The 124,866-nt window shown below is 43.2% G+C and overlaps 6 protein-coding genes across 17 annotated transcripts; 2 read left to right on the forward strand and 4 right to left on the reverse strand.

The window, feature by feature from the left end:
• The first annotated feature begins 420 nt into the window (after positions 1-420).
• pak4 (p21 protein (Cdc42/Rac)-activated kinase 4) lies at positions 421-26,699 on the forward strand. 4 transcript variants are annotated; one of them, XM_018742933.2, is made up of 10 exons: positions 421-570; positions 17,583-17,804; positions 18,464-18,687; positions 19,599-20,028; positions 21,187-21,627; positions 21,888-22,021; positions 22,533-22,659; positions 23,964-24,089; positions 24,667-24,801; positions 25,081-26,699. In XM_018742933.2, exons 2-10 carry the CDS (start codon positions 17,604-17,606, stop codon positions 25,234-25,236), a joined length of 1,974 nt encoding a protein of 657 aa, XP_018598449.1. In that variant the 5' UTR covers positions 421-570; positions 17,583-17,603; the 3' UTR covers positions 25,237-26,699. The 4 variants fall into 4 exon arrangements, with proteins under 4 accessions (XP_018598449.1, XP_018598452.1, XP_018598451.1 ...); XM_018742936.2 differs by having other exon boundaries at positions 19,602-20,028; XM_018742935.2 differs by having other exon boundaries at positions 421-535.
• Positions 26,700-31,698: 4,999 nt separating this feature from the next.
• Positions 31,699-41,363, forward strand: LOC108928787 (sushi domain-containing protein 6). The gene is made up of 5 exons (XM_029255765.1): positions 31,699-31,851; positions 35,148-35,254; positions 35,780-35,977; positions 38,604-38,745; positions 38,876-41,363. Exons 1-5 carry the CDS (start codon positions 31,817-31,819, stop codon positions 39,204-39,206), a joined length of 813 nt encoding a protein of 270 aa, XP_029111598.1. The 5' UTR covers positions 31,699-31,816; the 3' UTR covers positions 39,207-41,363.
• Positions 41,364-46,148: 4,785 nt separating this feature from the next.
• hif1al (hypoxia inducible factor 1 subunit alpha, like) lies at positions 46,149-64,664 on the reverse strand. 5 transcript variants are annotated; one of them, XM_018742811.2, is made up of 16 exons: positions 64,106-64,664; positions 56,901-57,091; positions 56,636-56,790; positions 56,126-56,210; positions 55,728-55,843; positions 55,210-55,397; positions 53,470-53,576; positions 52,933-53,080; positions 52,026-52,216; positions 51,792-51,940; positions 51,579-51,671; positions 51,357-51,493; positions 50,883-50,991; positions 49,695-49,812; positions 48,831-48,943; positions 46,149-48,390 (listed from the first exon to the last, which is right to left on the reverse strand). In XM_018742811.2, exons 1-15 carry the CDS (start codon positions 64,126-64,128, stop codon positions 48,867-48,869), a joined length of 1,887 nt encoding a protein of 628 aa, XP_018598327.1. In that variant the 5' UTR covers positions 64,129-64,664; the 3' UTR covers positions 46,149-48,390; positions 48,831-48,866. The 5 variants fall into 5 exon arrangements, with proteins under 5 accessions (XP_018598327.1, XP_018598330.1, XP_018598326.1 ...); XM_018742814.2 differs by lacking the exon at positions 64,106-64,664 and adding exons at positions 61,482-61,588; positions 63,236-63,381 and having other exon boundaries at positions 46,149-48,943; XM_018742810.2 differs by having other exon boundaries at positions 46,149-48,943; positions 64,106-64,660.
• Positions 64,665-65,180: 516 nt separating this feature from the next.
• On the reverse strand, positions 65,181-73,846 carry LOC108928614 (delta(14)-sterol reductase). Of its 3 annotated transcripts, none has more exons than XM_018742616.2 (12): positions 73,305-73,846; positions 72,938-72,988; positions 72,513-72,624; positions 72,165-72,352; positions 71,313-71,367; positions 70,273-70,470; positions 70,001-70,104; positions 69,776-69,895; positions 68,285-68,453; positions 67,658-67,738; positions 66,813-66,935; positions 65,181-65,878 (listed from the first exon to the last, which is right to left on the reverse strand). In XM_018742616.2, exons 2-12 carry the CDS (start codon positions 72,956-72,958, stop codon positions 65,718-65,720), a joined length of 1,332 nt encoding a protein of 443 aa, XP_018598132.2. In that variant the 5' UTR covers positions 72,959-72,988; positions 73,305-73,846; the 3' UTR covers positions 65,181-65,717. The 3 variants fall into 3 exon arrangements, with proteins under 3 accessions (XP_018598132.2, XP_018598133.2, XP_018598131.1); XM_018742617.2 differs by having other exon boundaries at positions 73,282-73,846; XM_018742615.1 differs by lacking the exons at positions 72,938-72,988; positions 73,305-73,846 and having other exon boundaries at positions 72,165-72,580.
• Positions 73,847-75,566: 1,720 nt separating this feature from the next.
• LOC108928672 (WD repeat-containing protein 20) lies at positions 75,567-84,367 on the reverse strand. 2 transcript variants are annotated; one of them, XM_029255224.1, is made up of 4 exons: positions 83,878-84,367; positions 81,753-81,935; positions 77,105-78,451; positions 75,567-77,000 (listed from the first exon to the last, which is right to left on the reverse strand). In XM_029255224.1, the coding sequence occupies exons 1-4, from the start codon at positions 84,280-84,282 to the stop codon at positions 76,950-76,952; spliced, it is 1,986 nt and encodes a 661-aa protein (XP_029111057.1). In that variant the 5' UTR covers positions 84,283-84,367; the 3' UTR covers positions 75,567-76,949. The 2 variants fall into 2 exon arrangements, with proteins under 2 accessions (XP_029111057.1, XP_029111058.1); XM_029255225.1 differs by having other exon boundaries at positions 83,851-84,291.
• A 3,403-nt stretch (positions 84,368-87,770) lies between these two features.
• On the reverse strand, positions 87,771-120,443 carry map4k1 (mitogen-activated protein kinase kinase kinase kinase 1). Of its 2 annotated transcripts, none has more exons than XM_018742894.2 (32): positions 120,172-120,443; positions 109,985-110,042; positions 106,252-106,342; positions 104,408-104,472; positions 103,834-103,889; positions 103,696-103,743; positions 103,139-103,181; positions 101,817-101,889; positions 101,586-101,717; positions 101,141-101,203; positions 100,673-100,754; positions 100,404-100,520; positions 100,199-100,277; positions 99,832-99,902; positions 99,592-99,665; positions 98,768-98,812; positions 98,647-98,667; positions 98,342-98,387; positions 97,761-97,920; positions 96,507-96,607; positions 96,363-96,404; positions 95,952-96,030; positions 95,750-95,826; positions 95,485-95,545; positions 95,013-95,115; positions 94,403-94,461; positions 91,025-91,128; positions 90,534-90,711; positions 89,765-89,833; positions 89,452-89,544; positions 89,031-89,157; positions 87,771-88,809 (listed from the first exon to the last, which is right to left on the reverse strand). In XM_018742894.2, the coding sequence occupies exons 1-32, from the start codon at positions 120,277-120,279 to the stop codon at positions 88,713-88,715; spliced, it is 2,622 nt and encodes an 873-aa protein (XP_018598410.1). In that variant the 5' UTR covers positions 120,280-120,443; the 3' UTR covers positions 87,771-88,712. The 2 variants fall into 2 exon arrangements, with proteins under 2 accessions (XP_018598410.1, XP_018598412.1); XM_018742896.2 differs by having other exon boundaries at positions 99,844-99,902; positions 120,172-120,442.
• Positions 120,444-124,866: the final 4,423 nt, after the last annotated feature.

The raw sequence follows: 124,866 nt of genomic DNA on the forward strand, positions 1-124,866 counted from the left end.
GATGGCAGTAGCAAGAAGGCCAGACAAGAGAGAGAGTTGCAGTAGTCCAGATGGGGTGTCACCGTGGCCTAGACAAGTAGTTGAGCACAGTCTATTGGGAGGTAAGGACAGATCCTGCAGATGTTATGCAGAATGTATCTGCAGGTCCGGCGTGGCTGCGATGTGCTGAAAGATAGACTTCAATCAAGAGTCAATCATCACTCCCAGACTCTTAGACGAGAGTTTTTTTGTGTGATTTACATATCGGTTAAAATTGCTATGTGCATTCTTAGCCAGAGTGTTTTTTTTTTTTCCGGGAGCGTTACACGAAGCCGCGGGCATTGCTGCAGCGCAGGTCAGGGCATGGTTGCTAGGCTGCTTGTCCCATGGACTTCGGTTGCTATGGAGCGGGAGCGAGTGCAAGTTCCCGGATGTTCCGTCCCCGACTCAACATGGCGGTGGAAAAGTAAGGCTCGCGAGTGAATGGCAGTGCGCCACTAGCTACCGTACTAGCGGGGGAAAAAAAAAAAAGGCGTCCGTTGAGGAATCGCTACAGGTGGGTCATTCCAGCAACACGGAGAAAGTACCCAGGTAGGGAACGGAACTGCCACGGCGTTTCGAGAACATGTCTCACAACACGGTTTTTTCCCCAGCGAAGTCAGTGTCTGTGTCTTAGCGGCACGGTCGGGTCGACAAGTTAGTTAACCTGTTCGCGCCTGGCGCGAGAAACGTGTCCCGACTGATCGCTTGTACTAGTTGGTTTTCAAGAAAACGTCGTGTTTTCTAGTTCGCATGGCATGTTAGGAGTTACCCTAGTCCAGTCCAGGTTTCTTCTTCTTGTCACTTAGTTTGGAAAGCACTGACTGTGTGTGAATACCTTTTACTTGGTTACCAGTGAGTGTGTGTGAAGAGTAAGACGAAGAAGCAGGTGAGACTGAGAGACTCGAGTCTCGAGTCGTCTGGATATACATTTACATGCCGTTCTGTATAATTCTGTTTTCGGGCGGATAAATTTAAATTCGAAATGTGGCTGCCTAGTTTCTGACTGCTGTCGAAAGGTGAACTGCTGCCCCGGGCTAAGCCTTAGGGGTAACTACTTTGTCAAGAAGCTCAACTAGGTAACTAGTTACCAGTCCGACTAGTTGACAGTGAGTGACACCCTCCGGCCGCCCTTTCAGTTTCAGCTCCTCCTCGCCTCCTTTGACTCAGTCAAGTCAATGGAAACCCGTCAAACGTAACAATGTAGTCACCTTAATTTCTTTTTTCCAGTTCTTTCTGCAAGATTAGTACATTCATATTTCTCCTTTGATATTTTGTGTGTTGTATATTCATTTATTCGCTCAGCAGACACTTTTCTCCAAAGCGACTTCCAATGAACTCTATGTAGTGTTATCAGCCCATACCTTATTCACCATGGTAACTTACACTGCTAGATACACTACTTACAGTGGGTCATTCATCCATACATCAGTGGAACACACTCTCTCTCTGTCACTCACACACTATGGGGGAACCTGAACAGCATATCTTTGGACTGTGGGAGGAAACCAGAGCACCTGGAGGAAACCCATGCAGAATCGGGGATAACATGCAAACTCCACAGAGACTGAGTGGGGATCGAACCCACATCCTCTCACACCACCCAGGTGCTGAGACAGCTGTGCCACCGTAAACATTATACAGCTTGACTTGAACCAACAACCTTTCTGTCTCTGTGCAGTTGCCATGTCCCCTTCTGCTATTCCTCCCCAGCACTTATATCTGTACTTTTACATTTATTTATTTTAGTGACACTTAAAGAATTTAGTTATTTACCCATTTATACAGGTGGGTAATTTTACTGGAGCAATTTAGGGTAAGTACCTTGCTCAAGGGCACTGCAGTACTACACAGCCGGAGGTGGGAATCAGACCTGCGACCTTTGGGTCCAAAGGCAACAGCTCTAACTACCCTGCTACCAGCTGTCCCGCATCTCCGCATGTGTCCACATGCATGTCTGTGCACATGTGTGTCCACCCACAGGAGAGCAGGCGGTGCGAGTGTCGGTCCACACAGTGCGATCAGGGACACATGGGGTCGGATCCCTTTGCGGGACACTCTGTCTCAATGTGTTTATTTCACTGTCTGGTTGAGTAGCCCCTTCTTTACTTGTGGTTGTCTGGCTTGAATGAAATGTGACATCCAGTTTTCATTGTGTTTCCCTCCCCACCCAACATCGGACCGAAAAGTTGGAACTCTTTAGAATGATGACTGTACGGTGGTTATCATTTGAATGTTTTCCGGCTTAAAAAAATGCCCTCAGTAGACGCAGTAGTGGTTGTTGCAGTGATGCTACAGTCGAGGCATTTTTAGCCTCAGCTAATTTGATTATATGTAAATTTCCCCGAAACAACTTGTAAGTACTGTAGCTTAGTACACAAATATTATCTTGCATCTATATATACAGCTGAGTAATTTTTACTGGAGCAGTTCAGAGGTTAGTGTTATGGGATTCCTTGTAACTTCCATGTTGCAACATTTTAAGAATTCTTGGCAAATAGATTGATTTCTTATTCAGGGGGTTCATAAAACATTACTTTATAAGGCATTTTGTATGGAACCAATTATGGTTCCTAGTTGCTTTCCTGCATGGATGATGTTTTGTCCCCTTTTAAAAGTTTGATTGCAGTTATTGTAACATTCCTTTGCTGTCCTTTCACTTATATTGACATATTTCAATGTGGCAGTGAATAGCTCATTCCTAACTTGCTGTATACACACCGTTTTCTTCTTTCTGCCGGTGTTCAGCAGGTGGGTTGCATTTACTATAGCATCTACACATTCCTGGAGCAAGTTCGTGAAGTTTCAGTTCTGCAGAAAACAGCAAGACTGCCATAATATTAGTAATAAACATTTGCTATGTGGAAGCAGGGTTTTTTCAAATTTTAAACCCGTGTTTGAGTATGAAAGCTATGGTTCACTGCTTAAGATGAAAGGGAACACTAAGACTGGTTCAAAGATGATTACACTTGAGTTTAGTGCTTTAAAAAGCCCCACTTAGCCATTGCTAATGATACAGGGGATAATTTTGTCTTGGGTGGTTATTTAAAATCCCCTGATGTACCAAAGCTGCTAAGTTTCATTGTTTTAGTTGCTTAGCAGTCACTGATATCCAGAATAACTTGTGGGTCTTACTTAATTTCCCCAGCTGTAAAGCAATTGGGGTGGATCCTAACCCATAAAGGGTACCTGCTACAGGCTGCAAATCACTTTTGGACATGCTGTCTTTAATTCTTCTTTATGCAGAATCCATAGTCATGAGTTAAATTAAAAGCAAGTTGTAGGAGTTTCAAGTACCCATGGAGTTCTGGAGAGCATGGTGAATGTGTTTGCTGTTTGAATTTTGAGTCCTAGAAAGAGTCGGTTAGTGTGTCTAGTTTTTGCTTCTTACCACAAAACCATTTAGAATGCTGAATAAAAAGGAATCTGATGTAGTTCATTGTTAGGGATGAGAAACTATCTTACAATTAAACATCCCCTTTGCTGGAGTAACCGCAGACAGACATTGTTTCATTCCATTGTTCCTCTGTGGCACATCAGCGAAAAAGAGTAAGGTCATGTATTTTGGCTTGTTAGCAATGTAGGAAGATGTTTGGAGTTGTTCAAACAAAACTGTTCCTGTACAGCTCTTGGTGATTTTGACATGACCAACCATGCTAGAAATAGGGACTGAGAAAATGAGAGCCCTTTTGTGTGTTAAAAAAATAAATGATCAAACTCTTAGCTCATTTCTCCCCTCTCTCAGGTTCCTGTTATCCTTTTCAAACCCCCTCCTTTGCCCTCTCCATGTACCAGACACTCCGCAGCTGATAAATGCTTTGTGCTGATCCGTACAGGGAGGCGGGCGGAGCGTGCACCCTGTGCTGGGTACTCCATGCATTCCTGACATGCCTGTTTGCCCCTGGCTGTCCTGTTTGACCCCCATGCTGAACGCAAGACCTTTCCATTACCCACAGAGCAGGTGGAGAATGTGAACTAACGTGCATTGCCTATAGTGGCTTTGATAGGAGCTCGGTCCTATTGTCCAGAGGACCCGCTGAACTTTGTGAACTTTGAGAACTTTGTGCATATGTCAGGAATGTGCATGTACAGAGTGGATAGACATAAACCATGATTTGTATTTGCAGTGAACACGTGTAGTTTAGTATTAGGAGGAATGCACGTGTGTTTCCAATAAAAATGTGTTCAGTAATGAGGATAATGTGCAGGTTATCTACATGTACCCACCCGAAGAGACAAGAAGTTGGGGAAAATAAAGAGGAAGAAAACGTAATTTAGATACGAAGCGTTTAGATTTTCCCAGAGATGCAAGTGGGGCAGGGATTTAAGCCTAAAGTAGGAACAATTTAAGCCTGGTTGATGCACACCGAGCAGTTTCCCATTAGCTGCTGCTCCATATGCTTTTTATTTCTAAGTGAGCTGTTCAGATTGTCTGTAATTGTTTCATCACCATGGGTTCTGTTTTCTCAACAGTTTGTGTCCCGTCCTCTTGGCTTGCTGTCTCACAGGAGGCTTCAATTAAGTCCACTTTATGTTGGTGCCCCCTCTCCAGCCCCCTCTCCTACCCCCTCGCCGCAAATCCCCTCCCATTGAGAGGCAAAAAGCGAAGGAAGGCAAGCAGAATGAAGTAGTAAATGAGACGTAGAAGACCCAAGGGCCAAACTGTGTTCAGATCATTTAGGAAATGTGCCCTTCACTGAAGTTTCTCTGAGGTAGCTGCAGTTGAAAAACAGCTGTGTAAACACTTTTCTGTAGAGTAGTTGGTTGCTAAAATGCATGTGTAAGTCACCATGCAATAGACAGATATAGACTAATAAAGATGAGGATTTTTTCAAAGCACTCATCCTTCACAACTATTGTCTCATCTTGATGTTTTATTCTGGGCCTTTCAAAAGTCCACATTTCTTTGAAGGCATCGCAGGTTTCTTTTAAAACCCCGGCCTTCCTATTCGTAGTAAGAGAAAATGATGCATGATATGGCTATTCCTGCTATTTCTTTTATTCAAGTTGGTGGCTAAAAATAAATTACAAAGCATACATAAAACTAGGCTAATTATACAGAAAAAAGATAGTTGCTTGTGCTGTGTTTTGAAATGAATAAATATAACTTAATTGAAAATGTTTAGTTCATGGCACTCATCAATGTGTGATAACTGAAGGTTTTAATGTGGTAAATATTGTTGTGATGCGGGTATGTTTCTTTTCATACATTTGCTATGCATTTTGCCTGGCTACATCAGGTTTCAGAAATTTCCTTTATTCCAGTCTGTGTTAAAAATGACTTGACATAAGAACCACGTTGCCTTTTGTCACACCACCAAGAGCAGGGTCTTTATTAGGTTCATTAAGCATGTGGAAAATGTCCAGATAATCTATTTAATTTAGTTTAAACCCTTGCTTATAGGTATATGAGCTACATGTCATGAGAAAGTGCTAGTCTTTTGCTGTTTAATCAAGTTCCCTATGGTCTGTTTGAGAATTGTTCATGTGTGCTGTTTCACTACTTCTCACTTGCTGTGTTTACAGGAAGAGGATACTTTGCTGAAACCTGACAGCATTTTAAATGAACAGTCAGTTCCATGCTTCTCAAACTGTTAACAAATGCCAGTATGTCATATGACAAATGAGCTCTAAACAGATTTTGATGCACCTGATTTTTCTTTCCCATTAGGCTGTAATAAATAAATAGTGATTCCCTTCACATTCCTTTTATTTTAGATGGCTAGTGAAAGTGTGTATGCTGTTGTTGCTGAAAAGAAAAAGCAAAACATTTAGAAATTAATGTGAAAATGACCACATCAAGTGCAGGAGTGTAAGGATATTAGAGTACTGTGCTGTTTTTCATTATTCTATATTAGTATTTTCTTAATATGAATGTATGAAATTACTGAAAAGTCCTCTTATACCTCCTAACATCCATGCATGGTACTTATTTATATGTCCTTATGGTTGATATAATACAGTACAAGTGTATTTGTCACATACTGTGAAGTCAACTTGTGCTGAGGTTGTCAGAATGAAACGCTTTCGTAAGTCTAGGACCACCTGTAATGTCATCTGTCGGCATATTTACAGTAGAATGAAAAGAAAAACTAATCAAGTGTTTTACAGTGTGGAAGATGGGACCTGCAATGATTTTTCCTGTTTGTTTTTAAGTTGTCTATAAGCATGCAGAATTATAGATGTTTAGTCAAATAGTATGTGAGAAAGTATTTGCAGGCATTGCAGTAATGAAGTACATGCTAATGTATATGATGTGACAAAGGAAATCACAAACCTTAGCAATATATTTATGTTCTAAATTTACTTCTGTGTTGATTGCTTCACTGTTGATTTAAACATACTGTTGTATGATGCAGGGGTATGTCATATGATCAGTCAGTGTGACTGATCTAAAGTTATTTAGCTATAGGAAGTGAAATAAGTCACAGGTTCGTGTTGATATAACCTTGTAAATCTATTTTTACTGTTCTGTTTTTACTTATTATTGTCAAATGATCCAAACAAAGCAGGTGGAACTTCGAAAGCCTCTTTCTTTCTTTCCCATGAGTTTTGTTCTTGGCTCCCGGGTTCATACCGTGTTCTAGGAACTTGTGCTTTTTCAATTGACTTTGCAGAGCTGGTTTTTCTTGCTTGTGCCAAGGAGGAGAGCAAAACCACTTCTTTCCTCTTCCTCATCTGGTACCTTGGCACATTTGTGGTATGGCCTCGGTTGCACGACCCTGACTTTCTTAACTTGACGCAACCCTTGCAGGTGTGAGATTCCAATAAAAATCATACTCACCTGTTATGATTTCATGGGTAGACTGTTCATTGTGAAGAACAGATTGATTAGCCTCTAAAAATATCCTTAAGCAGGATGGCAGTGGTTAAACGTGAATTTTAATCATGTTATTCTTCTTAAGCAAGTGGACCTGTGGATCCAAGTGTGTGAGTGAGCTGCAGCCTCTGAGAACAACACTGTACTGTGTGAGCCATATGCACTAGCCATTTTAATTTGGTGCATCTTCACAGGGCTGTTGTTTTTGCTGGCCATGTATACAAGGTTCCATAACCTTCCATACTTATATGTCTTTATTATTTTGAGGGTATTGATGCATCAGGCACAAAAGCTTTCTTTAAAAAAAAAAATAGACATATCTCCCCCTGGGATCAATAAAGTGAAAATTATGCCTGCAAAGGGAATTTTGGGCATAATTAAGACATCTGCAGTACACCCATTGCTTGCTTAATCGGTTTAATTTGTTTAGTGAAATCATACTGTTTGGCAAATTCCTGTCTTATTATCAATAACCTCTTGTCCTAATCCAGGGTTGTGATGGTCTGGAGTCAGCAGCACAGGGTGTGAAACATGGTACACTGTAGAGTGAATGGAGACATTTTGATGACTTGGCTCATGGATATTTGATTTAAAGTTCCTAAGAATGCTTTGTGTCACTCTGCAAAATTATGTGGAGGTTGTTACAGGAACCATGTAGCTTTACAAATAAATGGTTGATTTCAGACTATCTTCATTTGTTCACAGGATTAAGGCTTTAGGACAACGTAAGGATCTTTCATGTTATTAAAGCTGTTTAATTTGACTGTGGTAGGCATGGTCCTCTACACATGGATATGGCAGCCCGAAGCTAAGAATGGAGGTCCAGTTCATCACTGTTGTTCCTCACCAGTCACTCTTTCTGTACGCAGCATGAATAGAAACAGAAGAGTGATGCACATCTTGAGTCCCTTCTAAGACCTGATACTTGAAAGACGGTGTTTCACAGTGATTTAAATAGAGCTAATAGCGTGTTGCTTGTCCAGTAGGCTGCCCACTGCTGATATGTATTGGAGCTTAGTGCTGATATGTGTCGTTATACTGAGTGTTGCGTCTTTGTTGGGACCACCCAAACCACATTTATGGAAGCAAAGTGACAGGATAATGAGCAAAAATGCCGACGTACAGTTTCCCTAAGGAAACTAAGAAAATAATGCTCTAGCAGATCAGCTGTTAAGAAAACATTCCGTATTGAAAGAATGGGTCTTAATAGTTATCTTATCCTGTGTACTAAATGCTGTGTTCTTAAAAATAGGTTTGGCCTAAGAGCTTCATCTCACATGGGTAATATTCTATGGAGAGGAAATGGTGAGGACAAAACCCAGGTCCCCCCTTTGTTTCCTGAACTGAAGGTGGCTTAATAGTCCTCAGACATTGAGGGATATGGAGGCTGTGCTGGGCGCTGCTGAAGGAGCCTTTACAGGGGATGATGTCCCCTGTGAAAGATGTCGGCCCTGTGCACCAGCACCTCCCACGTCCTGCTTCCAGGTCTGCGAGACCGCATGGCTCGGTTGAACACAGTGAATGCTTCGTTCTTCGAAAGCGAGCTTCGGAGAAGTGCTCTTCACTTTGGCACACAGTTTGCATCTTTCTTAGAAAGTCTCCTCTGGCAGTTGTACGATTCGGGTCCAAGCATGTTCGGGTCCTTTATCCGCTGCTGCTGAAATTAGGCTTTATCTTCCAATGTTGGTACTGTTTTAGAATGGCCTTATGCACCGATTAATGGGAAAATGTGCATTAATGAATAGTGGTCCATTATGAATAAGGAAGGTGTACTCAGTAAGCGATGCCACTTTTCCTCTTTACGCACAGCTCTCAATTACTTGCGAGTGTGGTCGGCGTTAACGAGCCCCTCGGACCTGCTGCAAGTGTTGCGTGTGCTCGCGACGCTTATCGCGGTCGTGCGTGTAAGGCCTGGGAGTCGCAGTGAGGAGTAACGTACAGGACATTTACAGCACTGCTGCTCACTTCTGGTCGTGTGCACATTTATACAGAGGTATGACACAAATTGAGTGTACTCAACAATCTGCACCCACATCTCTCCATCTGTTCTGTAATACACGTTTTCTGACATGTGCGTCACTTCGGAGAAAAGCATCTGCCAATGAATAGTGGTGCGTAAAGTTGTAATAGTTCAAGTTTGTTGTCATAGTACTGTAGTGGACATCCTGGCTTTCTTCAGACGCCTGAGGAAGTGGAGGCGTTGATCGGCCTTTTTGACGGTCGATGCTGTGTGCTCAGTCCATGTGAGTTTGGCAGTAAGGGTAGATGGGTGCATGAGCCGTATCCTGTTTCCTGAAGTCAATCACCAGCTCCTTGATTTTACTGACATTGAGAGACAGATTGTTGTCCTGGCACCACTTTGCCAGGAGCCTCACCTCCTCTCTGTAGCCGTCTCATTGTTGCTGGTGATCAGACCCACAATGGTGGTATCGTCAGCAAACTTTATGATGGTGTTGGAGCCGTGACTGGCCACACAGTCATGTATGAACAAGGAATACAGGACTGGGCTCAGGACGCTTCCCTGTGGAGTGCAAGTGTTGAGGGTCAGTGGGGAGGAGGTATTTCTGCCAATTCGCACATGCTGGGGTCTGTTGGTGGTGAGGAAATCCAGGATCCAGTTGCAGTGTTAGTTGGCACCCTTACCAGTACGGGATGTGAATATAATGTAATTGTGCAGATTCCGTGTGTTGACAATTATGAATTATAAACGCGTCGCATTCTGATTGTTAACGCTGTTCAGTGTCGTTTTTTGTGAGTCTTGTTACAAGTCAGCGCGGCGCCGCTGGCAACGGCAACACAGACCGTCTCGCTCGTTCTCTCTCTCTCTCTCTCTCTCTCTCTCTCTCTCGTTTCCCCTGTGACGTCACGATACTGGGCCTCCGGTGAAACTACAGGAACTTCACACTCTCGTGTTGGAGTTCGTCGCACGGCTCGGTTTTTTCTTAAGGACGTGAAAACATGAGAGACATTGTGGCGAGATAAATACCACTAATTTCTGGAGTCGCAGTGGAGATTAAACTTTTTTGTTGCTCGTCAGTGCCGGGGTTACTTTGCTAACGCGGCTCCACAGCCCATTTCCACGGGTTTTTTTTTCGCCGAGACGAGTTGCACCGCGTCGCGCGGGGATTGTTGGGTGAGTGGAGTGGAGTGCAGTAGTGCGGTGTAGTCAGTGCAGTCAGTGCGGCGCGCCATAACATGGGCTTTACTCGCTTAACGCACTCTGGTCTGGATATGTGGTAGCTGCTGCTGCTGGTAGCCCAAACTGTGTTAGTGTAACCCGTAGGAGTGTTTTTAAGCAGTCACGTAACGAGGACGCATTATTTTTAGTTATTTTTTTTTATGAAGGATAATATTTTTTTTCGGTACTCGTCAGACTAGTAGAAGTCGAATTTATTTTTCAATCTCTGTGCTCATATATCCGTGTAGCATATGATAATGGTTCGACTCAGAGCAGGTTTTTCCACAACATGTGATTTAGCGAAACATCTGGCTTCCATTCCACCTCCCTTGCCCAAGTTTTCCATTTCTTCTTCAAACATGTCCTTTATCTGTGGTTTTACCATGAGCTCTCATTTGGTGCTCACCAGAGCTCCGCTTCCCAGCCAGCAGTATTTTTGTCGTCCTCTCAGTTGTGAGAGCTGTGTGGAGTTTTATTTTCCTATTTTTCCTTTCTAAAGCGTCACACACGTCTTTCCTGCCAGAGAGGTCACATGACTTAAAAAGATGCATATTTTATCTGTAACATACAACAGTTCTTTGAAATATTTGTAATGTCAGTTGCATGTTGTGTCGTCTTGTTATGAAGAAGTTTTTTTCCGAGTTTTGGTGTTAAGTGCTTATATATAATGCATCAAGACTACATCTACAGTTAGCCCAACAAACCCAAAAGATGCTTTCCATACAGTAGCTGTTTACATTTTACATTATTTATACTGTGTTTTTGTTACACATGTCAGTACTTCTTAAGTAAGCCTTAGGCTTCGGTGAGGGAACTAGTTTGGAGCTTATCTTCGTTTATTCATTATGATAATTGCCTCGAGTCCTTTTAGCCGCTATCTGCAGCATTGCCATCTTAAATGGGTTCTGATAAAGAAAATTATAGTTAATGTGATAAAGAAGTGTAGTGCTTTTTCTGGCACTTTCCTGGGGCTCTACTCAGGTGGATATACTGTTTTTACCGCGCTCGGTAACTCTGCATGCGGTAAGAACGTGTACGCAAGATCCAGGCTTTGTTGAGAAGGAAGCTCCTAATTAGAGCCAACAAAATGTGGATACGAAATTACATGTACACATGGGGGGATTTTTTTTGTTTCTCTAAGAAGTAAAGTACAAGTTAGAATATTTCAGATTGCATTCATTAAGAGGTGAAGAGCTTTAGATACAAACATGATTATGTAAGGACAGCTTGTTCCTCTGATGCTGTAATTTTGCTGGTGCGCTTTGAGTAGCTGCCTATAGAATTCAATTTAAAGACCAAATGGTATGTGCGTAGATAATCATAGCAGATGGTGTTGGGATAATTTATAGAACTGTTAGGAGAGCGGGTGAAAAGTGCCCGAAAGAGTTCTGAGCAGTTCTGAGGGTCATGCTGAGCTCATTCAACCACATCGGCCAACGCTAGGAAGAGGCAGGCATTTTATTTCGGACACCGTCTGAGTGAGTCCAGTAAAAGTCCAGAGGTGGAAGGGTACAGCGGTTGTGCTGCATATGCCCTGTAATTAAAAACTGGGAGGGTAGCTATCCAGGAGTGTGTGCTTGAGCCGTCTAAAGTTTTAACTTTGCTCATGTGTTGGTATGATTTTTGTGACACGCGTGACAAAAATAGTGACGTATATTTTGTTTCTTATGGTAAGAGTATGCAAACAACAAAAACCATGTTTACTGTAACCCCTGATTAGCATTTCCGAATTACACCCATTCGGAGGATTTAAATTTACTAATATCACTTGAAATTTTGTGAAATTGAGGTTTAGAAGGGAGGGTTTTAATTGCTCAGTGACAAAGAAAGAAATTTTCTGACCTCAGTTTACAGGAATTTGTCTAAAACATCAAGTCACTGAGAAGTGTTGTTTAGAAATTTTCAAAAGTTTCTAAGCCATTTACTTGGTAAATGGGAACTTGTTATATTCTGTCTTCAGCCAGTCGAAGGAGTTAGGGCCTGGTTGATGTATGTTTTGGGAGAGATCTGTAAGCTGAACAGCTAGCTGTCTTCCTGTTGAGTTGGGCATTCCTGGTAGCAAAAGCAGGAAGGCAGGTCAGAAGGTAGAAACAGTTGAGGCATGAACTGACTGCTCTGTATGCAAACTTAAGTGTTCAAACAGTTCTCCACACTAGACCATCACTACATGAGGTAGCTGAATTCATTCAGGAAGAAAATTATTTCAAGAGGAATCTTAAAATATACATACCCAATTCCACCAGTACCAGGATTTGAAATGCCTGTTCTAGTGGAAGAGTTTTAAGATATTATTTTATCTGTAGTATATGTTAAGGCAAGGGATACATTAGGAAGGCATGCAGATTCCTGTTGTCCTGGGAATTTGAAACCACCATATCCCCAGTGGAAATGAAGTCAAGATGGGATGACTGTTTCACCTGGATGCATATTAGCATGGTACTGGAGAGCTATCCAAGGAATGCCATGATAAATGAATAAAAAGGAAACAAAGGAATTGGACAACCTCAAGGTGGAAGATTCATGCAGAAATGTTACATTTCTAAAGCCAAATATGGGACATTATCAATGCTACCATTTCCATCAAAGATGTTTTTTTCCCCCACTGTTGAGTGTAAATTATTTTCTTTTTGTCTCATAGAAAGACCAGCCTCTAAACTCCAGGTTGGTGGAGGATTTATATTTTTTCAGTGATTGAAGTGTGGAATTCACCATATTTTGCAAAATGAAAAGTCATAATTAATGGAGAAAAATTCAGTCTGCTTGGATGACTATTTCAGGGATTGTTTGGAATACTATGTTTAAGTGTTTTTTTGACTCACTGAAAATCTTTGTGAAACGCATTCACACTGAATTTTTTGTTAAAGCTGGCGGAATATGTAGACTTGGTTGACATGTGAACTTCACCTCTAAGTTCAGACCCAGGATTGGATATCTCTGTTTTGTTTTGATTACATTTTTGCATAACAGGGTTCGTTCATAGTTGCAACAAGCAAAATACTAAATATTGTTTTGAAACAGTGTTTTCTCAGGCCTACAGAATCTCAGCAGTACACTAACCCCTTTGATCCCCCCCCCCGGAATCCATAACTTTTTGTTCAGTACTGACTACAGCACTGAATGCAGTGCACTAGTTTAAAAAAAAAAAAAAAAAAAGAATAAAGTTTAGCTTGGTATCATTGCCTGCTTTAACACATCCTGTTTGCCAATCTGTCATTGCGAGTGTGGCGATGCCCAGCTGACCATGGCTCTAAACTGTGTTGGTGCTCCATGCTACTGTTTCTGCAAGAATCAAATGGCATACTGTTATCTGAGAAAGGGTTTGTGTAATCAGAGAACACACAGTTGATCCCAGGGCATGACCATCTTTGCTGTTGGACACCATCTTACTGCATTTTTCAATGCAGTCATTACAGTTATGCCTTTCTTGCCGTTTACTAGTGCATAACAATGTGCTAATGGAGCATCAACAACAAAATAATCATTTATGTGCCTTGTTATGTTTTTGGGACATCCCATTTTGTCTTCCCGGAGCAGTAGTTTTTTGTGATCTGTAAGCGGTTAAGAAGTGTAGCTTGTTAGATGGCCAGTTTGAATTTGGGACACATCTCTGAACTGTGAGACTTGTAAATGATTCCAGTTTACAAGACATGGAAGTGGCTGCAAGACTACAAACTCCACCTTCTCTTACAGCACAGCTGCTTGCTTCCCTGTGGCTCTCTGTCAGTTTGGATTTCACCATGTCAGATGGAAGTCATAATTTTGCAGCTGCTGTTGTCACTTGATTTTTTTTTTTTTTTTTTTAAATTTTTAAGAGTTCAGTGAATGAAATGTCAAAACACCCTAACAGACTCTTATTTGTCGTTTGCATTGCTTTGTTCTTGCCTTTTGATTAATCATCTCGGTCACCTTTTGCTTTCTTCTGCAGTTTGGTCTTAAATGCAAGTATGTGTTTGGTTTTCTCTAATTTGTTGTGTCCTTTTGCCATGCAATCTATGGCAAATATTTATACGGCAACTGCAGTCTCCAGACCGGAGCCAGTCACTGCTGTAACTCTCTAGGGGGTGGCCCTTGTCAGTTGGGAGGAAACTACAGATTGTGGCTCAGTTTGATAACAATTTCAGAACTCAGTCCAGCTCACTGATGGCAATATGGAGTCCTGAGTAAAGTTTTGTAGTGATAGTTTGCAATATGAGTATAAAGTCTCTCAGTGGTGGGGACTGTTTTAACATACAAATCCAAGTTACCGAAGTATGTGTGTGCGTGTCTAAATTTTTTTCATAGAGGCTCCATAATTCCCCTTGTTTATGGAATTGCATTAAGAAAATTGATTCATTCTCTTGATCAAAAACTTTTTTTTTTATATGGGTAACCTTATTATGCTGTGAAAGGTTATGGGTAATTTAGTTCTCACACAATTTCAGTCCTAACAATGTCTGTTTCCCATTTGTGCCTGCTGGTTTTGAGGGTTTGTCTAGGGTGCGGCAAAGTAATGTGTTTTGGTTGTGGGAGTGCCTCGTGATACAGACTGTCAAAAGGACGGATTAGGCAGGCTAGTGAGTGGGGGGTCATTCTTTAATGCACTGTTCTCCTGTACAATTCCCTGCGGGTAGTTAAGTCATTGATTTTGGCCCGCGTTGCAGTGCGCTCCTATTCACTGACACAAACGAGGCTGTTTTTATTTTCCCCCTCACCACAAGTTGTGCTTTTTGAAGATGATTATTTGAATAGCTGATCTGATCACAGGATAAGCTCAAATTTTCTGAAAATGACTTAGCTGAAGGTCACTGTAGATAAACACATTTTTTTTACACCCTTATTTTTCTGTTCTGATACAACCACTCTGCCTCATGATATGAAAGATGAAAGTGGGTTGTAGGGGGTTCCGTTAAGGAGTCGGTGCTAAGAACAGGTGAGCAGTGCTCATCCCCAGTCAGCAGCAGGCAGAAAGTGATGAGTGCTTGGAGCTGCACCAGATTTTCCAGCCTTTTGCATGGATTGAGGCGTTGAAAGAATGGGAGTACTCGCACGGCTTAACTTTATTAGTGTCCTTTGCAGACCCATTTCCTTCACTGTTTCTGAAAGTCTCTTCTCATAATTATACCCTTCACGTTTGAGTTGTCCTTCCATGCACATTAGACTTTTGGACAGAGCACCATTTATTTAGATATTCCACTTAATCATCTAGCTGATGATTTCTTGCAAAGTAATTTACACTGCGGAAGTGGGATTCAGACCTGGGTCTTTCTAGTGGAAAGGTGATGGCTCTTTTGACTAACTGCTGAAACTTACAGGTCCGTAATAAAATGCCTACATAAGTCTTCCCTCCACCTTGTAAAGGTGGGCATCATTTATAAAATATCACCAAATCCCATTAATTGCACCATCCCCGTTATGTTCTTAGATCTAAATCTGTGTTTTGATTATCCCTGAATATTTATTGAATTTCACATTTACATGGAATAATATTCTAGAACTTTTTCTTTAGAGTACACTGTCAGATATATTTGTGTGTTAATCATTAAGAGATAGTGTTCTAAAATTCTTTCTTTTACAGCTGTTGGTTCAGGTAGTGCATGCATTATGTACGGTTTTCTGTAGACTTTTTTAAATAACTTTTTGAATGTACATTTTTCACATTTTTTTTTTTTTGAGAAGATACAAAGATGGCCACTTAGAGAAGAGCAACTTTAAAAGTAGGTGAATCTTGACCTAACATATTTTGTGGATTGGTGAATGACCGATGAGTCTTCACCTAATCTTGAGGGAGGACTGGTGAGTAGAAGGTGTATCTTGAACTTATTTTTTCCCCCAGAAAAGTGAATCCAGGCGAATGCTTGAGGGGGTTAGGGTTCAAGGTTCTGATTCACAGGTGCATTAATTTCAGGCAGTGCACATTCACTCACATTACTGTTAAAGTTACTATATTTGGTGATTTTGGTTTAGCTGCTACCACCAAGAGGAGTTCGGTGGCGCAGCGGGTTTGGCCAGGGCCTGCTCTTCATTGGGCCTGGGGTTCAAGTCCTGCTTGGGGTGCCTTGCGGCAGACTGGCGTCCCATCCCGGGTGCGTCCCATCCTGGGTGCGTCCCCTCCCCCTCCAGCCTTTCACCCTGTGTTGCCAGGTTAGGTTCCGGCTTGCCGCGACCCACTCGGGACAAGCGACTTCAGACGATGTGTGGGTGTGTGTGCTACCACCAACAGACCTTATTAAACAAGATATTCTAAGAGCAGAAACAACTGGACAGCACTCAGTTTGGAGATTTCACATTCTGGCAATGCATTTTAATACAGATAAGCAAACCATATTTCAGTACAGCTGTTCTGTGCTATTAAGTTGTTTTTTCAAGCCCTTGAGACACACTGATGAATTTATAATAGTAAGGTGGTTGCTGGTGACCGCTTCATGTGTTAAAAATTCCACACAAACTGGGTATTAATTTCAACTGAAAGACTAAGTAGAAAAGAAATGTACTACAGATTGTTTATGAACCTTTATACCTCCTTGTAATTCTTATGAAGGATATTCTCTGACTTTCTGGAGCAAAAAAATCCAGTGTGACCATTGTACTTGACATATGAACTGTTTAACAAAAAAATTAGTTTTCTGTAGAGAGATGGTTTTTTTTTTTCTTTCTTTTTTTTAATAAGTTGTCAGCTCTGATCCCCGGCTGATCCCCTGTTCCACAGTTGCCGTCTCTTTTGCTTGTGGTTCAGGGAACCATTCATTCAGAACGGTGCTGTTACGTAAAGACTTCTGTGGTAGGAGCTGCAGTCCACATGATTGCAGTGCTGGAATGTCAGTTGGTCCACTATTTATAGATACCTTTTGTTGCTGTTGAATTTTAAAATGCAGTAATCATCAAGGATTGCATACAGTTTTTCACGTAAATACATTTTCTTTTACATTTGTGTAGTAAAGCAATTGTGACCTTTTGTACCAGTTGAATACAGAACAGACTGGAACAAAAGACCACATCACTGGGCAGTTTCGGGGGGGGGGAAGGAGAGTTAAAACCCATAGTTTTACTACCTTAATATACTCTTGGACATTTCACACAGTATTTGACATGCATCCAGTTTAATCAGAATTTTCTCTGTTTAATTGAAAGAAAATGATTCCTTGAAGGCCTGAAACCAAAGTTAACATCTTGTGAATTGCTTAGGCGAGATGGGACAACTGGTAGTGTAGTGGTTACAACTGCTGCCTTTGCACCCAAAAGTCACAGGTTTGAATCCCACCTCCAGTTGTGGTAGTACCCTTCAACAAGGTTCTTACCCTAAATTGTTCCAGTAAAATTACCCAGTTGTATAAATGGATCAATAATTGTAAGGAGCTTAACATTTTAAGTCACTTTAAATGAATAAATGTAAGATTTAGTAACCATTGACCCAAACGAGTCAGTTTTCCTTTTAATTGCTATAATACTGGTTAAATACGTCTTTGGCTCTAGGATTTGAACCTGCAGCTTTGTGGTTTCAAATTGATTTCCTTGAACAAATACTCTTCATTGCTTCCTGTATGGTTTTGCACAGCTTCTGACATTCCAGCTTTTGATTGCCCTCTCTAGGTCTGATGCTTGACTGCCGCAATGTTCAGTAAGAAGAAGAAGCAACGCATCCAGATCTCTGCACCCTCCAACTTTGAGCACCGGGTGCACACAGACTTTGATGAGCAAGAGCAGAAATTTGTGGGTCTGCCGCGCCAATGGCAGAGCCTGATCGAGGACACGGCCAAGCGGCCCAAGCCTTTTATCGATGCCACAGTAATAACCACTGTGGAGCCACGTAAGGTAAGAGGGTGGACTGAGAGTGCCAGGGATGCTCAAGAGGTTTCTTTGGCTGCCAGAACCATTGTCCTTATGGTCACATGTTGAGAGTAAACAATGCTTAGAAGCATACAGTTAAGTTGCATCTCAGCTATTGTTCAGGCAAAATGGAAATATATGCTTGGCTATGGTATCTATGCACCTCAGTCATGGCTTATGGATTTGTAGGAGTACTTTATGCTTTGTGGATGTGATTTGGATCAGCCCGATACTCGTTAAACACAAATGATTATTCATAGGTCTGAATGGTCTGATTAAAATTATTCTTAAACAGAAAGTCGATTGACTCCTTGCTGATATTACGTAATGCAGCTCAGTATTGTTCTCTGGTGATTAAAAAAGCTTTTTTGTCTATTTTAATCAACTGTCATGATCCTACATGTGTGAAAAGGTCCATATTGTGAAGGCCAGTGAATAAGTGTTTAATAGAAGACCACAATTTTAAAATGTCTGTCAGTGGAAGGTTTTGATGTACCTGATGATGAGTGTAGACAAGTGTGCCTTATTAAAATTAAGTCTATGTGTTGTGAGAGTCAAAGGATGGAGTTTTGATTAAAAGAACTTATTTCATCTGTTTTACTGAAACAGCGCTGGAATGTTTCACCATCTGCCCTCATTTTCAGACCATTGTACGTGGCAGTAAGATTGGTGTGGATGGCTCGCTCACCTGGTTGTTGGATGAGTTTGAGACCATGTCAGTGACTCGTTCCAACTCCCTGCGCCGTGGTAGCCCCCCAGTCCAACCCCGGCGCGATTCTGGCTCCTCTGGTAGTGGTGGCCAGGAGAATGGGGACTCTTTCTATCGGCCACATGGCCATGAAGATCACCATGGCGACATGCGGGAGAGGTAAAACATTCTGTGCAGTGCTTATATATACAGTCATGTGCTGCTTAACGACTGACCGCATATATGGCAGTGGTCCTATAAGATTATAATGGAGCTGAAAATTCTTATCGACTAGCAATGTCGTAGCCGTTGTAGCGCAACGTGTTACATGTTCGTTGTGGTGCTGGTGTAAACAAACCTACTGCGATGCCAGTTGTATAAAAGTATAGCACATACAATTATGTACAGTACATAATACTTGATAATGATAAACACCTGTGTTACTGGTCTATGTATTTAATGTACTGTACTTTTATCGTTATTTTATTCTTTCTACTTATAAAAAAAGTTTACTGTAAGACAGTGTGTTGTTACGCTGGCAGCAGTGTCATAAGTCTTGTTTACCACGTGCTTAATGACCAAATCGCCTAACGATGCATTTCTCAGAATGTATCCCCGTCGTTAAGCAACACATGTCTGTCTGTGTGCGTGTGTGGGGGGGGGGGGGACTTTGTAAAGTATGTATGTGTTGTGCTCAATCCAGATTATTCCCAAGTGAATGAGTGATTAGGTGTTAAACTATTACATTCAAGAATTTGTAGTTTTTTAATATATTGGCTTTATGATTCTTGCATGGAAGTGATTTTGTGTGTGCACCTTTAAACTCCTGTTAGTTGTGATTTCCAAAGGAGGAATTAACATGAACCATTGAATTCTGAGTTTCAGCACTGTCTTTCATGTTGCAATATCTGAAAGCAAGTTTTTATGATAGTTTTCAAATTTTTAAGAAATATTGGTATTGAATTGGTAAAAGAATGTATTTTTCTCATGTATCATAGTCATCTTTCCACGTGAACATTTATACCATATCTTGTGCTGTAAACAGCTTGTTCCAGTTGAGGATTTGTCAGCAATATTTTTGTTTTTCTCAGCAGGGAGAGACCAACACATGACAACACAGGAGGCGGTTCTCGACCACCCCAGCGGTCAGGCCGTACGCACGGCGAAGACAGCCGCCCTCAGCAGCAGCCCCGAGGGCAGGAGCCGAGACGCCATCGAGATCGGGAACCAGCAGGCCACCCACCTCCGCCGCCTCCTCACAGAGATAGGGAGCCCCGTAACCAACAGGACCAGGTGGTGAGACGGGAAGGGGCTGCTGATAAGCGGCCCAAGTCAAGCTACACAGGCCGGGACACAAGCCCTCAGTCTCCTCGGGACAAAAGACCCCTGTCAGGTCCCAACATCCGTAGCCCAAATCTACCTGTCACAGAGGGCGTGATGAAAACTGCACAGCAGACTGGCCGGCCCTTCAATACGTACCCCCGCAGCGACAGTGACTCCAGCAGGAGCCCCAGTCACCAGGTACTACAGAACCTCTCTTGTCAGAGAGAAAGAGGAATCATGCTGCATCATAAGCCTACAGACTGATAGCTGTTGCAACACTTGAAAAATTTGCTAAAGTACAGGATTTTTCCATTTTTGTTGTTGGGCACTGTGAACTGTGAAGCTCAAAGAGAGATCATTAAACCTGCTGCACAATGCAATGTTAAATTAAAGATTAAAAAACAAACCACATTGTAAACACAGGAGTGGCAGCAGTGAAATGTGGGAAAATATCATTTTACGTATCACATTGCACTTTATTTTTTTACATTTTTACCTTGGAGGTGTGATTTCACTATCATTTTACATGGGTAGTGTGGGTTTCAAGTGTTTTTTTGTGTAATTTCTGTACTTATTTTGACTACTACTGTAGTTTCACAAGTTACATTTTGAAAACAATGAAAAATGAGTCAGTTGACTAGGAAAAAAAAAAAACGTGGTCAGATAGTACAGCAGAGAAACTGAATTAAAACTTCTTGACTTCAATTCAAGGATTTAAGTTCTATAGAAGGAGTATTTGTCCTTTATTGAGCAGTTGGGTTGAAAGGGAAAACTGTCACATACAGGTATGCGCCACTTAACAACGGGGTTACGTTCTGTGAAACCAGTCGCAGGTCAACTTTGTCGTTGAGTGAACACCATGGAGTGTACAGTACTGCCTTACATTATGGAACTTTAAGTAGAAAGCACTCTAAAGTAACAATAAAACTACTGTACAGTAAATACATAAACCAGTAACAAAGTTATTATCATGTATTATGTACTATACATAAATCGTATATACTTTCATGTCTGGCAGCGCAGTTTGGTTTGTTTACAAAACACGCTTAAAACATGAGCGATGCATCGCGTTACAACCCATACAACGGCTACGATATCGTTCTTTGATAGGAATTTTTCAGTCCATTATATTTTTATGGGGCCACTGTCGTATATGCAGTCCGTCGCTGCCTGAAACATCGTAATGTGTTGCACGCCTGTACTTTTGCAAGTTAAATAAGACCTATTCAATATTTTCGTGTCGGAAACTCTAAAATATGGAAGGATTACAACGAAAACCAGACTGAGGGTACAAGTCACCTCTAACACTACAGTAAATTCTAATCACACCTCTTTGTGTCTACTTTTCCCCCACAGGACCTGAAACCCAACAGACCTCATGAAGCCCTGCCCCACAATGGGCCTTCAAGTGGACCTGTTAGGGCTGGCAGTAGTGAGTGCAGGCCCTCCCAGGGGCAACCAAAAGGAGAGCCCCAGAAGCATCATTCTTCTCATCCCATCCTGGGTCCTGAACCGCAGGCTTCGCATGCCCCGGTGCCTCGACACCCTGGACCCTCATCGCAGACCCGCTCGCCCCAGCGAGAGCCCCAGCGTGTTTCGCATGAGCAGTTCCGTGCTGCCCTGCAGATGGTGGTGGATCCTGGTGACCCACGTACCTACCTGGACCACTACATCAAGATTGGCGAGGGGTCCACGGGCATAGTGTGTATTGCCACTGTTAAAAGCACAGGCAAGCTGGTGGCAGTCAAGAAGATGGACCTGAGAAAACAGCAACGTCGAGAGCTACTCTTCAATGAGGTAGGGGATCCCTGGGAGACACTGGGGGTTATTAACCCAAAAATAACCCAAGCTTTTGAAAAAGAAAAAAAAAATGTCGTTCACATTTACATTAATAATGTTTTCCCTATTTACTTATGTTGTTGCTTTACACGGATCAAACCAAATTTTCAAGAAAGAATTTTGCTTGTCGTGAAGAAAGCCCATACAGCAAAAGTATGTGCTTGACATGTGACAGGATTGGATTCTGTGCAATTCTAAAAGTTTATCTGATTGAACAGGTTGTCATCATGCGGGACTATCACCATGAAAATGTGGTGGAGATGTACAACAGTTACCTGGTTGGAGATGAGCTGTGGGTTGTCATGGAATTCCTGGAAGGAGGTGCTCTTACTGACATTGTGACGCACACCAGGTGAGGATTGCCTTGGAGTGAGAAGGCTGAAAGGCTATGCTGCAGTGTTTTTTTTTTTTTTTTTTTTAATTTGTTTAAATGAGTGTCACCAGTACTGACTGGTTTAAGGGGTTTGAGTCTTAAGAGTTTGCAGTATTACAAAAGAGCAACTCTTTCATAAAGCCACTAGATGGCAGTGTGTTGAACGTATTCTGCCATCACTCTTCCCAGGGTCAGTAATAGGGTGGATTTGCACTTGTGAAGTAACTGTTGTGTTGCATTTCCATGCTTTCTAATTGGAAAGTCTGAGTTGCACAAGATGTTTGTTATAAAGGTATTCACTGTTCAAGCTGCGTGTTCGCAATCCAGTGTATTATGTGAATTATGTAATTCCTCACAATAGACCTTCGAGCCTAAGAAAGCATCTCGTTCTTCATGACTCATATTGACAGGCAGTTTTTGCACAGAACCAAGCATCTTCCTGTATGTAAAGTGGGTGAACTGACAGTCGTTTGCTGTTCTCCATATTCAGGATGAATGAAGAGCAAATTGCCACCGTATGTCTGTCTGTCCTGAAGGCGCTGTCTGTCCTGCACTCGCAGGGCGTCATACACCGGGATATCAAGAGCGACTCCATCCTGCTGACACATGACGGCAGGGTATGCTCTGTACAAGCGCTTCTTGTGTTCTGCTGAGCTTTAAACATTACTTTCCAGATGCCTTGTTTCCACTCAGACATTGCAAGCAGCTTTCAGTCTCCACATCAGATGTAATATGCAGATCATGTTGCATTTCCCCAAGTTGTGCAGCAAGCCCGTTGTAATAAATCCTAATTCATTTGTCTGTGCTTTTTAATGAGCAACGTTAATTGTAAACTTAATTTTTCCAAAGTGAAACCTATGATTATCTTCTCTATAGTAAAATTATACAAGCCATTAACCCTTCAAAAAGAGCTTGATATTTCTTGGCTTTGGATGATCTTGCTAAGTGAACCGTTCATTCAAGATGTGAAAGTAAACAGGCTACAACACAGACAGTATAGAAAGTAGACAGTACTTCTTGGGGAAGTGCAGTTTAGATGCATTCATTACTGAATGTAGCAGATGCTTGTCATAAGAAATGACACAAAATGCCTTTTTGCACATACTGCAGCAGTGACATTTTGAAGCTCTCAGTGTGTAAACTTGGTGAACATTACAGAAATTCCTGTAATGTCATCAGCTTTACTTCCTTGGTTTTGCACCTCTGCTGACGTTTTGACCATCTCCTGTGTTGCAGCTGTTTATGGCCAATGTGCCAACTTCTACTTCTCGAAAAAAGTAGGTCATGACTGTGGCTGCACTGCAGTGCAGGCGGTGCTCAGTGTGTGTTTGGGGTGGGCTTTCAGGGAAACGTGCTCACCCTGAGCTTTTTCTCGTCAGAACTGCCTGTTTTCATTTTCACTTCTTCCTGCTACTTCTGCATTTCCAGTGAACCGTGTGTCTTTCACCAGCCGTCAATCTTACCAGCACTTTACATTACTTGTGTGGTCCTGCTATACATGACAAAAAAATTACAGGACTGAGACAAACTAAATAACTTCACATTGAGTAGCTTCTCAGATCTATAGATTAGTCAGATGTGTGATAGTTCTTACAAATGGGAGATTATTATATTAACAGTGCTGGTATGAATTGTGTTCATTCTTGTTTTAAAGCTTCAACTTCAAATCAACATATTACATGTAAAGTCACAGCAAGGAGAAAACGGTGCTAAATTTGAATTAAAATGTCCATTTGGATTGGCTTTTATTTGAATGTGGTATTGGTGTGCTATAGACCTGCACTCTTTGTCTGTAGTGAAGAGCTAAAGAGACAGGAAATGGAACAAAATTAATGCACTTCTAAGTAGTTGTACTCAGGTTGCATGTTGATGTCTGAAATGGGACAGTCTCGCAGCAGTGTCTCCTTTTTGTGTCTATCAGGTGAAGCTCTCGGACTTTGGATTCTGTGCCCAGGTGTCCAAAGAGGTTCAGCGTCGCAAGTCACTCGTAGGGACACCTTATTGGATGGCCCCAGAGCTCATATCCAGACTGCCTTACGGACCCGAGGTCAGTATTCTAATTGCACGACCCACATGTTGGAAAATGTATCACATTTTGAAAGCATGCAGGATCACAAGCGAGATCTCTCAATTTTTTTGCTCTTCACTTAGCAAGAGTGTTGGTTCTTCTAAATTTTTCACAATATTGAACATGAATGGAAAATTCTGTAGTGCAAAATGTGCAGTGAATTTTCACATCCTCTCTCTTAAACTAGAGGCTTTCCTTGCAGAATGGTCCATCTACAAACAGTTCAGGATTGCATTTCAACGTAGAGTGGAGCTGTTCTCAAGGCTAAGTGGATCAAATTCTGCAATAAGTTTAATTTAAAAAAAAAAAAAAGTATTAAGTGTGGTGAAGTCACATGAATGCTGACATACATATACTTTCAAGAAAATTCCTGCAACTGTCATCTTTGTTTAAAAACAAACTATGTAAAGTGTGTTCAGCAAAGGATAGAAGAGCTTCAACATACCAGCTCCTAGTAGTGATTGCTAACGGTTGTTGGAATCTGCTCCCACATCAAAATTCTTGCCTGGTCTTGGTTCTCATGCATCGTAAAGCTTTCTCTTTTCCTGGTGTACAGGTGGACATCTGGTCTTTGGGAGTGATGGTGATAGAGATGGTGGATGGAGAGCCCCCTTACTTCAACGAGCCACCTCTCAAAGCCATGAAGATGATCCGAGACAACCTTCCACCCAAGCTCAAAAACCTCCATAAGGCACGGCACTCTTCACTCTTGACTTTTCAACTTGTTGACCTGTTGGCTTCACTCACAACTGTTCTTTGTTCATATTTGCAAAAAACAAGGCAGGGCTTTACTTTTATCATCAGTGCTCTGGCATTGATATTTTTAGACCAGCTTATTCTAGGACAAGCTGTGCTATCAGTGTCTTGAGAAACTTTGGCTGTATAGCTACTCCATCTGATGATCACCGTACACAAAGAGCATTCTTTTGCTTCTCTTATTTCATGAATTGTCTGTCTGTCTGTCTTTCAGGTTTCTCCTCTCCTTAAGGGCTTTCTGGATCGAATGCTAGTGCGAGATCCTGCCCAGAGAGCCACTGCCAGCGAGCTCCTGAAGCACCCATTTTTGACCAAGGCAGGGCCCCCTTCATGCATTGTGCCCCTCATGCGACAGAACCGAATGAGATGAGGTTGAAATCAGCTGGTGCCACACTCTTCCTGGGGTCACATCGTAATAGATGCAGGTTAAATTACCAATTAATGCTGGAGCCCACAGAGAGATGTGGTGCATTTGTGATGTGATTTCAACATGCTGTTACCTTTCCTTCTGTGGTCAGACATTTTAAAGTATAGAAAAATGATGGCTGAATGTCAGGACTTTGGAAAGGAGTATTTTGAAAACACTTTGCCTTCTAACGGTTTGGCTTTTCTTGTTTTTTGTTCCTCATACTTCGCTGAGGACTGTATGAGGAATTAGATTTTTCTTGTTGCACAATGTTTAAGGAGTGTAGAGTGCATGCCTTTGACTCTTGCCTCTCTCTCCTTGGTAACTCCAGAGCCACATTACAGTATAGCAGGTTTTGCTGTGTGAATCGAACAGGTCCCCTGCCCTGTTTAACAGATGTACAGGTCCAGTGCTGAGCAACTTTGTGGACTAGTTGGTAAGAGATGGGTAGAGAAAGTTTTAGAAGTCTGCTGGAACTCTGTGTATCTCATAAGTGAAACAAAATTCATCTCAGTGGAAGGTGGGACACCTGTCAGTGTCTGCGCACTACTGCTCAGCTGCGGAGACAGAACAGCTTTCCATTGATGTACTACAGAGCTACAGTGAGACGTGCTACTGAAGGACCACACTTTATGACACTATGAACTTTTTTATGAGAATAAGTTCTTGCTTCCTATTATGTACACTAAGCAGAGATAAACACTGGATTTTTTAGTTTTTTGTATAAATATGATAAATATATACTTCATTTTGTGGTTACAGTTAGCTGATTGAAGCACTGTGTATAGAGATAGAGGCTGCACACCCTTTTATTACAACACAGGAAATCAATATTTTTTTTTTTTTTTTTTTTTTTTTTTTTTTAAATAGAAATGACAAAAGATCCTTTTACATTTTCTGGGTTTTTAATAAGCAGGGGGCTGGGATTAATTTATTTTTTTTTTAAGTAACTTATCACTGACACTGTATGCATAAAGCCTGATGCATTGCCCTGCTCCTCTTTAAGAGCAGTGGCCACACAATTGCTGGAATATCTGTTATGAAGATGCCTCACAGGGTCAGGTAAATGACAGCCCACTATTTTTGATAGTCAACCTGCCTTACTGGGCGTTTCTAAGGAAGAATTTCTGGAGAAGGGTGCAGACCACATGAATGTATAACAGAACTATAGAATATCCATGCAAGGCCATGAAGAGAAAGTGGGGATACTTTAAAGGTGCAAAGAACCCAGCACCGTTTGAGTAGCGCTGGCCTGAATTGTCATGTGGCAAAGCACCAGGACATCAGGAGAACTGACACCTGCCCTTAGTATACGCATCACATTGTTGGATGAATGTGTGTATGCAGATACAGCAAGTTAAAACAACCTGAGCCAGGAGCCATTCGCATAACACTAACAGAATCAGTAAGGTGTATTTGTATGAAGACAGAAAGCAACCAAAGATGGGGTGTGTATGCGCAGACCAAAAGAGCAGTCAGTCATGTGTCAGGATGCATAACCAGAGGGTCTCTCATGGAGTCAGTTCAGTCATACATTACAGGCCCTTCAATCTGGTATACTGTACACTTTGTAGCCCCATTGGTGTCAGTGCCGCACAGTTTCATAGCACTGATATCTAGGCCCGAAGACCACACTACATGTGCAAAATTAGAGCAGGTCTAAAAAGGAAATTAAGCAGTTCCTGACTTAGACATGTTCTATTCATAATATATTGTAAAGAAAATTCCCTTTTATGTCTAGATGTACACATTTGTACGCATTTACTGTGTTTTCTTACCCTCTTTTTGATTACTTGTTACTGGATTTTCTGTTTGTCATGCAGCATTTTAATGTTCTATTTATGCTTCAGAAGAAGTCTTATGGAATTTGGATCATTTTGTAGAATTCTCTAGTATTGTCTGGTTTTATGAAAAATTAAAATGAGTAGTTTTTTGGAGGCCAGTGGAGTCTTCCTTTTGATGTGATGCTTGACTTTACCAAGGTGGTGTGCCAGTGTGAGGGTTTTTATTCCAACACAGGCCCTTGTTATGCACCAGTCAGGTTTTAATCAAGACACTTTATGGCATACACAGTGTACATTTTGTGTAACAACATAGCTGCTGTTAACACAAATGAGTTTCTTTGCTGCAGAACAGTGATCTATTTGAAATATACACTGGCTCCTCAATTCAGGAACACAACTGGGACTGGCAGCCTGTGACTAAAATCACAAAATGAAAATGGTAGATAACCTTATCTCCACAAACTCCTTTTCAGTTTTGATTGTTGACTGAATATGTCCCATGAAAATGCAATTTTCAGCAGCATTTTCAGTTCTTGATCATGAATGTAAACACCACATACAAGCTGTAAAATCTGTGGCTACATATTGAATTAAGTTGGTCCCACACTATTATGTTTGGGCCTGTTTTACCTCCATTGACAGCTGGATATGGAAACACATGATGCACTTTCCAAGAGACATTTTTAAATATGGTGAAGGACCTGCATTTAAAAAGTGCTAGAAAATGTCTCCAAAAGCTTATTTGAAACATGAGAGCACAGTGTAATTTCTTGCTAAGAGCTTGAAAAAGACTTTTACATCCTTTGCCAATCACTGTCATTTTTAAACCAATCCACACTTTGGCAAGTGGCCTTGACACTTTCTCTGGTCCTCTTTATTCCTTTCTCTGTTTTCGGTACAAAAGATTCAAATACTTTCACAGAGCCATCAAAAGACCCAGGTTTGAATTCCACTCTGATTTACCATTGAATAAAGTACTGATCCTGAGATACCCAGATATATAAATAGGTGAACAATTCTAAGCAGCTGATTATACAAATCCAAAATTGTGAATTGCTTTAGAGGAAACTGTCTGCAAAATGAATAATGTATATTTTTTAAATAAAATGTATCAGGTTGCCAACAAACTGCTCTTTCAAAAGTTCATGTTCAGATCTTGCATAAATTACTTCGGCTATCTTCTCAACATAATATTTCTGTTAAAATCATGGAAATAAATTGCATGCAAAAATTTTAGGAAATCCAATAACCAAATAGCAGAAAGAAACGGTAGAATCTAACAGTCCTGAGCTATAAAGAGACGACAGAAATTCAGGAATAGGAAGCGGAACATCTTTGGTTTACTGTTCTCTCACCCAAGAATGGTGCCTGATGGTTTTTGCCTAGCTTTTTTTTTTTTTTTTTTTTTTAAATTAAAAATAAGATTTGTGATTGTTCAATAATTAGACTTAAAAAGTGGGTTCTTAAACACTTTGGATTTGTTACCACTCTTGGGGTGATATTTGAAAAGGACTTTGCAGTGTATGTTCAAATTACACAATATTGTCTTTGTGGACAGTTCTTGGTGAGCCGTTGGTTTTACATGATTCCGGTGTTTAATGTATTCAAGTTCTTTTATTTACATCTAAAGTACAGCTGTAGGTTCCAATTTCAATGAACCCTATTTAGCCAAAATGAAATGCTTCAGACACATGCTGGTGTTTTTAGGTATTTCTAATCAATAACTACTTTCAACCAGTGGGGTTATGCCCTGTCTCAAGCACCATATTTCAAATAAAAATGTGATTTTTTTGCTATTGTTCTGAGAACCAAGGACAGCTGCAAATACATTTGTTCGCTTTCAAAAACGCAGAAGGTGGTCAATGTAATGGCTGGTAGTTTTACATGTGTAAAACTTTTTTTTAAAACTGCTATATCCTTAAACTGTCTTGAATGCACTTAACTAGCCGTCTTTATACAAGAGCTGGTTTAATATTAAAATGTGCTGAAAGAAGCACAGCTTGTTAAGGCTGAGTCACTGCTTGTTTTCCTCTGGAAATGTGTATTGCTGATTCCCAGAGTCCTTTCTGTGATTTGCTTTATCGTTTACAGAGCAACATTGCTGACGCTCACATTTCATGTAATCATAAATCACGTCTTTGGTTACTGATTTAGATTTTACACTGCTATTAAAAAAAAAAAAAACATTAAGTGGAAAACAATCGCAAATACTGTACCCTTCTTTAACTGAAATGTTCTGTCCTTTATCTTAGACATCTCTCCGTGTGACAGTCAAATATGACTGTGAAATAGACCGATCAGGTTGACAGGTCAAGACTTAAGACATGATTTAAGACCAATAGCCTGAGGCTGCTTAATGAGAACATTATTTAACAACATAAATCCCATGTTTTGTTTTCCAAATAATGAAACATCAGCCAAATACAATTTTAAAAATAAATCAGATCATCATTGCTGTTATGGATGTCAGTTAATGTTTAGCAAATAGCAACAAAGGTGACACTTTGGAAAGAAGTTTTAGCATCTACTTGGTGTACAACACGAGTCGAAAGTGTGAGCACAGCTGGGCAACCTGGACAGAGGAATGAAAGCAAAGTAACACAAGTGTCCTACATCTCTGGGAAATGCTGCAGAAGAGCTGGACAGACACAGCATTTCATCTCCTGGTCCAACCTCTTAATTAAATGCTAAATGAGAAAAGAAAAAAACTAGTTTCCAGCAAATGAACTGAAGTTGCAGGTACTGTACGTTGAGTTCCCCCAGATGAGACAATTTCTTGACACAAGCAGTTACAAAATGTGTTGTAACTGCCCCACCATGTGCAGTAAAGTGTGTTGAAAGCGGTGGAACTGTGCAAACAGCACTTTCCCATTGTGATAATAGCGTGACAGGAGTGTATGATGAACGTGGAGCCCATGAAACCAGTGAAAGCAGTGTGTGATGGATGTGGAGTGTGAGAGGAGTGTGTCAAGTGTGTGAGAGTAGGGTGTACAGCTGAAGGGTGTGGGAGGAGTGTGTGACGAACGTAGGGCCTGCGGAGAGTGAGAGGAGTGTGTGATGAGTGTGTGAGGATCAGAGCCCAGAGCTCAGTGTTAAATCGAGCCGCCCCCACGCAGTCTGCTCACTGCAGTGTATTTATGCGTTCCAGGCCCACGCAGGTCTGGATCACATTACGTAACGGCTACATCCGTCATATGAAGCTCTTATTATTATTATTATTATTATTATTAAGAATGGGTAAGGAAACCAGAGACACTTGGAACCCAGTATTTTATGACTGATTATAGCCTGCATGTATTTATTTAGGATCATTTCCAAATGTTTTAACACGTCGTCTAATTTTCATTTGCTACTTATTATTAAGTCAGACATCAGAAGACTGCAGCGGATAGTTCGGACTGCTGGAAGAATCATCGGCACATCCCCCCCAGCTCTCCAAGAACTGCACTCGTCCAGAGTCAGTAAAAGGGCTAGCAAAATCATTCTAGACCCCTCGCATCCAGGCCACTTCCTCTTCGAACCCTTGCCATCTGGCTGGTGCTACAGAGCACTGAGCACCAGGACAGCCAGGCACAAGAAAAGTTTCTTTCCTCAGGCCATCTACCTCACGAACAGCTAAATCTCTCCCCTAGAGAGTAAACCGTGCAATACATAATGCTATTTATATTTATAACTATTTATCACATATCTCTTACTCACACTCCCTTGCATTTCTATCTAGTGATTATTTTTGTATATTGGGTACTTTATATTTTTTATCCCTTGCTCACATACTCTATCTTCTCACCTGTCTTGTCACTGTCATTCTGTCTGTGCTGTGGTAGTTCCTGTCACCAAGACAAATTCCTTGTATGTGCGAACATACTTGGCAATAAAGCTCGTTCTGATTCTGATTCTGATTCTGATTAAATACACAATTTGATGGTTATAGCCGAAGGCACCGTTGTCTGCCCATAAATACTGTTTACTGCTATGCGATGGAAGCCGGTGCACGTCCCACTTTACAGTAAATTCACACTGTACAGTGTATTTATGACAGTATTAACTTAAGCGGGCACGTCCACCACAGTGAACAGTAACGAAATTCTCATCCAGCGAGTTTGAGCCTCAGCTGTTCAACCTATGAACACAGAAAAAGAAAAAAAAAGAAAAAAAAAAAAAGTTCTCGTATGGGGTCGTTCGCTTACGTCCAATTGGTGACACCGACGTGTTACTTTCCCACGCAGAGCTCATGTTTACTCTGGATTCCTGAAACTCTACGGAGACCCGTTCAGAAAAGACAGAAGGGAGACGGACCACACAAGTGGAAGTGGCGCGGCAGTGCAGCGCTTCTGTTCTCCGCGCCGCTTTTTCAAAACGATCGCATCCTAACAGGAAAAATACAGCAAGGCGGACGGGCGGCCACGTGAAGCTCGGCAAACACGCAACATGTCATGGACAGAAACTGAAGGAGCGCTACTTTGGTGCTGTTCCGGTGACGGGAGGCGATGTGGGCGGAGCCGCGTCGATCATCACCTCCGGGAAAGGGGCTGCGACCCAACCCCCAGCAGCTCGCCTACGCTACGGGACGGCAGCAGCGCTCAGCACTCCGCACTCCGCTCCATCCACCCATCACCCGTACGTACCGTCCCATCCTCCATCCTCCATCCTCACCGAGGAGCGCTCCGACCCAGCAGGTTGTGGACTTGATTCCTACAGCAGCGTTACGTCGAAGCCAGGGAGCGCGCTCTCATCCCTGTGAGCCGCGCTATTCCATCTTGATGCCATTGATCCCGGGGGCCACTAAACATCTCAGGTGAGCTTAACCTCACCACTTTGGCGGCCCGTATCGACGCTGCATTTGAACATATTGAAGGAGCGCAGTAAAAAAGGGTGAATCAGGTATAAATCATGCCGTACCCATTTTATCATCTGCGTTCTGCATCATCGGATAAGCAAAAAAGCTGTCAATGCCGTTGCATTTCGGCGTGGAAATGTGCAGTAGCCTATAGAGCAAACAGAAACGAGTGACAGTGGAGGAATAAGCCACACAAGCTTATTCCTCCCGTGTCACTCGTTTGCGGGAAACCTGTCTAATTAGATGCAGCGCCGATCGCACACAACACAAGGCTCAACTTAGGGACCTTTAAACAGGCGGCAGCGCGAGACCGGCTCACTCGTGACGTGACATTACTCGCGAGAGCGTATCTATATGGACACAGCTTTATTCTATATATATCTCCATTCCGATAGGTTTTAAGGCTATGAAGAAAATATCCCCTCTGGCGGTTTAAGGGACCTGTAGTAGAGATTGTGTTTAAGTTGTGATGACGATGTGGCGGTTTGCTGCTGCTGCTATTAAGTGTCGAAATGCGGAATTTATGGTATGCACTGCAGACGTTGGCGCGACGGAGTCCGGAACACACTCCGTTCCTAAAACGGTACGTTAGGCTAGGGTTCCAATATATTGAAGGGGCCGTTGCGCTGGCATTTTTTCCGATGCCATGGCATGGTGTGTTGCAGACACATTACGTCAGCGGACACCAAGTTTCATGACAGTCCGTAACACGGTACAGTTAAACTGAAACAGCTGCATCACTGGCCGGGCAGCAGCTGCGCCGCCTCGTTCGCCGTCTGTTCCAGTCCCCGTTTCATTGCCGGCGGCGCTTGGGACGGAGGGACCGAGTGAAAACGGAAGATGCTGCGCGTGGCTCGTCAGCGGCCGAACTGAGCGCGGCGGCGGTGCTCGCGGCTTGACGATGTTGTGGAAAACGGCTCGTACACACCGCTTCACTTGATACTCTTCTTTACCGTGACCACAGTTTTGTTCTTCTCCGTGCATTTAATCTCGTATAAATTCGCACTTCAACTCTTATTCCTTCTTTTGTGGAGGAAACGGTTGTCCAAGCTCACGCGCAGTGTTGCTCTTGTTGTACACGAAGCGGTACACAGTGATTTACCCACTTATCCAGCAGGGTAAATTGAGTATTACTAGTAGTGGGCAATTGAAGGTAAATACTGTACTTGGGGCCACTGTAGTACAGTACTGTAAGGACTTGCGTTACTGTTTTAGGAGGGAAACCTAGCTAATGTAAAGAGTTGCATTGTGGGGAATAATGTGAAATGTGAGTGTGCAACCACTGGGGGCACTTCTGGGGAAAATGATGGGGTGACAAGTGTGTTGGGAGAGAGCCTTGAGTGCTAGAGGAAACTGTGTCCTTGGACTGAGAGTATCCTTTCCCTGGTGCTAGTGTTCAAGTAAGTCATTCAAGATAAATACTACCTCTGTGTCCTTCTTTGCCCCATCCAAACCCAAGGTACTGTACACTACAGTATGGTACAGTAGGAGGGACATTGGACTGGCCCTTAGGAGTCAGAGGTCACTGTACTTCCTGCTGGTTGTGATCAGTTCTCTTTATTTTGAGGTTACAGCTTGTCTCAATACTTAGAGCTTTTCTCCGCTTGCTTCAGCGCAAGCCGAAACCACACATCAATGGTGTATGCGGGAGAGACCAATTCAGTGTTTCAGACGAGCACGAACTGAAACGTTGTGTGTTGCCAGCCTGTGCGCTGTTTGTATGTGCACCTGCTGGGAGTGGCGACCAGTCTGAACCGAACCGAACGAGACAAAAAAGCCACCATAACTGGCTGGGCACCGAGTTCCTGCCCTGGGGCTAGCGTTCTGTGAGCTCCAGCGAGAAGAGCGCTGTACAAAAATAAACTGAGATTGAAATCTTTGGCCTGCTTTCCAAAAGTGTGCATCAGTGAATGTCTGTATGTGTGATGAGCGCCTGTGTCATGGGGGATGGGCGCACACACATTTATTTACATTTACATTTATTCACTTAGCAAACACTTGTTTCCCCAAAGCGACTTCCAATGAACTCTGTGTAGTGTTACCAGCCCACACACTTTATTCACCAAGGTGACTTACACTGCTGGATACACTACTTACAATGGGTCACTCATCCATACATCAGTGGAACACACTCTCTCTGTCACTCACACACAAACAGCTGGCTCCAGTGAGACAGGTGCGGGAGCGCTGGGACACTTGGACAGTCACTAAGAGAGCCCATCCTGGTCCTGCTTTGCTCCGCTTGCCTTGTAGGCCACAGTAATACATCGTCCAGAAAAGAAACATTAGGTGGCTTGCGGTGAAATCAATGATTGACAGAGGTGAAAGCCTGCCTTAGAAATTAGTAACTAGTAGTTTTTTGCTGCATTAATTTATAACTTTTATTTTACATTCAGCATGAAGCTTAATATCAAATCAGCTCAAGTACTGAGATGAAGCAATCTGTCTTGTCTCAAAACTAAAGTTTCGGCTAAAGTTGGAAGTTGGGGAGATGTTACGTTTCTATGGAATACACTTCACATTAATGAAATGAGGGAGACCCTAGAAGTGTATAGGGCTTTATTAAAATATCCACAATATTTTTACTGATACAAAAGGTATGCAGTGCACTTTACTGCTGGATTCCTATGCTGCAGCAGCACTTTGCTGAACCATGTAGGTGAAGCCACTCCTTGGTGGGAGCAGGTGTTGGCTGAGAGACTACAGAGGTGACTGGTGCTGATGGCAACCAAAACCACATCACAAACAGAAGCGAACCCTTGTATATCTGAGCCAGTGTTATTTGTGTTGATCAGGGTTTCTGAAAGCTAATGTAATTTTCGAACAGGATGCTCTGTGGTGTAGTTGTGCGACTGCACTAGATATAGGTGTCACGGAGATGGATGGGGTTCTCAGGTGATGACCCATGACATATTCAGCTTTACTGCACAGAACAGTTTGAGTTGACATTAGTTCTGGGTGTGGGGCAGGTCCCTACTTTCAATATGCGACCACAACAAGGCAGAAGTAGGTGTGGGAGCAAAGTGATCTTCACACCTACATCTACACTGGTGTTTTTTCCACATGTGCGTATAAAGAAACTGTTTACCGGTGAGCCAGTATGTTGAGAATAAGTGTAGAGGGCTCCCATTGAGGTAGGAATATATATCTGTATGGACGTCTTCTACAGTCATGACAGCTGACTTTGGACGTGTACATCATTTAGCATGAATGGACTTTGTTGTGACTTTAACCGATGTTTGCTTTATCTGCAGGAAGCCTTTATTTATGTCTCCGTGTGGGCCATCGCTATGGAAATTCATGCCCTCATCCCTAGGCTGTGTCATCCTAATTGTGTTCATCCTGCCAGACCTTGCCTCAGGTAATACCTTACAAACAGACCATATACACGTGCATCATTACCACATACATCAGCACCATAGTACTACATCAACAGCTATTCCACTGCACTAGGTCTTCTAGTTCAGATGGATCTTCATTAAGGGCTGTTGCATTCTTCTTTGCCTCTATCAGAAAGCAGAAAGTAAACAGCGTCATCCAGAAACAATGTGTACCATACAACCCTCCTCCGTGAAACCTTTCTGGGCTTGACTTGTAAGCAGTAGAACCACAAACTCATACCAGTTCCCCTTGGGTGACCCATTTTCTTCCAGAAGATAAAACATTGCGAGCTGTGCTGCGTCCACCACTCAGAATTTGAAGAAAAATGTGCATCTACGTAATTCATCTATGCTAACCTTTCACCTACACACCTACTTTCCAAGAACTAGTGTTTGTGCTGACTAACTTTGCTCATCTCCGTCCATCTCTGCACTTTTGAGCTCAACCTGGTATGACACGAACCCTGATGCTGGGTTGGTAACCCCTTTTTGTTCATCTTCCTCAGCCAAGAACTGCAGTCACCCTGTGATCCCGGAACATGGAGGGTTCCGCTGTGAGCCGTCGCCCTGCCGTGGCTATCCTCACAAGACCACCATCCACTATTTTTGCGAGCCGGGTTTCTACATTCCAGGACGCCCCCATAACTCTCGTTGTCTTCATGGAATATGGACACCCAATGTGCCCACCTGCATTCCTAACCCAAGTAAGAAAGAGGCATTTGTGTCAAGAGATTTGACACACAATGTAGGTGCATATTTTACATAACATTTATTTAGGAATGTTTAAATTACTTTTTTATTTTGTTTTAGCATTAAACTTCGTTCTTTAAAGCCAACTTGTTTCGCCTTGGGTTTGAAAGACACATATTTGAATTCTGCTCCTGCTGTAGTATCCTTGATCAAGGCACTTATCCTGAATTGCTCAAGTAAAAATTAGCCAGTCGTATAACTGGGTAAAGAACTGTTAGTGGGGTAGCCTGGAAACCTACCATAGTAAGCTGCTTTGGAAAAAAAAAGTCAGCTACCTGAATAAATGAAGACAGTAAATAATGTGTTAGCAAACTGAACAAGGTGTTGATTGAGATCAGTGCATATACAGGTGTCGCACTAACCGTGTCGGTGGGGTTTTCCTCATTGTTACTCAGTCTTCTGGCTATGGTACGTGTGATATGTCAAAGTGTTCCCAGGGTCCAGGGAATGACAAGGTGTGTGATGGGAAAGGTTAGACTTTGGGTGTTTTATTGCCCAACACAACAAAAACATTTTGGCCACAACAGAAAATCACAACAAAATAACAGCTCTGCATGGTTCCAAAGCCTAGCTTACTGTTTGTTTTTCCCAAATTCTGTTAACTTGGGGATCTTTGGCTGTACCTGGTGCTTGTCCATGACTTACATGTGGCTGATAATCCAGGAGGTGGGAATAGGGTCTAAAGGGGCAACTGCTGGCATAGTGGTTGGAGTTGCTGCCTTTGGACCCGCAGTTTTGGATCCTAGCTCCTTTATGCTTGAGCAAGGTACTTATCCTAAATTGCTCCAGTGAAAATTACCCAGTTGTATAAATCAGTGAACCGTTGTAGGTAGGTTTGGAGAAAAGCGTCAGCTAAATTAATAAATATAAGTGTCTGAGCTCCTGTGAGCACAGTAGGGTTCTTCAAGGCCCCTTCCATAAGTGTAAGCTTGGTTAATATTTTGTCTATAAATGCCCAGATTTCTTCAGCCTTCTAGTATACACTCTCATCTCTCCATTTATTGCTTTGGAGCTATATCTATTTTCCTCATTAAATATTGTAAAATTTTTAACACTCACCAAGAGTGAGTGTTTCTCAGGCTATTCTTTGATTTCTTTCCTATTACTTTTAACTGATAGCTTTCTTCAAGGCTGTTTTCAATGACTTCCACTTTTAAAAAGTCAGATATACATATTGGGTAACAGACAAAATTATCAGGAATACTGCTCTGTGGTTGCAGCATGATGTTAGGAAGGCCACAAATTATTTGGTCTTTCGGCCACTCCAGGTAGGCTTGGATACCGTGTCAGACATGGCTATCAGTCAAATGTCAGACAGAAAAAATTTGTATTACGGAATCCACTGAGATTTTTCATGAATTTCGTTAACGAACACATAGAACAAATTACAAGAAAGCAGGAGAGTATTCCACAGACCAATGTCAGTAGTCCAGGATTATTCCAAAGTATTTTGTTGAGAATGAAAGTATTTACATTTACGTTTATTCATTTAGCAGATGCTTTTCTTCAAAGCGACGTACATCACAGAGAAAAAAATACAATGAATTCACTACATCAACAGAAGGAGAGATTTGGATGCTAACACGTGATTCTAGAGTCAGTTTGTCACATTCCACCATATGAATCAATGTACATCATATGAGTAGCTGCAAAAAGATTTACCTATTATTCAGCAGATATAAAAAAAAAATATTGAACACAAACATTTACATGTTAACATGCAGAGATCATGGGAGAACTGAGTCCAGAAGAGGTTAGTTTTAAGACCCTTCTAAAATTGTAGAGAGAGATTCAGCAGTTCCGAGTTTAGAGGGTGAGATCATTCCACCGTATCGGAGCCTGAACCGGAAACCTTCGCGTTTTTGATTTTGACCTCTCGTGCATGGAAGCGCCAAGTGGGCAGAGGTGGAGAAGTGTGGCAGTGTGTTTGGGTGTAGCAAATGATCAGGTCTTGTAGATACTGGGGGAAGAGATCCATTGATGCTTTTCTAGGGTGCAACCAGAGTCTTGAATCTGATGCGGGCAGCTATAGGAAGGCAATGCAGAGAGATGAGGAGGGGACATACATGGGAACACTTGGGCAAGTCAAACACAACTTGCACAGCAGCGTTCTGTATCAGCTGTAGAGGTTTGACAAGTAGCAGGAAGGCCAGACAGGCGAGAGTTGCAGTCGTGCAGGTGGGATATCGCCATGGTCTGGAGAAGTAGTTCTGTCACAATACGTTCTCTATTTGATAAAATAGAGAACTTCCGAAATAAACGTCAGATGCAACATCCAGGGCTGGTACTTACACTTTTTTTAAACTCACCGCTGATTTTTACGCTTCCTCACCACAGCAAGGCAGGAAACCAAGAGTGAGAACAGGAAGTTAGTATTTACCACTTTATGTAGCCTTTTTTCCTATTATGCGATTAAAATGCAAAGAAACATACTGCGTCACAGAAAAATATTGAACTGTTACCCCTCCAAAATTAATTGTGGGGAGTGTCATGTGAGTTTCAGTAAAATAACTAGCATTATCACCATTATAACTGCTGTCATAGAGTAACTAACTGTAGTAATTGTGTTTTTCTACGCAGATACAAACATTAATGCGGAAGATGGAGATATCCAGCCTCTGCCAAGTGTTGCCACGACAGCCATTGGCGTATCCATCTTTCTGCTTACCACCACAGCCTGCATGGTGATCAAGTCGCGCCTCTACCCCTGTCACTCACACAGGTAACAGAATTTGTACCAAGCCGTAATCTGGTGTAGCTGATTTCCCCAGCACCGCACACAATGCTTTATTCTTTGTCGGGAATCATTCTAAGACCTTCTCTTGACAACCCCCTCAATGTGGTATTTTCAGTAGGCGATCCTCTGACCAGATGGACCTCATGGTGGATGGATTGCCCATCTCTCTGCCCACTTACGAGGAGGCAGTCTACGGGAGCTGGGGCCAGCGTTTGCCGCCCTGTAGAGGACCCACACAGCTCCTGTTGGCCCAGGAGAATTCGGGGCAAAACCCGCCCTTACGTCAAGATTCGTCAGAGCCAAGCAGTCCTCTCCAGCCTTTCGGCCAGAGCACGGAGGCACCGCCACCCCCCTACGAAGAAGTACAGGGCCGGCCCCGAGAGAGCCAGAGAGCAGGGGACAGACGAGCACTACAGATCGTCCTTTCTGAAGACAAGGACAACTAGACATGGCGTTTGCTGATCTGATGATTAGCTTCTACTCGTAACTCTACTAGTTGTTACTGCTATGATAGTGCACTTCGAGCCTGTTAAGGCTGAACCACTGCATTCATTTTGGCTTTGGGTGGTCTTGTACCTGGTAAAACTAGTAGCCTGAAACCATTGTTCGGATCGAGATACTGACAGTCTGCGGAGACTCAATGCAAGCCACCCAAATAGGTGTGTAAGTGATGTCTGTACTGGTTTTGCAGTTTGTTTCCAGCAGAGCGCTGGGAACTTGAACGCTGTTATCCTGTCAGTGACGGGACCGAGTCGCGATCAGTGAGATTGTTGTTTGTGCAAGTGAAAAGAGACAATGGCTGCTTTAAAAGCAGATTATGTCGAGTAAGTGCGTGCCCGTGCATTGATTATGAGGGGAAGCCCGCGTTACGTATTTGTGCAAATGAAACCTTGTTTTTGTGCGCTTCGGTTTTCCTCCGAGCCTGTCGCCAGCAATAAGTAACATGGTGCCGCAGGCAGTGGATGGCAGGAAGTTGTCATGGAGATGGGACTTGCGGTGAATCTCTATCGTTTCCTCCACCCTTCGCTTCCTCCTCCTCAACCAGCCGCCCATCTACAGCTTTGGCACTAGAGTACGCAACCTGAGGGTGCAGAGATTGGAAGAACCTGCATTTCCATTCATTGTCTCTCTTGTGGAAAGCTTGTTTCACTCCTTTGCTTTTGTATTTGCTGCGTATAATTATTGACCGAGCAGCCCAAAAATACCGGTGTGTATGTATCTACTTAAGACATTGAATGTGCTTTCCTTTTTTATTAATGAAACTAAAGAGCTAATATATTTCTAATGTAAAATTTACATAATGAAGTTTGTATACAAATTGCTATAAAATAAACATATAATTAATTATACCGGATATGTTTCTGCCTGGGTTCACTTGTGTCCTCTCACACTAGAATGAAACACACCGCATTGCTTTTTACACAAGAAAGTAAGATCAAGCCCTTCTTTCTTGCTCAGCGATGCATTAGCTTTTATGTTAACCTCTAACTTGGACTAGTGTGTCAAATGGTCACCAAGAACCACAGGGACTAATTTCTAGCGGGAATACAATGTAAACAGCCTGGTAACTGAAAGAGCACTTATGGATTGTCTATGAACGCAATTTCTCGGTACAAGGGGGCGCAAAAGTACATTTTAAGAGAATAAATGTACTATGGTGAAGTGTGCAGGGTGGCGTGTGTCACGGTGGGTAGCACTGGTGCCTCACGGCTCCTGAGCTGTGGATTTGGATGCGGGATTGATCGCGTCTCTTTCCGTGTTCTTGTGTTTGCGCCGCTTTCCTCCCACGGTCCAAACGCGTTTGGGGTGAACCGATGACCTAACTGCCCTCAGCGTGTGTGTGCGTTTGTGAATGAGTGTGTGCGTCTGAGCGAGTTCCCTATGACGGACTGGCAGCCTGTCCTGGCTGCCCTCTGCTTCTGGGATATGCTCCGAACCACAGCGACAGGACGGACATTGGACAAAGGTTTTGCGATAATGACAGGAGGACTGGAGTGTGCAGGGTTCGGGGCCCGGTGCAGGATCCCAGCGGTCTGGATTCAGTCCCAGGAGGCAAGGTGTGGTACAGCCTGGATGGAATTCCTAGTTACCGGGGCAACCACAAGCATACGCTAAGGGCAATTTAGGTTCATAGTTAACCTGAAACATGCCTTGGTGCTATTGGACGTCCCCAATACACACTCCACAGAGACAGCCCGAGTCCAGCTCAGATCCAAACCTTCAGCCAAGGAGCTGTGAGGCACCAGCACTACTTTTCGGGCCACCGGCCACTCGCTGACTGAGTCAAAGGTTATAAATGAACCACACTCATTCATCCTGTATTCGCTAAGCTCATGAACGTTCCTCTGCCTGTGTGTCACTGCCTTGTGTTACATATAAACTCTATCTCTTGCGGACGTGTCCCGAAGCAGCTCAATAACTCTTTGACGGCATTCCACCTCAAGAAGTCTGCTGTAGACTGCGAAGGCTCATCTAGTCACAGACTTCCCAAAAGTCTCCTTCTTATGCAAAATCCTCAAGAATCCTGTTGCCCAGGAGTACTCTTGAGTTCCTGAAATGAAAAAGAGAAATATCAGCCTGGCGTGGTGGGTCTGGGGTTTGAGCCCTGCTTGGGGTGCCTTGCGACGGACTGGCGTCCTCTCCTGGGTGTGTCCCCTCCCCCTCCAGCCCCATGCCCTGCGTTGCCCGGTTAGGCTCCGGCTTGTCGCGACCCTGCTTGGGACCAGCAGTTGTTGACAACTGACCGAATGAGCACGGTACTAGAATACACCATGTCACCGATGCACCTAAGAAAGGTGTTGAATTACATATTAGTCTTGTCAAATAGTGGCATTGCCTTTTTTGTCACTGCCTTTAGTGCTACAGATCCCCAGATTGTGGTTGCAGGTCACAGAGCTGGTGACAGTGGACAGGTGTTGTGCTCTTTCCACTCACACTCATCACAACGGTATGGGTGTCGCAGTGTATGGTTACACCGCCTGGCACTAAATACTGCTCACAACACACAAGCGTGTCAGTTGCGGTCAAACACCACATCGCCACAAAGCTGCGGGACTATCTTATGGATGAGGGTGAAGATGAAACAGAACTTTTGTTGTGCTTTATGTGGGTTTGTGTACATGTTTCTATGAAGTGTCTGTAACTGGGATGGAATGCATCCATCAGAGCTCTTACTGGAACTCAGATATGTGAATCCTGCTCATCTCCATAAAGCATACATCAGTGGAACACACTCTCTCTATCACTCACACACTATGAGGGAACCTGAACAGCATGTCTTTGGAGAGTGGGAGGAAACCAGAGCACACTCACACAGACAGGGGAAGAACACACAAACTCCACACAGGCTGAGCAGGGATCGAACCCACATTCTCTCGCACCACCCAGGTGCTGTGAGACAGCAGCGCTGCTCACTGTGCCACCATGTCAGCTTTCACCTATCTAACTGAATAAAACACAAATTGCGAGTAAGAACGACATCATGCGTACGACTCTATTTGACCTTGTGGTGCCGCACTCACAGATGACCTGCGGAAGCCAGACGCTGATCCTGAGGCAGTGTACAGACAGAAGCTACATCCAATCTGCTCTAGTCTGACTACGGGAGACAGCGGCCAGTCACCTGGGGCCTCACCTGGGACTGAGACTTATTGTGATCGCCTGCAGATGTGCTCTTCAAAGCTGCCTCTTACTGACACTTTCCAACAGGTCTTACTAAACATTCTTCTCGTACTGCTCAGGGAATAAAGTAACGCTTTACTGACAACAGCAGTTTCAGTTTCTGCACTATAAAATATAACATTTTGACAGTTTGTTTGTAAAATGTAATTTATGACATACAATTTGACTGACAGAATTGATATTCCTTTCCTCTGTTCTATTCCGCCATTCAAGACATTTCTTGAATATCACGGGAGGAACAAACATTTGCTTTGTGTCCATTTATCCACCCTGCGTTTTTCAAGCTTCTGCTAGACTTAGGATGGAAAATGGAGTGAACCTTGGACAGGGTGCCAGTCACACAGGAAGGTCACCAAGAGAGCATGTCTTTGGAATGCGGGAGGAAACCAGAGTGCCCGGAAAGAAACCCACACAGAGCTTATGAACGCAAATAAATTCTGCAATGTCTGAGTCAAACTCAGTGAGCTATGATACAACAGCGCTACCTGCTGCAGGACCATGGAGTTTTTATATATCAACCGAGGAGAAAAAACAAAACCGGAGAGCAGCAGAACCATGTTTTACAGTGCTAACAATTACAGTAAGCAGTTTGTAAAAATTAAATCATCTGTGCAAACAGAAGTACGCATTGTCAAAAAGAATGATCAGTAAAAACAATAAAAAAAACACAGCCTGCTAACTGTTACTATTAACCGTGATTTATATGATCCCTTTGCTTGTGGTGAAACAGTTTTAGGTTTGCATATGTATATAAAATTACTTACAATGATTTATACAGTAGGGTAACTTCAGTGCAGTGATTCCTGGTAAAAACTTGATCCAGGGCACTACGGCAGGAGCAGGGATCGAAACAAATGTCCTGCAAGACCACTGCTCTAAACACTATGCTATTTGCTGCCCCAAACAAAATGATAAAATCCTTTTGTCATTTAGCTGACCCATTTGTCGAAAATGATTTACAAGCAGAATTTGTGCCGGAGAAGTTCAGGGTAGACGCTTTTGTCAAAGAAAGTACAGGAGTTAGAGGATTGGGATTCAACCAGGCAACCTCTAGGTTACAAGTCATTATGAAAAGAATGAAAAAAACCCAGACACAAAGTATGAAATAATGTAGAAGTGAGAAAGGCAATTTGGTGCAGATGCTCCAAATCCAAAGAAAGATGAAACCCTGTAGGATTAGTGGGGTTCTGTGAACTTGATTTACCCTGTCAGTCGAGCACACTCGGTATAGTTATCTAGCCAGGCAGTCGCTCTTAGGCATCAGCTGAACGCAGCTACTTAAATAATGTCTAACTTTTAGATACTGAAGCGAAGTTCCAGTAGTAATGCTGACGTTCTGTAGCGAAAGGACACGCAGCTGGTTACGTAGTTGGTGAAAAGGTGGAGCTCTGGCTACACAACAGACTGTAACATGTTTTTTTACAGTGGTTGTGGAGTTCAGGTACAGTGACATCGACATCGGTTCATAGACACGCGGAACAGCACATGTGTGGAGCGCAAGCGGGAGAAAAGCGATGCAACTTTTACGTTATATTGACTTTGAGGTTATGTAACACCCAGCCTTACTGGAAATAAGGAAAACATGTGTGCGCTACTCAGGTACATCCATCCATTTCCGGCAGCTGAGAAAGGACTAGTCATGTGAACTTATTTGCCATTTATTGTAATTTAATGCAACTTTTGGGGGATGTGGGGGTGTGGGGGTGCAGCGGGTTTGTTCTGTGCCTGCCCTCTGGTGGGTCTGGGGTTCGAGTCCCGCTCGGGGTGCCCTGCGACAGACTGGCATCCCGTCCTGGGTGTGTCCCCTCCCCCTCCGACCCTCCGGCCTCTGTTGCCGGGTTAGGCTCCGGTTCACCGCGACCCCGCTCAGGACAAGCTGTTTCAGTGTGTGTGTGTGTGTGTGTGTGAGATTGGTTACCATGTGAAGGACTGTATCCCTTCCAGGCTGTACCCCCTCCCCCCACATCCCTTCCCAGCCTTGCACCTAGTGATCCTGGGATAGGCTCCGGACCGCTGCGACCCTGCTCAGGACACACGGTTAGTGAAAGTGAGCGAAATAAGTTAACTTGTAAACAAATCGGTGCACTGCCACTTCTGACCTTCACACTTTCTGCTTTACTGTGCACGTGCAAGCAGTGTATTAATAAACATAACACTTGTCATTAATGGACAGATATTTCCTTTCTAGAACTTAGTTCTACAATTAAATGTTCACTTGCACGAATCAAAAAAAAGTTCACTCGTATGTTGTTATAACTGAAATGCTTCACTTATAATATTTTGTGTGCTTATGATTATGAATATGATTTATTTTTGACTTGTATAATTTTAACAGTTATATTTGTTAATATTTATATTAACATAAATAATCGTTTCTATTCATTTCTAAAATAAAGGCCTGTTTCACACTTCTCAGTACTCACAATACAGAAAAAATATTAACATATTAAACATATTCACATACATTTCTCACCTCTGTGCTCAAACAAACTAACTTGTCAATCCAAGCGGGAGGAAACTCAGCTGTTGCGCTGGCTGGTCGATCCTAAACTGTGATTGGTCTCAGTGCCGGCCAACTTAGCCAATGAAATCAACGAAAGAAGTCAGCTGACAGCGAAGAGACACCGTGAACTTGACTGGGACTAAGACGTGAAAACCGTGGACGTCGTGCTTAGTTTGGAGCTGAGGAAGTTCAAAAAGTTACAGAAAAGAGTGACAGAAACTGGGCAGAGTAAAAGTACATTTTTTTTTCCTTTACTGCAGTAAAACTGTTCGTGTCAAAACTTACTCGGCAAAACAGAATTTCTCCAAAAACCTACTGAAGTCCCAGTAACGAAGTGAATAACTGGTTTCTTCCAGTCTGCTGCTGTGCTGCTGGTGCCTTGTGAACCAGTCCAGTCCAGTGCTGCTCCAATGAGCGAAGCTTTGAGTTTTCTAAGACCTCTCTCTGCTCATAAAAATTCACTACAAAATTCTTTGCGTGCACGCGTATATTTGGCCGAAATAAATCTGATCTGTGATTCGGAGCACCTCAAAACTGGACGTCTAATATTTATGCTGTTACAGTTTTCTAAGTTATGTATCTGCCTACATGGTTTGTGGTGAATCATTGTTTCACCATTAAGAAATATTGGAGTTTAACGTTGCTTTAAAATGCTCACAGATTAATTCAGTGAAAAAATTTTCTAAAGGCGTGATGGTGCCTCACAGCCCCTGGGCTCTGGGTTCAAACATCTGTTTCAATCCTACTGTCTTTTTGGGTGGAGTTTGGATGTTTTCCGCATGATATGTTACAGGTGAATCGGTGACTCACAAGTACCTGTGTGTAAATCTGAGAGAATGTGTGTGCGATTGCTCTGTGACGCACTGCGGTCCTGTCCACGGGGGGCCCTGCTTCAAGCCCCAACCCTCCTGGATAGGTTCCGAACCACAGCACAAGGCCACCCAGCACTGGCCAAGCAGCAGTTCACACTGAAAGGATGAAACATCTAAATTTTTTTTTCAATCGAATAATAGAACTTCATGGCAAGTTGGATGCAAGATCAGTTATGAACTTTGAATGAAAGTAGTAAGAAGACATACAGTATATTTTATGTATTTATTTATACTCTATACTGGTTGTTATGAACACTAATTAATCAGGGAACAAGAGTGCCCTAGTAGGGACATTTTTCCATTAAGTTAGTTACCTACAACACACAAACAGCTCAGTAAAAATGATTTTATTTGTTACCAGTGACAAAATCTCAGCATCAAATCTGAAACATTTAAAATATGACTTGCATAACGGCAATTGTTCATATCCATCAAAACCTTCAATGACTGTGCCAAATCATCTGAAATGGTTTGCATGACACACTTTTTTTCCCCCATAGTAAAACCGATTCAAAAAGAAATTTGAAATTTCCTGGTAAGTCAGTGCTAATAACCATCATAAGGGTTCAAGCACCATGGCATACTAAGGTAAACTGTTTATGAACAATGTTTCCTCTCAACTGAAAATAATCTCATGTCTGCAGTAAAATGGATGGAACAATGATCCATTCCTTAAAACATCCAAGACATTCAAAAATCATGCAAGATTTTTTTCTGCATCTCATTTTCAACAAGATTTGGACCATATAACATCTTGCCACCGGTTTGGAAAAAGTAACAAAATTACAGTATCAGTTCAATAATTCTGCATCAGTCAGACAAAGCAAGCGGAGTCAGGTACTGAAACCTACCAACAACCACCACAGAAAATATTCTTCTTCTTAATCACTCTAAATACAGTTTGCTCAGTTAGACTCCATCTTAGTTTTCTATATGCTAGCATCAAACTCTAGGACAACACAGAACACTGATTATTTCACAAAGAGGTTTTTGCCCTAGCAACTAGTCTGAATTTTTTCTTAAATTCTTTACAGTAGCTTTACTGTCTCTCTGAATGAGCACAGACAGGATGAAATTTAGTCACAGTGGCGTGCAAAGAAAATGAGGCGGGAACCAGTTGACCAAGTCAACCACCTCAAACAACAAGATCCCACAACCTAAATGCTGTCAGCAAAGCCGGCCGAGCAGGTCACGAAGTTCTGCTCTATGCAATTCAGCAAAGGGTGCTCCACTGCCATTTTATTAATTTTCCACCAAATGACGACTGATAACATTCAGAAAATAAAAACCGATGAAAGAAAATGCTAACTATGCTTTATCAATAAAACTTATCCAGATTTTAACTACAGGCTCTATGTCCTCAAGATAAGGTTACAATAGTAAGTTTTCCAAACTTGGCATTCTTTGTATAACAAAAATTTAAGAAGAAAGCCCCAACATTGCAGTTCTTTTACTATTATCGAAAGCATCTCATCAGCAAATCCCTCAGCCAACACTTTTTATGCTCTCTGCGGTTCACATTAATCCATCTGTAAATAAGAGCTGTTGCTCTAGCACCATACAGATAGCCGATCCACATAATCACGTTCTTCAAAAATAAACAAGGGGGGCATTTAATATTGAAGCTACGAGCAAGTTTGTTTTGTGTGATAAACTGAATAATCAACTTATCTCTTTTGAAGCTACTACTTAATCACAAAATAATGATCTGACAAAGATGTTTCACACCACATTAACTTTACATGCCACAATTAAACTAAAATGGGTAAATACATGTTCCTGTCATCAGTATAAACAAAACTCCCCATATACTCTCAGAAAATATAGATGCATGTATGTGAAGCAGTGTAAATTAACGGACCATGGTCAATCAAATCAAAGATCACAGCCCGAACAAAAACAGCAAATTGTGTCCCCAAGTTCATGCTAAGAAAAAAAACCTTTGATACACTTAAAAAAGAAAAAGAAAAAAAAAAAACCAACACCAAAGTATACGCTAGTATTCTTCAAATGTATGTTATATAAAAAGATACTACATAAATGCCACTGAGCAATTTTTTTGTTGCCACTGAATAATATAATGCTGCATCTGCTGTGATATTACCAAACATCAAGCTATCAGGCCCCAATATAAATGTCACAAAGTTGCTGACAAACCACAATACGATTCTCATCCAAGTTCAGAGTCACAGAGACTGGAGATTATGGCTTATTTCCTTTAAAACCTTCATCGCTTTGTTTCTGAGTTTGGGAAATCATCCATTAATTCCATGACGTAATGTTCTGAGGTAATATTTTAGTACTAGAAACTGGACTGATGTATTCGCCCACAAAACTATGACAAAGAGGAAGCAGATTACCATTTTTACAAATATGTTTAAATCTCAGCATTTCACAAGTTATACCTTTTTGTGCGTATAGTTTTGAACAAATTTAAGTTTTGTTCTGACATCAAGAGCTCCTTCATTTATTTGACATGGGATCTCCTCTCTGGAGGACACTGGTGACACCACAACACCACTGCACTTGAAGGAGAAAGTGGAATGCAGCTGGCCCCTCGATGAGTCCTGCTACCTGCAAAGAGACAGATGGAAACTACAAGACTAGCAGTCTTGCATGCTGAGCACACACATGTCTGCAATAATCATGTTAGGTGGCGACATTCTTCTGAGACCCCTGCGACACCGGGCCAAACGTGAAAATGTGCCACGGAGGCCACATGTGGGGATCAATTTACAAAACTGAGTCCTGGAAGAGGATTCTCAGTCAGCCCTCCCCAAACACAAAGTACTCTTCTCCCTGTATGTAGCTGGGACTGATCACTGCTAACTGAGTGATACGCGTCAGGACACGAAACATTGCTGCAGAGCCGTAGCAAAGGTTGTTGGGAGGTCTGCGTGAAAAGGTGCGTTTGTTGTCTTTGTTCTTTGGTAAATCCAGAGTGGAGAGTTGGCTGAACTCTGAGGAAATGGGAGGGGGAAAGAAAGAGGAAGAAAAAAAACCTCGCAGCCAACCTCCAGGCAGGACGTTGCAGGAGAGCCAGGACTAGCTCAGGTGAGAGTCTTTACACTGCTTTTCTTCAGATCTGGTTGGTCATGTTGTGGAGATAACATGGTACTCATCAGGGCTGTCAGGATGAAGAAGACAATGGTAGGTTATTTGAATGTGCAGCAATACAAATATTTTTAATGAAAAGGTCATGTCTATAACATAACCTTTTCCCTGGGCAGCTGGTGGTGTAGTGGTTAAAGCTGCCATCTTTGGAACCAAAGGTTGCAAGTTCAAACCCCACCTTTACTTTGCTCAAGGGTACTACAGCTAATTACACTAAATTGCTCCAGTAAAATTACCCAGCTGTATAAATGGGTAAATAAGTAGCTTAACATTGCAAGTCACTTTGGAGAAAAGCATCAGGTAAATAAATAAATGGATGTAATGTAAAACCACAGTGGTACTGTGGAAACTTTTCCATCTGGACTTCTTGGACCTATACTGTCAAAGTTCTGTTTCAACTGTATTATCATTGTCACCACTGAATGTAATGCGATGCAGAGGACCACTTCTGCTTTCTGCTCTTTGCAAGTCCTGCAATGCACATCTGCCAAACTGGCAACTTTCTTTACACACTACTGATCCCATGGTACAGGGTAGGACTATGTTGGTTTTCCTCTGTGAATGAACTAATCCAATTCTCCCCCACTGCTGTGGATTCCTTGGCCTTTAGCAGCTGATGTTACACCCGACTTGAGCTCCGCTTTAAGAACCACAGCTCTGATAGCCCAAGCCACTTTAGATCCAGGAGCAGTTATTTACAATGAAGTCACCACAGCAGTAGACTGAATTTGTTCAATGATCAAGGCCTGCAAGCTGTTCCATACCTGGTGGGTCGCGGAGCTCCTGCACTCCTCCAAGAATGGGGTCCCTGTCAGTGAGCAGTTTGTTGTGGTGGGGGACCGGCTCCAGCTCGTCTGGGGGTTCGGCATCCTCGGGGCAAACCTATGTGAACCAAGCTGACGTTATACAACCATGCACTTCACACTAGCATGCTGAATGGGGGGAATGTTGCTTTTATCTCCATCTGAGCTCTTGATTATTCCAGTTTGACTGGGATTTTGACTGAATGCATTACAAAATTGATCACACTGACACAAAAGTGTGAATACCAAAAAACACCTCATTTTTGGATTACATTTGAATTAAAATAAATCAATCAACATTCCACCCCAACGTTAGTCAAGTCAGTCCACTGGAATAATTAACTTTATTATTAACACCTAAACTTTTTAGCACTGACAAGTTACAGTAACTTGGTTTGTCACAAGTGATACATGAATACAAGTTCTCAACTAAATCTTAAGGTTTAACACTCTGAATCATGCAACGTGCTCTGTCTTGGATGAGTTGTTAAAAGCTCAGCTGGAATGAACGACTACCATTCAGTTTGCCTTCTGGGCCCTGGACTTAAATACTCCACTTTTACAGCTTTCTCAGCAAAGTCCACGACAAAGGATCAGTCTGAGTATCATCTTAAAAAGGCAGAACTGAAACCAGCAGTTTAAATGTGTAGTTCCTCCTTTGCTTTCCATCTTGAACAATGTTCACAACCCACCAGTATCAGTTTGCAACACATTTCTCAATCAATTCCAGCTGAAAGGTCTTAAGCCACACAATATTTCTTTAGTTATCTAAAGGGCTGCGATTAAACCACCAGAAAGTACTCAAAACCTCAATATCGGAGGTTTTAAACAAACCATGGACCCAGTCACACGAAAAGAGGGGTGGATGTGCCATCGAGCTGAAGGCAACTCATATCGACCACCTGTGTGGCGTCTAAGGCATTGCCTTCTTCCATCCATGTTTGTTGGGTGAGGAGAATGTGCAAACTCCACACACCGAGCTGGATTTGAACCCTGCACCCACCCAACAGCTCAGGAGCCATAAGATACTTACCTGCAGTGCCACCATGTGGCCCTACCAGAGGACAACTAGCACAGGAAGTGAGAATAAAGGACCACACATATCTTCCCCCATTTGACAGAAACACCATTTACGTTGATGACACTGACCCAGGCCTTGGCAGGGGCCAAGAGCACCTCCTCCTCAACTGCAGTGTGCCTTTGCCTTTTGTCCTTCAGTATGCCCCTGAAAGATGTCTCCACATCATCCTCCAGAGCCCTGTACAGATGAGGTACATGTCACTCTTACTTTTACAACAGAAGCCAAGTCGTCCAGGAAAATTATTATGGCTTAAACGCCTAACTGCCAACCAGTTCTCCAGCGCTATAACAAACATATATAAAAATGTATCAACTCACTCAAGCTGCTATATTTTTTCAAGATTTAACAGTCAGTGTCATACATTAAGTCAACTGATTCTATGATGAAGTGCACACTGCTCAGTACTTTGAAAACAGTTTACATTTAGTAAAAAAAAGTTAAAATTAAGCACAATAGTTATGTTAATGTCAACAGTTCTAGAAGAACACTCAGTACTTGTCCTACTCATTGTGTAAACATGGGACTTGGCACAAGAGGCATACCGCTTCCGTGCTCCAGGAACAGGAGACTCTGGGGAGCTTAAATCGCTCTCTGGGAGCTGGGTGAAGAAGGTGAGCTGGAAGTCATCATCCATGGAGATGTAAGGAGCCAGCATGTCCAAGTCCATGCTCTCTGTACCCTGGAGGACCATGAGACTGTCAGAAGGGAAGATGATCTCTGAAGTTCTTTAAAATGTTAGTAAATGTACTTCCTCTGGGTGTTACCTCTGCAGTACTCTCCTGATTCGTGTCAACGGGTTTGAAGGTGAAGAATTTCTCCACTGAGTCTTTGTCCATGAATTGGTCTTCACCGGAACACTGAAAAACCCACAGAAGGACTACATATGGGAAAGGGTGCCAGAAGCAGGTAAACAACTTGCAAGAAGCAGAAGAATTATGAAGATAAAGGAGAAGTGAAGTTAAAGGAAGCGGCATTACCTTCGAAACCACAGAGGCTGCCTCGGGCCTGTCAAAAATAGGCGAAAGCAGCTGCCGCAGATCTGGGGTACACAGCTCTTGAGGGAACTCGGGCACCGTGTTGGGACTGGGCGGCCGGTAGAACGACAAGTTCTTCGGCTCCACAGACTCTGCAAAGGAGACAGGGAGAGGTGTGAGAGGGGAAGAGCCTGCATTATGAGCACTTTGCGTGTGCGTGCATGGGTGCCATCTCACCCGTCTTGGAAACAGCCACATCTCCTGGCGTCGGTGACGACTGAGGCACCTCCTCAGAAAGCTCCTTCAGGTTGAGGAGTTCTGCACAGGCCCCCTTGCCCACCTCCTCCTTCTCTTCCGGTTCTGTTTTGGGCTTCTTGAGGCTCGGGGTTTGCTCCATGGAGAAGACCACGTCCGCATGCTCGACCCCACTGGGGAAAAAGGAACAGCGGTTGAGTGCAGCTGCACATACTACACACAAGCGTCAGCCTCTGTAGCTTCTGCTTTTCAATGTTGTGATCAATGCAGTGACGACACGATGCAGCAAAGTGCAAGCAGCGCAGAGAGGTCCAAAAGACCCTAACAGCAAAAACAGCTCAGATAAGGTAGACTGCCAGTGAATATGAGAGCCCATTCTGTCCCACCATCTGCTGGCACATGAACATTTCTGAGATGTAGTAAATCAGGCACATTTATTACCTTGTTTTATGTTTCAGTAATGCTGTCTAGTCAGTGTACAGTGATGTAGGTTATGTGGGACTTGCAATTACATTTACAATTAACCCTATTTGAAGGCTGTCCCTGGTTTCTGACCTGTAAATGGACAAGATAAACTTTTGCCGCTGGCAAATGTTACATTTATTCCTTTAGCATGTGATTTTCTCCAAAGTAACTTACAATGCTAAGCTACTTACAATTATTTACCCATTTATACAACTGGGAAATTTTACTGGAGCAATTGAGGGCAGGTACCTTGCTCAAGGATACTACAGCTGGAGGTGGCATTTGAATTTGCAACCTTGGGGTCCAAAGGCAGCAGCTGTAACCACTTATTGTTAAGAGGTGAGAGGAAAAAAGTGGACATGACAAGAGTGAGGGAAGGGAACGGGAGGGTGAGCTGGAGTGGTGCACTGAGGGAGAGCAGCACCTGAGGATGAAGTTGAGGCAGACCACTGCTTCGGGCTGCGACGTCTTGCTGTTGTAGGTGACCGTGGCCTGTGTCTCTGCCCACACATAGCCCCCGCTCTTTGCCAGGAAGCGGTACTGATTGGTGCACACCTGGCCTTTGGAGAACACTGCAAGCAGTACGACATCCGCGGGTCAGCCGAGTGATCACATTGGTGCTCCCTGTTGACCAGTGCTACAAGTCCAACATGTCCACAGCAAAATGTGCAGAGGGGTTTGGGCTGGCTGTAGATGGAGTCTATTTATTAGATACAGGTAAGTACAGTAAATGCATCACAGCAGGAATACACTGGTCAGACAAACAGTGCCGCTGACTGAAGCTGCACTGAAGCAGAAATACCTATAACTGCAGAATCCAAAAAATATCTTTTTTGGTCTCATCTTCAAAGTGAGGAAAAAATATATTAATCTAATTTATAACAATTTGCATCATGTTTTGCAGCTCAGGATGAGCATATCAGCTTCCTGGGCGATGCGCTCCACCCTGTTTTGCACTTACGTATGTGCAGGCTCTTAGTCATGTGATCAGAGTCCAATGCATGATGAAACTCGTATGCTGATCGGCCAGTCAGATCCTCCGGCTGGTATCCCACAAGCTGAGTAACTCTGTGGGCAGAGGGAGGAAAGGGTCACCGAACATCCACAGCGTGGCTTCCATCTGTGAGTTCCAACGTGATCTTCCAAATATCACCACACACCACAAGGGGGAGAGAGGGAGAAGGGGAGGGGGGAGAGAGGGAGAATGCAAGATTCTTTCACATGGTCGTAAAGGACAATGTCCTTTTTGGTCACTTCTGAGCACAAAAAAAAAAATACATAAAACATTTCATGATCAAATGTCAACCACAGGACTGACTAAAGATGAACTGGAATTTAAGAATAAACAACTGTCTCAACTACAAAGCGTGAAAAAGAAAAAAACCCCAAAGACTAAAGACTTGATTTGCTTTCAGATGAAATCAGAAATCTCAGAGTAGGCAGAACTGTAACCATAGCTTCCAGCACACAGGTTTCATCAGCTACAAGGAGAGAACAAAAGCCTTTAATGTAGATCCTGTTTACCAGCGAGATGGAACATGAGGTCCCAGCGAACCGCAGCTTAATCTGCCCTTCCAAATCCTGCAGGTGATACTACTGGCTACTCCCCAGCGCCTCCCACTGCCGCCAAAGCAGGGCGGGTCGGCCTCTCTAACAGAACATTCGCTCTCCCATCGGCTCCTCCCCTGGGTCTGGGGCCAAGCGCCAGTCACGCAACCATGGCCTCAGTTTCTCTCCAGAGAAGCTGCTGACCAAGTACAGCACACATTCATCTACATTTCAGAAATGGAAGTCAATCAGAAGGAATGGGAGAAGGAACGGGAGGGAACCCTGCCACGACACTGCCCGAGTGTCTCTATGCTGCGTTTACTGCTTATGACTTAAGTAATAAACTTATCAGCTTGGACTGATCGCATTTAAAAAGCTCTTATATATTCACATCTGCGCACACACGTATGCCACATGCATGTGCGTACGCGCGCACACACACGCGCACACACACACACACACACACACACACACACACACACACACACACACACACACACACAGACAAACTAAATTAGTACTGAAGTAATCTGGGAAGACAGCCAATGGACTGGACCAAGTCTGTAACAGTGTGTAAGCTGTGATCCTAAGGTCTATGGTCACATGCCTGTACAACGGGACATTCAGGAATAACGGCCCCTGTAGGGAGTCTGAGACAGACGGTGGCCAGAATGAGAACGCATACCAAACACCACAGGCACCACAGATCAATCATCCGTGCCGGCTGGCTCAGCAGATTCCTGTCGAGAGCTCACGTACAGAAATTGGGACACTTGGCCCTTGAACAGAGGGCTGTCTGTTTGGATATCACTCCTCATTGAACCCTTCTCTTTTACTACATCTGTACTTACAGATTCAGCTTGTTTTATTGAAATCATGCAAGACATGCCATACTAAAAATAACTCCCCCAAGATAATCCCGCTGATAATACATCTGCAGGGTGCTAAAGTGAAGATGGCAAATCCCAACCAGGTGACTTGACATCAACTCCCTTCAAAAACTGTGTAAGTTAGTCAGTCCTGCTTTTACCCTCTCATCTGACATACATTTCACACAGGATCTATGCAACTCCCAGGCAGAAAGAACATGCTTTTTGCCATCGGGCTCCATCTCCCTGTCTTTGTAATGAGGGAAAAGACAATGTGTGCTCACCGATCGTCACAGTCTATGAAACGGAGGTCCGTGCTGTGTCGGCTCAGGAAGGCGCTGCAGTCCAGGGGAAACTCAACACCGGAGGGGTCGGGGATGGGCTCACACAGCAGAATCAGGAAGTTACCAATAGGAGGCCCCGTCTTGTCCGCTGCATGGTAAGTCCGCATGTGACCTGAACAACGTAGTACCTGGGGACAGGATGGGATGGGACAGGGAATAAAACGACGCAAGCTGTCTCCATTTCCATGTTAGAACTGACTGCATTCCAGTGGCATTGTACAAAAAGCTAAGTGTCATCTACACAAATTGTGACCCTGTCCCCATCAATTGTGACCCATTTAACTACTTCAGAATTGCTATTAAAGAAGCCCAAAATCAATACGTTACCATGAGAAAAAGCCTGTGGAATTCGCAAATTCTACATAACTTGCAATTCATGAAGGTCATACCAGTAGTCAATGCTTCGGCATTCTGTGGACTGTTATGGCAAGAACAGAGGTGGAGGATCAGGACTTTACCCTCCAGGCAGCAGACTTGAGGTTCACCACCCGGCCTCTGTTAGTGAGCGTGCTCTTCATCCTCAGAAAGAAGTTCCGTTCTGACCGCTGATCTGCCTGTTTCTTCTTGGACAGGCCTAGGGCAGCAGGAACATCCAGAATGTAAACAAGCAGCCAAACAGTAAAAGTTCATGGTGGGTAGTATACTTCAAGTTTACATAAATTTATTCTGTAACGAACGCTACAACATTTTTTTGGCTTGAAGAACCTTAATTTGTTCTTTTTTCCATGGTTTTGCTTGAATGGCCAATAAAAAGTGCTGAAAAGCAACCCAAACCAAGACAAACTTGAGCTGTCAAGACACTCTTGGATGGAGGAAGGAGACAGGCAGACCCTTAAGATTCAGGTCTTACTCTCACCTGGCCTTGGAGTCAGAACATCCCGCAGTTCCTCCTGATCACATGGATGAACAAAATCGTACACGCTCTGTCCCAACAGTTCAAGCTGCAAAGAAACCTTTTGTCAAATAAGCATTCACACATCCAGACGACTGTGTCTCACATGTACTCATTCTAACTCAATTTACTAGCACCATCAGTACAACATCTTTGGCGTCAAGTGTTCACAAACCCTTGGCTATTTTAGCAACATGGTAACTTTGGCACATGGAGCCACGTGAACACTAATAATGCAAAAGATTACCTGATACCATGACTATGAACACTGTCAGTTTGTAAGAACCTAAATGGACCTGTCAGAAATACATTGTATCATGGGGTACTCTGCTCGTGCATTTAAATAAGCTTTCAGAATTAAATTCAAATTGTGTAGTTTCTTTAGATGCATTACTCTTGGAATTGTTTGACTTATAAAACTCAGCTTAACTGCACCCAAAACTCAACTCAACCCTTTTGAAGCTCATCTTGTACCTGAGTAATGCCGACGTATTTATTGACACTCTCTGAAAGAAAGACCATGTCCCCCTCTTCTGTGAGCACCATGATAAAGCCAGCCAGAGCTCGGGGGTAAAACCTGTCTATTGCCTCTTCCTCCTCCTCAGCGCTTGGCTCAACCTTCACTTCTCCTGCAGCAGGAAATGCAGCTGTCAGTCAAGCAACCAACCATCTCCTTCACATGCTGGTATCCCACATGTCAAGGACTGAAAGACAGTAGGACCGGTCCACCAGCACACACCTGAGTGGAAGAGACTGTGGATGCGCAGGAAGCTGAGCGTCACCCTCATGATGGCGGCCTTGTCCAGGTCGGAGACGACACGCCTAGGGAACGGGAGGGTATGGGCCAGCTGGTAGAACACCTCCGTCTCCTGGCTGCGTCGGGACCGTGCTGCATCCCGTGAGCGCACCTTCCTCTGCTCCAAGCTTGGCCTGCCCCCCAGGGAGAGAGACACAGGAGGCATCCACACATTTACAATGTTCCATCGAGTTCAAGACATTGAGCAAATTCTAACAGAACACTTCTAATCTGTAAAGGAATGCACATGTGAAGAAGTAAAACAACTGGAGCTTTTACAATGTAAAAATATGCTACCCTTTAGTAAAGCCTTGAGTCTAAGTTGTGCGACATTAATCCGTGCTCTTAAAATCAAAGGTGGGGGGGGGAAACAAGACAACCATCCAAAAAGAGAAGAGGAAAAAAAGAGGGGAAAAGAGAAGGAAAAGAAAACCTGAATGATACTGATGTTACTCATGTTAAAGCCAAAACCTGAGGCCGTTTTAAGATCCTGACATGTTCGGCATTGCTCGTTCGCCCTCTGACACTCTCCGAGCACTCACGCAACTCTTCCACATCTCGCAAAGGAGAAAACCAGCTGTGCTGCTCACTGCCCTCTTACATGGCACTCCAGTCTCAGCAGGTAAAGACAGTTGTCTGGTCGTTGGGTCTCAGTTGCCTTCGGAGCGAGATGCAACACAAACTTTCCTTTCTTGGACCCAGGCGTCCCCACCGCTTGCACCTCCTCGCGAGCTGCTCCACTGTCACACAGGCAGGCTCTGTTACACCATTTATGACATCTGACCTCCCCTCCGCTGCGCTTCCCCACCCCCACCGCTCTGTATCCCCTTCCCCCTTCCCCCTCTCCCTGCAAGAGACCTTGGAAACTAGTCCTCCCCCCATTTCCCAGTTTTCCACATGGATTCTTTCACTCCAATTCAAGTTCTACTTTGAACACTTCTAAAGTCCCTTCAGATAACACCTCCCAAAACCCCGGAGACGTTCCTGTGTTTTTTTGTCGTCTCACTAATAACGGCAATCAAACAGCATTAGCTGGGCTCAAATTACAACAAACTTTTATAACTTCACCTGGGTATCTCCGACGTCGCATTCTTTGGCAACGGCAAGACAACCAAGTCCCTGGGCGGCACCGAACAAGGGCGGAGCTGTGCTGCATGTGCCGACTGCTCGAGAAAGATCGGCTGAGATACGGCTGCCATCTGTTTAGGACTGGACAATATACACCGATTCCGGCAAGCCAGAAATGCAAAACAATCACTGCAGCCGAACCTGGCTAAATTTACTGGTTACTCAAACCCAACCAGAAACCTCACTGGTTCCATGGACCAAACCCTCTACAGTGCACTTTTAGACAGAAAGTTAAAGAGCGTTCAATTATTATAGGCAATGGCACTAAAAAGTTCAATGAAAATGTGATGTGAACAGGCTGCAAGACACAGAGAGGAAAGGAGAGGGTCTTCCTGGGTGTGTCTCAAGACTCCTCGCGTCTGTAGTCCGGACTTGAGGCTCATTATTTGGCAAAGGGCCTTCAAAAGAGCTCCGAACAAAGGCCGGTGCCTCTTTTCAGCTGAGCAGGATGAAGATAGGCTAAAGGGCAGGGTGGAGAGTGGAATAACCCATGACCTCAAAAGGTGGGACTGCAGTAACTCCAAATTCCTCCTGACGCACACAAGACTGCTAAGATGTGCAACATATTCTTGTCTATCAGGTTTTCGAGATTAAACTGTTTTTCTTTCATTTCAATGATCAATCTTTTTTCCTATGGGATCATATATCTGAATTGCAAAGTCAACAGAAAGGCAAAAGGAGAGGAAAAAAATGGTTACATCCTTCCTGTGCTTTCTGGAAATGTACATGTCACCTACAATCTTTTCTTCTCCCCTCCATATTAAAACGCCATTTAACTGGGCCATTCAGTATCAGTACTCTTGCCAAGACAATCCTGCTATCAGTTTAGACATTGCGTCATTTTAAGGCTAGTAGCCTGCCTTTATTTTCCATTTTGCCATCTTGTTTACATCATGTGCAACATAACAAGTGTCCCAAATTTAAATATAAATATAACCACAGGCTGCCCTCCACATTATTCACGAATTTTTTTTCTGAATACCAGGAATTAAATGAAAACTAACAAATAGAAAGAAAATGTTACTGGAACCAAAGGAAACCGCATGAAGCTACAGCAGCATACACAGAACAAACTAGCTACACAAGACATAACTGGAATAAATATGAAATTCAGATAAAAAAATAGAATGCAAATAAAAGAGGACAAATAATAATCAAAGTAGTACAGACAGCTCAGTACCACACCGACAGCATCGAGACTCACAGAGCCTGATGACAGGAATGTCCTCAGGTAGCAAACCTTAGAACAGCACAAGTGAACCAGTCTGTTGCTAAAGGTGGTCACCTGTTTAGCCTGGGTGGCGAGCAGAGGGCGCGAGTCATTATCCGTGTCATCGTCAGCTATGAGCTCTCCTTAGAGACCTTCGCCGTACACCATCCTCTAAAAAGCCTGGCCCAAGTCCCTGGACCGTGCCATCCTTCCTGATTTGTTTATTCTCTCTGCTGGCATTCTGCCAAATAGTGTTGGCAAAACGTTTTTATGAAACTCATATCCATAAGAAATACAGTACGTGGTTCAGGATGGATTAGGAGCAAAAAATATTTGAAATATCAGAAATCAAATGAGTTGAAACAGCAGAAAATTATTTTTAACCACCACAAAACACACACACACACTTTCAGAACTGCTCGTCCCATACAGGGTCACGGGGAACCGGAGCCTACCCGGTAACACAGGGCGTAAGGCCGGAGGGGGAGGGGACACACCCAGGACGAGACGCCAGTCCGTCGCAAGGCACCCCAAGCGGGACTCGAACCCCAGACCCACCGGAGAGCAGGACTGTGGTGCAACCCACTGCGCCACCACACCCCCCTCCACCACAAAATATTTGTAGAGAAATGCTCAAACAAATTTGGAGAGCACCGCACACCACACTGCTCTGGTTTCATGATCTGTGATGGATCACATGTAAAACATCTTTGTAAAGCAATAAAGCTTTTCACAGAAAGATGGGTTATGTTATGATAAATGTAATGTATACAAACCGAAGTATTTGTTTACTTTGAAAATAGTCATTTTATTGTCTTCGCTGTTTCCCAATACTGATGTATTACCCAATGCAAAGTTAAAAACAGAACATGCTCATTAAGATGTTTGTTCTACATTCAGTAATGGACACACTGCTTTCCCAAGCACAGCTTAATTCGAGTGAATTATAGGATTCTCTTACATAAATAAGCAGTCTAAAAAACTGGGGTTGGCATTCTGACAGAACCAAAAGGCTATTAAAAGGTTTTGTGGAATATTTAAGACTTAACTTTCCGGGTTTGCGTGTGACCTTTAAATGCCTTGTTTGTGTGTGTTTGCATGCATGTGGCATAAGATTATTCTGACTGGATAACTTTTACCATCACAAGTAGCTCAGTGCAGCATATGGTGCCTTATCCAAAACTGACCCAAAAAAAAACAGTGTGACCCACTTGGCTGCATTTGAGAGTCCGTTTTTCTTTTTTTTTGTCTTTGCTGCTAGCTGGCCCCAGTCCAGAAAACACCATATTTGTGTCTGTGGGGAAAAATGAACTAGGAAACACACTCGGTTAGTGGCGGAGGCATGGAGGTGAAAAACAGAAGCGTGAGGGAGCGCACTAAAGCTCTAAAACCTTTTCGCTTGCAGAGAGCGGCAAACAAGATTAAGTGATCCATGAAGCACTACTAAAACTAATGCTGTCCTGCTCTTTTCTTTTTAAGCAAGGCTCTACTTCAATGTGAAACGGTTCCTCTTCAGTGCTTGGTTTCAAAATAAGCACTGGGGAGAAAGAAGGTGTGATAGACGGGCAATCTGCGTGAACCGAGAGTGCGATTCACACAGCAAAGTTATGCTGAAGCCCCGTCTCTGTGCGAGCGTGTGCGTGCGTGCGTGTGTGTGAGAAAGAGAGGGAGCGAGAGAACATGGTGTCCTTGAGCAGCACGTAGAACTGCACCTCTGGCACCACCTTTTGTCGGCTGTTGCTTTCTGCCTGAAACCGTTTACCCTGAGGAGCAGCCCAAAAATCCAACTAAAAAGCTCCTGAGCCCTGGGCGTTGGGGGAGACACACATGGGGTGTAATTACAGACAATGCCCCCTAGACATTTGTGCCCCTCACTAAAATAGAGTCTGAAGTAGATCCAGCACTTGCGCAATGGAGGACTTCTCCCCTCCCCCCCAAGGCGAACGATGACGGCGAACGTCAGCGGCAATAACAAGGCGGAGGAACCGCCGCCTTCTAGAGCCTGGAACGTGACGGACTTCCAGTTCTGCTCTCAGGAACACCGTGTTCTCCAGTTGAATGGGGACTCGGACGTCACGGCCAGCGCAGAACAGCCGAGCTCCACCCTCCGTCATCGGAGCGCAACGCGGCTCGGCGGTTCCGTGGCACCTTTCAAAACAGCGCTGGAACTTGGCTCCGCTCCTTACCGCAAATCCCCGTTTTTCAGCAAACCTGCCGGCGAGCAGCATCTACACTTTCACATTTTCTCCCAGGTGATACCATCCAGTATTATGCTTCCTTCTTTCAAATAACACTATCAAAAATAAAACAAATTAAAACAACTATTACCAGCAGTACTCAGCTTTATTACTATTAAAAGTATCAGTGAAAGTTATTACATTTATTGTAGCAACATTAATTTACAATTTAACATTTTAATATTGTAACTGCTACTTTTACTGTGTTATTACGTTCGCCGGGGACAGCTGGGAGCGCAATTAGAGCGGCCACCTTTGGACCCAAAGGTCACAGGTATTTGACTCCAGCTGTAGCAGTACCCTTGAGCAAAGCGCCTACCCTAAAATCGCTCCCAATAAAATTGCCCAGCTGCCTACATGGGTAAATAACTAAGCAGCTTTGCACTGCAAGTCACTTTGGAAAAAAGGATGTGCTAAGGGAACAAATGTAAACTTATTATAAGCATTATTATTCCAAACAGTAAATATGATTTTATGAATATATAAATACTATGCCGCATGGTTATCTTTTTTGCCACTGTTACCGTAGAGCACTGTTATGTTTTTATATGCCAATTGGACAGGATGACCCCATCTAGACTTTGCAGGGCTGCTGAGACACAGATGCACTTCACACATGATGGACAGAAGGCCACAGCAGCAGGACAGGGAGGGACGCGTTCAGACGCCGATCGACTCTGTGCCCCGGTGCGTCGGGTCCAGCGGAGGCCCGGGCGCACTCGTACGGCACAGAAACAGAGCGGCGCATCCACGGCCGTCCTGCAGACAACTTGGGGCAAAATGGCGAAGAGCTGATCCGAGGTAACAAGTAAACTGGCGGTGGCCGGTGCTAGTTTGCGTACGGAGACCTACAGGCTCCACAGGTCTTCGCTGCCTCCTCCTCAAATCAGCGCAGCTGTTTACTGCTGGGCTCACTTTAACATTTTATCCGAGCCACACACACAGCAGCCAGCTCTGCTCCACGGAAATCACTTTAAACCTACCTAGTTCTAGACAAACACCAAAGGTTTCAGTGGCTGTGTGAGTGAATGCCCTAAAAACAGATTGCTAATTAATTCAAACAGAAACACACACACACAGAGCGTACGGGTGAAATGTTGTTCCGCTGAATATATCTGCAAATCAGTTTTACTTTTTTAACTTCTGTGGATCAATCCGCGCGCTGTGGAAAAAGACTGCCAGGTGAAAACACATTTTGAACGGGTGCAGCAACATATTGCACGCACGCGCGCGCAGAAATATTTCTCAACACCGCCGATCACGACGGACGGGCTGCAACTGAGGTTCGAGCATTTCCACACCTCATGCGTCACGCACGTAACCGCCGCGACTACTCTACACCGTCTTCCATCCGCACACGAAAGTGAAGAAATGAGACGAGAGATGTCGCGCGGGACACAATGGGGAGCGCGCGCCGCTGCACGAACAGCTGTTCTTTTCAATAAAATCATCAGCGCGTCAGCACAGCTCGCTGGCCTCGCACTCTCCGAATTCCAACAAGCACGTTAACGCGTTTGCACAGCGAAAAGGCGTCATTTTTCGCCCCCCATCCATCGTTTGTATGGTCTACATTTGCATATGATATCATCATCATCATGTCTCTTCCGTAATGCGGCTTGCAATAAATCATGATAAAGTTAAACAATTATTTCTCCCCTGCGTGCACACGCCATGCAGGCGACTGCCGCGAGTTTTAGATTTACCTTTTCAAGTCCGTTTCCATGGCATGTGCGTTCCGTGAAGAGGGGAAAAAATGCGCCTCTTCCTGGCAGCCTTGTTATTGTTTGTGATGAAAGCGTCCCACTGCATGCGCGCACTCTGCGCGTGCTCGCCAAGAAGTTCCGGTTTCTAGCGAGTGCGCGGGGGGGCGTTGTCGCTGTACAGAATGTACTCCAGCCGGGCTGGCACGCGCACCTCAAAAGCAATACGATAAGCTCCACTTGGGCTGCCCTATATTTACATTTAACAGTGTTGAGATACCGACAAGCATTTGTCTATATATAAAGACAAACAATTGCTTTTACCAGAGCAATTTAGGGTAAGCACCTAGTCTAGCTGAAGGTTAGTACAGCAGTAGGCGGGGTTCGAATGATCCATGACCTCGCGAGCACAAAAGACGCCGACAGCTCTAACCACTACCTGCCGTCCCATTTTTGTGTGTATGTGGCGAACAACAATAATACGCCACTGGACAGTACGGTCAGTGTTAAGGAGCATTATGAATATCTCAGGTTCGAATCTTTCTGCTACAAATCCTCGACCAAAGTATTTAGGAGTAACAGTCAGAAAAGCATACCGTATAATGAGTAAATCGCTGTAAAATGATCTAACAATGAATGTAATGGGTTTTTTACAAACTTACAAAGACCTTGGCCTACGCTAAGTAAAAGGTTAATAATAATAATTACTAAATAGTTGTATACATTAAATGTTATACATTCATTTTTCCAGTTACAATTCCCCTTTCTCTTGACAGAAAGCATTTTTTTAACAAAAGAGATTTTTTTCTGGTTTTAAATGGCGTGTTTTTTAAGCAATCAAATGGCACTGGACACAAAGTTTTCAGAACTCACCTCTTTCTTTTTTTGTTAAACATGCTTAATTAACAGTTAAGTATTTGAGCTTAACTACTACACTCACTGACAACCTGCTTACTCGTGTAAAAAAAAAATGCGTCTGTATGCATGACATGATTACGTATCTATTGTTTATGTAGATTCGTCTAGAAACGTTAAGAAACAAGCCCCCACGCTAAGTGAATGACGTCACGTTTATTATCGCGTGAACACACTGCCGTGGCTGGAGATATTTCTGCGCTTAAGACTGACTGCATAAAAGCCCGCACGGAAAAAAAAAAAAAAAAAACGATCTGGACCAATTCAACAGTTACTTTTTAATCGAAGCAGGGTTACAGCAAGTTGTCTTGGTCTTGCAAAGTCTCCCCCCAGCTAAGCGGTATTATTTGCACGATGGGCAAGCAAACAAAAGTTTTCTGACTCCCACTAAATGTACTGTATTACTGGGAATCTAAACATTTCTTTAAAAATATACAATTACGTTTTCATCCAAGAGGCCAATGTTCTAATCAAAATATATTTATTTTTTTGCTCCCCCACAGCGAATATTGGTAAGCAGTGTACCACGTGTGACTTTTAGACCAGTCATTACACTCCATCTCCACCTGCTCTACGTCAGCAATCAGTTGGACTTAACTACGCATGTCAGAGCTCTCGATGCGGAAACTGAAAGAATAGAGGGGTATATGTTTGGTTTAGGTACTAACGAACATGTTCTGTTGAATGGCTCATATAGGACTAGTGGGTTTGGTTATAGTAGAACTTTGTGGTTTTTGGTCGTGTGAAAATATTCCCTCCCCCCCATTCAGAGGCATAGAATGTGTTCCAAGTCGAAAGTCTTATCCCAAGTTAACTTTTTTTGAGTGAAGTCCTAAGGAAGCCATGATGATATCACACAGCTAGAGACCAGCTGTACATCTAACCCCCCCGCTCAGTTTTCGAAAGAGGTCCTTTGTCTACAACTTCCGGTTATTGCGAGTTCAGACAGGAAGTGTGATGTAATTCTACATTAAGACTTGCAAAATATATATATATATATATATATGTATGTATGTATATAAGTAATGACCCGCGTTACTTTGTGTCTGAGCGGGAAAATGTTTATTGTACATAGCTGGATTCTGGGTAACATGTAATTGTTTGATTTATCATCATGCAACTGGAAAAGTTAAATTGCTTAATCGTTACTGGTGTATTATTAATTTAAAGAAAAATGTAAGCCACACCTCTTATCATGTTGAATACTCCTGAAGTATTTCTAAAAGAATACATATAACACAGCCTAGGCAGAGGTAGTGAAGAACCAGGGCTGAGAAATACCGAGACTGGAAAGAAAAGAGAAGTAAAACAATTTTCTGTGATTAAAAAACCACATAAAATAATGAAGAGATAATTGCATGGCTCATTACTAGACATTTTGGAAGAGTGTACTGTGTATCCAAGATCAAATTTGTGATTCGTACATAGTAAAATGAAATTCTTACATGCCTCCCACACATTAATGAAAAATAATAAAATGCAAAACCCATTTTTGTGGTTGCGATTAAGGTCACATCAAAAGCAATTGTTTGGCATAAACCGCTGGAAGTCCACAGTGCTCTACTGGAGCTCAGTACACATATGGCACCAGTTGGTACGGCACACGGCGGCAGTACTCCTGCCAGGCCTCGCGATGCCTCTTCCTGCATGCCTCCTCAATCTCCGCAGCCCTTAAACGCAGCAGGTTGGTGCATTGGAGGGCGGGCAGGTATGGGAGGAAGCTGGTGAACCCTGGTTAGAGAGGAGATCAGGAACAGCCTTCAAGCAGGTCATTTTTGACAAAGAGATCAATCATCAAAGCTCTTGAACAAGTTCCCTACACCATATATACTCAATCAGAACTACCAGGACATGGGGAACTAACAAACATTCATTCTTGAGTATCCTTGACACTTTGGACGAGTGTCAGCAAGGCAACGAAATATTAAAAATGACAAAGGAATTCTAGCCATAAAACTGCCTGTTTTATAAACACATTAAGATAAAAATAAAATAACTTATATGTGAGCAAGGTGTAATCCCAAAAATTATTTGGAAAGAAAATTACAGCAACATGCACAACAGACTGAGTACTTTAAGATTAATAAGAAAGCACAGGAGAGTACTGAGTGGGATGGCACAGGGGCACAGCGAGTAGCGCTTCTGTCTCATAGTGCCTCAGTGGTGTAAGAGGATGTGGGTTCGATTCCTGCTCAGTCTGTGTGGAGTTTGCATGTTGTCTCTGTGGGTTTCCTGTGGATGCTCTGGTTTCCTCCCACAGTCCAAAGACATGCTGCTCAGGTTCCACATAGTGTGTGAGTGGCAGAGAGAGAGTGTGTTCCCCTGATGTATAGATGAGTGACCCAGTGTAAGTAGTGTATCTAGCAGTGTAAGTCACCACAGCGAATAAGGTGTGTGAGCTAAAAAATGCTACATAGTGTTCATTAGAAGTTGCTTTACAGAAAAGCATCTGTTAAATGAAATAACATAAATGTAAGTGCTTCAGAGCAGAAATTGTTGGAAATGGGAAATATCGTGTAATGGAAATTTGAAGAGGTGGACAAAATATTGGTTGATGCATTATGCCAAGCTGGTAAAAGGAGTAAATACAGTCAGTGCTGTACCATTGTACAGAGCACTCATATGGGGCAGAAGCACTGTGTTGAAAAGAGGTGCAGTGTCTCACCACAAGGCAGGCACCAGGCCAGGGTCATCATGATGTCTCCAAGGTAGTTGGGGTGACGCACCCAACCAAACCAGCCTGACACCAACAGCTTCTTTCCAGAGGGGCTGGCAATAGTCTCCAGGTCTGCATTTGGGAAGAGGCATTCATTTTGCTGATGGTACTGATGTGAGAAAGAAAACTCCTGTAGATTGACATGATGAGCTACATTTCCCTGGAAACATTTGTCTTTATATCATACTTGAAGGAATTAATATCTGTTCCTCATTTTAATGCAACCAGTAAATTAAGGTGACTTCTAACAAAGAAATATTACATTTTACAGTCATCATCAATAGAAATACAATGTCCCGGAACGGAAAAAGTGAGCAGTGGAGCAAACTGAGTTGCATGGCCACATATGCCAAAATGACAAAACGTTTCAGGAAATGTACACTGGCCCCTTGCCATACAAAGAAATTTTGTCATAGGAAAACAGTTGGTAAATCCAAAGTAATTTTTATCACTAAGTTACAATCACACAAAGCAATAATAAAATACTGTAATACTTCTTTTTCAAACTAACCACTCAGTTTCATTACTTATGCAACCAATAAAACTTCATATTACAGAGTACCCTGTATTCATAGGTTACATTCCTTAGAAATATGGATGTGGAAACACAGGTTGATTTCCTTCCACAACCAACATAAATTTTGGTAATCAGATCCGTGAAGAAAACAGAATTAAAATTAAACTGGAAAAAGTTCGTACAGTCAAGAATTGGTAACTAACGTTTACATCATGAGTAACCGGTGTACTTGCTTCCTCATTACTGTGTGTGGATATGAGGTCAGCTGAATACTTACGAGCTAAAGAGGGATTGTTTGGGTTTTTACGGAACTCACTCTTCTGTTCATTGGACATGTAATAGGTAACAAAGCCAAATGCTGCAGGGAAAGAGTAAAGAGGATTTTCACTTGTCAAGAACAGCAAAAAACACCCTTTACTTACAGGCGAATTAACAGCAAAAATGACAGTTACTTGCAAGCAACATCAACTCAGTCAGTATGCCATGATAGCACAAGATTAATAGAGCAAAAACAAAAAAATACATAATCTTTGGTATACATATTACAGTTGTCAAGTATGTCCTGAATGTCCAAAGCAATATGGGCAGCGCAGACTGTCTTCTTCACAAATTAAGGAATTTTTTTCAATTATTTGTCGCCTACTGATCATGGTCCATGTTTGGACCTATTGCTACAAAAGATATAGTTAAAAGTCAAGTCAAGTCAAGTCAAGCTTTATTGTCATTCCACTACATGTGTGGACATACAGTGGGACGAAATGTCGTGTCTCGCAGGACCACGGTGCTGTGTAAAATAAGCATAAACAAATATACATATACTATAAACAGTTAACTATACAATACAAGTACAAGTTAAAAGATATACTTGTACAGAACATGAATAAAAGACAATGAGTGAACCCACCAAACATCAGGCAGATCAGGACAGCTGACAGTGGGCTGATCTGAGTTGGCCGGTGAAGCAGAAAGTAAATCGGCATGCTGGAGTAGAAAGGAATCCATATATACTCGCCAAGAATCATGAGAAAGCCGATCCCATCCTCTGTGTATTCTTTTGTAGGCAAAACTGTATCCTATTGGACGAAACATTGATAATGATAAACTTTAAGACTGCTGAAGCAGTAGATACGTCCAATTCTGCATTCAAATTACTTAACCTTCACACGTCCAAAGACATTGAAAGTTCCAGAACATTAAACTGTAGCAAGGGCATTAAAAATGGGCTACTGTTGCGGTCATTAAGTTGAAGTCAGTACCTTCTCATGCTGTACAAACCGCGGTACTCACGTTCAGTTCACATTGCATCACTGCTATTTCGTGAACAATTACTTCTCTCCAGAAAAAACACATTTCAAAAACGTAGTTTCAAATATAGTTTAGTAGATGCCACTAACGGTGATACAAGTTATGAATTTTACACTAATTTATTTGCACATGCACCATCACATGAAATCTGAACACCTGTAATGACTAATAACAGTAATTTATTTTCAGGAAGCTTATAGTTTATTGGAGAGGACGCAACAGTTTTGGCCGGGGCCTGTTTTCTGGTGGGCCTGGGGTTTAAGTCCTGCTTGGGGTGCCTTGTGACAGACTGGTGTCCCGTCCTGGGTGTGTCCTCCCCCCCAGCCTTGTGCCCCGTTTTGCCGGGTTAGGCTCCGGCTCGCCGTGACCCCGCTTGGGACAAGCAGTTTCAGTCAGCGTGCATGTGTGTAGTTTATCGGCAGCTTTAGTGATTAGTGAAAAATATAGTTAAACCAGTAATATAGCATTTAAGGCTTCACTGCCATTCGTTTGATAACCTGAGGGTCTGTGTTGATCACTGAAATGTTCTTGTATAATTTTATTCAGGCTATACATTAATTCATTTAGCTGAGGCTTTTCTTCAGACAACTTACAACTATTTACCCATTTGTAGAGCTGGGCAATTTTGTTGGAGTAGTTTAGGTAAATACTGTGCTCAAGTGTACTATAGCTGGAAATAGGAGTTGAACTAGCAACTTCCTCATTGAAAGGCAACAGTGATAACCACTACACTATCAGCTGTCTCACACATACATCCTAAAAACACTTTGAGACCGATTTTCTCACGATTAAACCCAGTATCAAAGAAGTCAGACTAAATTCATTATAGATTACATTAAAAGGGTTGTGTGGCTTAATCAGAGAATGAAAGGATTTCAAGGTACATCTTGCTGAAGCAAAAACTATGCATGGTTTGCTCCATTCCCAAAGGGTTATACATGCCCTGCCATAAAATGAGATGTGAGGGACAGCCTCATGTCAGAATCTTTGGGGATTCCAAAAAAAAACTCCTTTAGGAGGCAGTGCACAGATCGTTACTGGGGCTTGTGGAATGAGAACATTCCCAAACACATATTTCCTCTGCTCTCACCTCATCAATGAGGAAATCCAATATGTAAACTAAGTGAAATGTCACCACCATGAGCAGGGGTACAGTAGGCCACCCCTTTGTCTCGATCTCTGCGAGCAGGTAGCTGATGTCCACCAGAGTCTGGGTAGTGAGTCAAAAACAGAAATACAGAAACACAGCATCTCATGAAACAGGAATGAGCCACAAAAGACAGATTCCACAAACCCTGCTGATATGGCCACCTACCCATCCAATGAACCCAATTCTGACCATCATGAACTGCTTCAGGTCAACCTTACCCACCGATGGGTCCATCTCTCTGCCCAGAGCAAACTCCTGCAGGAAGTTACCTTGCAGAAAAATAATGAATGAATGCAACACAAACCAGTTAACGGCTGACGAAATCCATTTTGCACAACGTGAAAGGAGAAGCGAGCTCCGGCTTATCGGTTACAAGCCGTCTAAGACCACTTCCTATTGGAAGTAACATGGGGTGCTGCTTTGCTGTGACCACATACCCTTGGTCCCGTAGTTGACAAGCTGTTGAGGGAGGACGGTGAAGGACCGTAGGTACACGGCTATGCTGAGCACCAGGGCGACGGCAGTGCTGGCGGTCACCAGCTGTGGGACCCGACTGCTGATTGCCGCCCCCTGAAATGAGCCGTGGTGCCAAAGCCCCGCTACGAGTAGCACTGTGACTACTAGGGCATGCAGGCCTGTGGAAGAGCTCAGATCAGACAGAAGGCTCACACCCAGGAGAGAAGTCTATACAATCAGCTGAATATCCCATGAGGGTGCGGTGGCAGAGTGGGTTTGACCGGGTCCTGTTCTCCGGTGGGTCTGGGGTTTGAGTCCCCCTTGCGATGGACTGGTGTCCTGTCCTGTCCTGTCCTGGGTGTGTCCCCTCCCCCTCTGGCCTTATGCCCTGTGTTGCCGGGTTAGGTTCTGGCTACCCATGACCCTGTATGGGACAAGTGGTTTCATATGGTGTGTGTGTGTGTCCCACCTTAGGCTGTAGTATCCTTGAGCAAGGTAAATTCTCTGCACTGCTCCACTAAAAATGACCAAGCTATGTCAATGGGTAAATAACAATAAGTAGCTTAGTGTTGTAAATCAATGTGGAGAAAAAGAAAATAAGTAGGTTAAAACTGAAGTTAAAATAATGTTCTATTAGAACATGTCTTCTGTGCTGACATGGTATGAAGGTCACAGCTTTTCATATTAATTGCTTAAAAGAAACATGTCGTTTTGTTGTGTCATTTCTGTTATAAGCAGAGAGCTGAGCAACTTAAAGTGTAAACTATAAAGAATCTGTTTGAAACCTAGACAACCGTTTGGGAACAGCCAGACTGATACAGGTTTAAAAGCTCGTTTCTTGACATGAGTTCACTTGCACAACTACTGAGCAAGTAGAAGAGCATCAGCTAAATCGATAAATAACCGAATATCACACACAGGGGTGAGTTAGACAGCGGCTTCAGTCAGGGGAATGAAACATCATACTGTAGGGATGTACTGTACACTGCGCACACCGTCAGCTATAAATGGGAAACCCTACCGTTCATGGAGTACTTTATGCACGTCCCACCATGTCCTACTTTGCCTTCAGCCACCTGAAGTGTGCAAGAGAAAAAAAAAAGACCAAATGAGGTAACATTGCATTTCCTTCATTGCCCATGCATGTATGCTTTTGCAAAGTACTTTCCATACAAATAATTAAAACAAATTTTTTTCTTATTCATATTAACCTTTCATCACATGCATAACCCAACAGAGGAAGGCATAGTTCCATGATGCATGTTTTGGCATCGCAGCAGATCTGTTTGCAGCGCTGTCCCAGGGGCAGATAAAAATGAACGGTTCCTTCCCCCGCCAGGCGTACCGATCCCTACCCAGGCATGTGCCGACGTTTCCTCTGCCGAGGAAACTTCACTCGGGGCAGAATTTGTAAAAGAGAAGCTTCCTCGTTCTGATCATCACGTCTCCTTTCCCTCAGCACATGCTGTAGGTTACCTTATGTTTGTGCCACATTTTTGACCTGTCTTCTTGCTCTGCCTTCACATGGATTCTGTTCCATTTAGAATAGAGCAAGAACTGAGACGGAATCAATCTAGACTCAGGTTTGATGGTGAAGGTTTACCCCATCTTAGAATACAATCTCATCGAAGAGGCCCTGAGAAAAGTAGCATGAGGAAGCTGGTAGTATAGTGGTTAGCACTGCGGCCTTTAGCACTGAAAGGCGCAGGCTCGAATCCCCTCCCCTGCTGTAGTACCCTTGCTCAAGGAACTTGCTTAAAAATTGCTTGAGTAAACTAAAGATGGCTGTATAAATGGGTAAGTAACTTAATGTTGGGAGTTGCTTTGGAGAAAAGCCTTAGCTAAATAAATGAAAGTCAACATTTTCACTAACCTTGCCAAAAGGAAGGTAGTATAGCGCCCCCTGGAGGACAGTAAAAAGCACTACCAGCTGCAGGGCCCCCCAGTCCCACAACTGAGCCATTCCAGCCCCAGAAAAGAACCAGGGTTCTGCAGGAGCCCGGCATCCATCCAGGACGAGAAGCAACAACGCAGGAAGAAAGATGCAGAGCAGGAGAAGATCTGAGAACGTAAAAACAAACACGAGAGGACGTCGATCGAAGGCGCGAGAGAGAATCAGCATTAGCAGAAACTGAGAGAGACCTCTCGGCGTCGTCTCTTGACCCGAATGTCCATTCAGCGACTCGGAGTCGTCAAAGGTTGAACGTTGAACCGAACTCACAGGCATTGTTCCATGTTTCATGCACTTCTTGGCTGGAAGCGGTGATGCCGTTGCTCTCACTTTCCGCTCTCTCCTTGCTCTTTACAGTACGATGGACCGAATGTCCGTTTGCCTACGATTTCAAAGCACAGGCCCGGTTCACGCAGTTAAATGCAGTACGTTTTTACACAAAGAACTTTCTAGAAATACAAGAGCAATATTGAGCTATACAGAACTTCTGTTTCCTTTCACAGTACAGTGGGTAAACGTCTACCGTCACGATCCCATTGTTTTTCATTGACAAATAACCAATCACCATTACTTAACAGCATTATTTCATTTGTGACTGAGTTCACAGCAGCGCACGTTAAAAGAAAGGCTAAAACACGAGGATTCAAACTGATCAATGAGTTGAAGCAAAATTTACATTACTAAATTTCTCTCACCGGGTTCACCGAGTTTTCCATTGCAGCAGAAATTTTTCTTCTCTTTAGCTCCTGAACATAAACGAGAACATTAAAATGCTGGTATAAAACCAGAGGACATATTATATGTAAATTTATGTTAAGTTATATCAGTGCTGTTACGTAGCTGCTTATTTAAGGCACAAAATCTAATGTGGATCTTAATAATTATGATACCAGGAGTGCACACATACCGGAGTAAATACGACAGATTTACTTAGTGTAATTTAAAGCAAATTTCAGCGAAACATGCTTACAGCTGTATACATTAAAGGCACCCAATAACTCGTAAAAGATTCGTGACAGAAAGAGATGCTGATACGCACACGTTACTCAGCGCCCTGCTCACCTGTTCAGGTGGAAGAGCGACGGTGCCTATGAGCACACCGGTTTTGAACGCTTCTTGAAGGCGAATGCAGCAAAGGACAAGAACTCCTGAGACGTGCAGGTGCCCACAAAGTCACGCTGCCATTTCCCACGGCGACGCATTTCATTCGTTAGGACATTATGTGAGAGCTGAAGCAATAAGACGTTGCTAAAGGCTCGACGTTTCGCCACAGGCCACACGTGGCACGTTCGCGCCAATTCTCGATTATGAAATTAACTGACAGTTTACAGATGTTACAATTCCACAAGGTTCTCCACGGGAACGAAATGTCAAATCAACATGCCCCTTCACCTTGTTATATTTTCCAAAATTGATATGGACTGAATATGTACGCACATAAATATCATTCAGTGGTGAGACGCTTCTTTGTGAGTAAAGCTACTGAACCTGCAAGGTGCAGAGATCCAGAGACTGATCTAACCTCACTTACCAAAGACACACCACACGCATCATCTGAAACCACTTATCCCATACGGGGTCGCAGAGAGCCGGAGCCTAACCCGGCAACACAGGGTATAAGTCTGGAGGAGGGGACACACCCAGGACGGGACGCCAGTCCATCGCAAGGCACTTCATGCAAGCCTTGAACCCCAGACCCACCGGAGAGCAGGACCTGGTCCAACCCGCTGTGCCACCCTGCCCCCCAAAGACACACCAGAAACTGAAAAATCATCTGAGATCACCACCATTTGCCAGGTGCTATTCAGACTTTTCAGGAGCCACATTAAGATGCAGGTATCTTAATATTATTATTATTGAACAGGTTTCTTCATATAAATACTTGGGTGTTTATATACTGTAGATAATTTGTTATGTTGGTCTTCTCACATAAACAGTCTGTGTTCTAGACTGCAGCAGAGACTACATTTTTTGCAAAGGTTAAGAGTATTTGGGGTAAACCAGAAGATTCTGTTTCTGTTTTATCAGTCTGTCTTTGAGAGCTTGATAAGATATGGTATGACAGCATGGTATGGAAACTTGACTGTCCAATCAAAATCGAAATTTGCACGACTGGTACATACTGCTCTAAAAATTATAGGGTCGGAAGAGAAACAACCCATACAAGAGTTGTATGAGGGATCTATTTTAAAACAAGCTAGAAAAATTGCTGCTGATGATACACATATTCTACATGAGAACTTTAACATGTTACCCTCAGGGAGACGATTTAGGATTTTGATGTGTAAATCAAATCATTATAAAAATTCTTTTGTGCCAACTGCAGTTAAATTATTGAATAGAGAATTCCAAAACTGAGATTTTAGATTGCTATACAGTAGGTAGGTTTTTAATGTATTTTGATGATTGCTTTATTTCTTATTTCTTTTATGTTATGATATGTATTGTTTTATGCGAGTCCACTGTTGTGCACTGGCCGTGTCATGGTTGTCCAAGACAAATTTCCTGGAAATGGGACAATAAAGTCTATTCTATTCTATTCTATCTGAGTTGGAGACCAGGAGGCTGTTAGTGTGCACCTTTACGCAACAGAATGGTAAGAAAATGGTCCCCCCGACTGCCGGACATCCAGAGCAAGACTCTCAGTGGTCAAATACAAGGCAATATTCCACACCACAGCACTGCCATTATCATGAATCATCACGAGTCATCATCATCATCATCATCACCAAGCCAACAAAAATTGTACATGTTTGAAGGAATAAAAAAAGTTAGAAAACTTTGGAATAAACTCGAGCACTGTTCAATAAGAGCTCCAGCAGAGGCCGACGGACCTTTTCTCTCCAGGACGAACATGTGGTCCCCACAGTAATGGCCAAAACAACAAAACAAAAGAGTCGTGCTCCTCGCTGAACCTGAGCTCATAAACATTCTTACTTGGCGGGTATCACACTTTCAATTACTGCAGTGTACAGGTTCTTTTAAATGGTAAACACTGGAGGCATTTTAATTAGTTTCAACTCTATTGCTTTTACACCGTCAGGCAACGAAGACTTTCATTAATTTCTCTGGTATGAAAAGATGGGGGGTAAAAACGAATGACTATCAGACTCTCCAGACTCACAGCACTTTAACCTTGCACTTCCAATTAAAGATTATTTAGGATAGTTGGACAAAAGGGAATAAACTTATCTGCATTCAGCCGGAAGAAGCGCAAACAGAGAGGGGGTTATGGTTACAAGAGCAGTCTGCAAAGCAGGACCCTACGTGCTGGGCCTGCTGAAATTAACGCGCTTGATTTTACCACAGAATAATACGTGGGATCAGAGTTTACAGTTTTAATAACAGTTCTTGAAATACAAACTTAAAATATTTGCCACATTTCATTTCAGGCATTAGTGCTATTGAGAATTAGAAACACACTGCAAGAGAAACAAAAACAATCACATGCTATGGATGTCGTATACCGTCATAATGGGAAATTCAAGACACGGGCCAGTTATTTTCCATCAGATACAGACTGGTGACTCTCCTTTCCTCTACTCATCAACAAGGCAACAGAATGGTGAAACTTTACAGAAATGGCCACGCATATGTGCATCGAAGTGTTTGGGTTGGAACACAGCGGTGGTTCTTGTTTCTTCAACTTACAAAACAGGAAGAGCTTGATTTTAGTCCCTTTCGCACATCTGTGTCGACCTGGTAAGTCGGAGTCTCTTCAACGCTGCGCTGCACCGTCGGCCTTCTCCGTCTTCCCGTAGAGGACATGAACACTGGTGCTGGGTGGGCCATTCAACAGCATCAGCAACAGCAGCACAGGTACACAGGTATCCAGAAAACTGGAGTGTGACTGAATGAAACACACCTTCGAAGAGCACAAAGCGGCTGCTGCAATGGCCTCGCACTTCCACTTGTCTAAATTCAACCATTCAAATGCAGAACTGTTCAGGAGAAAATGCTGTCACAATACAAGTGAAAAGTATATCAGAATCTACAGCGTTCCACGTGTGCTGTTTCACAGTATATAGCTGTATGCATTAAAAAAAAAAAAAAAAAAAAAAAAAGTGGAACATCTTCCCAGGAGAACTTCAGGTCCCTTTATATGAGCATAGCAGTCAAGAGAAGCTTACTTTGTACATCGCATCTTTGTGCATCGGAGTATCATGCTTGGAATCCAGAATTCACAGCTCTCAGACACGGATTACATGTTCGCTTTAATGGACATGACAGTTTCAGGAGTATAACACACAAACATAACGGTTTCACTTCCTTAAGCGCAAACATTCCATTTAACTGTGCTGCTATATACAATATATATATATATATATATCTTCATATATTAAATACTTTTTTCCTCTTTGACGTAGTATTTTGATACATCTAGTCATCTGTATTTATAGGGTATTCTGAATATGTACAATATAAATACTAGAGTCTGTTGGGTTAAAATAAATAAAATACAACATTTGTGGGTTTTCTGGTGCTTCAAAGGAATAACAGGAGGAGGAGTTCTCCACGGCCCCGGGAGAGAACAGCTGTCCGCGTTTGTCCTGTCGTTTTTCCGAGGCACTGAAGGAGCAATAAAAAGGCGCAGGAGACACGGAATGACATGGACAGGATGCAATACTGCGGTGACGGCACGGCTGACTGGGCTGTCAAGGAGAGTTCCGCGTCCTTCGCCCGCCGCACGCAAAGTTCCACCTACAACTATACGACTGTGCCGCTCGGGGAGTTCCCGTTCTGTGCTGTCAAGTTTTGCTGCGGATGCGGAAGACAAAGAGACAGAGAGAGAGAAATGGAGGATTAACAGGTTGACGGCAGCAGACGAGGATGTCGGTCCACCAGGAGGGCGAAAGACTCACCGCTTTCCCAGGCCGCGCCCACGTGCAGATGAGGCCCTCCTGGCAGGCTGTGATGATGCAGTCGTCCATGAAGACGAGGACGGTGAGCCGCTCGTGAGCGATCTTCTTACACACCAGCGGCTCCAGCAGGGGCACCTCGTGCATCCGGGGACACACGGTGGTGCCCAGCACCTTCGCCGCATCGAGGCGGCTGCTACGAGGCGCCACGTTGATTTTGTCGTTGCTTTTGCTGATGTTGCCCAGACTGTGGTAGCGCTTGTGCTCCTTCTCGCCTGCCCCACCGCCCCCAGCCAGCTTGTCCGACTTGCGCTCCTGTAGGGACAGCGTGGCGAAGCGCCCGATGCTGAACGGAGCGGTCCCGCCGCCGCCGCCCCCTCCCCCATCTGAGCCGCCCTGGCCCTTCGAGGCGTTGGCTACCGCAGGGTGGGGCAGGGAGTTTGAGCGGGAGAGGGAGCGTGGCAGAGGCTGCGGCTGGCTAGGGTGACTGGGGTGGAGGTGGCCCTCCACAGCAACACCTCCTCCGCTCCCGCCCAAGGTGTTACTGCCTCCGCTGACCGATGGCGGGATGGTGGTGCTGAAAGTGTTGGTGAGCGCGCGTGACAGGGGAAGCCGGGGGTACAGCACGTCATCGGTTAAGTCCCACAGGCAGAATTGGGTGTCCTGGCCCACTGAGCCAAAGCGGTATGTGACGGAAGGTGTCCTGCCCTTGGAGCTGTGTCTGGAGAGGCGGGAGAGGGTGCTGCTGGTGCGCACCCGTCCAAAGTGCACCGCCCCCTGCAGGTCCTCCTCGCTGCCGCTGAGCTCCATCGGCTCCTCCTCCTCCAAGGTGGTGGTGAAAGGGTCGAAGGCCACCACGTTGACCCAGGACTTGTGCCCGTGGCCTCTGGCCACAACGCGACTCTCCGCAAAGGACCAGACAGTGACCAGGTCGTCCTCCCCGCCCGTGACCAGGTACTTGCCGTCGGGGCTCCAGGAAACGCACAGAAGGCCCCCGAAGTAGCTCTTCATGACGCCCTGCAGCTCCATGGAGTCGAAGTGGAAGACACGCAGGCACCCGTCCTGGCCCACGCAGGCCACGTGAACCCCGTCAGGAGAGAAGGCGAACTCATTGAGCCCTCCTTCTCCCACCGCCCAGCGCAGCAGTGGGTTGCGGGGCGTTTTAGTCTTGCAGGCATAAACAGCGAAGCCTTCGCCCTGGCGCAGGAGGGAATACTGGGGCGCTGCCGTGCCACAGGGGTGCTCCAGGTTGTACAGGTAAAGGTGGCCGCTGGCATGGGAGGCTAGGAAGAGGCTCTCAGACTTTGGCAGCCATTTGAGGCAGGTCACCTTGGACTTGTCTATCAACCTCTGGGAAGGTTAGGAGAGCGAGGAGAAGACAGGATTAAAGGAAGCACTGGAGATGTTTTAAATGTAATGAGTTACTATGTTTGGCTTTTGGGTTATTCCATGAGAAATCAGTGTCACTGTGGCAACACTCTGACTCTAATTACCTTGAAACTTGGCATTCACTGTGGAGGAAGACTGTTCTGCAAGAATCACTTACGTACTTAAGGTAAAGACTGTAATATATTTACTATGTATTCATATTAATAATATCAACAACTGATTCCTCCAGAAGTATTTACTGATTGCCTTCCATTATAGTTTAGATTTTGATTTCATTTCATATTAGTGTCAAAAAGTCTGAACTGGTCAACATTAGGCATGTTCTGAGAAAATTCCTGTGGGTCCAGCTCTGTTTTTTTGCCAGATTTACTGTGGTAAACATGCGAAAGACACAAAACATTGTCAATTAATTTACTCAACAGGGACAAAAGTTTTAAAATGGTCGTATTTATCCAAAACGCCGATTATAACAAGTTATTATAAAAACAATGCGGACTTTGAAATTAGAACAAAAGATGTATTGTATAAGACACACGTGTTGTATTTGGCATGCTTTTTGGCAGCCTTTAAACTGTCCTTGAGCTAAGTGGGCTCCTCCTCCAGCTTTTCTCGGTGGGAAACATGGTGTGACAGGAGAGTTTATTCCCTCTGCCAAAAATCGAATATCTGTCATGACGTAACTACCTATTGTTGGAAAGTTGCCAAGGACTTTCGTTCAGCGTTCCCCAATGCCATTGATCATTTAATGTCACGGACAATAAGAGAAATCGACGCCATGGCAACATTTTGTGAAATTCCTCCTATTCTTACAGCCAGTGCCACTCCCTCAGAGCAGAAGTAGACCTATGGCGTACTGTTCATCACGTCCCCAAAATACCTACTGAACCGCCTTAGAAGGATGTGCACTGGCATACTTAGTGTACGTCTATGCCCCTTAGCAATGCTTTAATATGGCATTGTATTTGTCCAAAAGATCATTGCGTTAAGCACTTCTCTCAAGAGTACAACAGTAGGGACTCTGGGCATTCAGACTGGCACCTCCTTATAGCTCGAGTGTGAAACTAAGCTGGAGGAGACCCATCTGACCCATTGTCAAGGGGCACATGTGACTGCTTTCTTGGTAGCAGGAAACTATCAAATGCCAAGCTGCTTGGGTAGCCAGGACAACACACTTATTTAATTAAAATGACTCATAATTTAAGAGACATAAAAAGACCAACATCTTGTTGGGTCCATGAGCTCTGCTTTGCAAGAGAAAGACATGCCCCAGGAGCACTGGCACCGCACTTACACCACACAAGGCGACACGCTGGAACAGCTGGACTGTAAAGTGGTGGCAGGTGTGGGGCGGCATCACTACTAATTGGACAAATTCAGTTTATTAGCTCCAGGTACCTAGAGCCTCATGTTTCGGTGGGTGGCACAAGCCCGTGCCAAATCTGTGTCACCTGCTGTTTGTATCTGATCTTAACCCACATAAAACTAAGCCAATATGCTGCGTTCTGGAAAATCATCTTTAAATATTAAAGCGTTCCTCTGCAAACTCCTCTACTCTTGTGGAAATCTCAGGCACCAATCCACGCATTGCATTAGAGACATTTCCTGCCCCCTTCCTCTCCTTTCAAATATAATCAGAACTATTCCTTCCTTCACACAGAAAGAACCATCCCTTCTACTCTCTCCAATACACACTCATTTGACCATCATCTATGAAATTCCACATGCATAATATATTGATGGAACGAGTTCGGATTTGCACGATTTTCACTTTCAGTAAAAGGCTCCGTTTCAAAGCGAAACAATTGTTTACTGGGTACAAAATTTGTGTCAAATGACGCACAGATTACACTGTTTTTGATGTTACTTGTCTTCGTATTTCTCCACTCTCCCCCCAGATGTTTGGTGTGTCGAGCTGCGTGCGCGCAGCAACTGGCCCGTCCGCGATAGCTCCTGCGTGGCAGGAAGCAAACGACAGCCGATACGTTCTCTTCGTGAGCACACCCTCCCAACAACGCGCTCTCCTGCGGTGCGGCAACGCCCCGGTTATTCGGAAAACGATGTCGAGTCTCAGAGGTCACACTCAGCAAATGACACATTACTGATTCAGGCCGTGATTTCGGCCGCCAAGTTTAGCGGGTACCCTGGGAGATCACCACGGCTCAGCCAGAAACCAAGGAGAACCTTTATTTTTCCCCTAGGTGCTTCACTCTCCCACTTGCCTCTGTTGTACAGGAGATTGAGGCATTTTTTTGAAACTGGTCCAGAAAACTGACTGTCAATCTTTGTCAAGTCGACAAGCGCAAAGACCAGCTGAGTCATCCTAATCAATCATTCAAGAAGCAGTTATCAGTTTTATGACAAGCTGTACAAATGTCTTCTTCACCTTCAAGAGCAGCTGAGGAAAAAGATGCAAGCTGCATGAGATCGCTGCCAAACCTCTCATCACTTTTTAGAGTGAATTTTGATGGGCATGCAGCTGTGGTGCTTATTATTGTGTATTATATGCATGAGTGGGTTTTCATCTGCTCTGTGTCCATTAAGTGAGGGAGCTTTTGCCATTTAACCATTTTAACTATTTGCTGTTAAAGATGAAGGGCGGCAGAGTATTGCAGTGGGTAGCTGTGGTGCCTCACAGTGCCTGGGCTGTGGTTTGAGATGCGAACAAGTGTGCGTGCGATTGCCCTGCAGTGGACTGACATCTCGCCCCTGGTCTATGCTGCCTCACACCTTATGGTTCCAGAAAAGGCTCCAGACCACCAGGACCCTGTACTGGACAAGCTGATAATGGATGGATGTCACAAATATTATTGAAACTCAGAGACTGTGACAGCGTGGTGTATAAAACTGGAGAATCCTAGATCATCACTATCAATATTACAGGCCCCGTCACTCAATCACAGAAAGGGTATTTTTAAAGAATATCAGATACCACCTTGAAATTTGGAATAAATGTTCCATACACCGTTATTGATGAACTACTCAGATAATTTCATAAATTAGTAGGTAGCACATTTGTAGCAGGAGGTTTCAAAGGTGTTTCATCCTTCTATTGAGAGATTTAAATCAAATATTAAAGCTACCTGTCAAAATCAATTATTTACCTGGGTAAATAATTATAAATACCTTAACGTTGTAAGTCGCTTTGGAGAAAAGCGTCAGCTAAATGAATAAATGTAAAGAAGAGCATGTGCACACGCATGGCAATAAGCGATGACCGAAAGATGGTTTACTCTCGCAGTCAAAATGGCATTCCTTCACAAACCTCCTCGTTGAAGAGCTTGCTAGTCTCCTTCTTGATGGGGTCCAGGTACTGAACCTGGCCAGCAGAGAAGCCCACAATGAGGGAGACACTGTCGGTGGTTGCCGAGTACTGGTTGAAGTCGTGGCAGGTGGGCTGAGTGCCCTTGTAGATGCGTTTGTCGATTGGCTTGCTGAGGTCCACGGCCTGCACCAAGAAAGAGAAGGAGCAAGACATTTGACATGACTGCCACAATAACGGCTTTCTCCTACTGCGTCCCTTCGTAGACCACTCAGAGGTGTTGTTCACCTCCTCAGTCAGTATTTGACTGAACAAAGACAAAAAATAGGACATTTTGAACCCTTAGGCATGTATATACCCACTAACCCTGCATTAGACTCAATGTGTGCACTTTGGGGATATTTAGAGGCAGAAGGAAGCATAGCAGATCTATCACCTTGCAACTGAAGGACCATAGCCTCCCGCTATGGTGCCCTTGGTCAAGGTACCTGCCCCGAATTGATACAGTAATAATCCTAAGTAGCGCAGTGCACAAACATTAACACTATAAGCAGCTTTGCAAAAAAAGGGCATCAACTAAATGGAAAAAGAAAAAAAAAAATTATTATTGGAAAGTTTGTAGGGGACAAATACGTTTAAGGCCACACACACTTCCAGCTTCCAAGAAGATGCTGGCCAAACCAACGTGTAGCTTCACCGCTGCAGGTTCACGACACAAATGTAGCACGGTTTTGGCAGTAAAACTGCAGAAAGAGCAGAGGTGGAACAGCTGGAAAGCCACTAACCATCACAGGTCAGACAGACTTTGGATGCACACCCAGCAGTAGAGCCACTCTGCATGCCTAAATACAGCTTCCCTGCTCTCCATAACATATATTATTTATGGAGCGTATTGGTTGGTGTGCGTGTAACACAACATACATCTTTCATACAACCTATGCAAAGCAACTCCTACCTTTTGCATATTTGATGAAAAACTCTTTGAAACAGATGAAATAAGGCTGTTAAATAAACTGTAAGGGTAAAGATGTTTTTGTCAGCGTCACGGTGTAATGGACACATCTGAGGACTATTTCGTTCACTGCTAGTGACCTACTGCTGGACAGCTGGTAGGGTAGCGGTTAGAGCCGCTGCCCTTGGACCCAAAGGTTGCAGGTTTGAATCTCACATCTGGTTGTTGAGCAAGGTACTTACCCTGAACTACTCCAGCAGAATTACCTAGCTGTATAAACAGGTAAATAACTGTAAACAGATCAACGTTGTAAGTCGCTTTGGAGAAAAGCATCAGCTAAATGAATAAATGTAATGTAAATGTCACTGGGGGGGTGGGTTCTTGGGTCACAGGACGATGGACATCATCGCCTGGACACAGGGCAGGATCCTTTTTGTCACATGATGTAGTTCAGGGCTTTTAAAACTGAGCTTTCTTTGAAAATAAGTCTTAAAATAGAAGTTAAAAATATTACTATGGTATTACTATATTTCTCCAAAGTTATTTACAATGTTAAGCTACTTACAGTTATTTACCGATTTACGCAGCTGGGTGGGTAATTTTTACCGGAACAATTCAGGGTACGTCCCGTGCTCAAGGCAACTAGAGCGGTAAGCGGGATTCCAACCAGCGGCCTCCGAGTCCACGGGCGGCAGCTCTAACCGCTACACCGCTTGCTGGCCCAGACGTGCTTGCAGGGGATCAAATTTCACGTCCTTGGCTTTCCTCTGATAATTAGAGGGGGGTCCACGGCCTAGAAACAGTTAACAACTTGCTCTGGGAAGTGGTTAGTGTGGGCTGAGTCCCCAGCAGCACCAGCTGGTTGTCATTTAGGTAGAAAAGGGCGTAAAATCCCTGGGACTTCTAAGCAGATCTGAGATCAGATCAAGTGGGTCATGTACCCATGGGCATCTCTCTCTCTCTCTCTCTCTCTCTCTCACTCACACACGGCGCTGTATGCTGAATCATCTCTAAATAATTTTGACACTGCAGTCATATGCTGGACCTGGTATGTGAATGACACGGACACACATCATCATTCATTCATTCATTCATTCAATCATTCATTCATTCATTCATATAATACATACACCGGCTGCTCACACACACCTCTCTGTCCGCCTCGCCGCGCGTTACCTTCTTGATGTTCGTGTACGTGTAGAAGTAGAGCTCCCTGCCGATGTTGAAACACACGCGCTCCGACTCCTCGCTCGGGTCCTCCGGCTGCAGCTTCACCATGGACACGCGCACCGGGGGCAGGAAGCCGCCCGGGGACGACGAGCTGGCGGCGCCGGCCGTGGCCGCGGTGGCCGAGGAAGAAGAGGCAGCGCCGGGCCCCTGCGCCGGCCCTCCGCCGCCTCCGCCCGGGAGCGCGCCCGCAGCGGCCCCGGGAGCCACGGCCGCGCCCGCCGAGAGCCCCCGCGGGATCCCGCCCCGCTGCTGCGAGTCCGAAAGGGTGACGAGCTTGTAGAAACCCTCCCTGGTCCGGAACTGCGACTTAATCTCATTGACATCCTTCAGGGCGCCTCCATCACCGGCCATCTTTAATACAAACAAGCCCTGGCGCACAGGAAGCCGGGACCCTGACCTGGAAATAATGATCAAAAAAAACTACAGCGGCCACAGTGGGGGGGGCGAGCGTCCGGCCCCCTCCGAAAGAAAAAGAAAAAGAAAAAAACGGTGCAGGTGCTCCCCAAATGACGAGAGGCTGAGGCTGATGCTGAGCTGGTCCGGCGCCATCGGAGAGCAGCTTCACGAGCCTCTCATTCGCCGAGTTGTGCTCTCGAGCATCACCGGCTCGCGGCGCCCCGCGCGCACCCCGTGACGACACGTAGTAGAGCGCTGCGCGGCGGAGCATGTTCGCGTTGGCCTTATTTCTTTCTTTCTTTCTTTCTTTCTTTCTTTCCCATACCTCCTAAAGGGGCAGCAGGTGGCGTAGTGGTTAGTGACGTCACCTTACCATTCTGCTCCTGCTCTAACCATCCATCCGTGAAGGTACCTACACTGATCTGATACAGTAAAATTATCCTGCTGTAAGGGGTAAATCAGTGTTAAGCTGATTATCCAACACTTTGTTACTTAAGACATTGGAGTCAGATAAGTCAGAGAGTCAATAAAAATATTAATAAAGCAGCTCATTCCAGTAGCTACTCTCATTGACATAAGCCGCATTGAACATACTTTTGCCATTGCAGGCTGTCTTTCTCATAAGTTCTTGTTCAAATGCCACCGTCTACTGCCTTGTTTGTGCTCCCATTCGCTGCGTGCTCCTGTCTGAGAAGTGCTTTTCACATCCTTTTTGTGGAACGTGCACAACGCATTGCCAAAGCTATTGGCTTTGTGAACCCTTATCTCCATGGCAATGATTTTGAAGCCTTTCTTCTCTGGCTGGTTCCCATGTTGCTAGTGAGGCTTGCAAGGAAGATCAGTAGTGAATGAAAGTGTGATTGGGGCTTCAATGCACTATTAGAGGACAGTTATCTCTAGGTAATTTGTAAAGTGAACATACACTCACCGGGTGGTTTATTAGGGACTCCTAGGTAGTACCGAGTGGGACTGTCTTGCATCCATGAGAGTATGAATCTGGAGATGATGTGTGCCTCGTACCATTATCCTGCTAGATTTATCAATTTGAGAAAGCCTGGATTGGCCATGAAGGGATGGACCTGGTGAGTTACAATGATTTGGAACTTGGTGGCATTCAAGCAATGCTCAGTTGTACTAAAAACCCAAATCCTTTACACCACCTTCGTTCTTTGACACCAGACAGAAATCGGATTCATTCTTTTCATGCCAGTTTTTGATCTTGCCATCTCTAGAATCATCCAGTTTTGGTGACTGCAGGTGCAATGGAACCTCATCTTGTTCTCAGCTCACAGGAGATGAACCCATCATGCTCTTTTGCTGCTTCATGGTTCAACAAGTTGTACAGAATTGCCATTCTGCCCATGACTGTGGTACTGGGCTACTATTTTTGCATGCATGACCTTCCTAGTAACTTTGAGTATGATTAATACTTGTGCATGGACTAGTATACTTTTGTGTGTTAGTGAAATGGGTGTAAGATTTTACTTCAGGTGAATGTTCCAGCAGGCCATACACAAATACAGATTTGTCTCAGAAAGATGTGACCACAACCTAATATCGTGTCTTGTTCCTAATGGCACACACCTTGCCATGTTTGTACAAGACTCTCTTCCCAGGTCCACAAGCAGCACAGTATATCTAAACCAACTCAGGCCCCATTTTACTATCTACACAATTACAGACATGATGGGAATTATTCTGATCTGAGACCAGCTACGGGGGTGTGGTGATGCAGTGGGCTTGACCGGGTTAGGGTTAGTGCTGGGTGGGTGTGGTGGGTCTGGGGTTTGAGTCCTGCTTGGGATGCTTTGCGGTGGACTGGCATCCCGTCCTGGGTGTGTTCCCTCCCCCTCCAGCCTTGTGCCCTGTGTTGCTGGGTTAGGATCCGGTTTGCCACGACCCTGCTCAGGACAAGCGGTTTCAGACAGTGTGTGTGTGTGTGTGTGTGTGTGTGTGTGTGTGTGTGTGTGTGTGTGTGTGTGAGATGAGCCATATCTGTGAGAAAAGTAACTGATCAACACAAGCATCTCACAATGTCTCTGGTCAAAAGAAAACCTTCTTTGACTGACTCCCAATTATTGCACAAAATCTGAACAAACACACACACACACACACACACACACACACACACTTTCTGAACCACTTGTCCCATTCAGGGTCGCAGGGAGCCAGAGCCTAACCTGGCAACACAGGGCACAAGGCTGGAGGGGGAGGGGACACACCCAGGACGGGACGCCAGTCTGTTGCAAGGCACCCCAAGCAGGACTCAAACCCCAGACCCACCGGAGAGCAGGACCCAGTCCAACCCACTGCACCACCGCGCCCCCCAAAATCTGAACACTTTAATATAAACTTTTAAAATCAAATATGCATTTAAACTTTGCATTTTGTTTTCAGAAAAGAAACTATAAAACCTTCATTTTCAGTTCAAGCATCACACAGTTTTATTATATTATTAAATTAGTCCAAGAAGTGTTATGTTCCACTGTGTTACTTCTAGACTGATCAATGTGCTTCGACCCAAACGCATGCTGTTCATCATCCTCGGTGGGAGAGCGATATGAAATTGGTCACTTATGCAGAAGTTGATTTATAAGCAGGCAAAGTGGAGGTGGCAATTTTACATGTACATGTGAGCACATTCTTTTGAATGAAATGGGATGCTCACAGACCACTGGGTTTTGCTACATTAGATGACAGTGGATCCAGAGCCCAGGATGCAAAAGAAAAGAGTAAAGCAGAGGTAAGCACATGGAAGCACAAAGAAACACAGGGCTCAAAGCAGGTTAATACCTGGATGGAAGACCCCACCGTTGCAGGGCACCCACTCGCATGTTTACACAGTCACACTCTTCAGTACTAGACTGACCACAGGAAACACCATGAAGACTGTGAGAACATCAAAACTCCACGCAGACAGAGCCGGGGCTGGATTCAAACACACACACGAAGCACTTTGGCAACACCACCCATTTCATAAAAATAATGCAGCATAAATTATTTATAGAAAAGTTCACATTCCCAAAGTTATTGCCAGACTATTAAATCACAACTGAAATCGAGACTTTTCACTCTGTCTGGGCCTTTCTGACACGATTTTGTTATATTACTAAATTAAATAGACTAAGAAAAAAATTACATTTCAGATATCTAGTATAAAACATCACTGGAGAAAACAATTCTGCTGAAAGAATTACCTGAACGTAAAATATAACTTAAAATAATGCCATACTCCTGGGATTTGAAGTCCTTTTCAATGACATTATTTCCCAGTAGGATATTCAGTGCCAGAGAGTGATGACCAGAACCATGTGTAATAATGCACTAGGGCATCGTTACACAGAAAAGTCATACCCTTATTAAAGCTGAACTTCCTGGGCAACATTCTGTGCTCCTTTGCTAATGGATTCTGCTTCAATCTTTCATTGCTTTCCAAGGCTGGGCGAGAACGGTGTGGATATTCCTTTCCAGCTAACAATCTGATGAAAACCGGGTAATGTCCTGACGTGAAATTGAACAGCGGTGCCGTTCCTTTTACTCACACCGCATTTTTGGAATTTATACAACACTGGACCGAAGAACAGAGAAAACACCACAAATGACAATGCTGCAAAATCTTAGGAAAAAAAAATAAAGATGCAACTTCATTAGTTTGTGGCTTTCTTTTGTTTAACATAGCTATCTAGCCTTGGATTTTTTTTTTACTCAGTAGAATCCCAGGTGGTTCTGAAAAGCTTTCTTGAATGACCCCCAAGTAGACTCCAGTGTGAGGGAGACAGTAATATTTCATATTATTTTGTTGGATACTTGTGTCAGCATTTGTTTCAGGGTGTATATGTCTGCGCTTACCTGGATAGCTGCTGGATAGCCCATTATTATTGAGGATGCAGGCAATTATGGCTCTCTGGAGTAAAGAGTTTCTTTATTTACATAACAGCATTTGAATGTGATGGTGTTTCTGATTTTAGAAGATAGAAGGATAGATTACGAAAAAATTTAGATAAACTGGTAGCAACACCACGCTAGACTCAATCTTTATTACCGTTGTTAAAACTCATTTGAGTTCATGGCATGTAGTTTTAAGAAAGTCTGGTAATGTAGATCATTCTGTTCAGTTCAGCATGGGGGTTGTGCTACCCTGTGTGTCTGAGCAACCAGTCCATCCTGTGTTTCGCTGTGGAAACACAGCAGAAAAATAATGAAGGAACTTCGGAACAAAAGAGAACATGTTCAGCCACACCCTGCTGCAGGACTTCTCAGAGGGGCTGATCGCAGCAGTGGAGGTTGCATGCGTGCTGATGTAACACAATATTGGGTTCTGGCTGCTATGGATCATTCACTGCTCATGACGTCTGTCTCAGTTATGTCAGTCCTCGTAATTAAGCTCAGGTTGCTGGGACAAAGGTCTCTGCAATTTCCAGAATGTGTAGGTTACTGAGTCCTGATGGGTCCTCGCATTGCCGCGTTTCCATGACAACCATCCTGCAGGAAAGTGATACAACAGCGTTTCACTACACTCAGCACGTATGCAATGCAATGAAATGCAATCCCCCAAGCCCTCCTTAGTGTTGATTTTGTCATCCCAGTATGTGTTTCTTATTTTTGTGTGTATATCTGTCTTGACTTCACGCTAGTCCTGTATCTGCGGAAGGTTCTTCAAAAGCTCTTGGAAGCAATGGAGGCAATATGTGTTGCACGTGCACCTGTCAGATCCCACCAGCCGGAAGGTCTTCTTCGGGTCTATGATCTCCTGTAAGATGTCGGAGAAGCACTCCCCTCTTCGCTGCCATCCGTGTTGCCACATGACTAACAAGGTGTTCTCAAAAAACACTGCAGATGCGGATAATGAAGGACAGTGTCAGTGAGGAATGTTTTACAGATCCAACATAATCTTTTTACCCTTCAATGCTCTGATACCTCTTCTAGGTCTGTTTTGGATAGCCCTGTCTACAACTGTCCACATATTTTGAGTGTCATCTCAATCCCTGCTTATGTGGTTGAGACTAGGGTGAGCACTGAGCTCCTGATCATTCTTGCAAAGTTCTGTGAAGTTCTGTAATCTCTGAAATGGTATTTCCTTGTCTTGTCTGTTCCCCCCAATAATTCTTTTCCCCTTGCTCATACCCACTGCCTCCACAGCAAAGGAGAAGTTTGTCTCAGACTGCAGTCGTCTCTGGCTTTTCGGTGCACCTTCCAGGTCAACAATATGTACTGACTCTGTGGAAAGGAACACATGGGTACATCAGACACCTCAATACCCAAACGCTGCTTGTTATTGTCGCGCACGTTTGGATGTTTCTCTCATTTCCAAAGTTGTATAATTTTGTCTGTATGCAGGGTGTGTAACACAAAAAGTGTTATAGGTGCAAACAATGGTAAGCTCAATATGTGGTCAAAGCATAATTGCAGTTGATATTTAAAAATAAACAGTACTTACTCTCAATGAGCACCAGTAATGTACTGCAGTCCAGCTGATTCACCTGTACTCTGTCGGGACTGATGTTCGCTGGGGTAGTTGCACACATTTATGGGGAGAGAAAAAGCCGTTATATATCATAAAAGACAGCACGGCCAGTGAAAGTACACAAAAAGGTATTTTCCTCCTTTCAGTTTTTTTCTGCTTTTACAGCTTTTTGACATCACATTAGCTAAGATACTTTTTCAGATTTAGTATGTGAATGGAGCCTGAGAGCAAAATTGACATCAGTATGTATTCACAGCATTGTATTACTGTAAAAAGCAATACAGCAGCATGTTTAAGAATTCTACATTGTATATATTATATTTTACTTATAATTGAATATTTTGTTTCCTTTTAAAGCCATTTAAACTTTATATTAATTATAAGGGCACATGCACACTGAAACTGCTTCTGCCAAGCAGGGGTCACAGCAAGCCAGGGCTTAACCCAGCAACACAGGGCAGGGGGCTGGAGGGACACCCCCAGGGCAGGACGCCAGGCCATCACAGGGCACCCCAAGCAAGACTTGAACCCCAGACCCACAAGAGAGCAAGCGCAGGCCAAGCCCGTTGCACCACTCTGCCCCCCATTATAAGGGCAGTATATACTTATATTTATAAGTATACTTTTATCATGGTATGTTTTTACCTAGTCAGTCAAAGCAACTGTGTCACCTGCATTTTATTGTTCATATTCAGCAATGTGCTTTTGTAGTCTTGCCTGATCCTTCTGCACTGGTCTTTACCTGATCCGGTATCTGTGAACCAAGATGTGTTGGAGTTCAGGTTGATGTTCTCCAGCTGCACAGGTTGGCTGGCATTAGGACCTTTAGTCACCCCAATGCACACCAGCGGGTACTCTTGATCTGGTACTACCAGCATCTCAAACACACGCAGTGGATTCGGCAGTGGGAAGTCAAAGTGCTGTGAAACACACACACACACACGCTTAAGGGAAAAGTCTGTGTCGTACTGAGAAGAAGTGGGATACGGAATGGAGTTCTGAAGGCCCAGTGATTGAAGTGAAGTGTAACAGGAATGGCAAAAATATAGTAGGATTAGTATAAAGTGTTAAGCTAACATTATGTAATGTTGCAAAATGAACAATGGGTTTAATTTCCTTTAGGCAGTGGCTAGGGCCAAGCGGAGATGTTTTATAGCGCTCTTTGTTAGTGGATGGAGCTATGTGTCATTGGTTAAATTTACAGATGAAACAAGACTAGTAGGAGCCACTGACCTTGATGAGCATAAACTTGTGCATGGGCTCATACCACTGTAGCAAGACCACGCTAGACTCAAGAGCACCGCACAAGAACACGCAACTTTGCTGACTGTTTTGACCTGGAGGCAAGCAGGGGAGAACAGACAAATACAGAATTACAGAATCAGAGAGCAAGAGCCAGTGTTTCCTGTAGTCACAATTAACTTAGTATTCAAATACTAGGTACTGTAAATATGTGCTGAAGTAGAGTTTAATTACTTATAGTAGAGGATTAAAAATTATGCACGGGCTTTAGTTCAGGAGTTGGAAGTTCTGGTCTGTTATGGGCTGCAGAGTGTACTGATTATCATTGTGCCTCAGCCTGTTGCCTTAGTGAAGTAAATTTTGAAATATATCCAAAACACCACTCCACCGATGGACCATCACCTTCGTGTTGCAGTGGGGCTTTTGTGTCTCAATAAACCTCAGAGCAAAGTTGTCTGAAGCCTTGTGGTTCTGTTAGGGTCTCCTTTGATGAACAGGTTTTGGGGAGCGTTTAGATAAAGAATGTTCCACAAAGATCTGCTTGAGCACACTTAAAAAACCAAGTGTACTGTGCCTGGAGTAGGTTGTCCCAAGACCCACCCCTATAACCATGCCTGGGGGTGGCATTTGGGTGTGAGCACCTGTTGGCCACCAGGCAACCCACATAGCTTTGTCAAACTAAAGAAAAAAGAAGATGTGGAGCCATCTTTTGGGCTCATCACCTGCTAAGTGAAGGGTGGACCTCAGGTACAATGTTAGTCAAGTGGCAGGCATGAGTGGCATGAACTTAGACTAAACCTTGGCAATGAAAACTGGCTGTGGGCACATACAACAACAAGGAAGGAGCCTGAACTGATATAGGAGGTTGAAACGTACTAGCTTGATTTGCTTGGTTTTAGCTCTACACATATGCTCTGGAACCATTTGTCTCTGGAAACAAATTTCTTGGTGTCTCTCCTGCTCTGGAGTTCCTCCTTGTAAACAGCCCCAGGCAGGTGTGCACAAACTTATAAGCCCCCAGCTGACAGCTTTGTAGTTGGAGTTCTTCTCAGTGGAGAGAAGTGTTGCCTGAGTGTGGCTATGAGTTCCAAAGAAGAAAACTCTGACTCTTTATACATATGCACCTAGCAACTGTTCAGAGTTTTCAAGGTTCTTAGGGAAGTTGGTGATGTACTTGAAATGGTGCTGTCTAAAGGCTCTATAGTTCGATTAGAGGACTTCAACACTCCTACTGAGAATGGTGGTGATAAGTGGAAGGGTGACTGGGAGGAGCAACATTTCACAGTGAACCCGAGACATGAATTATTCCTGGACTTCTGTGCCATTCACAGACTGTCCATTACAAACACCATGTTCTATCACAAGGAGGCTCATGAGTGTACCTAAAACTGGGCACACAGGACCAAAACTTGGTGATCTATTTCATAGTAATTTCATTTGACTTTTGGCTGTTTGTGTTAGACACTTGGGTAAGGAGGGGGTAGTGCTCTCAAAAGATCACCATTTGGTGATGAGTTAGATTTGACATATAGGGTGCCAGCCAGACAAACTTGGGAAACCCAAATTTTCTTTACTCTGGTATTCTGGGAATGGTAGGCAGACATAGTAAAAACAGCGTCGGGGTACCATGGCTCATATGGCCATTCAATGTTGCATGAAAAGCAGGTAAAGTACCTCTGGGTTGTCAAACTGGAATGGTGGTTCGTATGTTTAAGGTAACCAGAGGATGTGTTCCAATTAGAGAGGATCACACTTACTAGCTTCTCTTGATAAGCTTATGCCAGAATACTGAGAGGAGAATCAACCCAGTACCTAAACCTTGGATTCAGGAGGAGTGATATGGTTTCAGTCCTGGTCATGTCACAGTAGACCGCCTCTTTTCCTTGGCACAGTTGTTTGACTGGCCATGGGAATATGGTGATCCAGTTCAAATATGTTTTAGGGGTTAGGCAAAGGTGTATGACTATGTCCCTTGATTTGTGCTATGTGAAGTACTAAAGGGACATAGGGTATCCAGGCTATTAATGTGTTATCTGGCTCCCATATGAGCATAGAGAGAGCTGTGTCCATGTTCTCGGCGTTAAGCCTAACTCGTTCAGTGTGGGTGTCACACTCGGCTAAAGTTGTGTTTTGTCTTCAGGCCTGTTTTCATGGACAGAACATCAAGAGGCAGTCAAGGATTGAATGGTTTCCTCTTGAAGGGATTAAGAGTGGCATCCCTGCTCTTTGCATTGCTATTCTTCTTTTGATTTCATGTGACTGTGACTTTTGATGTGCAGAGGGTTGCTCTCTCCAGGGGCGGGGAAACTACTGCCCAGAATGGTGGATAATATCTTGGAGTCACAAGTGAGGGAATAGGGGTATGAGAATGATAGGTAAACTGGACCACTGTCAGCAGGCCCTTTACCACTCTGTGGTGTTGAAGTGAGAGCTGACAAAGCTCGTGGTTTATGCTTAAATTTTCCAGACAAAGCTCTTGGTTTACATCAGTATGCACCGAGTCTATATCGCTGTCCTCACCTACAGTCATGAAATTTGGGTAATGACTGAAAGAAAGAGGCTGCAGAAGCAAGAGACTTGCCAGTCAGGTCCCACTGGAGCTACACTGGATTTATCCCACTAGGAGGACCCATGGGACACATCCAGGAAATGTTAGAGGGATTATATTTCTCAGCTGACCTAGGAATGCTTGTGGATCCCCAGGGAGGAGTGGGAAACTTGCTGTGGAAAGGAAGGTCTGGGCCTGCGTGCTTAGTTTGCTATCACTGCAACCCTGATCATAAAGAGCTGTCAAGAAAAACTTCAGATCAGGTTCTCCAAACTGTGTCATAATAATCATTTCACTACCAGTGTCATACAGCTACAAGAGAAACGGTAACTTGGTTATGATAACATTTAGTACACATACACTGCAGCCCCCAAAGGACCTCTGGGTTTAGGGATGCTCTAATTCAGTTTCAGTCCCATGAAGCATTGGCTTATAAGGCAGTTTATACACAGGATGTCATGTGAGTCCACTGCTAGAGCTCTCTCAGATTCTCACACTACAAGCACCAGTTCACCTCAGCTGCATCTCACTGGAATGTGGGAGGTACCAAGAAGAAACCCACGCAAATCTGACAACATGCAGACTCCACACAGTCAGAGCCAAAGTTGAATTCAAAACCCTGAAGCTCTGAGGTTGCTAACACTACCCACATAGTTTCACTTTTCTATGCTACAAAGTGTTACCCTAACTTCTTTGTGTTGCAGAATTTTCAGTGGGTAATACACATCTTCAGCCATGTGAAACGTTTGTGAATAAGGTGCCAGGTGGTGTTTGAAGAGAAATTTGGACATATTTGTTGAAGAAATTACAGTTTCACTCACCCACACAGCATGTCCTGCAGCCCTTGGTGTCGGGAATCTTACTAGTTATCGCAAACTTCCTGTTATTAAAATCATACATGTTTACATGTAGAAATTTTTGCTTTTGAAGACAAGATTACTTTTGTACATTCCTTGGCATCGGTACATATTTCTCAGAAATACACAATATTCAGCTATGTTCTTGTCATTACAATGGTCTTTTATACGTATAGTTTTATAATATTTGTGTGTTTTCGGAGTGAGGATACATTTAATTATTATATTACGACGAATTCTAATAAGCAGTCTTCCACAAGGAAAACAGTTCTTTTAGTTTTGAGCACTTGAATACATGTGCAAATGTCTGTGAATGCACATTGTCAGTGTATATATCTGTAATAACTCTTTGTGAAAATAACATTAGTTTTTCATAGGCACATTTTATATTACACGGCCCAGACAAAATCAGTTTGTGCTCTCTTTTCAAGACTCAAAAGGGATTTCTGGAAACTGAAATCTAATGATGTTAGGAAATGCAAATCAGCAGCAGTCTGAGCCAGAAGCCTCTTACAGAAGCTCAGCTAAGCTGTGTTTCTTGGGTTACATGTGACGGTCGGAACAAAGCAGTTACCTTGGTAGAAGTCTGTGAGTTGGCAGCGCCACGATACGATGTTCCTTGCGCATCTGTTCATACAGCTCCTTCAGTGAGTGGGCATGTAGTTGGGAGGCCTTGCCTGAAGGAGCACAGACAGGGACACAAATGTATATGTGCACACACACACACACACACACACATATGCAAAGTCATCAAACCTACCACTGCTTTTGCATGACTTTCAGCACTATAAAAATAATTTTCAAAGCAAAAAAAATGAACTCAACATCTGATTTTGTGAAGTTTTGTAAAAGTCATCTGAGATGGTTGCAGTTTTTTTAAAAAAATATTTGCTGTGGAATGGTTGTCTACTTCGTTAAACACCTCACATTTCATGTCGAGGCCTGGAATGAAAGCCCACATTTGCTGTGTCCTGCAAGAATAAGAGTTCTTTCCTGCTGTCAGAGTCAGATCGCGTAGGGGGGGGTAATGTTCAAGTGTCACTCACCTGATATCGACATAAGGACATTGTTGATAGTGTACACCCAACTACACCTCCCTGGATAAAGCTGAGACAATCAGAGAACAAGAAAGAGAGAGAATTTTAGACATTTTACACAACCATGTGCTTCCAACTTCCAAGAATTGCTGTGACTTAGAGAGCGGGAAGTTGAGTGAGAGAGAGGCAACCTCAATATACATGACTGTGTTTTCACTATAGCTTTAGGTTCTGCTAGGCTCTCTCACTATGTATCCCTGCTGAAAACCCTTACCAGCTCCATTGTGGCTTCTGATCCATTCAAGTTCAGAATGAAAATGCCTTCATCCGCTCCAAAGATGAGGTGATGGTCTGGAACAAGCATGGAATGGCACGAGAGAAGCAATTTTAAAGTATGTATAGTTTAGAGACACGGCAGTTTATGGGATTGTTCACAGTGAGAAGCAAGTGATCTGCAGAGAGACGGGGCCTTTCACCTTTAGTTGTTGGATGGTCCCAGATGGTTGAGCAGTTGATCTTTAAAGGACATCCGTGGAACACTTTCTTAAAGAACACCTGCAAGACAATGATGACAAAGCAGAATATTTTAAAGTATGCCGAGGTGCTGCACTGCCTTTGTATCGTCATGCTTTAATGGGATGTCTTTGACTGACTGACCGAAACACAGACACAGTAACCAGCAGCGACTTAAAACTTGCGACATTGTGATGTTGCCCATAAACTCAGTGACTTTTAATAACTGGAAATCTGTGCTCAGCTGTGAGGATATATTTGCTATGACGGATGTGTGTGTCCCATTATTTTCTGCACAAAATGCTTTTAATGCATTTTTAATTTTTCCATTAACTGGCTCTGCATTTATCGACTGAAATTGTGGACAGACTTACTGGAGGTTTTTTCAACACTGAACTGGAGCAATCAACTGGGGCCTGCAAGAACAATAGAATCAGGGCAAAATCTATTACAATTTTCCATTTAGCTTCATGGGTTTTATTTAACTGTCTTCACCTAGTGTCCACAAGAGGTCATACCTGAAGGGGTTGCCGCAGCTTCCTGTCCTTTTTGGGTGGCAGGACAGGTGGCTGTAGGTCTGGTGGGGTGTCAGTAATGTGACCAGCAAATGAGGTGGGGTCTGAATAAGGATAAGGACAAGACACATTTCAACTGAAAATTTGAATATTACTATGAGGACCTGTCGGAGGGGGGAGCGGTGGTGCAGTGGGTTGGACCGGGTCCTGCTCTCTGGTGGGTCTGGGGTTCAAGTCCCACTTGGGGTGCCTTGCGACAGACTGGCGTCCCGTCCTGGATGTGTCCCCTCCCCCTCTAGCCTTGCGCCCTGAGTTGCCGGGTTAGGCTCCTGCTCCCCACGACCCCGTATGGGACAAGCGGTTCAGAAAGTGTGTGTGTGTGTGTGTGTGTGTGTGTGTGTGTGTGTGTGTGTGTGTGTGTGTGTGTGTGTGAGGACCTGTTTGAAGAGACAAGCATGAAGTTCTTTTGAGATGGTTTTCAAAAACGTGTGAAGAAGCGTGTAATGAATAGTGGTGACCACAAGGAAGAGTAAATACAGGCAATAAAAGAGCTCAGCTCAAACATTTTTATGTTCCATTGATTAAAATATCATAGTTTCAACAAAAGTTATTGAGGTGGAGACTACTTTCCATTAAACCCTCAAGTTACTTTGAAAACTCTGCATAACTTTTTAGCCATCACAATTAGCATGGCAATGACTATAAACAAATATCTTTTATATAGTGCTTAATTTTTGTAGCATTGAAGAAAATATATGAAACAACATTTATTGAGAATGCAACAAACACTTGAATGAAATATGGGATGAATAATTGGAACGCAAGGGGGGCGTGGTGGTGCAGTAGGTTGGAGTGGTTCCTGCTCTCCAGTGGGTCTGGGGTTCAAGTCCCACTTGGGGTGCCTTGTGATGGACTGGCGTCCCATCCTGGGTGTGTCCCTTCCCCCCCCAGCCTTGCGCCCTGTGTTGCTGGGTTTGGCTCCGGCTCCTCGCGACCCCATGTGGGACAAGCGGCTTCAGATGGTGTGTGTGTGTGTGTGTGTGTGTGTGTGTGTGTGTGTGTGTAATTGGAACATAGAAAAGATTAGGAACACTTAGAAAAGAAGAAGAACTTCTGGTGTAGAAATGATAAAATGTCCATTCGTTACACACATACCATGCCCTCACACACCATTTCCTACTCTAAAACCCAGCTTTGGCTTCGGTTATGCAAGCGTATTAGTTTTTGGTGCAATGAGACAAAGGTGGCAGGGCTCACCGGAGTTTACGTTGCGGACTGAACGTGGATGGGGGACGGGGCGGCTCGGGGTGCCACTGGAGCAGCGCACCAAGGGCGAAGGTGCATAAAGTGAGCCCCCACTTCTCCCTCGACTTTCTTCTCCGCTAATGCTCTCCTCTGAGCTAGTGCGCAACTTGGGCTGATGGGAGATGCAAAAAAAACATTGCCGAAGCATAAAGAAAGCATGCAGAAAACTACGCTGTCAGTGCCTTGCAGACCAACAACCCCGTCTTTACACTTGTAAATCTGAACTGTATTTAAAATATGTCTTTTTCATAATATTAAACATTAAAGCGGACTATTCAGTAAAAACACCTGTCGTAGGTTAAACTCACTATTATTCACTCATTATTTCAGAACAAATTCAAAACAGTAAAAGTTTGATCTAGTTTTCACAATCATGTACTTATGGAGCATTTTTTTAGAGAAAGTACAATAATTCGTGTCTTTGGATGTTATCTCTTTTGAATGCCTTCCATTTGAAGATTTCTAAACTTCTCATAACTGTCTGTACTCCGCTGCAAAGGCTTCAACAGCTGCTACAAAGTGAAGTCCCTTACTTTAGGAGGAAGAGGGGGTGGGAGTTCATCAGCTGGCAGTGTTTCACTACACCCACAGGGAGAGAGAGAGAGAGAGAGATCAATAGTTGGGCTGGCTGTCAATCTCCCAGATGATACTTTGGTTTAGACTCAAAGCTGAGATCTCATAGTTGGATAACACACACATACACACACACACACACACACACACACACATACACATATTTATGCATACGTGTGTGTATGTATATGCAGTAGTGATGTTTTCTTTAAGAGTAATTCTATAGTAACATTATCAGATCTCAGTAATTAGAAATGATCCTTACCAGTTGGAGTAACTACTAGGGCTGAGGAAATAAAGAACACAGAGAGATTAGTTATCAGACTATGGCAACATACAAGTGGGGAAGTCATGATTGTAATAAAGTATTAAAATAGAAATCCTACATTTCCACATCATCATAATCGTCATCGGAATCTGTGCTTTCTGTCCTGTTAGGAAGAAAAAACAGTCATTGGAAACATGATGCTGGTGTCCCACATTACTCATCTGGCTTCCAATTAACAATCTGTCACAGGGGGCATTTAGTTATTGCAACTGCTAATGCTTTTCTAAGAAATGGTTATCTTACTTTTCTTTAGCATAAGCCACTCCAGCAGATTAGGGCACTGGCATTTTAACAAAGAAGGATGCAATAATTTCTGAATGTGTGTGAGATATTCCTCATACTAGATCGGGCTGCATAACTGTAACCAATCAGTTTTTCCAAATTCTCGCCAGTAGCTGAAGGCTTTACCAGTTGAATCATCAGAATGAGTTGTGAACTTTTAATTTTTGAAATGTGGTGTATGTTGTGCTGTTATCATCACTTATCTTAAGAGTGTGGGAGTCAAATGTTATCTGAGATGTATCACGTAACCTTATATTTCACTGAAAAAGTAGAGTCACCAAAAGATTATACTGTAGAAGCCACTAAATGTAAAGCCATATGACTATCTAGTTGTCCTAACACAGGCCAATCAAGTCAGATGCATCTTCTATACATTAAAAAGTAGATGCCCTGGTCACTGATAAAACAACTGAAAGTACTTAAGGCGAGCAAAAAGACTGGTTTATTTCGGGTGATTTATAACTACGATGATGACCTTTAAGGACTACTTTGGGTGTCAGTCAGCAGTGCATCGGATATGCGTACATGACGTGAAGATGGTGTTGATGGAACGCTCCTGTCTGTGTGTATTATGCATCAGTGCTTTGCTCAGTCTCATACCTGTTAGAGGTCCTGTCAGTCATGCTCTCTCTGCTTGTAGAGTTTACTGTTCTCCTCTGTCTTGTCTGCCACATCTGGGGCACAAACAAGAGCAAAAAGAAACGTGAGGATGATGATCACACTCTTCTCTGGAGTAATATGACACGTACAGAAACGATATATATTAACATGCATTACTCAGACATACTGCATGTACACACACACTGCCATTGCTACAGAGAGAGACCTGCTGTCACACACCGATACCCTTACCGTCCCCTCCAGGGAGTCTCTGTTTTGCTGTGTTGGTCTTTTTGGGAATATCTGTGGCCCTGAAAGCACAAAGATGGAAAGAATTGTTGGCAGATGTAAATGTAAGTCAGGACAGAGACCAAGGTCAAATGCACAGCGAGACCGGAATGCAGAAATCGTATATGTAAATGGATTGATGATGGTCTTGCTGGACCACTTTGACTGTGAGTCAGCAGTACAGAAAATATGACTACATGACGTACACTGAGCGCTAAGACAACACTTAAGGGCAAAGTCAGGTTCCATGGGCACAGTGCACCACGGACAGACAGCTGACAATGGGCACAAAGTGTATGGCTGCACCAAAGTTACTTACAGCTGTTGTCAGAGTTGGTGCGCTCAGCTTTGTTGTGTCGATTTGTGGAGTGAATTCTCCTCAAGGAGCCAGGAATCACCTAAGGAAGGTGAGATAGGAATCGGTGCATTTTGTTTTGTAAAAAATATTATTTTTCTAATATGACATTGATAATCCTGTGTGTAACTCATAGACAGGTGACTGTGATCACTTTGCCTCCCCATACCTCCATCTCCTCCTCTTCAGGCTGCAGGCAGTCCTTCAGCTTCTCCGGATGCTGGAGCTTCTCGAGTAGGTCCGTTGTCAGGGACTGGTTCAGCCCAGGCTGAGTGACAAACATGTGCTGCACACATCAGAGAGGAGGATTATGGGACGGAAAAGGGCAGGGTGGCAAGACAAAAAATGGATTTCAGTAGGTGAAAGGGAAAATGAGGCTGATGATTGTGGTGTTGACCGTGAAGACTGGAGACGATAGATCCAGGGATTCAGACTCACGGTAAGCATTTTTGAGGAACTCGGCCTCTTCTTGGGGTTCCTGATGAGCATGGTCTTTATGAAGTTGTGGAACAAAGGGGACCTACGAGCACAGAAGACAGCAGAGCACAGAAAGGGATTTAGAGAAACAGTCTGCCAAAAAGGGGTTGTTGGGTAATTCAGCACAATCCCAAAGCCACTGCATGTAACCCAAGGAAACATTTCCAAGTTGTCTTATATAATATTAGCCTAGATGTTTAACATGGATTTTATGTTCCAAGTTCAAAAATTGTATTTTATCAATTGGATTAACTGAATTAATATGTTGGTGAATATCATGTATAAAACTGTAAGGCACAAACATCCCAGCTATACAAAGCTGTATAAAAGGACAGCCGTTGTTTAAAGCGTAAATATCTTCTCATTTAATCCACATGTAGCAATCCGCTACAGATCAGTTATCTTCAATATTTTGTAAGAGTTCTGTACCATTTGGATTTGTCCTTTAGTTTTGGAGGCTGGTAACCACTCTTCGACATGAGGAACAGCACCCTGTGGGCAGACAAAGATGGACTGTTGGGTTCGTCGTTGGAGAAAATGTGTTTCCCTGTGGGACTGTGGTAACTTGCCACGTTGGCTCCAGGAATGTGTGGTACTGTACTTTTTATGATTACCACATTGCCCAAAAGCATATAAAAAAGTTGCTATGAGTGTACAGAGAACTGCACTTCTGACTTGGCCCCTTAGTCCTTCTGTACGCGTGCACAGCCGTGCCTTGCACAAGTTGATCTGTAAGTACACTTTGTATCTGAAATGAAAGTATGGACACAATGACATTTTGCTGTGTCTCTGGGTAGACTGTTGCCGGCAGTACAACGAGGGGATCCATGTGGCCGATGCGTGCGGATTCGCGAAGGCCGTAGCGGAGGCACACCTGAGCGGGTGCATGTCAAACATGGGCGGCTGCAGCTCTGCCAGCTCAATGGCTGTGATGCCCACAGACCACACGTCGCACAGCTCATTGTACCCGCCCTTGATCTCCACTGCCGCGACCTCTGGTGCCATCCTGAGGGTAGAAGAGAAACAACAGTTTGTCAGGCCTTTTCTTGTCAGCCTGGCAAACAGGAAGCACTTCAGTGATTTAGGCTCCGCCCCATGACCTCACCAGTAGGGCGTTCCAATGAAGGACATGCGGCGAGCGAAGGTGGCTGTGATCTGTGCCGAAATCCCAAAATCCGCTGAAAAGTGGGACAAGGCAGTGAGACAGGTTTATGTGAAGTTGTTAGCAGTTATTAGTGAAGTGGACGACTGCTTTACGGGACCTTTCCGAGTGACCTGTCGCTAAATTACCGTGTGACCTTTGATTAAGGCCATCAGACTGTGGTGAGGAGCCCCCGTAAACACAAACTGGCAGAATTTTGTCTCCCATCGCTGCTCATGAAGATTCCTATAGGGGCTGTGAGGGGAATCGAGCAAAAATGCTCCACATCAAGGGTGTTATTTCACCCCATGAAGCCTGCAGCCCATAGAGTGACACAGCCCGGTGTCTCACAGTACGCACTTCAGAGGGGGATGTGTGATTTTGTGCACACCTCCTAACATGGCATGGGTGAGCGGACAAAGACATTAGAAACAGGTAATGTGTCATGACTGAAAGGGCGTGAAAAGGGGTAAAAAGTGGAAAAAAAAAGTTGCTTTGCTGATGTTTTGATTGAAATGACTGTTCCTTGCTTGTATTTCAAACTAGCCCATCGCTTGCTGTGCAGTAATAATCTCAGATTAATGCTTCGAAGCACTTCATTTGGCAAATCTCCTTTTGTCTTGGAGACTAGGACCGGAGAAGGAGCTAGAGGTTGCCGCCTTCAAAAACTCTCCAGCTATTTAGAAAAACAAACCAAAAACCAACACTGTAACCAGTCCACTTCCACTGCACAAAAAATAGAAGAGGTCTTTGCAGCGCTTGGGCTGAAATAGATGCGGCTCATGTCACGGCAGAGGCCAATCTGAGAAACTGAACTCCACCTGTGTCAGTCCGATTTTTTTGTGACGCCGAACAAGGTCTGTGAAAGTGGTTCTTAAACCATCCAAAGCTCCACAAATGTTTGTCGACCAAATGCACTCCACTGCCTCCATAAAAAACATGAAAACATTAAATGAATAAACGATATGAATCAATTCTGAAAATTAATCCACATAGGGAACATATTATTTGTAATAAATGTACATATTCAGGTGGATTTTTTTGCCTGGATAGGTTGTAATGTAGAGCATTGCATTTTTGCATAATTGTTTTTATTTTTATGATCAGCAAGATACCTCTTGGCTGCCCACCTAAATGACACTGCTCTTTGTGAATCATTTGCCTACATGAAACAAACATTAGGCGTCTACATAACATTGTCAAAATTTAAAAATATGACCTAATGTTTATCCAATGCAACCATATCTTTGTAGGTCTGACATGACAACAGTCAGCTTCAAACATACCAAGTTTCACCTCTCCTTGGTCATTTAGGAGAATATTGGCACCCTAGGAGAAACAAGAAAGATTCAGTGTGCTGGAACACCAGAACATGCAGGTAATCAGCAGCAAATTACCGCACCATTCAGGCCTTACGTTATCTGTAGCTTTACTCTTCTGTGTGTCAAAGAGCTTGCAATGAACACTACATGAATGCATGCATATGGGCCTGATTTCCTTTGTGCTACTTAGCAAGTTATGGTGAATGTGCAGTTGCATGCGCTGGGGACGATGTATGGTCATCGCACAGTTCCTCAGAGATGGTGAAACTCTTTCCGTTTATTCATCTGGTTGAAGATGCGAGATCCTCGGTTGTCTGCACCGTAACGTTTTCCTCCTACTGCTGCAGCTCTGGTACCTGAGTGCATCTGCTGCAGCGGTGCTGTGGTGAGTATCAACTAAACCCTTGCAAGAACGCTGAAAGTGACGTCCGTGGGCAGGAAAAGGAGCACGCTTTCACAGTCGAGCGGCGCTCTAGAAGCAATGTATGTCGAGGCTGCAAAGGGTATGTCTGCTTGTTTACCTTAATGTCTCTGTGAATCTTCTTCTGGCCATGCAAGTAGTCCAGGCCCTGTGTGGGACGGGCGGAGAACACGAGCTGTCAGCAGCTGCACTGCGGGGCTGGTCGCCAGTGGGCCTGTCTTTGAGTGTGAGGTCTTACCTTCAGCATTTCTCTGCACACGTAAGCAATTTGTAGCTCTGACAGAGGTCCCGTCACTAAGGAGATTGAAAGGCGTTTTTAGGAATCTCATTTATTTGGTCTAAAGCCTTGTAACATTTTTATTCATATTTTATGTTCACCTGTTTCTGTTGACTCTTTCTTGTTTTACTTTTATTATTTAATCACTTCCATCTATATATGTGCTTTTTATTATACATAATGGTTTTGGAATAAAAATGGCAGCATGTGAATTTGAACCAAATAGATTTTCAATAAGAGGAGGAAAGAGACAGAGTGACAGAGACAGGCAGGGCAGCGAGGAGGGAGACTGAGAGCATCTGGAGAAGGGGAGAAGATGGAGTGCGGGGCAAGGTCACAAATGCAGCAGCATCAATGTAATGCAGCCATCCAAGCACATGTTAGCATTGTCACACTGAGGTCTGAACCCAAAGCATATTGGCATCACACCTCCGCTGGCCAGTGAACATGATGTGAACCATCCCTTTGAGACAACCGTTACCCCCCTGGCGTGTGGTCAACCCTCATTCTGCAGCCCTGCAAGCCCCACACTCACCATGGTAGATATCTTGTAAGGAGCCACCGCCGCAGTACTCCATACAGATCCACAGCTTATTGGCCCTGCATTTAAGCAAAGGGAAGCACGTTGTCTAAAAATAATTTTTAAAGTTTTTTCTTTTCATTTTATGGCCACAACTAGGACTGATGTACTTAGCCTTAAGTATAGCATTGCCTTAGCTATATTCAAGTTTTTTATAATCAATAATTTACACATATCTGTTTAATCCAGCAGAGTCACAGAGAACAGGAAAAAACTGAGTATATTTTACTCATTTATTCTGGGACAATTGGTAGCATAGTGGTTAGACCAACTATCTTTAGACCTAAAGGTTACAGGTTCAAGCCTCACCTTGGGCTGTTGTACCCTTGAGCAAGGTACTTACCCTGCATCACTCTAGTGGGGGGGAAATTACCTAGCTGTATAAATGGGTAAATAATTATAAGTTACTTTGGAGAAAAGCATCAGCTCAATGAATTTAATTACACTTTCAGTTGTGTTCCTGGCAATGTGGAGCTAAAAGTAGCCGCTTCAGGCCTTCCTTTAAAGAACAGTTCACTCTGCGAGTTCATTACAGAAGGCGACTTCTTCCAAACTGTCTACAAGCAGACTTCAATATTTGTTAAACTCAGCAGAAGGTTTCGATTTCCACATACGTTCTCTTGTCCACGTATTTAACAGATGGATGTCTCTCGTGCTCTATGTACTAAAAAGAAACTGTGAACCAACATGTTGACGACAGGCAATGCCTTAACCAAGTATAGTAACAGATCTGAATGTCATGGTAGAATTCAGGGCTTTCTGACTTGCTCAGGCAGAAGTCATGAGGTTTGCTAGACCGTGTCTGAAGCTGTCTCTGTCCACATTCACTGACTAGTTTGAGCTATAAAGTTGCCTACTGTATAAATAGTACAAAACCTCAGTAAGACACAATACCGTGTTGCTACTCTCACACTGTATCCATTGAGTAGCAAGCATTCTATGAGCAAGCTTTGTCTTCTGCACTGTTTAGATACCAGTGCATAACCTTCGTTGCATATGACCTATGTGCACCGTTGTCTTTTTGCGTCCAACATCGTCTCTAAGCCTTCAGGAAGTTAAGCCGCTGGCAGGAAATGGGGGTCACTCATACTTGCTTTCATGCTTGGACTACCCTCAGTGACTGTAAACCACAATGCACTTCTTTCAGTGGTGCGGTATGAGATGTGAGAGACTGCCATTACTGATAAATGTAGGAGAAATTCGAAACTGAGAGACATCAAGGAATAAAAGTTAGGCACAAAGACACTGATCCTGTATTTTCTTTTAGCAATATGAGCATAATCTTATGTTCATAGTATTAAGTTGTAGTAATTACACACATGCTGTCTGAAACCGCTTGTCCTGGCAAGCCGGAGCCTAACCCAGAAACACAGGGAGCAAGGCTGGAGGGGGAGGGGATACACCCAGAACAGGATGCCAGTCCATTGCAAGGCATCCCAAGCAGGACTCGAACCCCAGACCCACCAGAAAGCAGGACCTGGCCACCATACCCCTCCGCCCCCATCTTTAGTAATTAAGTTTGATATAATATGTTCATATTACTATCGCATTATTACTGACATGTGTCAATGCACAGTGAAAATAGTTCTGATTTCCCAGAAAATCTTGCCAAGACGCTTGCACTAAAAATCAGTATATTCCAATATATATACAGTATATGTATGTGATAAATAACATATATCATATTTATATTTTTTGCAAAAAGGATATCACTCAATTGCACACATTGTTGTTACATTACCGCCTTCACACTCTGTGCAAAGGATCTTCTAGATTCTTTGACTTTGACCATGACTCACCGTATGTAGCTCCCATAGTACGCCACAATATTGCGGTGCTTGCAACTCTTCACCATGACAATCTCCTGCTGGATCACCGAGAAGTCGTCCTCTGCAGAAAAGAGCATCATTGAAATGTTGACGCAATGTAACTGTCATGACAAAAACCTACAAAACTGATGAAACCATGATGCCACGTGGTAATCTTGTACATTTTACGATTGTACTGTTTTTAATTCATTCAAAGGTTTGTGTAAAGGATTAAATGAAACCCTGCAAGGCAATTCGCTGCGCCCCGGCTTGCTTATGGAAACAGACTTTCAAATAATCGCACAGCTCCATCTGCAAATCTTATACTGGACACTGCTGTTAGATTGTTGATAACGCCCCCTTCCTCCTCATGCCTTTGCAGACTCGTATCTCTGTTTGAACAAAGTCAGGTTTGCAAAACTTAGTTTTATATTTGGAAGTGGCATGGCAGCATAGGAAGTAACACCGGTGTCTTAGAGCCTGGGGCTGTGGGTTCGGGCATGAGTGTGAATCTGGCTCAGCCTGCGTGGAGTTTTCCATGTCTCTCTGTGTTTGTGTGGATTTCTTCCCACAGTCCAAAGAAATGGCTTCTATGTGAATGAGTAAAAATAAACTGGCACCAGTGTGTGGCGGAGGAAATAATTGTAATCGGTTTAGTGCATCTCACACTAATTTATCTTGGACAAGAGTGTGAGCTAAATGCAAGTTAATGTGGATTATCTTGCAGAAGCAGCATCCAAGTTTGGAATTAAACTCACAGCCTTCGTGTCAAATATACCATACAGTATATTGTCCTCGGCATCACCACCCAGTTGTCAGCTCATGTGTGGCTGTACCAATTCCCTCAGCATAGCGATAATAATGTGTTCACCAGATCTGGTCTGGACAGAACAAATACCCTGGGAGGTGTGCTTACACCTAAAGGGCAGGAAAGTCATTTTCACCTTCATCTTAAAACTTGTTTTTATGACATTTTTACCATTTACTCACAAAATTCTGGACATTTTCATATGTAGCAGAGGAGATACTAGCACATAATCTTGTCTTTCCACTGCCTTTTATTTCCCTGCATTATTTCTGGCTGTTTTCTGTAATACTGTTCATTTTAATACAGTAACTTAAATCAGAGAGTACCGTCAAAAACGTTGTTACAGTTATCTGACACTTTTCTCCAAAACACACACACATCGTCTGAAACTGCTTCTCCCATACGGGGTTGTGGGGAGCCAGAGCCTAACCCGGCAACGCAGGGCATAAGGCTGGAAGGGGAGGGGACACACCCAGGACGGGATGCCAGTCCGTTACAGGGCACCCCAAGTGGGACTTGAACCCCAGACCCGCCAGTGAGCAGGACCCGGCCAAGCCCGCTGCGGCACCATGCCCCTGTGCTTTCTCCAAAACGCACACACACATTTTCAGAACCGCTCGTCCCATACTGGGTCGCGGGGAACCGGAGCCTACCCGGCAACTCAGGGCGCAAGGCCGGGGGGGAGGGGCCACACCCAGGACGGGACGCCAGTCCGCCACAAGGCGCCTCAAGTGGGACTTGAACCGCAGACCCACCAGAGAGGAGGACCTAGTCCAACCCACTGCACCACCATGCCCCCTTCTCCAAAACAGCTTACAGTTAGGTACTTTTACTGGATCACTTTAGGGTAAGAACCTTCCTCATGAGTGCTATAGCTAGGGTTTGAACCTGCAACCTTTGGGTCCAAAGATAGTAATGTGCACAACTGTGCTAGCAGCTCTGTTGATGTTATGTGTTCTACATATACATATTGACCTGTTATATATTTTACCGCTAAGTGTATAGTCTGAAAGTGATAGAGACCAAGGGTGGGTCTTTACAGTCTGGGAAATTATAATAATGAATATCCACAGATGTACAGAACAGTTCAATTTTCAACACTTAGATTTTCTGGGGAGAAACTCAGAAATGGATCATTAAGTTATTATGGACTGAATTATGGTGGTGTGGCAACCTGACAGTTGTGTAGGACCTTTTCACTGGACTTATAGTTAAATACATTGAGATTGAGGTGTCATTTGAAGCTACCGTATGTAAGCCAAGAGGTGGAGCTTCTGAACAGAAATTGCTATACTTATGTCTGAGCTCCATCCTTCTGTATTTTACTAGGGCAAGAGTCCTCCACTGCCTTTACACCATTCACGTTATACTTCACAGTCTGTTGTCAAGCACTTTCATCTCTTACCAAGGTTGTTTCTCCTCTTTTGCACATTGCCTGCTCTTATCAAGATATCTTTACATCTCTTGTCCCCCATCTTTCTTTTATCACTCCTTGAGGTCTGTCTTACAACTTGCAAAAAAGCTTATTCATATGTTGTGCACTTTGCTTCATGTCATCGTGCCCTAAATGTCTTGGCCTCCCCATACACACCATGTCCTGTGACTCAAAGCGTTCTGGCTCAGGCCTCCCCCAGGACCGACACATACACATTGCTGATGGAGTGAGGTGGGTGCAAGTGTGTGAAGGATAGGTGTCAGGTTTATTGATGGGGCAGATAAGAGGGGAATCCCTTTTGCTCCCACACTGTCAAAGAAGCCACCGATCTCATCTGCAATCTTTTCTTCATGTGCTGCATTCGCCACCTCTGCAAACAACAAATACTCCTTTTCATAGTGTTATTGCCACACCCTTCAATTACAGTTGTTGCTACAATAATTTCTTTAAAAATATGGGGATGGTTAGTGACTGATGGTCAATTTATATATATACATGTATATATACACATGTAGTGGAGCAGCGGGCTTGGCTGGGTCCTGCTCTCTGGTGGGTCTAGGGTTTGAGTCCCGCTTGGGGGGCCTTGTAATGGACTGGCATCCTGGGTGCATTCCCTCCCCCTTCAGCTTTATGCCCTGTATTGCTGAGTTAGGCTCTGGTTCACCACAACCCCACTCGGGATGAGTGGCTTCAGCCAGTGTGTGATATATACACACAAGTGGGGGAAAGTAGTACATGCCAGGATATCGATTTCTATGTCCTTACTTGTAGAGGTTATTTTCTGGTACCAGAAGAATATAATGAATTCTTACTGTTTCCCTCCTGTGGACTTAGTGATAGTGAGAAACCGAGATCAAATAGCCCATACTGTATGTCTGTACTTGTACGTTCCGTTGCAAGATTCAAAATGTGAAGTATTGTTTTCGGTTCTTAGGTAAGCTGCGGCTGATTCACTGCCCCGCTTGGAGCAGTTAACAAAGTTAAATGGTAGTGAAGTGACAAAAGAAATCATTCAAAACATTTCTTACATGAAAATTTGCTAAATGTAAAAAAAAAAATATTACTAATATCCAAAACTTGTAGAAGTAATTTAGAGTAATAAAAATGAGCAGTTTCAGCAGGTTGCTTCTTATATGACTTAACAGACGTGGCAACTCAAAGCTTCAGGCTCTATGTAAGGTGAACTACCAGGTACCTTGAGCTACATGAAAGACTCTCATGCTTTGGCACACAATTAGTACAGGTGCTTAATGGTGTATCTATTCTTTTCTGTCACCCTCAGCCCTCATTACAGACGGTAGCTGTGTGCTGTCCCACAGAAGGCACCCTCAGATCTGAGGTCCTTAGAACAAATAACTTCATCTTACAAGTGAAGTAAAATAGATACTCTCTGTCCTCAGTGCTTGATACATTACTCTGGGATTTAGTGGTAGCATCACTGATCCTGTTCACGTGGGAGCTGTGGGTGCGAGGACACTTACCTGGCTCCATCTTGATGATCTTTATGGCAGCAAAGTCACCATTCTGTTTGTTCCGTGCCTGAAATCAGAGTTGCAAGGACTATTGACAAGATTCACTTTTTCAATGTTTTTAAACCACAAGATGTTTCTTGTAATTGTACAACAATGGTATTTTGAGGAATCTTTGTTTTGCACGAGGAGAATGAAATTACCTCAAGGGCAATTATAACAAACAAAGTGCATGGGAGAAATGCAAAATAGAAATAGAGCATTAGAAAATAAATGGTAACAATGAAAACATTCATGATAAAGCAGAAATTATTGTGTACAGATTAATGAGAGCAAACTGAAAACCTATAAATCATGTCTTCGTTGGAGAATCCACATCAGATCAGTCCTCAGTCCTGCTTCTTTTCGGGTTAATCTTCATGTGTCTACTAATGTGAAAATAACACAGACACCTATTGTTCTGTTTATCACTTCCAAAATCGAAAATGCCTGTAGTGAATAAGCTTTGGTGTTTGCCACTGCGACAAGTGGATTATGGGTACAGCGTGCTTCAAATAGGACTGGTGTTCCCACACGCGGCATGCAAAGTGTTCTGCTGAAATCACCAGCTCTATGACAACTCAAATATTGAGACAAACTACATGTAAAACTACATTTTCATGACAGTTATTCCTGACGGAGAGTAGTATAGAGGTTGCGATGGGTAGGCAGAGGCAGAGGCAGAGGCTTAGTTCTTGTGCAAATGTAGTGATGTCACAAAAACAAACCTGTATTAGTCTGATTACTGTCAAATACTTGTGTAAGTTTCAAGTAAATTATTTATCCTGTTAAACAGCAGAGCAAACATAATAAAAATGCATGGCAAAGTAATTCAGAAAATACTCATTGAAATTATATGAATTGCGTGTTTATTAGAGTAATGATATAATGTTTGGCACCTTCAGTGAAATGTCTTTCAAGCAATTAAAATGAAAAGCTGTGATTTTTGTTAGCATCATTTTAAATTAAGTACCTGCTTGCCTACACACTAAAGATATATTTTTTAATGACAATTATTAACAGGTTACATCAGAAACTTTGTGGCAAGAGCAGCAGGGCCAAAATAAAATCTGCCGCTTCAGTACTAATGCTGTTATCAAAATGAGCTCATTACAAGTTTAATACAGCTTTTCATGTTGCCTGTATAAATTCTTATTCACCTACAATGATGCTCTACACAATAAGATTAACCACAGCTTCTGGAAATGGTCCGAGCCAGACCACTCCATCTCCCACCCCATCTCTGTGGAACTTTGAGTCTTGCAACGTCCTGTGTAGACATCATCAATATTCCACCCAGCGGCAGCCTGACCACACTAAACAAAGACCAAACAATGCAAACAGCTGCACAGGGCTGCCCACACTGTGATGACATTTGCTGAATATTCCTATAGTCACATTCTTCTCATTTGTGGGACTTTCATACATGCTGTAAATAGCTTGTGAATCTCAACTGCAGCACTGTGATGTTCCTCCCCCCTGCTTTTGGTGCTCGGTAGCACTGGGCTACTGATATAGCTTGCAGTTTTGTGATGCAGTGACCTTTCGTACTTGTTTATCAGCGTTTTTAAATTTAAGATCTTTTCCTGTTTTTACATGCGGTTATTTTACTTGAAATGAAGATTTCTGTTTATAACATCACAACCAAACAACATATGCTATTAATAGTTGTGTCCTCCTCAATGTGAACAGTGGAAAGTTTCTGGGGGTGATGGGGGAGGGAGGGTCCTATGTCTGAAGACATGAAGGTCAGCCAGTAAACAGAAACCCTCCACTGAGCAGTGGAAATCAACTAACAAACAGAAACCCTCCTCTGATGGTTTCCTCCATGATGCCATACTTGTCCATGGTGGGTCAACGTGTTACAGTAGCCATGGGAGGAAGCCATGCCCACTCCCACACACTCAGAAATACCCTTTTACCCTGTACAGAACATTATCTCTGCAAGGGTCTGTTCTACATGCTCAATGCACATCATTTCCACAAAAGAAATTTCAGAATAGACATGAACACATTATGATGAGCCATGCTTCATGTGGTGAAGAGCTGCCACTAGCTTCTAAAATGATTTACCACTGGTGCTGAAGACTAGAGCCTCTAGAGCCCTTTGAACAGATGAAGAGGAATACCGATGATATGCAAAAGGGAAGAATCCAGTACCATTTTACTCCTTTCTTATACCGCATGGATTTCTGGTAAATTTGCCCGAGTGACAGGTGCAGCCAGTGAATCACTCTGAGCTCATTATTCTCCCACTTCCTGTAAACATGTAATGATTTGCAGAAGTTCTGGCTGGCCTGTCCTCTAATACTGACTGGTTTAAATGCACGCATCTTTAAATGCAGGCTGCAAAAAATGTCAGTGTCACGTTAGTATTATTCAGATACAGATGATGGCTGAAGGGTTGTGTGGCAAGTAGTGTGTGAGCTACTTCCATCTCAGGGCTTGTTAGGATGGGACAACAGTCTTCTGCAGAAGGATCTACTGTTTCTTACAGGAAACAGTCACACCTCATCTGCCAGCTATTCCACTTTGTGCCCAGAAGCAAAGCACATGGAGCAAAGATTCAGCTCATAATTTGGACGAATACTTTTATCAATTTTCCTAATTTACTTTTTTCAGAAAATCTGTGTTGGAGAATCTGGGTTTTTTTACTGTGCTGTATCGTTCAGTTAGTGTAGGTCTCTCTAATAAACGGTATTCCATATACCTGGCCTTTCTTTATTTATCCAGTCTCATCCAGGTATTCAGACTAAGTAGGTTATACAGTTTTTGCATTATGCGGAAGCTTTCATTGTTGAATTCAGGACTAAAATATAGCTTTAGCACATACCAACAGCAGCCTTATTTCATTTTAGTACTTAACCACTCAAGTTTCACACATTGTCTGCCGCAGTATCTATCATATGTTTATGTGGCTTCTGAGAAAAGGTTTATGCATAAAAATCAGGCAATACAAAGAGAAAGACCAGCCAGAGCTTCTGCAAATCAGTACATCTCTACAGGACGTGCAAGAATCATGATCCAAATGAGATTTCTGGGCTGCGCCTGTCACTCTAACAAGCCTTCTGAAAATCAGTGGACTATAAGAAGGGACTTAAGGTCAAGTTATGGGTTAACATGTGGATAGAGAATTTGGAAAAGATCCTCTTTTCTGGTTTTTTCTTTGGTGATGAAAGTGCACTGTTGGAGACTAAAAAGAAGAAGCTCCGGCATGTTCGTCAATAGGTGGTCAAAACGACACGTAGCAGTTGTAACTTAGCCAAACCACATACCCTAGTATAGTTTTCCACTTTCATCAGCTTGCTGGGTCACTTAAATCCAGAGACAGAGCGAAAGCAGGCAATATCTTTACATAACATTAAATCCCTTCTTTCAGTCACACACACTGAATACACACTAACAGACTTAAGAGAAGCCACAAAAATGCCAGTTTTGTATTGAGTGTTATTCTGGGAATGATATTGCCTCTAAAAAAAACACAGTTAAGAGGATAGAAATGACAGATATCTGTACATTTAAGAACAGCTTGGATAAACAGTCTGTCTCGTTCGGTGTGTAGCTCTGCAGGATGTGTTGATGGTCATGGATGTTTCTCATGCAGACTTGCAAAGAAAAAAAAACTGCTGTTTCCTGATGAAGGACTGGTAGCCTACCTCTTAGGCATGAATGAACACGGTACTTCAGCTGAGCTGCTCCAGTAGATATACAGCTTCATTATTAGGAGTGTGTAAATCACAGCTGAGTGACTTCGAACAATTTGCTGTCTTTCAAATGGTTTTTCGACTTTGAAGAGCGAGACAATGAGTGGAATGAAGAAGAGGATGCAGATTGTCTGGATGGCGTTGCACCTCAGAAAAGTGCTTGTGCTCTTGTTTTTGATCTTGGGAGACATCAGAATGCCGCGTCACTTCCTCTACGGTATCTACCTGTGATCTGCAGTGCTGCGGCTGCTGCTGCAGGCCTGGTTCTCGCGCGCTGCCTGGAAACTCCTGCAGCCTGTGCCCCTCCCCCCCCTCCACACACCTTCCCCTACTCTTCTTCGTGTTCTGCGAGCACACTAACGAAGGCCAGTCTCTCAGATCTGGATGAAGAAAGGCCCGCAAAGATGTACGGCAGGAGTCATGAGAGGTGTGCAATGAATATTTATGACGGGCCCAGGTTTGCCTTTTTCTCACTTTTCAGTCCTTGTACGAAACATTTCATACTGAGGTTTAAGGAAGTGACTACTGCACCCCTTCAAGAGCTTTTTCAGCAAAATGCAGCTTTCCATTCTTGGGTGTTAGATGCTAAAGAAAATTTGCTGATGCACTTCTCATAAGACCCTCATTTACTGATGTTCGGTGAATAGTGACATATTTATTTATTCGTTATCATGGTATAGTGAAAAAGGTCCATTAGGGCTAAACCAATACTTTCCTACTGAGAAGGTCAGTCAGCTTTCTCTTGCTCTGCCTGGAAGGAGTTGTGGTCTTCTGAGAAAGGAATTACAAATTATTAAACAATTTTTTTATCTGCAATTTTCTGAGGCCTGAGATCAAAAAAGATATGGGACTGCTCTAGGCATCTGTAGCCCAAACAAAACAAGTTTAATACTATATACAATAAATATAAGTAAGATGATATGCCATGTAATTATGAAGTCAGTTACATCCAGCCAGAACATCCAAATGGCAAATGTATGTCCAACCCTAAAACTGAATTCTGGAAAATACTATGAAGTACAACATTTCTGCCAGCTTTTAAACTGTAAATCAGTTTTAGTTTAATATTCAGATTTACACAGGAAATGTTTTTGGTCTTTGGATGGAACTATAATGTAGTAAAAGCGTGACAAGTTCCTGTTGTCACCAACAATTTCGGTTCCTAAATTATACTTTTTAATCTTTCACATGGGGCACATAATGCTGGATTAGTATGTCAGGTTATCACTGGGACAAAAATATGTTTGTAAGAGGTAGCTTGTTACCAAAGGTTTTTTTAACCCGGGACCTTTTTTGTTCTCACCGACATGAACGGCAATTTTCATCACATATTCTGCATACAGTATGCAATTTGAAATTGGAAGTTCAAGTCAATGCTCCCAAGGAAATGTTTTAGAAACTTCACTAAAAAAAATTCGACATACGTTTCACAGTCACTTTCAGACATGGTAAAATAACTTGTTTCCGATCCGTTCCTTGTCAGCGCGGGCACTGTGTGTGAGAAAAGCACCTGAAATTCGGAGGGAAACTTCAGTGACTTGGGTGTGCTTGGCCCGTCATTAAGTGTCTTGCGGGGGAAGGGCCGCAAAGCACTTGTCATCTTTCACCGATGACAGATCGGGCACAGCAAAGGAAAAATGAGCTGTGCAAAGTTACCCTAACCCTGTGTGCGGATTGCCGGCTTGGCATTTGTCTTAATGCTGCAGTGACAATGTTGTCAAAGCACTCACAGTACTACAGAGTGTGATCGACAGCAATCCTATAATTCCATCTGTTTTCAGATTTCAGCTGTGACACAATCTTGATATTTAGAACGATTCCCCAAAGGGCAGTTATTCCGAAGACCGTTGGAGGACTCTAGCTCAAAATTATAAAAGGTTATTTTTTTGTCTTTTTTTTTCAATATCAGTTGATATTTCAATTTCATTTTGTTTTTTAGAATATGATTAGTACCAAAACTGAATGCCAGTAAGCAACTTACTAAAAAATTTTAAATTTTGATGTGATTCATTTATTTGTGAAACAGATACATGTTGGCATGGCCAAAACATATATTGTTCCAAGAAAAAATGAAAGAAAATTTTATAAGAACCAAAACATTATCGTCTCTCTTTCTGCTGAACTGAAGCAGAGATAAATATCAAGAGCTTTCTCAGTTCTGTATTTCCATTGTACTACGCGCTTTTAAAAGGGGTACTGAGTGGTGTGTGTTTTAACAACTCGGTGTGCTCCTGAAGGAGAGCAGCGTGGAGGGTGTGAGGAAGGGGCACAGGCAGGCTCAGTAGTTTTGCAAAATGTACTGATGTCACGAAAACAGTTCAAAAACTTCCATTAGTCTGCTTATTTTCTGTTTGTTTGTCATTCTTGTGTTATCTTCACAGTTTGCACTTTAAGGAGTACAGCAACATAATGGAAGTACACGTGAAAGTAAATCAGAAAACGTTACTTTGAAGGATATCTATTCCCTGCTTGTCAGGGTAATGACACAAAATTATGACACTTCCTAGCAGTGAAATGTCTCTTTTAAGCAATTAATATAAAAAGATGAGATTTTAATACCTCAAATAGCAGCCTCTGTGATAACACAAGATTTAATGCGGGAGACATGTTTTTAATGGCATGTTGTAACTTATTTATTAATTTGGCTGATGCATCCCTCCAGAGCACCTTAAAATATTAATCTGTTTATAAGAACTTGCTCTTTTATACAGCTGGGTATTTCTTATTAGGACAATCAGAGTAAGTACTTTGCGCAAGCATACTGTAGCAGGAGGCTGGACTGGAGCCATTGCAAGGCAGCAGCTCTAACCCCTTTAGCAACTACAGCCTCTTTTATTTTCTCACAGTGGCCCTCACTCCCCATTTTCATAGTTGTGGAGTTCTTTCTGCAAGGAATATGGATATATTTATGGTTGGTCTTAATATCCTGCACATTTGTACAGAACACCAACTCCAGTATGTACAGTACTATATTTCCAAAAATCACTCCTATATAGACATACTCCTTTTTTAGATAGTATGTAAGTTACCTAATTTTCCAAAAAAACACTTTTGCATTGAAAATTCCAGGTTGGACCATCATCTACTAACCAAGCCCATCTTCCTGAATGACCAGTCTTTTCTTTTTTTCTGTAATTCTGGGAAATACTTGCCTATATTGATATATGATTTCTTATCAGATAAGGTCACCTGGTTACTGGAACTGTAAAGAAAGGGAAAGATGAAATTTGGTGGAAGCTTTGATAAGTTTTTATTCCAGTTAACATAGTTTTATCACCCTTGCATGTCAAACAGGATTTCCCGAACTTGCTTAGCCATCTCACAAACTGCGGAGGCAAATAATAGTATCAGTGGGTCCAATGGGAGCAGCTCTAGCCACTACACTACCAGCTATCCCCATACACAGGGTTAAAGTTATTAGGCTGCAAATTCTAGCATAGCACCAGATCACATGGTCATCATCACAGATGATGCAGACAATTCAGCTGAACCTTGGTGTGCAAGCTGAAGGGAGGTGTATACCATTATCAGGGAGTGGAAATGACAGTACAGAAAGAATTGAAGCTGAGAGCAGTGGTGAGAGGCTCAATATTAGAATTGATTAAAAAGTGTATGTGCTCTCATTCATTATATATAAATGTGTATATATTAAGTATATATCGTGTTCATTTTGTAAAGTAACTTTGACAATAAAGGTTTAGAACCTGCTGTTGATGTAATGAAACACATACCGTTGCTATTTTGTTCCACTGTGGTCACATGTTTCTTTGGGTTGCAGTGGAACACCATAACTTCATTTTGATTCACATCATGAAATAATCATGTGATCAAACCATCTTCAACGCTTCAGTGTTCAGCATTGACGTGGTTGTATGTCAGAAAATGTTTTAACAAGAAATAGGTGTCATAGCAGCCCTGGAAAACTCTTCACATAAATGTAATGGCCAGTGAATAATTTAGTCCATCCTTGTGACTTGTGAGAATGAGAGTCCTTCACAGAAGTGACTGCTGAAGTGTGCAGGAGGAGTCACTCATTTCATTGTTTCAAGTGCTCTCTATACAACAGCTTTAACCTCAGTGCCATGAATATAATGGGCTTACAGTGTTGCTGGGTTTATGTCAATGTCCTGTTGGTTGCATATGACAGCAGTGAGCGGAGAGTGTGCTGCTTTGACTGTGCACCTCGCCAACTTTGTGATAATAACCCATCCATACAATCTACCACCCAAATGCATAAAGTGATACCATTGGAGACACCGCAGCGGGACACATCTGTGACGTTAGGCCCAAGGAGTGGACTGATTGTTCGTTTCAAATTCCAGTATAAAAGCCAGTCCATCCCATCCCATCTGTGTTCTAATGAGAATGACATTTCTTTGATAATGAATGATTACAGTTAACATTTAACCGGCTCATGGGCAGTGCAAGGTTCTAGGAAAGTACTTCAGGCTATGCTCATTTGACAAGAATGAAAAGTTCCTGATAACTTTTTAAATCTGATCGCACTTTGCAAGTTTTACTAACTGCAACATCAAGAGCTCCAGAACTTTTTAACACAAAAATGTTTACTTTCACCCAACACAGAGTGGTTAACAGCGATTCAGCCCTTGAGTACACCGCATGTGAATATTCAGTGTTCTTTCCTCATAGCTGGATTCTAATCTCCACTTGTACACTTTCCCTCGATACAACATTTCACTGCAGAGGATCCACTCAGCAGACCCAAGTCATGTCTTTGAAGGATCTTGAGCCAATGCCCTCAATACTGTGTATCCAGGGTCACTGCCTGCACCCGCCATAAACCTACTGGTTGTTCATGCCTGCTCTCTATTCCTGTAAATGACTATGAAGAACACTAAATTTGATAACTGAAGAAAATTTCACCAAAACTGTGCTAGGCAAAAAAAAGATCTCCGAGTTAAAAACTAGGCATCGATGTAAAACCCAGTGAACCAACATTCTGTGTGGCCTGTACCAGTTAAGAGGAAGTGCGCTCCACGTCCCCTAATTTGCATCGCCTCAGTGCTGCGTACTCGTAAAAATATGGCAGCTGCAGAGACTGCTGCTCCCTGCTAACTGGCAGGGGATGGTTTTGCAGTATGCCTCTAACCTTCTGCTAACATTATTACAGGTACATAGTGCGTACATCACATCGCACTCGCAGTCCCTCTTGCATTCTGAACCAACAACGTGTGATTTGCCTGCAGAAGTAGCAGCACACACAATGGACGTCACAGTGGAGTGTGTGGCATCCACTCGGGGTGTTGACAAAAAGTCCATGTACTCCTTTCATTAAGTTATATCATACACCTGCATATGAGAAGACTGATGCCCACATTTTGATTCATGTCCTGTGGAGGTAATTTTACACGTTCACAACATAACCGGTATGTACAGAAGATTATCAACAAAATGTAGGGAAGTACATGGCTTTTTGAATTGATCGCAGCAAAATCAGCTGCTGCTGATTCCACAGTCCACGTATACTTATGTCTCATGGACGCCCCAACTGGAAAAGGATGAGCCTCTAGCTTGAAATGCTACCATGAAGTTACAACACGTACAAAGCCTGTTCATTGTTCAAGGGAAACCAGGATGCAGCCTGGTCAAAGAGACAGATTCCATTCAATGTTTGTTTTTGAGGCTTGTGCTGGGATTTCTCTATTCAAATTTATACGTTAAACATTTCTTCACTGTATAACTTAGAAGGCCAACCCAAGAGAGAAAAACACCAGTGGCCTCAGAGACCATTGCGCTATAGTATCTTCAGTTATTCAAGGTAAACTGTTAGTAATAAACTACTCATGCATTGGTAGCATTGTATTTGTAGTATTTATAATGCAACTACTTAAAAAAAACACAAAAATATCCATGAGTATGTGGTGTAACACTTTCACATAGTAAAAAACTGTCTTGGAATTAACTTCATGAAACCTGGTAGACATTTAAACATCTATACTTCTACAGCTCTATATATCTCTAAAAATATTGGAGGAATTCATCATTAGCGAATTACACCAAAGTGTTTGGCTCTTGTGAGCAGACATCTCAGCGTAAATCCCAGAAACAAAAGATGTTATTTTAAAACAAAACTTTACAAAAAAATATCCCTCCTCATTTCAGACAGATTAGTTCGAAACAAATAGAAATGATCGCTTATTGAATTTCAAGTAACATTTCTCTTTTTTAAAAAATCTGATATGTTCCGAAATATTCTCACACCGTTCTGAACGAGGCACAACCTCCGGCATTTCCTTCTACTTCTGGGGCCTGTTTTCAACCCCATCTGTATCGTTACAAAACACAAAGTGATCTACGACAAAACTCTGCTGATCTCCAGCGCTCATATGTGTAAGGAAACAGACAGAAAAGTACTTTATGAATAACAGCGGGAAAAACAGGGAGAAGGACGGAAAGCCAGCGGGCGGTAAATTGCAAATTTCTGACGGGTCTGACCTTGTAAACCTCCCCATAGGTTCCTCCACCAACTCGCACAAGGATCTCAAAGTCCTCCTGTGGGTTCCTGGTGGAGATGTCCAGCGCAGCGCAATTTTGAGAGTCCATCACTGCTGGGGCATGGCACTGACTTTCTGTCTTCACTGCACACGACAAAAAAAACACACACCTTCCCTACTCTCCTGCACGTAGGAACCCTCCCCCGTCACTTTCTTACGCTCTCTCTCTCGTGCTGTGCGTGTCTCATTTACATTGACAATGGTTTTATTTCCTGTTGGGTGTTCCTGTGCGAGAGTATGCGTACACTGCCTTTTAGCTTTTGGTACATGTTATATGCTGTTGCAGTTTTCTACCTCATCACATGTGCATGTGTGTATGCGTGTGCGTGCGCGTGTGCGCGTGCATCTGTGCGTGTTCGTGTGCATGTGAGCGCGTGGCCTTTCGGGCTGCCTTGCTTCGTGCACGGAGTCTGCGGGCCTGCAAAAATGTGTAAACAGAAAGAAGCCACTGAGATGTCCTAGTTTGGAGGCACATTTTGAAAATCTGAATAACATCCTGTACTGTGATTGTGCACTAGCACTTCGTTGATGTAATGCAAACATATGTGCAAACAAAATTGTTTGAAGATAGTTGACTTTTGCAGCCTTCAAAGTTGCACGGGTATCACCCTCTGCAATTAATAGCCCTTCTTCTCATTGAAGTGGAACTGTGAAATGGGCATCCAAATTCTTCATCTACAGCACGTAGCGAATCCAGCAATTTCCAACGGGCATCTTTTCTAAGGTCCGTAATCTTCCTGTTGTGCTTCTCCAGCCCCGCTCGCTCTGTCCTTTCCGCGTGCCCGACAAGACTGCTCCATCTCATCCAGAATGCACCTTCACACCTGGAGAACCTTCTAAAAGGCTGATCTGTTCACAGCAGGTTCTGACCTAAATCACTCTCACGACACTGTTACTCCTCCACACATCTAGCAGTTGAGTGAACTAGTATTTCCTACTCGTACTCCAGAGCACTGCTTTCCCCAGTTTTGCGGAAGCAAAGTACTGCACTTTTTTGTGCTAATACACCTAATTCACCTAGCAATGTCATTAAAAAACCATACATTTATACATACATATACATACACTTTAGCTGCCGTGGAAACAGTCTAAATAAGCATTTGAAATCTTCTCAAGGGGGTTATGTCAGAAGTGAAGTGGGCTCCAGGGACAGCTGCCAGTAGTTTAGTCACTTTAAAAGTGTAAGCTAAAAAAAGAAATAGAGTTATTCACTTTCACCTAAATATGGCGATTACAAGTAACACACTGATCTGTGGCTTAGCAAGTAAAATTACAACATATTTACATTGGTTATTAAAAAAGATGAGTTAAATATGCGACCATTTTTAGTGAAATACTATTTTCATTTAAAGATATAATTCAGCATATTGATCTGTTCATGTAAAGCATGTTTTTAAAAATAGTAAGGCATAACATATAAAATAATGACTTTTTTTGCATGTTAATTCTTACACAGTATGTTGTCTTCAACATCTACACATGTAAAGTACCTTAAATAACTACAACAAACTTACAATAATGGTTACATGTAACTCCTAAAACTTTTGCATTCTTGCATTTTGTAAAAATACAGTAATAAATCACAATATTCACACACAGTATCTGAATCGCTTGTCCTATACAGGGTTACAGCAAACCAGAGCCTAACCTGGCAACACAGGGTGTAAGGCTGGAGGGGAGGGGACACACCCAGGACGGGACACCAGTTCGTCGCCAAGCACCCCAAGCAGGACTTGAACCCAGACCCATCAGAGAGCAGGACCTGGTCCAACCCACTGCACCACCGCGCCACTGCGCTCCTGCACCCCCGCACCCCCGCACCCCCCACGCCCCCGTGCCCCCCTGCACACAATATTCAGTTCAATCTAATTTATTTTTACAGAGTGCTCTTCTCACACAGTAACAGAGTGCTGAACAAAAGCATAATGCAAAGATAATTGGTTGAACATTAAAATATCTGAATACTTATTCTTTAGTCCCTTGAAGAAATTATATTAATATCAATTGTTTGAAAAACTTTTAAAAAATGAAATCTAATAAAAAGGTTGGTTTGCAGACATGCAGGATTTCAGAATAACTTAATGTAGGTACTCCGCCTGATACTCTGACAGCGTCCTTGGTTTCCATGAATTATGTTTTATTGTAGGATTAATCTTAGTACTTATTTGTAAATAAGGCTAAATAAAGCTTGCAAAAAACTAGCTACATCGAAATGAACCTGATGATGGTTTGACCACTGCTTCATGAGATCATGTCACAAAATGAGGCCCAAGAACCACACTACTGCTGGTACAAGATGTGTTTTCAGTAAGAATCACATTTCATGTCGTCTAGAAGTGGGAATGGATGAGGGGCACTAGTAATGCATTCCATTCTGTATTTTATACAAGAGGGGTCAATGCCATGTGCATCTGGAGAGCAGAAGGTGGAGGAACATGACTGTAAAGCCTGTCTTGTTCCATGCCTTGTTCATTTCATACTATCGCCCTCCAGTGGAGCAACTCCTGCAGTCTCCTCTTTTCCTCTGGCAGGCTGTAGACTCATTTTTGGGCTGAAGCTCACACACACACATTGTCTAAACCACTAGTCCCGAGTGGGATCGCAGCGAGCTAGAGCCTAACCTGGCAACACAGGGCGCAAGGCTGGAGGGGGAGGGGACACGCAGGACGGGACGCCTGGTACCCCAAGCAGAACTCAAACCCCAGACCCACCAGAAAGCAGGCTTTGGCTGAACCCGCCACGCCACTGCACCCCTGCACCCCCTGCCTGAAACTCATCTTAAATACAAAAAACACACTCTCGCTGTCTCACTCACTATGTCTGATCATCTGAAATGTAAAAACACAACACCAGCATTTAATAATATGTGAGCACTGCAATGTACCAGCGCTCGACGCCCTCACTACTCATCTACCTACACTTTTAAGGAGACCAGGAACAGTTTGAAGGGCAGTTTATTCTTCGATTCCTCATTCTGACACACCAGGTCACTGAATATTTTATAGAAAGTCATTAAATTTGCTGCTAGTCAGTTTCCAGAAAGGTTATAAAGTTCCTAAAGTGGCACAGCGGTGAAGTTGGCTATGCTGTAACACACATAATAATGAAAGCAGTTAGCTTGTAGCCCTTTCTTCTGAAGGTGAAAAAATGCAATTGTATTTTCAAGTTCTCATCTGGCTGAACATATCATATTTTATTAACTCCACTTTATTATTACAATTACAAAGTGTTTTTGACTGAAAACAGGTAAAATAGTTCACACACATCAGTTTTACGCATATCTATAGGCTGTCATATTATTATAGTAGTTTAAGTTAATGGCCTTATGAAATGTTATTCTGTAGCAGTTCCCTTAATTGGGTCTTGAGCCTTGTGGACAAGGATGTAGTTTGTCACCAGCTCCGTTACCTGCTGCCATCAAAAAAGGTGTGAATCAGATTAATCAAATGAATCGGTTCTCATCCCTTCAGAAGTTCACTGGTCTCAACTGCTAGGCATCAAATTACCAAACAGTGCATCTCAGAATACACGAGAGTTTTTGTATAATTAAACCAGCAAACATTATTAGATTTACTTCATTCATCTGTTTCCCACAACCCAGGGCGTATTTACAGCAAATAGGTTAAAAACCCACATACATCTGCGCGCACATCTCATATTAACCTGAACTTTGTATTACTGTGTTCTTACTTTATCTAATCTTTCTGCAAAAACCACTAGTTGCAGTATGCATGAGACATTTGCTTTGAGTACCGTGTCGACAATCACACCAAACCCCAAACAATCTGTTAACAATGAAGACAATGATTTTTTTGATAATTGTGGACAATTTCTTCTACTACTCTGTAGTATTAGATTATCTTTTACGTTAAGCTAAGCAGAAGTGTGATGTACTGTGTTTTTGTTGAAAATAGTGCCAAAATATTTCACAATTATTATATAGTTATAAACTCAGTCAATTTGACTAAAAGTAAATTCATTTTAAAAAGTGTTATGGTACGTCAGACAACAATACAGAGCAGACACAGTAGTGGAAGTGGTGAGCTCTCGTTTTTACTTGGATTTCGAGTCAAATTTTACTAAAATGTCAGTAGTATTTGTCCCAAACACAAGTGAAATGAAATAACCTAAATGGACCCCACAAGAACGGTCAAGTTACTACTTAACAAAAAAACCCAATGACTTGAATATAAGAAATGTGAAATGGTGGAAATTGGAGGATTTCCCCTTTAAGGCTTTTTACTTCCGCTTCCTTGAGAAAACTTCCTGAATCGCCGCGCGCTGCGAGCAGCTCCTGCCACTGCTCGCCATGAGCGCTCAGCTTGTGTTGCATAGTAATGTACTGAAAAAGGTCTGTTGAACAGCTACAACATACATCTCATATTAAATATATTTTCCCAACTGAATAATAGTGCTGTTTATTAAAAATCATTATTTATAAATACCTCCACAATAAATTATGAATTGTTGAGCTAATTTACTCAGATTCTTAAGTTAAAGGCCAGGTACGTACCGTACATACCTACAAGAAAAATATACATACAGTTGGAAATTGTTAAAAAATATGAAATTATAATAAAAATATAAAATATTGCACTCAAACTGGCTTTCTCAAGGCTAAGTGGGTACACGCTCA

Source organism: Scleropages formosus, chromosome 10, assembly GCF_900964775.1.
Source record: "Scleropages formosus chromosome 10, fSclFor1.1, whole genome shotgun sequence".
NCBI lineage: Eukaryota > Metazoa > Chordata > Actinopteri > Osteoglossiformes > Osteoglossidae > Scleropages > Scleropages formosus.

Coding starts and splice junctions, on each gene's coding strand:
- pak4 (XM_018742933.2), top strand. CDS start 17,604: ATGTTCAGTAAGAAGAAGAAGCAACGCATCCAGATCTCTGCACCCTCC. Junction 17,805..18,463: donor CCACTGTGGAGCCACGTAAG/GTAAGAGGGTGG, acceptor CCTCATTTTCAG/ACCATTGTACGTGGCAGTAA. Junction 22,022..22,532: donor GACATTGTGACGCACACCAG/GTGAGGATTGCC, acceptor CTCCATATTCAG/GATGAATGAAGAGCAAATTG.
- LOC108928787 (XM_029255765.1), top strand. CDS start 31,817: ATGCCATTGATCCCGGGGGCCACTAAACATCTCAG. Junction 35,255..35,779: donor CCTGCCAGACCTTGCCTCAG/GTAATACCTTAC, acceptor CATCTTCCTCAG/CCAAGAACTGCAGTCACCCT. Junction 35,978..38,603: donor CACCTGCATTCCTAACCCAA/GTAAGAAAGAGG, acceptor TTTTCTACGCAG/ATACAAACATTAATGCGGAA.
- hif1al (XM_018742811.2), bottom strand. CDS start 64,128: ATGTTTAACAAAAAAAGAAAGAG. Junction 53,577..55,209: donor TTCATAGACTGTGACGATCG/GTGAGCACACAT, acceptor CTCTGCCCACAG/AGTTACTCAGCTTGTGGGAT. Junction 48,944..49,694: donor GGAGCTCCGCGACCCACCAG/GTATGGAACAGC, acceptor TCATCCTGACAG/CCCTGATGAGTACCATGTTA.
- LOC108928614 (XM_018742615.1), bottom strand. CDS start 72,533: ATGAAACATGGAACAATGCCTGTGAGTTCGGTTCAACGTTCAACCTTT. Junction 69,896..70,000: donor GAATTGGGTTCATTGGATGG/GTAGGTGGCCAT, acceptor CTCACTACCCAG/ACTCTGGTGGACATCAGCTA. Junction 65,879..66,812: donor GGCCTGGTGCCTGCCTTGTG/GTGAGACACTGC, acceptor CTCTCTAACCAG/GGTTCACCAGCTTCCTCCCA.
- LOC108928672 (XM_029255225.1), bottom strand. CDS start 84,282: ATGGCCGGTGATGGAGGCGCCCTGAAGGATGTCAATGAGATTAAGTCG. Junction 78,452..81,752: donor GCAAGCTCTTCAACGAGGAG/GTTTGTGAAGGA, acceptor TAACCTTCCCAG/AGGTTGATAGACAAGTCCAA. Junction 77,001..77,104: donor GGGCGCGGCCTGGGAAAGCG/GTGAGTCTTTCG, acceptor CCGCATCCGCAG/CAAAACTTGACAGCACAGAA.
- map4k1 (XM_018742894.2), bottom strand. CDS start 120,279: ATGGACTCTCAAAATTGCGCTGCGCTGGACATCTCCACCAGGAACCCA. Junction 110,043..120,171: donor CCTATGGGGAGGTTTACAAG/GTCAGACCCGTC, acceptor CTCTGATTTCAG/GCACGGAACAAACAGAATGG. Junction 103,744..103,833: donor TGTGCAGAGAAATGCTGAAG/GTAAGACCTCAC, acceptor CGTCCCACACAG/GGCCTGGACTACTTGCATGG.